The sequence below is a fragment of the Artibeus jamaicensis genome, unplaced genomic scaffold (genome assembly GCF_021234435.1).
Source record: "Artibeus jamaicensis isolate MK-2021 breed Jamaican fruit bat unplaced genomic scaffold, CSHL_Jam_final scaffold_1964, whole genome shotgun sequence".
Taxonomy (NCBI): Eukaryota; Metazoa; Chordata; class Mammalia; order Chiroptera; family Phyllostomidae; genus Artibeus; species Artibeus jamaicensis.
This window is the reverse complement of record NW_026522030.1, coordinates 10,446,428-10,568,323: the sequence shown is the minus strand read 5'-3', so window position 1 is coordinate 10,568,323 and position 121,896 is coordinate 10,446,428. Positions and strand designations below refer to the sequence as shown.

Below are 121,896 nucleotides of genomic sequence, written 5' to 3'. Positions count from 1 at the left end.
TGTGTTGTGTAACCTGGCAGTGCTATTATTTCGGTTTTCAGTTTATAACAAAGATGGAGCGGTTGTACCAATTCACTTGTATCCCAATACATCCACCCAACCCAAGGTCATCTGCTCAGCTTACCATGCCAAGCACCCATTATACATTAATGTAGGCAAAATAACCAGGACAACTGCTGAAACAATGGAATCCTCTTGATTTTACTGGTTAGTGTTGAGCTGCCAAAGGTACTGGGTTTTCATACACAGTATTAGCCAACTGCTTTGTGATCAGACTTCCAGTGACATCCACCTTCTGTACATCTGTGGACCTAGGGGGATGTGGGGAGAAGCAGGAGGCCAAGAGCCCCCTAACACAGCAGCCAAAAAGCCCATGCATCCCTCCTCAGAAGCAGAGCCCTCCTGACACCCTGGAACACGGGGGTTCCTGGCTTCTGCAAGAAAACTTCCATTTTGCCTGAAAGGTTTCCATTAGAGAGCAGCAGGTGAAGAGCAAAAGAGTCAGAAAGCAGTTAGGAGAGGAGGAGGGGGGGTGCTGGGTTGGCAGGAGGCAATGAGCCCAGACACAGATAGCTCCCCCAAAATGTACAAGACCACATTTTGCATCATGTGTGCATAAGACTGCAAAGCTGTTTTAAAAGTACAGCCAGGGGTCATGTAGTATGGGGGTTAAAAGGTCCCAAATACCCCAATTACCCCCAGTGGCTTCACCGGAGGAGCAGACAGCAGTAAAAGCCATCAATGAGAACAGCACAATAGTCTGTGAAAGGCAAAGCCAAGCCCCGCACATTTTGTTAGCTTCTGATGACGTTACTGCACCACAGCAAGGTACCAAAGGGGCTGATGTTTACAGTGATGGCCATGACTCATCAAGAAAAGCTTAAATACTCTCCAGTGTACTCTGTTTACTAAGGCAGGGAAGTGTGTAATACATTTTAGAAAGATTTCCCTCAAAAAATATTAATATTTTAAAGATTCAGCACTTCCAGGGCTAATCCTCTGTTATCGGAATATTTGCTTACATACCTCATTCTACAACAATGGTAGTAAACGAGGCATTGTTCTTTTTAAATAATCATTAGTATGAAATTATTGGCACCATTCAGTTTTAAGTACAGGGACAGGAGAGCAAACTATACAATAATACAACATAAAAATACAATTCTAATACAAATATATGAGATCAATTCCACTTAATGAGTGGTCTCAAGAAATGGATGGACATTTTACACATGAGGAAATACAGCTAGTAAATCATCACATGGAAAAGTACTCAGCCTTGCTAGCAATTAATGAAATAAAACAACATTTCAAGAACAACAATACACATCTATTAAAGTAGCAAAAAATAAATAAAAACGGCAAAACCCAATATTGGCAGAACTATTGGTAAATAGAAATGCTTATACATTGCTGGTGGCATCATAAATTGTAGAAGGGAATTCAAGCATTCGGAGGGGGTTGGAGGGGGGCGGGTTGAACTAGGTAACCTTTAAGGTCCTTCCAACCCAGAGATTGGATCTTTCTAGAAAGCAATCTGGCAATATAAAGCAAGAGCTATACAATACTTCATGCTCTTTGACCTGGTAATCCCCTCTTTGGAGACATTCCCAAGGGAAGAATCCAAAGGAAGGATATATATATTTTTTTACAAAGACATTCATAGCAGCACTATTTATAAGAATGAAAAACTGGATATATCTCAAATGTCTAATAATGGGAAGAAGTGAGGTTAGCCATGTTATATGGACACAAAGACATTTAAATGGGTGAGAGCAGGCTCTGTGTCAAAAAGAGAAGCCATGTGTTAGGTGGAAGAGTACAACCAGACAGTATGTACACACCGGTCATACCTGTGTAAAATGGTACGCATGTGTATTGAGAAAGCTTGGGAAACAACCCGGAGGGCTAGTTTGTGGTTTGGGGGTTCCTTTACTCCTGCAAAGTTGTTCAAGTGCATAATAAAAAGTTAAAAACACAGTTCCTGAAACTTATAAAAAGAGAGTCGAGTTTCTTCTGATCAAGGTCCTATCAACAGGATCGGAACGGATCAACTTTAGAAATGATTTTCCTTTATGGAACACCCAAATGAAGCTTGACACTGAATCACCTTAACCTTGTAAGGATTTTTAGAATTTAAGCTGTAATTTCCTGCTTTGGGTTTCAGGATAAATTATATGTATCCCAAGTAATATCATATCTAACGAAGTCACAAGTGAAGTGATGTTTCAGATTAAGCTGAAATACCTTAAGTCCTGGTGAATGCAACTTTCCTTTTTAGCTTGTGTCTGAATAAAAATGAACGTTAAAGACTTTAAAAGATCTGTGTATTTACTAGTGTAAATGAAAAACCAGCAAAAAGAATTATTCTCTCATTAAAAATGACTTTAACAAACAGTCAAAGCTTGGTGTAAGTTTCAACCATACAAAAATCACATGGTTGAGATCGATAGCAAAGGATTCTGCTCCTTAATCACCCCTGTGGTTATTGATGTATACACACAGGTACTTCTGAAAAGGAATCCACATTTTTCCATTTTTTTTCTCCAAGGCTGACCAATCCTGTCTCAACTATATTGAGTAGTAGAAAAACTCTAATACTCAGGAGACATAAAATAACTTTTCCAATAGAAGTCAAGCCAGATGTTGGCTGCAGCTACCACGGAGACCTGGGCGGATAGAGCACACATCAGCAGGTTGTGCCAGAGTGAGCCCACAAAACCCGAAGAAAGAAAATGACAGAAGGCACCATGCCATCCTCCGGGCAACCAGGGGAGAATTCACAGTTCGGTCATCAACAGTCTTTTCATCATTTTCTCTCTCTCCAGTTCCTGCCGGAGCGTCTCTGCACTGAAAAAGAGGAGGTGACAAAATAGTGAGCTAAACCCTCAAAAATCACAAGAGCAATTCGGCTGAAGCTGTCTCCAAGATTCTTTCTCGACTGCAGTTCTTGACTTTCTCTGTGAAGCTCCTCACGCACCCCCTACACTGGCTTGCATTTCAATGACCTGAAGTCACCTGCGTACCTAATGGCTTCCCCCACCAGACTGGGAGCTCCTCCAGGCACCACCCCTCAGGGGCCAGACTGCATAGATGTCATTCACCTCTGAACTCCTAGAGCCCAGCACAGGAGCCGGTGCCTAGGGCCCTCTCAGGAAAGGCCTTTTGAGTGTGATTGGGAAGATGTCTAGAGGTTCAATTTCTTTAAATCACACTTTCAACTGGTCTCAGATGCACTTTATCCTGGAATTCCCTTCTATGTTTTCTTTCTTTTATCCTCACCCGAGGACATGTTTTCATTGACCTTAGGAAGAGAAAGAAACATCAATCGGTTGCCTCCTGTGTGTGCCCAGACTGGGGACGAAACCTGCAGCCTTTTGGTGAATGAGATGCACAGCTAGGTGAGCCACCTGGCCAGGGCCCTCCTACTGTTTTAATAAATAGAGTTAAATTAAAATTGGCTGCTTTAAAAGATTACTTCTGACTCCTTGGCCTCAGGCCCAGTTGCCTCTCTGTGGAATCTGTCTCCACTGGTCACACACACACACACACACACACACACACACACACACTCATTCAATGTCTGTCTCCTTTCTCCCGATACTAAACTGTAAACTTCATAAAGGTAGGACTTTCGTCTGTTTTGTTCACTGTCCATCTCGAGCACCTAGGGTACTGTCTGGACTTTGAAAACATTTCAGTAAATACGGAATGAAGGAATGAAAGAATGAATGAGAGTGTTGTAGACATCACGCACACAGTGAACCTCAGCCTGCACCTGGTGTCCCCGCCTCACCTGGCTGCCAGGGAAACGGGCTTCCGAGCGGTGTAGATGGTCTGCACTGTGGAGATGGTCTCGGTCAAAGGCCTCAGGGTCACTGTGGGAATCAGCGGGGAAGACTGGCCGGGGCAGCACGGTAATTTACCGTCTCTGAAGTCTGCCTGGAGGGGAAAGGGGAAAGAGGAAATCCATCTCAATTTCGGTTCCATTTCCACACTGCCAGCTGCTCCCTGAGCCTTACCATACAATTCTGTTGTTCTTTTGATAATAGTTAAACTCAATGACCATTTATTACGATGACTTATGTTGGGCTAGACACTACGCAAAGTACGTTATATACATCACCTTCTGAAATCACATTTCAGCACGTCTGAGACACCATCGTTGTAAAATGCACTATATTTGCGTTGCCCCAGAGAAGGAAAAATGTGTCCATTCGAGCTTTGTCACGCCCACCGTTGTAATGACCTTCTGATTTCGGAGAGGTGAAAAGGTGAAGAGAATGTGCCTCTTAGGACTGATTTTATGGAAGAGGGAAGTGGGCTAGGAGAGGCTAAGTATCTTTCCAAGGTCACACAGGGTGTGTTAAGAACCAGTATTTAGAAGCAAGGTTAGCGGATTCCATAACTGGCATTTTTCACCATGACAGCAATGGTCCCCCAAAAGTAGGGCCCCCAGACTAGCAGCATTGATTTCACCTTGAAACGTGGTCAAAATGCAGATTCTCAGGCCCCACCAAGGACCTCTGGAAACAGAATGTGTGGGAAGTCCAGCAATCTGTGTTTTTACAAGACCTCTAGATGATTTTGAAACAAGGTCAAGTTTTAGGTACACTGCCTCATTTGGAAAGAATAACTGATTATTGTCGTTCACATTACAAAGCATGATATGCTTATTACTTTTATATAGAAAATATAAGAAGATATATAAAAGCAAATTTTAAAAATCCATAATCCCTTACTATTTTTGGCAGTATATGGGGGAACCCCCCAAAACCCAGAATTGTCTTCTGGAGGGCAGGCCCCTTGTACCACTTCCCCTAGTAGGTGAGTGTTCTAGGAACCCCTCTACCAGTGCACCAGCTGGCATTTTTGTGAGAGGCTGTATTCGGCTTCAGAGAAATTTCTTGAAGATTCAACACGCTTGCCCATTTTATGATGGGTGGTTTACAAGCGCATCTGCCCACACCATGCTGAGCGTTCAACAGTTTTTGACCAAAAATGGCATGACCCTTATGCCCCACCCTCCCTATTCACCCAATCTTTCCCCAAGTGACTTTTTTTTTGTTTCCCCAGATGAAAAAAGTCCTCAAAGAAAAACATTTACCAATGTGGAAGAGGTGAAACAAAAAGTAGCAGAAGCACTAAAAGGCCTCAAAATCCCGATGCTCAAATAAATATTTTGAGCAGTGGAAAAAATGTCTTAATAAATGTACTGCATCAAATAGAGAGTACTTTGAAGGTGACTGACGTTTAAACATGTAAAAATAAATACACAATTTTTTATAAATAAATTCCAGGGTTTTTTGGGGGCCCCTCCCATGTATTTCCTCATAGTATTTTTCTATGCATGCTTTTTGTTTGTTTTATATCCTTTGGATAATGCCAGCTTTATATTTTATAACTAGATTTTTCGCACTAGTTCCTGGCCTTAAACTTGGAGGAATTGACCACGTAGCTTTCTGAAGAAGAGGCTCTGATTACCAAATGTGCACTATCACTGCGGTTACTCGACAGACGACAAGCTATTCCTTCTAGAAAAACATGAACCCCCCTAAAAATACCAAGAATAGTTATAGTTCTGTAACGGTATATCTCACTTGAGCGATAGGGAGAAAGGCTTATCTTTGAGGGTGGCACGAAAGGCTATCGCTGAAAAACGCAAGTGCCTATTTGTTTTGCGCCTGCCTCCAGATGGAGAACTGACCGACCCGGCCTGGGAGGGAGGAGCACTGCCAAAGAACTGATCATGAGAACAGGAGCTTCATACATCTTCCAGCACACAGTGCTTGCCGCAAAGAGCTTGCACACATGTCCAATGAATGAATGAACTTTCACTGAAAATTCACTGTGCTAGCAGTCATTTACTCAATCCAGCAGGTAATTCTGGCTCATCGCTCCCCAGGCACTGGGTAGGACTGCACTTCCCCGCCCTCTGTGAAGTTAGGTATGGCCACATGCCTAGCTCTGGCCAAGGAAGTGTGGGTTGCAGTGCCCTATTTCATTTCCTTTGAAAGATTTAAGAGCCGATATGTGATTTATTACCTCCCCCCTGCTACCCTTCTGCCACTGTGACTAGCAATGCTCCAGATGGCAGCTGCTCCCTTAGCCTGGGTCCCGGAAAGAGGACAACGCAGAGCAGAGCCTGGAGCCCGCCCATGACAGACGGGCATGCAGCATGAGCCGGAAATGTAACTTGTTTTAAAGCCTGACTTCACTCCTCATCTCTCCTAATACAGGAGTTGGGGCGGGGGGGCGGTAAGAAGGTTGTTTTGTTGTTGCTTCAGTGGAGCGTGTGGAGGTTGGGCTTTTAATGTCACTTTTGATACTTTCTGGAAAAAAGAGGGAAATATAGCACAAAGGCAACAGTGGGTAACAGTGCCAGGGCCTTAGCATGAATCAAGGTAGTGACACCAAACTGTATTAGCAGTCACTATATTCGTCAACGTCACGTACTCCTGGAAGAAAAGCCAGCTTCACTTAAGAACGACCTTGGGGAGAAGTGAAGATTACCAATATTATTGAATCTCAATGCTGAGTACTCGTTTTTTAAATATTTGTTAAATGAAGACATGAAGAAAGGAATGAATGAATGAATGAATGAATGAACTGTCATTGAACAAAGCAGATAAAAGAGGGGCAGACCCGGGTTAGGAAAAACATGGGATGTTAACTTGACCAGAGCCAGCCTGGGGCCCTTATCCTAGACAGATCAAGGCACTAGGCTGCGTACAAAGCAGAAACCCAGTTAATAGGCCTGAATATAAGGTAGGAACTAGTTTTAGGATCAAGCAAGGAGCCCAGTTGTTGAAACCAGGCTCAAGGTCAATGCTAGATCAGTTGCCAGACAAACTTTGTGCCGAGTTCCCTGATATTGCTGGACTCCCTGACAACTAGGGCTAGGATATGTCTGGAGGTCTGTGGAGAGGCCAGTCCTGCAGCAAGCTCAAGGCTCTTAACCTCGGTGGGGAGAAAATCATGGAGGCTGAAGCCCATGAGTTTGCCCTCGTTACCACTGGGCTGTCAATAACTCCCTATTTATGGTCTCCAATCTAGTCTCTTTCCCCAGTTACAGACCTGGATATCCGATTGCTCACTCATTGTTTCCACCTGGGTGTTTCCCAGGCATTTTTTAAGTATGTTTTTATTTTTTGACTTAATTTTTATTATATTTTTTCCATTCCAAGGCATTTCTAACACATCATGGCCAGAGGCCAATTCATTACCCTTCCCAATCCAGTCTTCTTCCAGATTTCCTTATCCCAGTGAGCGAACCCACTGTCCATCCACGTTCTGCAGCTCAGACATCTGGAAGCCATTCTTGACCTTCCCACTTCTTTACTGAATCCAGGTCTTACCAGTCTCCTAAATATCTCCCCATCTCTGCCCTTCTCTCCATCGCTACCACCAAAACTGCTCTGGGTCAAGTTCTCTGCCCTCTTGCCCGCTGTCCTCCATTTCTAGACTATTGCCCTGAATCCACTCTGCCCATCACAGGGAACGTTTCCAAATGCACCTGCACTGTCACTGCCCGGCTTAAGTCCTTCAAAGCCTTCCCATTGCTCTTAGGATAAACATTGGAATTCCTACTGCGGCCTACCCGGCCAAGCGTGGTTTTGGCCCTTCAATGTTTGTTCTTTCCTTCCCTTCCTCTTCTCATGCCCCACTCCCTTGCGCTCTGCATGTTAGTCTCTCTGGCTTTCATTTCAGTCCCTTGAACGTGGGAGGATCCCTCCTGCGCGGCGTCCATGCTGTTCCCTCTGCCTGCTGCAGCTGTCTTCAAGCCGCACTTGCCCAGTTCTTGAAAGTCCCAGGGTGGTTTCTAACGTTGGTTTTCTGCTCCACCTTGGCCCCCAGCTTTTCAGGAAGGGCTTCCCGGGTGTTCCACAGCACTGCCAAGGCTGGGCAGGAGGCCAGAGTGCCCATTATGGCCAGCGGAGGGAAGCGGAGCCGGAGTTTCCAGCTGGGGAACTGTGCCCAGCGGAACTGCAGGGGTGGGATGCATTTAACAGCCTGGTCAAGCCCATGTCTCTGCCCTCTGGTTCTTAAGAGGCAGAGGCTGCAAGCAGCTTATAACCCTAGAAATGGACATTGTGGAAGCCCGTTTTTTTGACTCCTCATGGACTGCTGAACACCTTCCCTTCCGTTTGTGCTGAATCAGCCACTGCTCACACCCTCCCTCTCCCTGTGACTCAGACCACCTCAGGTAGTGATGACGATGCGGCTCATGAGGCCGCGCTTTGAGCTGCTCCCGGGACACCCATAGCTCACTGCACAGATCCTCCGGATTGGCCAGAAACCCTTTGGGAGGAGTCTCTCAGGAGGCATTTGGTTCTAGGAATCATCACCACTGATCCCTGGGGGAAGGGGAGGGGAGGGGAGGGGAAAGACGAGGGGCCCTGGATTCCCCACTTGTGCTCCAGACGGATGCCCACACCATAGCGACCTGTAAAATTTTCATTTAAGGAAGAGAATCGAGCAGCTGAAAAGGAGCCTGAAAACCACCAAACACTCACTCTGCAGATGAGAAAACTACCCTTACATGTTAAAAAACATTCCACCTGTTTTCAGCGAGTGTAAATAAGCTGTCCAGTGACGCGGAGAGAGGTGGTGACACGACACCGGTTGTCACAGCTACCAGCCCTTGTTAATTACACCACCTGCCTCTCCAGCCTTGAAAAATAACCACACCTGACGTTTGTGGGATGGTTTGTAGCCACTAAAGAACATTCTTTAAGTTTTTGATCTCTTTTGATTCTTGCCTCAACTGGATGCAAGGAGGATATTCTTATCACTGTGTCCACTTTAAGTAAGGGGAGAGTGGTATTCAAAGCGATAAAAGACTTACCTAAAATCACACCATTATCAAGATGCAGATCCAACCCAGAAGAATAAAGAACCGATAAACAAATATTGCATCCGTGTGTGTTCAGAGCAGCACCATTTATAATAGCCAAGAGGTGGAGACAACCCAAATACCCATCAATAAATGAATGGATCAACAAATTGCACTGTGTGTATACAATGGAATACTATTCTGCCATGAACAGAAATGAAGTACTGATATATGCCACAATGTGCACAAACCTCAAACACATCACACTAAGTGAAAGAAGCCAGACACGAAAGCTCACATATTACATAACTCCATTTATATGAAATCTCCAAACTAGGTAAATCCACAGGGACAGAATGCACATTGATGGCTGCCACCAGCCAGGGGAAGGTGGGACATGGGAAGTGACTGCTTCTTCGATTCGAGGTTTGCTTTGGGGGTAAAAAGAATGTTTCTGAGCTAGACGATGGCAGTAGTTGCATGACTCTAAACGTACTAAATGTCACTGAGTTGTCACTTTAAAACAGTTCATTGTATCTAATGAAGCTCGTCTCAATAAAATAACTAAAAGATGGAGCACACCCCCCACCCACCCACACGCCATACCCCAGCGCCTTCTGAACTCACAGAGCTCACAGAGATCTAAGAAGCTGTGAGCAGGGCTGCCTGGCGCCCCACAGGAAAGCACGCCCCACGGGACAATGCCTTTGAACACAGGTTGGTTTTCTGGAGCTACTTACCGTAAACTGGGGCCCCGTAATGAAAGGATCGGGAAACGGGGTCACTGTATCAACCGGGAATGTTTTTATCTTCAAAAAAGAGAAAAGACAAGAGTGTTACTTTCAGATTAGGAAATAAAGTTTTGCCATCTTTGGCAGTGCTCTTTCAAAGTCAAACTGAAAGATTTGAGGGGACGCATGCAGAGTCTTCACTGCTTGTGCAGAGAAACACACTGAGGTCCCTCAGGAGTGTGACCAGTGGTTACATCTGTGGTCATCGTACTGCAGGCTGGGGCGCAGTAGGGACGAGAGGCTGGAGTCTCGTGTTTGGGGACACCCCACGCTTACCTCGCCCTGGAACCCCTTCCCTGGGGTCTGCCTGGCCTCCCAGGCACACTGGGCCCTGTATTCGGCCTGCTCCACTGATCAGGGTGTACGATGAGGCAGGCCAGAGATGCCTGGGGTGGCTGCTGATGGCTTCTCTGCGGCTGAAGGGAAAGGGCTAGTGACTGCTAAAGGGTCACATCCTGGGACACAGTCTGTCACAGTAGACAGAGGAGTGACTTACCTAAGGTTACACCATCAGTCCTGACCTGGACTAACTGGGCCGGAAAACATTCCCTGTCTGTCCCCTTTAGTTGTGGAGCTCCCTGTCAACTCTGGGCAAGGGAAGGAGCCCACATAAGCACATGAGATTCTCGCCACCATGGCCTCTGGGAACGGAAGGCACGGTGATCAGAAGTGCCCAGTTCCCGGGTGGCGGCAGCACAGGCCTGGTCTGAAAGAGGGTGGGTGCCCCAGCGTGAGCAGGTCGTGGTGGGTAGCCCAGAGAACCCTTGCTTCCATTTCTCTGTCTGGTCATTTCGTCTTTGGCCCCTGGAGCCCTGGGAAATGGGGGGAGAGGCTTGATTTCTCTCATCTGGCCTAAAAGAACTGCCAGCCGACCCAGGGACCTGATGACTCTGGCACTTACCTGTGTCTGCAGCCCCAGGGCACAGAAACTGCCTGCAAGCCTGCTCGTGAATGCACACTCTGCCACCCACCACCAGAGGGCAGCAGCCCTTGTGTCCCTCAGGGTCTGGTCTGTGGACCCTGGGGCAACTGCCTGATTCCCTTGAGTCACTCTAATGGGCAGTAAGGTAGGAATGTACAAAAACACAACAGTCCAGACCAAAATTCTCTGAGGTTTCTGAATGGGTGGCATAGGTCTCAGTCCAACTGGCCTGGGGATAACAATGTCTTTGCAATCTGTATTGAGAGGTTCAGTCCAAGACTGCTCTCCTCTCCCAAACTCTCTTCTGCCTTTTTCGACAGCCCCTAATTCCAAGAATGGACCCCACACTGCCTTAAGACTCGGGTGCCAGCTCAGACTACTGGTAGAGACCACCTGCAGTGCAGCGGGGTTAGGACTGGGGGCAGAGCCATGTGGTGCGTTCTTGCAGGTTTGCCTGTTGGCTCCACGTGGTGTTCTGGGACCAAGAGCCCAATGAAAAGTAACATACAGATAAGACTCTCAGACCTTCATGAAGGAGAAGGGGAAAGAGGTTCATTTTTGCTATTAAAGAAGTGTGAAAATTGGCAACTCCAAAGAATTATGTTGTACCTGCTCTAAATAAGAAGAAATGTATTCCAACAGTTCTACCCTGTGTTGTGCAAATGTGGCCAAGCATGTTCACCCTTCCGATGGCGCCGTCACTTGGTATAGCCACTTTGGCAAGGGAGCAAGGTCAAAGTCACACTATCGAACCTGGCAGGGTCTAGCCTGAGGGAAAAAAATGCCTGATGCAAAAGCCTACATGCGTTCCCTGGCAAGTGCAACTGGAGACCAAGTACGCAGCATGCAGTAATAATAGGTAAATGGTGGGCCACTCACTTAACGGAACATAAATGGTCCTAGAGAACATAGTAACCAGACGGAGAGTACACAACGTCAAGTGAAAAACAGGAGGTGCTATGGATACTATGGCCTAATCCTGTAAAATTGTGAATAAATATGAATGACTGTTAGCAGGAAACATGCAAAAAGGAAAAAATGTGCTTGGTTGGGGTTATGAGTGATTCCTTTCAAGTCATCATGTAAGACTCATCTTGATAAATTTTTATTTGTAATAGCAGTGCAACCAAGACTTTTCTTCTCTGGGAAACCATCTCGGCTCATTGAAGCTCTAGGGAAACAAACTCTTCCTGGTTCTGGAGACCTAGAGATGAGGGGCAGGACCGCGGCCCCACGTCTCGGTTCGACCAGAGCCAGCTGGTCTCCAAACTCTGCGTCCATCCTGCAGAGAGAGCACCTGTCAGCTGGCCTCTCCGGGCGGGCTGCGGCTGCTGCACACCCTTGGGGCCTTCTCGCCTCTCCTGGCCAGGCCCCTCTCCCTGCCAGGTACCTACCAGCCTCGTTTTGATTGGAGGGTGCATGCAAACTCCAGTGGTCTCTTCCTTCATGGGGAGAGAGAGTGGAGGAGAGCAGCGAGAGTGGGCACAGTGGGGGGCGCTGGCGGGCTCTGCCTGCTCACGAGGAGTGGAGAGAAGGGGAGGAGGTGAGAGAGGGGAGGAGAAAGAGGAGATAAGGGAGGGGAAGGAGAGAAAGATAGTACAGTGCAAGACGGATCTGCCAACCGCTGCTGGCCAGCCAGCCTCACCCGCAGCCTGCTTCCAGCCCCTGGCCGACCGGAGCCTAGTCCCTCCCGCCTCCCTCCGCTCTCCGCCTGCTCTCCTCCTCTCTGGCTCTCATCTGTCTTCTCTACACTGTGGAGCAGAACACCACATCGGAACCCCATTCCCGGGGCGGGCTGGTAGGGGCCATCTCCTGTGCCACCTGCGCAGGACTGGCAGTGGCTTCCTGCCGTGCTGTGGAGGAATCTGACACGCTGCCCAGGCCAAGCCAGAAAGCAAGCTGTGAGGAGTCAGTGATACCACAAGGGGGCACTGCGAGGAGGGGCCACCACTTGGGAGTGTCTGCCTCCCACGCCTGGTGGCCTCCTGCATTCTGCTAAATAGGGATCCATATTATGGTGAATCGGTGAGGAGACGTCCAGCAGAGCGCCCCAGGAAAGAGATATATCAGCGAGGAGGAACAAAGAGTTTAGGATTTAATCTGTCGTGTCTTTTATCTGTGTTCAGAAAACATACTTGCCCTGAGCCCCCTCCCACACCCAGGGGCCCATGCCTGGGCACCTCTTATGGTCACTGGGGTACCCTGCTGCTGAGCTGGAAGATCCCAAGCATTGTGAGAACATGCCACGTCACTTGGGATGCCAGGTTCCCCGGCGCAGCCCTGAATTGTGCCATGCACTGGGCAGAGGTCCCACACACAGCTTGTCATGGTGAAAATGACGATGGTGGAGAGAGAAAGCTCTGAGGTTAGGAGAGGGGACCACTGCCGGGGGTAGTTTGGGTTTCACCGAGAGACCATTCGCTCCACAGAATAAATACGTGCATCTTTTAGCTCAAGAGAGTTTCCTTAAGTAGTTGGTACGATCCTGCCGTAATGAATAAAGCAAGGCTGTGGTTCAGCTGCATTGAAAACTGATCAAGAAAACCGAAGGCCCCTTTCTGGTCTCCAGAGTGATCTAACTCCGCCCCCTTTGCAGCCGTGCCGTCCGGGCAGTTTCCAGGGGCCTCCACAGCCACCGTGTCACCACAGCCTTCTCCACAGCCTGGTTTCCCTCTTCAAATCGGGGATGTGCAGAAACGGCATTTGCAAAGTCTAAATCCATGGGTCTAGGCCCCTCTTGTGATTGGTTCTAAACCTATTCTTCAGGAACAAGTGAGTCCATATCAGTCCCCTATGCTTAGGTTTTACCTGCCTGCTTACAATCCCCCCTCTGCTCTCTCTGGTTCTCGGGTGAAATCCTACATTGCCCAGGCAGCACCCACGGCCCGCACAGGGCTGCCTCCTGCCTGCCCTCGGCCTCGGCTCCCACCACTGCCCCTCGCTCACAGCCCCAGCCAGGACCACCACAGCAGGGACCCCAGGTCACGGGGCCTTTGCCTCTGCAGAGCACAGCAGGCACCCAGTGTGTGCTTTTTGAAGAAATAAAAGCAGGCATAAATGACCAAGACACTCGGGCAGGCTCCCGATAAGCCAAAACGTGTACAGCCCACCAATGTCTGAATTGAAGATTATAGTGAATGACTTAGGATTTTGCCCAGCACTGGACTTTTTATGGTCAAGAAATGCTGCTCCCAAAGCATCTCTGACCTTCCTAAATCCGCATCTGAGTGTATTTAAACAAAAGGACATTCCTGAGACTTCCACGCTCTTGACTCTCGGTAAATGAGCAGGAAATGAGATAACACATGTAAGAGGATACTGTTTTGAAAGGCCACTTTAATTTTTTGCCTGGTGCTTCCTTTGCTCCTTGGGCCTTTCCCACATTCAGGCAGCTAAGTCCTAGTCGGCTTGGAAGTTCCCAAATCTGCCGTTTGGGAAGGAGTTTGGCCTGGATGACTGATGATGACACTGTGTGAGGCTTCACCATCCAGACTGGAAAAGCGATTGCCAGTTTGAGGACAGAGCAGAAAAGTCAGAGTGGAAGGGAGGGGGGCAGACATTAGGGAGCGTTGAGAAAAGGGGCCCTAGGTCCCCGTCCAGGGGCTGAGGCTGGGGAAGCCGGAGAGGACCTGTGCCCCTTTGCTCAGGGAGCGCTAGGGAACCGGCAGGCCCCAGAGCAGGAGGGCTGTGAGGTGTGTCCAGCAGACAGGGGTTCCATCCCAGCAGCCCGGTGATTTCCACTCCACTGTCTGCGTGAGGGAAGCAGGGTGCCCCCATGTGTGGGCACGCAGATGGCATCACAAACCACACACCATCCTTCCCTCTCCCTGGGCCCTGGAGAGCTCAGAGGCCCCCTGATTTGACTGGAGATGAAGTTTTAGCCCTCCTGATTGAATGAAGTTCAAAATAAAACCTGTTATTGAGACCAGCAGAAACCCAACCCTTCTGACAGCCAACGCAGGGCCCATTCTGTGCCCTTCACAGGCTGCCTCTGGTTAGACCCGTCTCCTCCCTGACACGTGAACTTGACCGACCATCCCTGACCCAGGAGAGATCCGGATTCTGACCGGGTCTGCTTTGCAGTTGGGTGAGTGGTTTAGGAAGCACAGGGATCAAGGAGGGACAAGCCTCAAAGGGAAAGAAAGCATCAGGAACACAGGGACACAGGTGTCTAAGGTCCGTGTTACCTGGGGAGGGAAGCGGGCATGGCTGCCCCGGGGCAGTGGGCAGGAACCTGCATTCTGAGGGGTCGGCATCATTACACGTCAGTGTTCCTTCCTCCCAACTGCCCTCCTCTATTAACACCAACACCCTCCATGCACTGCTCGCGCTCACACCCCTGCCGCGGATGCCAGACGGAGAGTGGGTGCTGTCTTCACTCACGCGCCTTCTCCCCCCACCCCGACGCCCCACCTCCTCCATCCCAGGCAGAAGCGGATCCAGTGGGGAAGTCTGCGATGCCGATTCTGGGCCTGGGAGACAACAAGCTGCAGACGTGGAGGGACTCAGATTGCTAAATTGAGCTACCTAATAGAAGAGCTGGTGAGGGAAGAAAAGATTTGGGAGGAGGGGGAAAATGCTGCGAGAGTGGAGCCAGAAAGTAAGTTTCTGTGAAGCGCTTGCCCATGAAAGTTCCTGGAGGTGTACAGAGGGTGAGAGAATTAAGAAGGCGGCAAAAGGAGATTTGAGAAGTGTTACCAGGTGTGAATTTAATGCCTTGAGTGTCTGGGTTTTTTTTTTTTTAGATACCAGTCAAGATCGAAACCCTTTTTATTATTCTTGGCTGTCTGGACTGTGCTTCCCTGGAAACCGCCCCACACAGAGGTGGGAGAGGCTCAGCGTTACCCGGCCCTGAGAGTCTCAGTGGAAGGCCTTCCAACGAAGCTGAGATCAGCTGTCCCTCGCCTCTCTAGCTCCCTGTCCGTCCAGCTCTGATCTCTCTTCTTTCCTCTGTTCTCCAGGGAACCAGGCCAGTGATGTGGCTTTAGGAGTCTCATTTGGTCACAGACACCAAGTCCAGCCTCTCCTCTGCTGTCCTGGGACACAGACCCTCCATCACCCTGACCACGAGGGCAGAGAGGCTGCCACTGGCGTTCCTTTGACACTGGGAGGGGCAGACGGAAGAGATGGAGGAGATGGAGGGAGGAGGACCAGACAAAGGGAGAAGCAGGCCGCCAGGGCCTCTCTTTCTCTCCAGGACCCCTGGGGACCCCTGGAAGACAGGACTCTGGAGTGAAGTAGGGGCAAAGCCAGGGATGCTGAGGAAGCCCAAATGGAGTGAGCTGTCTCCAAAATCCCAGCCCTCCAGCCTGCCTTCTGTGTGAACGTGCACTCAGGCCTCAAATGCACACGAGCAAGATGAAGGGGGCTTCGCCCGGAGAACACGTATTCACTGCCAACTTCAGCTGTGAAGTGGGCAGCGGGTCTTGGTGTAGTACAAGGACCCCAGCTGTGCCATGCCTGGGCAGCACGGCACCCGGGACCCGGTGTCAGAGCCAAGTAGGGGGCACCAGAGATGCAAGTGGGGTGTCCCGGGGAGAAGGAACGAGCTCTCTGTTGCTGGAGCGGTACAAACAGAGTCTGGACAGGCACTCGTTAGGCATTTGCATCTCATCATGGGACCTCTGGTCCCTGCCAGATGCCGCTTCCTTCCCAGTCTCAGTCTGTTCCACTCGAAGAGAAGACGGGCAATTCGATCTCCGAGCCGCATCTGTAACATGATGGTCTTTAAGAGAATCCCATGGCTCCCATCAAAGCCGTGATACACTTTTTTGTAAATTAATCTTAATTCTCAAATCTATCAGGCCTTTTAAATAAATTTGCAGCATTTTGCTCATGCTGTGCCTTCTGCACAGAATGCTTTGGTCTACTTTCTCCACGTGGCAAACTCCTACTCCTCCTAGTCATACTTTAAAACCCTGGTACCATGAGGCCCAGGAACTTAGCTTTCTCCCCTTTTGCCTTCATAGGCTTTCAGGTTGTACCCTGAGGGTTCTCGGGTCCTTTGGGGGATGCTGCCCCCTAGCTAGGCTGGCTGTCCTCGGCTTGCTACCGAGGCTTCCGTCTCCAACAGCTCGGCCCCTCTAAGACACAACTGGTGCCTCACTGGGATGCTGATGTGGCCCCAGGCCAGGGTCACCTAACTTACTGTCCTTTCCTCCAGGAAAGGAAACTCCAGAAAACTTTGTCAAAGTTTCCCAGTCAGGGGAGTGCTGTACACACAGCCCTTCTTCCAAGTTCTTCTCCAAAGTGGCAGTTCCCCAAAGAAGAGGCTGGATCTAGCCCAACCTGATGGACAGAGCACGGGAGGAGGAGTCAGGACACAGGGGCTCCAGCTGGGTCCCCGTGTGACTTCCCCGCTCTGGGGCCGAGCCTCCCGCCCTGGGAGAAGGGGCCCCGAGGCCATGAAGAAGGGCCCTTCGTTTCTGAGTCACCCTGCCTGGACAATCTGTTAATGAAAAGACCATGAATTAACTTGGTTCCATTGACTTGTACTGGGGGAGAACTCAGTTCCCAGAACCACTGGTTCTCTGCTGTCCGTCCAAAGGAGCTGACGTGAAGCTCTGAGATGCTACCGATCTCCAGGTAAGAAGTAAAACTGTAGAAATCACAGATGATTTCCCTGTGCCGGCTGAGGCTGGACTGGTGGTCGTTCCTAAAGCCTGGACAGCATTTGGCCTCATTTGAAGGCCTTCAGAAACCCTCCCCCGGCCAGCCAGACCTGAACGACTCCCACCTCCGGCCCCTCCCTGTGCGCCTTCCACATGGCTCGCCTGTCCGCCTTGGCCCTTTATCAACCTGACTCCCCGCCCACCTCTAGCTGCCCTTTCCACTCCCAGGGCCTCCGTGTGGCCGGGCGCACAGCAAGCTCTTGGGAGACAGTTTTTAATTTGACTCACATTTTGACTCGTGCCCCCCGTTTGTGGACCATGACTTATGCTCGAGTACAGTTGGATATTAGGTTGAGCTGAAGATACATCTGAGTTTGCCTGTGTCCTCTAATAATAATAATAATAATGGGATCTCTTATACATATTTATGGTGTTTTGCATTCTTGAAGATCTCTCTGTCTCTCTCTCTCTCACACACACACTCTTAGGCAGACAGGGTAAACGACATCCTTATTGGACAGAGGAGGCAGCGACCATCCAATGACAAGGCTCTTAAGGAGCGAGCAGAGATTGGAGCCGGGCCTGGCCTGCATGACTCCTGGCTCAGTGCTCTCTCTCCTGAGAGGGTTTCTCAGCGGCACGAGCCCCACGAAGGCCGCCCTCCCTAAGGGCACGAGACCTGTATGTAGACAATGGAGGGTGGCAGGAGGCACGAGGGGCCTGGAGAGCCAGCGTGAGGGCTGAGCAAGTGCTTCAGAGCAGCGCGTGTTATTGGAAGCCACAAGTGATGCTCCATGGGTCAACGTGCGGGGGGCGCAGCCCAGGAAGCCGAGAAGCCAAGACCCAAGCACCCAGGGGTAAGCAGCAGTGGACAGGTGGGGTCAGGACCCTGGGGGCCCCCTTCAAAGGAAAGGGGCACTGCCCTTCCTCGAGGACCCTGGGAGGGACCCCTGGTGCCTGAATCCTCAAAGAAAGCTGATCCCCAAGCCTGCGGCCGTGAGCAGAACAAGAGGAAGGGCCTTCCCAACGGCGATGCCCACCTCTGTCCATCTGTCCCACTGCCAAGGCATTTCTACGGACTGTGGCTTTTCTGGGTTTAGCAAAATAGGAAGTTTACCAGAGGAGTGGCTTCTGTGAAGTCCATCAGGAGATCACCTGGCTCCAAGGTAAAGGCACCTCCGTGGTCAGAGGGACTCTAGGAGGGCAGACAAAAATATCCCGGTTAGTGACAGTTTGGGGGTGACAGTGGACTGTCACCAGAAAACACAGAGGTTCCCGAGCCCACTTGTCCAGTTTCTAATACTGAACTCATGACGAGGCCAGCCCCCACGCCGTTCTCTCACTCGGCAGTGCACAGAAGGTTAAGACCAAGCTCCACGGGTTTTTTCCCTGGAGCCTTAATGAGCAGATGCAGGGTGTGGGGGGGGACAACTGCCTTTTATGGGAAGCCGCAAACAATGTTGCTGAGACACTTCGAGTGCTCTCTGAACGGCCTGCTGAGGGGGAAATGCTGCAGAGAGTCCTCTGCGTGTTTGGAGAGAGCAAACCTCCATCCTGGATGGAGAGGGTCAAGGCCTCCGGGAGCTAACTCCCCTACACAGTAATGGGGACGAACTTGACAGTGGAGGAGGGGTGCCTCTGAAAGTCGTGTTCGTTTTTGGAGAAAACACTTTTATTCTCTTGTCCTAGGGCAGGCGGGGGGGCAGTCTCGGCACCACTGGTCCTTGAAGCCTTTTGTGGGGGGTGGTGAAGGAATCCCACCCACTTGGCACAGGCAGGAACTTCAGGACCCAGACGGCCAGGAGGGGGAGCCCTGTGGCTTCTGGTAGGATGCTGTCGCCACCCTCCCTGAACTCATTTCTGTCTTGTGCATGTTTTCACTTGGTCTCCACTGGGGGGCGGGGGTGGGGTGCGTGACAGGAGCCTGTGTCCACACGTGGGGCACAGCAGAACGAGGGGATCCACACAGCAGAGGGGAGCCCAACTCGAGGTACCAGGAGGTGACCCACAGAAAAGCAGGGCTTCGGTCTGGGTCAGTCCTGGCTGAGGGGGCTGGCCAGGTTGCTGTGAGGAGTGTGAAAGCATTCCTGAGACCCTGGGAGGGAATCCTGGGAAAGACGGGTGTTGGTCATGCAGGTGTGAGCCTGGACTGTGGCACCAGGACATTGCCAGGAGTCATCATCCTGAAGCCACAGAAGCCTCCCACATCCAGCTCCCCTGGTTTGCATAAGCGCTTTAACCCCCTCTGGACCCGAAGCTGGTCCATGAGCTGAGCAGGGTGGTAGATACTATTCCCACTCTCAGGAGGAGGAAACTGAGGCTGGGAGAAACAGGGGCCGCACACTGACAGCTCATTTCAAGCCACCATAAGGCATCAGAAAGGAGCAGCTGGGCACTGAGTCTGGGCCTCAGGTCCTGCCTTCAGCAACCCCGCATCCCCCGACCCCGTGCAGATCCCATGCCTCAGTGGGGTCCATGGACCAAGCCACCTCCATCTCAACATCTACCCGGAGAGTGATCGAGTCAACTGCGTTTGGACCAGATGCTGAAGAGTGAGCACAGCTAAGCATCACTCAGCGGAAACCAAGAGAAATGGCTTTTGTTTGAGGCCTTTGTCATAGTCCATTCATGTTGCTGGGAATTTCCTGCAATTCCAAACAACCGAATAGAATACTGTTTCCCATTGTCACACTATGCACACAGGCTCTCCAACACGAGGACTGGGATGGGCTGCTTCTGCATTTTACTCCTCCAAGTGTCCCGTTACAGGAGGAGACCCACTCTCACGTTCTGTCTTTCCCATGATCGGTCTGTGTAGTGATGACATTCTGAAACCAAAATCGCCCTCAAAAATCTCTTTAATTTCCCTTAAAGTACAGTATGCATGGTTTCATATTACGCTGCTTGTCTCTCAGAAATGCTTAGCCTGTTTTCCAGAGACAGTTACAGCAAAAACATGCTTTGGTGGCTGTTACGTTCTTTTAGAAGCTCAAGTCTCCTGCAAGGGTTGATTATGCAAAATTTAAATACACGATGGAATACTATGCAGCAGAAAGAAAGAAGGAGCTCCTACCCTTCACGATAGCATGGATGGAACTGGAGAGCATTATGCTAAGTGAAACAAGCCAGGCAGTGAGGGGCAAATGCCATATGATCTCACCTGTAAGTGGAACCTAATCAACAAAACAAACAAGCAAGCAAAACAGAACATGGAAATGAATTACAAACTGACAGTGACCAGAGGGGAGGAGGGAGGGGATAATGGGGAGAGAAGGGGGAGGGAAGGAGCATGCTCGTCAAGGAGCATGTGTGAAGGCTGATGGACATGGACAACGGCAGAGGGGAGGATTGAATGTGGGAGGTGGGGGTGGGAAGGGCAGGGGAGAGTAATGATGGGGACGACTGTAATTGCACAGCAATAAAAATTTTTTTTTTAAATGCACACGGATGCCACACACTTAATTTCTACTCAACTCCCAGCAAGTGCAGCCACTCCTCAGGGCTTTTCTTCCCCATACCTTGGCCCCTGGGGACAGCTGGCTCTTGCCTTCTGAATCCTGAGGCGAGCTGAGTTTGTGGACCTTGGGGGACGCCAGTGGAGCTGAGACTTGTGTGGTGGCAGTCGTGGTGGTGGTGGCGGTTGGTGTGGTGGTCACGGGCACGCCTACTGCCTCGGCCAGCTCTGGAGGGAGGTCGTCTTCATCACTGCGGTTACTAAAAGCACATGCAGCTCTGCTCATTACAATAATAAGCAGGCTGTGGGGAGTGGGTGGGGGGCGCGGGGGCCGGGACAGCCAGGGCAGGGGTGGGGGGCTCCCCCAAACAGAGGTCTACCAGTGGTCCCGCTTACAAGACCCAATCCAGTGACAGTTTTGCCAAAGCAAACTGGGGCTGGATTTTCTGCCACTTGCCAAGGGAGTAAAAGAATTTTTTTTTTTTTTAACGAAAGGATACACAGACCAATATTATTTTATCCATCTGCAAGTGTGCAACTCAGTAGCATAGATACATTCACAGTGTTGTGTGATCGTCACCATGTGTGGGCCCAAAACCTTTTCGTCATCCCCAGCGGTAACCGCACCCACTGAACAACAGCCCTCCATTGCTCCCTGCGCAGCCCGTGGCGACATCTGTTCTGCTTCCTGTCTGGGTGAAGTGGGCGACTCTAGGTACCTTAGAGAAGTGAAATCGTCCATCTGTCCTTCTGGTGGTGGCTTATTTGACGCGCCAATGTTGTCAAGGGCCACCCGTGTTGTAGCAACATGACACAATTCACTCTTTTTATGGCTGAGGAAGATTCCATTGCACAGAGAGGTGGCCCTTTGTCCGCCCACCTGTTAGTGGGTGGCCGGGGTTGTGTCCGCATTTTGGCTATTATGAAGAGTGTTGCTATGAACGTTGGTGCACAGGTATCTGGTCCAGTCCCTGCTTTTGATTCTTTTGGACTGAAATTCCCCATAGGAGTGGAACTGCTGGGTCATACAGTAGTTCTATGTGTAACTTTATGAGGAACCAGCAAACAAAGGGATATTATTATTATTATTATTATTATTTTAAATATTTTATTTATTTATTTTTAGAGAGGGGAAGGGAAGGAGAAAGAGTAGGAGAGAAACATCAGTGTGTGGTTGCCTCCCATGCGTCCCCTACCGGGACCTGGCCTGCAACCCAGGCATGTGCCCTGACTGGGAATTAAAACAGCGACCCTTTGCTTCACAGGCCCACGCTCAACCCACTGAGCTACACCAGCCAGGGAGAAGGGATATTATTTTAAGCAGCCTCCCATTGGGGAGTACGTGCCAGGCTTGTTGGAACCTACTGCTCTGAGTAAAGGATTAAAAGCCCTTTTGTGGCCTAACAGCTAGTGTCCCTTTGGTGTGATACACTGGTCACAGTGTGGGGAGGAGTTGGGCACCTCTGTTTTGGGGCCAAGTAGCTCTGGTCTTAGAATCTCCCTGATGAAATGGGATGACACAGGCAGAAAAGGGACACTAGAGGGGAAGTCCCCATGAAGGTCAGGAAAGTCTGAGCTGGCACCCTGGCTCATCTCCAAGGCTTGGACTTGCCTTAGAGATGCAAGGGGGAGGTTTGACCTCCCGAAGGCTACGTCCTTCTGATTTGATCGCCCGGGCACAGGACCAGAGTAGCAGCATCAATGCCCCATTTTTAGTATGCCCGGCACTTTCTCAGATGTATAGAAATTCATGCAAGTCTCCAGGCCCTAATGCCAGCAGACTGCTGCCCGAGCAGTAAGTAGCTAACTCAGCAGGCCTGGTGCGCAAAACAAACGCTGCACATTCCAGATGAAGCACTGGTCACGGACAGCTCCAGGCTGGGGCCTCGGGGCCCTTGGACTATCCTCCCTTGGACTATCCGGCCCTATACTCCTACCACAGATAAGAGTTTCTGTGCGTCCCTGAGAGCTTGAGCCATGCCCGAGAGTCCATGCTAGCAACATGATTTATGGCGAACGCCTGTTTTTGTATGAACGCCCGGGGCTTTGGGTCACACTGTGTTAGCTTTATCTCTAGGGGTGGGCAGAGACTGAGTCACTATGGTTGGTCACATGAGTGTTCCATGCCTGCATGACTGACCCCCTCCCCCCGTAAAAGCTCTGGATGCCGAGTCTGGAGTGAGCTGCTCTGGTTGGCAATGCTTCCTGCATGTTGTCACGTGTTGTTGCTGGGAGAATTAAGCACTGCCCATGCGGCCCCTCCAGGAGAGGACAATGGGCAGCTTGGGCCTGGTCTTCCTGGACTGCTCCCTGTGTGCCTTTCCCCTTTGCTCTCTTGGGCTTCATCCTTTCACTCTGATGTACCCTAACTGACAGTAGAACAGCTTTTCCGAATTCTGTGAGTCCTCTAGTGAATTGTTAAATGTGAGAGTCATCTCAGGGACCCTGACACACTTCCCCTAAGGGTTTCCATGTGGCACATCTGGGGCCACCCTGGCACAAGGGTCGTATTTCAGAATCGCAGCTGAACGAAAGAGTGGAGATGAAAGATCTGTGGCCAGTGGGCACCAGTGTGGCCTGTGTGGGGTCCCGCATGGTGGCCTCACCACAGTGCTGGGCCTCGTGGAAACATGTGGCCACAGTACACAGTGGCAGTGTGGGTGGGACAGCCTGAGGGGGGCCCTGGGGCTCTGAGGTCATTCTGTGAATGGAGAAGCCTCAAGAGGAGGACTTAGGACTTGATTATGAAAAAGGAGGACAGGGAGGGTTTGAACAGTTAAGTGGAAAAATCAATAAGATGTCATGAACTGGGATTCATGCTGACGAACGAAATCAGGTCAGCTACGTGAATAGCCCGTTTAATTTTCACAACATGCTGTATTGCGGTTTCCACTTTGCAGATGGTATTCAGCGGCTGATTGTGAAATTACTCGACCAAGGTCACACAGCTAGTTAAGTGGGAGGGGGGACTAAACTTTCTTTTTACCTCATTAAAAAAAATTGTAACCTGAAAAGCATAGTTATTATTTAGTTTTATGTAAAAAAAACCATTAAAAAAAACAGGTCATCTTTCACAGAAGAAAGTCCACTGATACTTGTCTAAAATTTAAAAAGACTCCAAAATTGTATTTTTGAAAAATAACCTTTTGTCTTAACTTAGATCTTATGACAAAGAAACATATATCTAAAGTTCACCAGGTCTTTCAACTTTACCTCAGCTTTGAGATAAATTCATGTTAAATTCATGAAACAACACTTCAATAAGTGAAAGTTTATGCGTGGCACTATCATTTTTTTCAGAATGATTTCTTTCTATTTTAAAAGTATATATGCATAGAAAACTGTCTAAAGTAAGTCATCAAATGGGAACATTGCTGATTTTTGATGGCGTGATAGTAGGGAATTGGTTACTTCTCTCTTTGGACTTTTCTGTCTTGTTTGAATATTTTTGGGCTTTTACACTATGTACTATTTATGTTTACATAAATAGTAAAGCTATATTTCTGGAAAGTAAAGCAGCTCATCATCTTCTGAACACACTAGGTTTTACAACGGGTTTTCTTAAAGGAGGCAATTTGGTAAGTTGGTTAAATTTTCTTCCCTTCTAGGCCATGTATTAGTTATTGTTTCCAACATGATTACATATCCTGAATGGCAGATAGTAAGTAACACTTTGAATTTCAAACTGTAAAAGGAAAGGCAAAGCCTGCCAGCTTTACCCTTGGGGGAGCAGGATTTTCAAGGTTTAATTTGTCCCTCAGAGATCATTACAGCTGTTAATTATTTGAATCTTACTTGTTTGGGCTTTCTTAGGAAAGAGAGCTGCTTACACTGCCTAGGAGTTTCTACCGAAGTTAATGAGGTGGGTGTGTCTGCCCTTAAGAGCCCCTCAGAGGTGGATCCAGGAGTCACGTTCTCTGTCCTACACTTTGCATACTGGGAACCCTTAAACTTGACCTTTTCTCAGAAGCTTGCGGGTCCTTGAGAAGAAAGGAAGTGGAACTACTTTATCCTATGGCCATGTCGCCGGCTGGGGGCTTTGCCCACATTGGCTCAGGTCAACAAAATTCCGCAGAGGTAGGAAACACGTCACCCCACTTTCCAGATGAGGAAAGAGAAGTTTGTGGACTGATTTTCCCAAGAGCTTCCAGCCATAAACTGGCCAGGGCTCCATCTCACACCAAAGTCCCACAAGCTTTGCATTGCACCCAAAGATCCTTCTGGAGCTCACTGACCAATCTGCACCCAGACACGATGTGATGGCCAAGGTCAAGAAGTAAAACATGCCATGGTGATCAGTACTGCTACTATTACAAGTACCACTGCCACCACTGCTAAAGAAGATAGCATTTACCTATCTTTTTTGGATGATGAATATTTGCAATCTGTCTTTTTTTTTTTTTTACTCTCAAAGTCATTTTGTTCTTTCCCCATGGTACCTAGAATAGCCCAGTGCAAAGGGTAGGTAGCCTAGAAACTTTTGTTCAGCTGAACAGAAGTGGACAGGCCTTGGTGGTTCTGGGCCACTTGGCTCCTCCCACAGGTCTCGTACTGTTCAGTGAGTAGACGAGAAGGCAGCTTCTGATGACTCCCCATGATACAAACCCCTGGTATCCATATCCCTGTGGAAGTCCCTCCCCTTGAGAGTGGGCTGTCCCTAGTGAGATGCTGCTGATGAATAAGGATGGGATGTCATTTCTGTGGTCAGGTGACAGGAGACTGTGACTCTGACTTGCTGGCACTCTCTCTGTGCTTTCTCTCATGGAGAAAGCCAGAGAGGCCCTCAGTCCAACTGCCCTCGAGGAGCCAAATCCTGTCCCAAACCATATGAATGAGTCTTCGGAGGAGACTGCAGCCCTGGCCAAGACCTTGACTGCAGCCTTGTGAGAGACCTTGACACAGACAGCCCAGCTAAGCCATGCCTGGACTCCCAACCCACAGAAACGGTGAGATAATAACTGGGGGTTGTTTTCATTAAGCCACAAAGTTTTGTAGTAATTTGTCCACAGCGTTTCATGATGACTGTGGGTGCCAACTATGCAGTGTTTTCAGGGAGAAAGGCCTGGTCTTGTTATGACCTAAACTGGAAACAAACTGCCTTTTGGGGATGGCTCTTTGGGCATGATGTGAAGTGCTCACAAGCATTCATAACGGAACGTTGAGCATCACCTTCGTCCTTATCATGGAAAAACCTGCAGTAAGAACTCACAAACTGTATTGTCTCGTTAACTTCCTCACTCGGGGAGGCTTGATTTCCGGCTTTTCCACTGCTGGTTGGGTCGTTTCCACACGTATAGGAATAGGGCTTCTGGAGACATAACAAAAAAACAGAGCGGCGTGGTTGACAGAGAATGGGGGGCTAGGGGGCGTGCGTGAAAAAGGCGACAGGGATTGTAAAATAAGTCACAGGGATGCAATGTACATCATCAGTAACACGGTCAATAACAGCATCACAACTCTGCACAGATGGTTACTGGACCTAGCATGGCCATCACTTCATATGGCATGTAAATGTCAAATCACTATGTCGTACACCTGAAACTAACATCGTATTGTATGTGAACTACCCTTTTAAAATAAATAAATAAATAAATAAATAAATAAATAAATAAATAAAGTAAAACAAAACGACCCCAACAAAAACGTTTGTGGCACTGTTTTGGCTGTAAGGGGACTGCTTTCTCAGTTAATTTATACCTTGATAAAAATGATAGTCAAGGTACCCATTTTTTTCTCCTCTCCACCCTACTAATTAAATACAATTAAAAAAAAAGTCAAGGAAATCCAAAAACAAAACCCAAAGTCACAAGAAAGAAAATATAGCAAGCAGGAACTCAATGCTATTGAGATATCCAACAAAATTTTCCTGCCAAAAACACCCATCTCCAATATCAGGGTTTGATTCATTCCCAGGCCTTACTACTAAAATGAGAAAAGATGTATTTGTGGATAACCAATTTTTTGCTTCCAAGTAATCTTGTAGTCATCTTATTTTAAACACATTCTCAGAGATATATCTATATCTATATTTATCTATACCTATATCTATAACCATAGAGTAGTTAATGTGGAAAATGCATGATCAGAAGGCCTTTAAGACTTGCTCTAAAACATTTTATTCCAGTGCATATGTGAAAATGTGAAACAGTAAATAGCACTTTCAGATTTCCTCAAGAAAAAATGCCAGATAAGCAATGGGCCCTACTAAACACGCTGATTTTAAGGAAAAGCTCTCACACAGTTTTGTAGTGATCATGACTGCTTTCATTTCAAAAATAAGACATTACCTCCTGAGACCAAAGGACATCAGAATAAGCTGAGGTCCTCAGCAAGGGACCTCTGGCAAGTTAATGCTACCGTGTCCATTTTCTCTTCTACTCAGGGCCTAACAGGGTGATAGGTATGTGCCCTGTGCTCTGTACATGTTTGTTGAATAAACACATGAATGAGCAAATAAGGGATTAGAGTCAGAATATTCTGGGTTTATGATTTCTTCAAGATGGAACCCCTGACTCAACTGAATATAGTCTTGGCAGAATTCAGAGTCTACCAAGGGAGCCCGCAACTTTGCTTGTGTGGAATGGCTAGCATCTGGAAAGCTTCATGGAGAAGTCTATACTCACCCAGATGGGGGCAAGACTTCCCAGGTGGGAGACAGAGTGGAGACCTGGACTTCCTGACGGGTGACGTCTCAGTGGAAGGGCAGGGGCTTAAGAAGAGGGAGATCCAGGGCCAGGTCCTGAGGGACCTCAGACTGAGGGGTTTACACTGAAGGCAGTGGCAGTCACTAAAGGTTCCAGGCAAAGGAGTGGCAAGGTCAGACTTGCATTTTAGAAAGGCCCTGAGAGCAACCAAGAGGACGCTGGTGAAGGAGGGCAGCTGGAGGAATCTGAGAAGACTTCAGCAGTAGTTATCCAGGATGAGAAACGGTGAGGGCTCGACGTCATTGTTAGGTCATGGTTATGAAGAGGAGAGGGTGGACGTGGGAGATAATATGAAAGCCCAGCTGGCAGAATTTGATGACCAATTGGATGAGAGGGGCAGGTTAGGAGAAAGTCAAAGACTCCCAGGTGTCAGGTCTGGATAACAGATAGGTAACAATGCTATTAACCAACACTGGAAAATAGGTGGAGAGATAGTAGGATAGAGTGGGAAGAGATGAATTAAGGTTTTGAAAAGTCCAGGAGGAAGCAGGGTGTATGTCTTTGGAGTAAGAAAAATGTATACCAAGAATAACTGGGCATTATAAGAGGACATGGAGAAGTATTGATTATTTTTAGTATCAAGTATAAGAATTTCCCACAGCAGAGTTTCCTAGATCCCCTCGGTGCTTATTGAAACTCCAGTTCCTATTCCCCCCCACTGCCCCCAACCAAAGGATCTGAAAGGTCTGGAAAAGGACCCAAGAACCTTTGTTTGTTTGAGAGTCTCTGCTTTTAACAGGAGACTGAAGCAGTCATCCCTGGACCCATTTCGGGAAACTATGACAGGAAGACCACGCCAGCGTTAGTAGGCCACCCAGGTGTCGGGGGGCCACCTTGATCTACAGGTGGTTACTCACTTGGGTTGAGTAGGGAAGAGTGTCTGCTTTCTATGAGCTCAGGAGAGAAAGGTTTTCCTCTGGGTAGGTGGTGGTCAGGAAGCGTGGGAGAACATTTGTGGTTCCAGTATTGTCAAGGAGCTCAGCATGAGGAGCGCACCAATGGACCAGGGGAGCAATAATGAACCAAGCGGGGAGAGCAAGCAGAAACCAGGTCAAAAACGGCCTCCCATGCCCTACTAAGGAGTTTGGATTGCATCCTGCTTTGGATTGAGAGCACAGGGGAGTCTCTAAAGGACTGCAGCAGGGTGGAGTAACAAGGTCAGGTCTATACATTTGAAAAGCAACTCGAAGTGATTTCTTTGTAGTACAGCAATATCAAAACTGAGAAAAGGCATTTTTGAAGCTTACAGGAGATTGTGGAAGCCAGTTTTTTTTTTCTACCTCTCCAGGGTCCCATTCTCCTCGTTTTCTTCTTCTTCTCTGATTTTTATTAGCAAAACCCTCATGCATAATGTTTCGAGGATCATGTTGATGATACAGAGAATATGGTTTCCCCATTCAAACAAGAAGCCACTGACCTTACATTCCCGTCCTGAAGACTCGATTTCTTATTGATATTTACAAACGTTGATTCCTCCTTTCCAGCCTGTGAAAGAAAAGAGGCAGGTTTGTCAAAACTAAATATCTTGGCATGCAAAACTGTTCTCAAGTCTCCTGCATTCAAAAGATTATAGACATGTGAAGGTGGATAAAGGAGGTAGTTATCAAGCACTCAGTCAATAACAAATATTCTCAGGTCTTTATGTAAGTTAACAAAAAAATGTTTTCTTGAGTCATTCCCCATCACGGGGATTAATACTTCATCATTCCAAAGCAATCACTGCTCGCCTTCATACTTTCATTGAGCACCTGGTATGTGCCAGCTCACGCTTGAATGAGAAGAGGATGCTGTGGGAAAAGCCAAACCCACAGTCCAACCCCCCACCTCGCCTATTACATCTGGAATAATAACCAGCTCTCACACAGCCCTTACAGCCTATAAAGGGTTTCAGAATCGGTCCTTTCACATAAGTGCACCACCCTGGGAGGAACTGTGTCATACGATGTTGATAGAAGCCTGTCCTCCTCCTTCCGGTGAGTCCCACAAAGAATGGCGGGGGGGGGGGGGAAAGGACACCCACTCGGCCAGCTGGGCCAGCTGAGCACACACTGGGAGACAATGGGAGACACAGCCCTCACACCCATGGCGACATACAGAGCTGGCCCCTTCTCTGCCCGATTAAAAACTGCACACCAGTTAATAACCTTTTATATTAAAATCTCTCTTGCCCTGGCTGGTGTAGCTCAGTGGATTGAGCTCAGGCTACGAACCAAAGGTTTGCCAGTTTGATTCCCAGTCAGGGCACATGCCTGGGTGGTGAGCCAGGTCCCCAGTGGGGGCACCATGAGAGGCAATCACACACTGATGTTTCTCTCCCTCTCTTTCTCCCTGCCTTCTCCTCTTTCTAAAAATAAATACACACAATCTTAAAATAAAATATCTCTTCACGTAACAGGTGTGGTTCCTGCCTCCTGGCCGGACCTTGCCCAACATCCTAGACTTCTCTACGTCCTGGAGGAAACCCTGCTGGGTGAAGTCAAAGGAACGAGTGTGGTCCACACACCTGGGCACTCCCGCGGGAAGCGCTCTCCAGCTGGGCTTTCAAAATGTTACACTTCACGTGATCGGCCACGGGTGAAGGCAAGAGTGGGGTCTGAAGAGTCTTCTCAGAAACTTTCTTTTCTTCAGCCTAAACGCAACAGATTGGAAGCAAAGAAAAAGAAAAGCATATACATTAACCTTTCCTATTAATCATAACTGCAAGTAACACAGACTTAAGCATATAGACAGGTCTCTCACCACATCCTTGTATTAGCATCGGCACTTTTACTATGTGCAAAGGATTCATGAGCACCTCCCTTCATTCTTGTGTGAAGTAGGGAGAGGATACTTTAGGGAGCCCCTGAGCCAGAAGATGGGGTGAAGGTTCAAAGAGAAGAGGCTCACGCAGAGTTGTGTGGCTACGTTCAGAGGCAGATCCAGGGCCCAAGCTTCAGTTTTCCGTACCCTGGTGCAGTGCTATCCCCACCGTAACTGCTACCTCGAACTATGAAGATTCAGTTCTGTGACTTGTTGGGTCAAGAGAAAGAGTACAAAATATTCATTGGAGTATTTACAGTAAATCTTGATGAAAAATGAGATTCTCAGTGAGAAATTTGTATCTATGCTGCCTCACTGTCCCAGACTTCCCCAGTTTACGATTTTTGCCATACGATCCAGTTAAGGTGGATTGCCCTGCAGCTACCTATTTTAAGTGTGCCCTGAGCAATAATATCGGAAATCAGAGGCTGGTGACTATTATTTGTATTATTATATACATTATGATAGGTACATAACTATTAAAAATACTCATCTGTGTCTATAACCCGAAATCATCTTGGATGGCACTCATATCACACTCAGGGAAATAATGGCTTATTGTTAACCTGCCTACTGTGGTCATTGCTTATTCCACGGGCACACAGTGTGCGCTCAGTAAACAGCCAATGCAGATGATAATGATACATAGTTATCACTAGAGAGATGTATTTTGTTTATCTATGTATTTATGCATTTATTTATTTAAATCCTTACCTGAGGACATGCTTATTGATTTTAGAGAGGGAAGAAGGGAAGGAGAGAGAGAGAGAGAAAAACATAAATTGGTGGCCCCCAAATGTGCCCTGGTTGGGGATTGAACTACATCGTAGGTATGTGCCCTGACCAGGGCAGGGGCAGGGGAGGCAAAGACAAACTCTCAGCCTTTTGGGACGTGGAACGATGCTCCAGTCAACAGAGTCACGTGGCCAGGGCTAGAAGACGTGCATTTAATATGAAAGACACAAGGCAATACGATTGCTAAAAGTCAGTTTCGTGCTATCAGGACTAAATGCAGTATATCAGCCACAATGTACCAGGGCAAGAACAGAAATGATCTACAGGCCCTCAAATTCTGCAGGTTCCCAAATTAATCTCATGCACTCACTCAAAAGCCCTACAGAGCACACCGCTCTCTATCGCAGGAGCATTATGAAAGCCCAGGAGGAATTATCAGGCAATTGGTTGGTTGACATCATTCAATAAAGAAAAGAGGGCATAGAATACAGCAGGGGTGTCAAACTCATTTTCACCGGGGGCCACATCATCCTCACCGTTGCCTTCAAAGGGCTGAATGTAATTTTAGGATTGTATAAATGTAACTACTCCTTAACAGTTAAGCAAGAGCTTGGCACTGTCACCGGGTAGAAACAAGATGCCGGGCCAAATGAAACATGGTAAAGGGCTGGACTCAGCCCACGGGCCTTGTGTCTGCCACCTGTGGGTTAGAGACTCAGCAGACCCTTCAAATGCACAGAGGGGCATCTGGTCAACTAAGGCAGAACTCAGCAATTGCATGTAACAGCAAGATCAGCAGAGACAGAAGACCTGGATTTGAATCTCAGCTCTTTCCCAGACTAGCACGATAAAAAACAAGGTGATGATGACAAAGAGAACAATAATGCTAGTAGCTCATAATTGTGACCCCTTATTATGGGCAAGACACTGACCTAGCATCTCCTTTGTACTGCATTCGGTTCAGAGGGAGATACCATCACTGTTCCCATTTTATGGATGAGAAGAACAAAGCACAGAGATAGTAAGTCACTTGCCCAAGGTCACATTGGAAGTTCAAAGAAGAGCTGAGATTCACGCCCAGGACTGGGCGAGTCTGAAGCTGGAGCCCTGACCATGCAGCTGCACTGGCTCCCCTCAACCTTGCTGAGTCTCAGTTTCTTTCTGCACAAGACTGTGATGATGATCAAATGAGAAAGTAAGATATGAATGATGCTTTCATGTTAGATTCTTTGGTGAGGAAAGATTATATGTAACTGAGAAAGAACATCAGACATGAGGACACGAATGATCTTAAGCCATCGAGTTGGGTGTGAAGAAAACTGACTCACTGGACTGGAATCATTATCTTAGGAGATTTAGAAGTTTCCAAAGGGAAATAAGAAACTTACTTATTTTGAAAGATGAGGTTTATAGTACAGGTTTAGGATAATTTGCCTTGTTTTTCTAAATCCTCTTAGATTAATTGTTTACTACCAGAATGGGTGTTTTCCCCAGTGTCTGAAGAATTAATTTTAAGATCGGATATACTTTGGTGAATGATATGCTGGAATGTAAAAATTAAATGCTTTGCAAAGCCCATTTGAGGTTTTTGACCTGAATTCCTAAGGGAATCCAGTTATACTCACAGTCATGACCAAAGACCTGCTTTTAAAAAACTAAATGCTGTTAAATTAAGAAAAGACTGATAGTTCAATTGATTTCCCCCTTGAATTTAGTAACTTTAAACTGCTTTTTAGACATAAAATTCAAGCTGGCTTGCTCCTGTTTGATCTGGACAAAGGGAGACCTCCTGTTTAGCTCTCTGATTTGACTCGGGTGGAAGTCAATCTAAATTTTGGAAAATGTGAGTATCATGTGAGTGTGTTTGCATAAAAGGCATCCTCAGGGGCGAGAACCGTCTACATGACAAGGAGACCCCCATTCTGGCCTGGAGGATGGCTCTGAGAATGCTGAGCTTTCTGTTGCAGGGCCACAGTCTGTTTTACGTTCAGTTTGAATTGTGAAAAGATGCTTTCTTGTTCCACATGGAAATACAGATTTTAAAACATACTGAGGCTTATCACTGGAAATGGTCCAGTGATTATTTGGGGATGGTGCATGGGGACAGAGAAATGATCAAATGCATTTTTAAATTGTTGATACAAATTGTTTACACATTTGAACTCTGATGAGATTTAAATCCTTGTGATAATTTTGGGTACTGCTTTGGAACTGGGAAATGAAGATGTCTTCTCACTATTAAATCAAGAATAGGTACTTAAGACTTCCGCTAAGATGGAGGCATAGGTGGAAGCCCTGCGTCTTCTCACACAACCAAGTTTAAAAACAACAAAGTTTTAGCAACAAAAATGCAGCCAAACCACAGAAAATTGAACTACACAGAAGTCTGACAACAACGAACCCTTCAGCCAAACCAGTAAGAGGGGCAGAGCCAGCAGCAGAGCGGGGTTGGGCAGAAAAGATCCACCGGACCAACACGGGCACAGCAGCCATGGGCGGGTCCCAGGTGTGGAGAAGCGGGGAGAACCACTAAGGGCGCAAGGCGGTGGACCCACTGAGGGCTGATCGCAGTCACACATTCGAGCGCAGATAAACCGGTGAAGGAGCGAGTAGTGGGACCACACAGGCCCCAGCAGCAGGAAGCGGCAGAAGAAATCGCCATTGTCGCTCTCTGACCCTGCCTCCACCTACAGCATCACAAAACAGCGACCTGGGTGGCCCTGTCCTTGTGAACATCTAAGGCTCTGCTCCTTATATGTAACAGGCACAAACAGATCAAAACATGGCTCAAGAAGAACTCAGAGCCCCAGAGCCAATAAATCTAAGCAATGAAGAAACAGCCAAACTTTCAGATGCACAGTTCAAAACATTGGTGATCAGGATGCTCACAGAACTGGTTGATTTTAGTCACAAATTAGAGGAACATATGAAGGCTAAACTAATTGAAATGAAGGGAAATGCACAGGAAACCAATAGTAATGGAAAGGAAACTGGGACTCAAATCAAGGGAGTGGACTAGAAGGAGGAAAAAAAGGACCCAACAGAAAAGGATGAAGAAACAAGAATTCAGAAAAATGAGGAGGGACTTAGAAACCTTCAGGACATCTTTAAACGTTCCAACATCAGAATTATAGGGGTACCAGAAGGGGAAGAGGAACAGCCACAAGTGGAACACTTATCTGAACAAATAATAAAGGAGAACTTCCCCAGTCTGGCAAAGGAAATAGACTTCCAGGAAATCCAGGAAGCTCAGAGTCCCAAAGAAGTTGGACCCAAGGAGGAACACACCAAGGCACATCATCATTACATTAGCCAAGATTAAAATGAAGGAGAGAATTCTAGAAGCAGCAAGAGATAAGGGGACAGTCACCTACAAAGGAGTTCCCATCAGACTGTCAGCTGATTTCTCAAAAGAGACCTTACAGTCAAGAAGGGGCTGGAAAGAGGTATTCCAAGTCATGAAATCCAAAGACCTACAACCAAGATTGCTCTATCCAGCAAAGCTTTCATTTAGAATGGAAGGACAGATAAAGTGCTTCTCAGATAAGATCAAATTCAAGGAGTTCATCATCACCAAGCCCTTATTATATGAAATGTTAAAGGAACTTACCTAAGAAAAATAAGATAAAAAATATGAACAGTGAAAGGACAGCAAACTCACAGTTATTAACAACCACACCTGAAACAAAAGCAAACTAAGAGGACAGCTAGATCAGGAGCAGAACCATAGAAATGAAGATCACCTGGAGGGTTAGCAACAGGGGAGTGGGAGGAGGAGAAGGGGGGGAGAAGGTACAGAAAATAAGTAGCATAGATGGTAGGTAGAAAATAGATGGGGGGGCAAGAATAGTATGGGAAATATAGAATCTAAAGAACTTGAGACACGTGGTCATAAACTAAAGGGGGGGATGATGGGGGAGTGGGTATGCAGGGTGGAGGGGAATGAAGGGGGGAATGGGACAACTGTAATGGCATAATTAATAAAATATATTTAAAAAATTAAAAAAGAAAGAAAGAAAAAAAATAGGTACTTAAAAGAATCAGTAGATTCTTCATTCGTGAGGCTGGAAAAAACCCTTAAGGGTCATCGAAGACACTGGTCCCAATTGTGGTATCATGATCAGTAAGGAAGTCTGTTCCAAGGAATGTTTTATTAATGATAAAAAATTACAGTGTGAAGTAATATACTTTGCAGGGCCAGTAGTATATCTGTGCAAGGCCAAAGTCAAGGTTATCCCATATCACTCTAGCCTAGTACTTGCTTACTGATACATTTCTTCAAGTGGAAGAGAAAAGAGGAACATTATAGTTTAAGCTCCAGGGAGATGCTTAATAACTCACAGCTGTCTCAGCTTCGCCTCAGCCCAGAGCAAGCCACTGTTGTCCACATCCCACCAATACTCATGGCGACTGCAAATCACATACAGCTTCTGATTCTCTGGTATTAGATGCTATACTTCCTCACCAAATGTGCTTGGATTCTGTCAAACTCTGGGTAAACCTCGGTTAAAATGTTGACTGTGTTTATTGCATTAGAAGAGTGGAAAGAGATGGAGAAAGACAAGTCTAGGAGGGCACATGATGTGCTGGGTTGACTCTCCAGTGCCTGGTACGGGCCTGCTCAACAAAAAGTTGTTGATTGAATGAGTAAGTGCCATTCTGCAGGGGGAATTCTTTCCAGCTGGCCCTCAGGGAGGGGAGAAAAGACCCTTCCTTTCTATAAAAGAAAAGTAGGCGAGGGGGGCTTTGAAGTTGGGGTCCCATTAAGGATCGAAAGGACTTTCGGCAGGGGAGAGGAGTGCAAGGGAGTGAGGGTCTTCCGAGAAGCTCTGGAAGTCTGCTGCGGACTAGAGGGTGGGCTAGGGTGGAGGAACGGCCCTAGTGGGAGGTATGACACTCCCACGGTTCCCAGCAAAGGAAAGGAGGAGAAGTTGATAAGGCCAGATCCTCCCAATTCTTCCTATTCCCTCTTGTAAAGAGCAAAGCTAAGCATTAGAGCAGAAGAAATGACTGGGGAGTGAAAAAGGCTGTTCCTTTGGGGACTTTAAAAGTTAAAATATGTTCACAACAGCGGCTCTCAAACAGGGGCAATTTTGCCTTTTCAGGGTCATTTGGCACTGTCTGGAGACACTTTAGTTTTTACACTTGGATAGGGGTGGTATTGGCATCTGGTAGGGTCAAGGTCAGGGATGCTGCAAACATCCTACAATATACAGGACAGCCCCCCCACAACAAAGAATTAGCAGCCCCAAATGTCACCAGCACTGAAACTGAGAAACCTGGAGGAGAAAACAAAGACCACGGTGGAGAACAAAGGGCACAGGCACAGGCGTCAGGGCTGCCCAGATTCAGTCCCCACTGTGTCACCTGGAGAAAGCAATTTCCCTTCCTCTGGTCTACTGTTGAGAAGGTTGAACTAAATGACTGGCCAAATCCAGCACCAACGTTCTGCAGTTCTAAGATAAAACTTGACTTTTATGAGGCTCTCCATTTGGATGAGAACAGATCTAGCCAACAGAGAGCCTGGCTCTGCCCTGCACCTCCCTCCCTCCTTCCACCCTCTCCTTCCTTCCATCAGCAAATAGTTACTGAATACCAGTCAGAGAGAGACAGGAAGTGCTGCGGACTGAACTGTGCCCACCCCACAAAAACTCCTATGTAGAAGCCCTGACCCCCAAGGTAATGAATGGTAGGTAGAGATGAGGCCTTTGGGGAGCAATTACACTTAGATGAGGTCATGAGGTGGGGACCTCATGATGGGATGAGTGGCTTTGTAAAAAGAGGAAGAGAGAAAGAGTATTCTGTCCTGGAAAGTGGGGACACAGCAAGAAGGTAGCCCTCTGCAAACCAGGAAGTAAGCCCTCACCAGGGAACCAAACCAGCTAGCACCTTGATCTTGGACTTCCCAGCCTCCAGAACTAAGTCACATTGGGCAGAAACATCAGAAAGGATTGAGTAGAAACCCCTCCAAGACCAAGGCACAGGGTTAGGAGGCAGGCCAGGGTAATACTCAGCAGTCTGCAGTGAGCCCAGGCCACGCTCATCGCCCAGCTCCGGCCCACAGCACCTTATTTATGTTGATGTGCAGAGCAGGCCAGGGTCCAGCGGCCTTCACAGTCTCCAGTTCCAGCTTCTTTAGATGGGTGGCTGTCTCACTGAACAGGGCAGGTGCTCCCGGAGTCAGTTCTGCAAGAGACAAGGGGGATGAATAAGGAAAGGTCGAAAGGCCCGAGGGATATAGGTGGTAAATGACGCTTGTCAGAGGCTGGCCGCCAGCACATTTTCTGCTTGCCTCCTTCCCTGGCAGCTTGAATCTCTTGAGTACACACTAGCGGGTGTGCCTAACTCCCTCCCAGATGAGCTGGGTGGGTGGCCTTGGGTGAATCACTCTACTTCTCTGAGCTGCTGAGCCGTGTTTAATTGAAAATAAAATTATTTACCTTGCAGCATTGTTGTGAATAAAAAAACAAGGTCCTTCATGTACAACTGCTTTATTAATGGTAAAGCGTGATGCAAATTGGAAAGATTAGTGTTCAGGCTAACAGGCCTATGAATGTGCCCTTGAAAACGAAGGTGTAATTCCAAAGTGAAATTCATTTTGATTTCCATTTCTGTGCTGCTTTGGATTCGTTCACCACCACTCCTCCCACTAGCTAGTCTTTACCCACTAAGACGTTAAATATTCAACACTCATTATATACTAAAACTTGTGCCAAGAATCGTTTGCAATTGGGATCTGGGGAGCTGGAATGAAGAGGTGAATGAGAGACACATGTGCAGATCACGCCAAAGAAGAGTGACAAAGGCTTATCTAGTTGCTATGGGAGTGAGAGGGAAGGTACTCTAAAGCTGGGAATCGGAGACAGATGTTAGAGCCCCTTTCGCTGACAACACCCGAGCTGGTTCCTGAAGGATGTGTAGGGGTTTGCTAGGGTGGAGAAGTGTATTTCAGGTGGTGGGAACAGCAGGTGTAAAGAACAGAGCTGGGACACAGCACAGTGTTTGGTGAGAGGCGTAGTTCCCCGCGGCTGGAGCATAGTGAGGAGTCGGGGGAAGACTGGAGGCCTTGGCAGGGGCCAGGCTGTGAAGGTCTGTGTGGCTGTGCTTGGAAGTGTGGGCTTTATCCCAGGACAGCAAAGAACTGTAGGAGGGTCTCAAGGCATCTGGTCAGAGCTCCCTGGTGAGAGCTCTCGCGCTGGTAGCTATGATTCGGAGACTACGCTGGAGGCGCCCTTTGGGGGCTGGTGCAGTTACCCAGCTACCAACAGATCAGCCACAGGCTGGGGCAAGGGCAGTGTGACTAGTGATGGGGGCGGGCAGAGATCTGATTCTTCGTCACCAAGGGGACAACGAGGTCCCATTTCCAGCTCGGCCACTCCAGAATTGTTTCCTGTGGTCAGAGGAAGAAGGCACAAAGGCTCTTTCTTTTCACCAGCTCACAGACTCGTGAAATGTCAGCGCTGGAAGGTTCCTTGGCCATCCATCTGGACACCCTCTACCTGACTTCCCAGATGAGAACACTGAGGATCCAAGAAGGGCATTTGACTCAACAGTGAGGATAAGAATCTCGGCCTCTTGGCTCCTGCCTCCACCTCAGTGCCTTTTCAAAGCACATATGATAAAGGATCAGTTCTTCCCAGCCCGGCTGTCACAGACCAAGTCTTGGGTGAAATAGAAAAAAAAGCGAATTTCTAGAAAAATAAAATACAGACACACACACAACATCCAAGCCTACTTTGTTTTAGTTTTAACAGATATCGCTAAGGATGTTTCTAATTGCTTTGTCGGCATCTCTGTAACCTCTCTCGCGGGGACCTGTCACTACACTTGGGGTCCACTTGAGGTCACCTTGCTCTCAGAAGAGGGATGTCGGACAGGGGATAGAGTGGGTTCTCCTGAAAGCAGGAAAGCAGAGATTCTGGCCACCTCACTCCCCTCCTTCTGTCGCCCATCGCTCTGAGCCAGTGCGGGGTCTGCTAAGGAATGAGGAGGTGGGGAGAGGACTGCCACCTCGCAATGAAATCAGAGTTTACTGGTAAATCGGGCTCCCTAAGTTGTTCCTACCTAAGTGCTCAAGGCTTTTGTCTGCTCCTGCCCAGACCTGGGAACCCAGCAGTGCCATAACCAACGGCCTGTGTGGCACTTGAACTGTCTGTCCTGTGCTGCACTTGAAGCGTCTGTCTGGAGAATGTAGGGATGTCTGCCATGCCCTGTAGCTTCCCTTGCCCTACCCTCCCTGGGCTCCTGAGCTCTACTCACTTGTAAGCGATTTAGTGCTGGAGTTTGGGGACCTCAAAGGCCCCTCCTTGTTCTCCAGGGTCAGCGAGAGGCCATAGTTGGGGTGATGCTGGTGCTGGTGCTGGTGGTGATGGTGGTGGTGGTGGTGCCTTCCCGAAGCTTTGGTAGTGAATGGCGTGCCCCCGTTCTCCTCGATGCTGAAAGGCAGCCGGTCTGAGCTGCTGAGCCCTGGGGAAGGGAGCGGGTAGCTGTGGAGGGCGTCAAAGTCAGGATTTAGAAGAGCAAAAGGCCTTGATATTCCTGTGCGTACTTTAAAAGATGTTCTCAGAGCATGAAAAACTGAGAGAAATCGGTTCAGCAAATAGATCCACGGGGTTAATGGTAGAACAAGATGGAAGGGTAGCATTGCACTCAAAGGAAAGGCAGAAAGTGGAAATTTATATACATCAGAGACCTTCAGCCTTAAAGCATTCTTAACTTTGAAATTAAATAACTTCTGTTAAAAAAGACGTTCTCTAAACAGGAAGGAGGAAATGAAAAGCAATAATAAAAATAATTTGTTAACCATCCTGTGACAAGATCATAATGAACCGGAAGTCTTAGAGTTACTTCCCCTTCCACGCCATCAGCTCCCCCACGCAGAAAGCCCCTGTTCATGCCACTGCTGGGACACCTTTGAATTCCAATTATTCCTCTCATTTATTTTTTAAACCAATACTGCCTTATTTGAAGTTCACGTCACCTCCCGCTTTGACGCCTCAGACAGATTCCTAACAGCTCTCCCTGCTCTGCGCTGTTAGCCCACCTTCCATGCACGAGTAACCAGAGTGGTTCTGTGTTCTAGAGCATTCCATTCTGATCCTGTTTGTGGCACTTCTCACTCCAGGTGCTTGCACACCTGTCCATTACTAGCATTGAGTATGGACACACCTGTCCATACTCAAGCATTTAAGACAGAGACCCTTTCTGGAAGTCTGATAAAAGCCATGGAGCTTCCTTGCAGAAAAAGGCCCCAAGATGCAGCATTTCACACTCAATTTCAGGCTCTCTACAGTCCTCTGTGGACTGAGATTAAGAGCCTTGGATTGCAGGGTAAGGTCCCAAATTCATCTGTGTGTCACTCACGGTCCCCCATGATCTTGTCCCAGTCTCTTCTCAGCTTATCTCCTGCTACGTTCTCCTCTGCAGCCCACTTCCTTCCCATCCTGGTGCCTTTTACCTCTGTCTCTTGGAGTCCTTCCTCATTTCTCGGCCCAGCTAAAACACCCCTTCCTCCAGGAAGACTTCCTGCCTTTAAGGACCAGATGGAAGGTCTCCCGCTCACAGCCCAGGCAGAGCTAAACACACTCTCTGCTCGTTCCTGTGGACCCCAATTCTATTGCCTACTCCTCCTGTCTTCAAGAAGCTCACACCTCAGTGTAGGAAACACTATGATTCAGTCAGTTACGGAGGTGGAGGTGACTGATTCTCCGAGGGTTAGTGAGGGTGTAGGAGAACGTGTCATAAGGAGGGGAGCATTCTGGTGAGACAGTTACGCGTTGATAACTATTAACCATTCTTGAAACAGAATCCTTTTTCTTATGGGAAACCCCATGCCTGTGTTTGTATGAGGTTGATACTTTCCCTTTGGGGTGGGCCTGAGACAGAAGCCTGGCCATTCAAAGTTCTCCATCCATTTGTGTAGGGTGATGTGTTGTGGGATATTATCCAATCAGGGACCAGCAGAGTTTACCCTGAGGTTTATCACATGGAAACTGAAAGGAAGGGTTTCTCTTCCCTTTTGAGAGTGAAGCAGGGCCGTACTGTGACTTTTGTGTGCCCGAAGTGAGTACCTATACCTTTATCACTCTCTATAAGAAAATTAAAAGTTATTCTTTATGATTGCATTTGTATAAAAATTAATACCACACAGTAAATTAAACTATTTTACTAAAAGTTCATTTTTATTTCTGAGTTTAAAAGAAATTTAAACATTTTTGTGAGCCCCTAAAAGCATTGTGTGCCTGAGGTACCATACCTACTGTGCTAATGAATAATTTGGCTCTGGCTCTAAGTTGAGGCTAGTTGTGACCATACTGCTTGGTCACAAAGATGTATGTGTGAGAATGAGGCCAATGCACAAAAGAAAGACAAGATGAGGTGAGGTGACAAGATGAGCAGAGATTACAAGTCGACAGAAAGAGAGAAAAATCCCTTATGATATCATTTGAACCTCTGGTTCCAGCCACACCTGAAGCTGCATGTACCACTGAACTTTTCAATGATACAGTCCAGTAATTTTTTTCCTGTTATTTATTTAGTCATTTACTTTTGCTTGACATGGTTGGATTGCTTGCATTTATAACTCAGATGACTCTGAATCAGCAGAGGTATGTTATTTTGCTATTGTTTTTCTATTTGTTTTGTGGAACTTTTTCAAGTGAAAAAGTAGAAATGGCTATTGTAGGTGTACAAACTAGTATGAGCACAGGAATGGCGGTTGAATGAGCAAAGTGCCAGGGGGAACAGGAGTGAGGATGAAGTAGCAGGAGGTGAGGCTAAGAAGCCAAGCTGATGCCAGTTGAGAAAGATTACTTGTGCTGGGTTTTCTGGAGAGTAACAAGGCCCTGGGAAAGGGCTTAAGCAAGGACATGGCATGACTGGGGTTACAGTTTAGAAAGTTCATTTTGCATGCTGTGCAGAGGACAGACTGGTGGAGAGAGACTCCAATCCCTTTCTGCAACAGGGCTGGGCCTGGATAAGCCAGTGGACTGAGTGAGGTGAGGAGCCTTCTGGGACCTTTTCTAGAGCAGTGTAAGCAGGGTTTGCAGGGGAAGCCCTGCAAGTGGTGCTTGCAGGCCTGGTGCTCAGGGCATGGGGGGAAGGATGGAGAAGGCTTCTGCTGCAAATGGAGCAGACATTCCAGAAGAAACCGAGCTGGCTGTCCCCCCACATTGTCCCATGAGCTGGGTCCCTGGTCCACCCTGGCTGCCTCCCAGAGGCTGTGCCTCCAGGACAGTGCCACATTATGTGCAGAAGAAGGTGTGACTTTGGCCTCTGGGGGCAGGTGGGTCTCTCCAACCTGAAACATCACCTAAGGTATCCACCCTCCCCAAGGGGGCAGCAAAAAGCACACTGAGTTGTTGTTGACTGAGTTCTAGTCTTACTTTTACCCCAACCTTGAGAGGAACCTTGGACAGTCGCTCTGGGCCCCAGTTTCCTTCCCGGTAACAGGAAGTGGGTCAGACGACTGCTGGCATCTTCTCTGGATTGCTCACTACACACTGATGTGCTGCCTGTACGCAGAGTGACTGTTACCTACCCAGGCACATGGCAGCTTCATACACAGCAGGATCCCGGAGGGAGGAACAGCTTCTCTGTAGCCCACCAAGCAGCACAGAAATTCTCCAGACACCTTCCAGAGGAGCCTGGTTGGGGCAAACTGGCTCCTCGTTACAGGGACAACCCCATATTCCCACTCAGAACTAACGCATCAGCGAGAGGCTGACACACCTCTCGGCAGAGCTTCTTCCCAACTCATGGGCCTCAGAAGGGCGGCAGGTGGGTTGAACCATTTACTCTTTCCGTCATTAAAGCCAATGGATTGAACCCAGGAGGCTGAAGCCTCAAGCAGCCTTGTCTGCTTTAGCCCCATGTGAAAGACAAATATATCTTTTTCCACGTATGCCAAGGAGGAGAAAAAGTTTAGAGGTACTAGCACTCGTCCACACTCCTGCCCATTAGCCTGGAACTGCGGCTCTCCAAAGGGGACTCTGTTAGCAGAATGAATGCAAGCACCATGTTTTTACACCAGACGGTGTCAGCCAGAACCAGCCTCCTGACTGAACACTGGTGCATTCACCGTGCTCTCTAAATACTCACAGAGGAAAACAAAACAACACAAAACAAAAGCCACCTTTGTTGCATGACCAGCACTGTGCCATCTATTAATTTATTTTATCTTCAACAACCATTTGGAAAAGGGACAAGTATTATTATCTTTATTTTACAGATAACAAAACAGGAACAGAGAGACTAATCAACTTCCCTGAAGCCACACAGCTAGCAAATGGCAAAGCTGGGATCTGAACCCAAGCAACCTGACTCTAGAGCACTGTGCTCTCTCAAGCACTAAGAGACACCTCGTGTTTCATCTTTTTGTGGACAACAGAAGGAGCATAACGACATTAAAGGAACGCTGGTGGGCACTTAGCTTTGGTTTTACTGCCACTTAGCTGCATGACCTTAGGTAACTCATTTCACTTATCTGGGACCCAGACACGGCCTAGGTGGACAAATATTTATATGCCAGGAAGTGCAGCTCAATGACATATTTTGATCTCTGCTGTGTCCAGCTGGGAGATAGACAAGGTGCATTGACTCATCATGGTTTCCATGATACCTGTCACTTCCTTGGGTGTTTATTTAGTAGAGACTAAACAGAGTGGACCCTTAGACTACCATATTTGCTCTAAGCTCTTACTGAATTCACTGGAAGCGCACCATTTGGCAGTAAGTACAGATAGAAAATCTATTTGAAAAACTGTATCTTTTTCATAATGGGCTTGAGAAGAAAATTGTGTAAACATCTTAGCAGTGTGACACATTCCAAATGTGAGAGCTATTAATTAGAGATGATTTCTTTCAGTAACTTAGCCGTTTGATTTTTTTTAAAGAGCAACTGGAGAGAAAAGATGTCCTCCCTCATTTTTCTCTTTTCTGAAAAGGTCAAAATCACATTTTTTTTGGCATGGTTTAGATGTCTTTATATAGACTACTAATTGGCAGAAGGGAATTTTCCCAATTTGTATTTCTTTGAAGACATCTTCCAAGCAATCAACTTGGAAGTGTCTAATTCTGGTGTTAGTGCAGGGGATGTCTAAATCCTTACAAACCGTGAACTCTTCTGATTAGTTCATTAGCTACCCGCAGCCGAAGGTGGCGTCTTCTCAGCGTGACTTCCTGGGCTGGTGTCAGCACCTGGCACAGGGCAGGAACTGGGTAAATATTTGTTAAATGAATATCAGAGAGCATGAAGTTTTCATTCTCCCTTGGTGATTTATTGAGGTTTCTTTTCCATCAAAGCTTCCCCTTGATCACGAGTCCCCCAGGTTTCTCTCATGGCACATTCTAGTCTATGTCAAATGGTGGAGTAAACTATTCCACACCTTCAGGAGTGATGAGGGCCTTTAAGGTTCAGTGGTAACCAAGTGTCCATCCTGTGTGGACCACAGCAGGATGTGCGCTCCATCTTGGAGTCTGGAATTTTCCTTTGGGGAAACTGCTGTTGAATGGGTTCAATGAACGGCTGTCGGCAGACGGTAGGCCTTGAAAATTTCCTGCCAGAACAATTCATCTTGTGCGGGTAGTATTCTTGCTAATTTTTACAATGGCTTTTAACTCTGCGTGGGGCACTGAGAAGCTGTGGGGAAGGGCTCTACAACGTTCGTGGTGGGGCCCAAGGTCTCCGCCATTCCAGATCAACTTCAGGATCTGAGTCCAAAGAATAAATATTTTATGAGCTCATTTTTGCATTGAGGCTTATGGCTAAGAGTTTATTCCATTTCTTCCCTGCCTTAAAAAAATACAGACATAGGTGGAGTTGGTTTCCTTTAGAGCATTCACTTCCAATCGATCTAACAGTGCTTTTGCTTTTTAGTTGCTTACGGATTTTTTGCGGGGAGGCTCTCATTTCTGCATGCCAGTGCTCACTCTGCCTTCAATGAAGCTTCTTTTTTTCCAAGTGGGTAACAGCATTAGCTTGCCCCTAGCCACTGGTTTAAATGCATCCTACACAGTGTCACACAGGAGCCCTCAAGGAAGAGAGAAACAAAATAGTCCCTGCCGTGAAAGCGCAGCTGCTAGTGTGTAACATCACGTTTGAAGAGCCAGTCGGCCGTTTTCCACCCCTTGCACTTCGCAGGAGCTATGGCAGACGTGGGCAGGAGTGGAGAGTGCTATTCCTCCTCACCGCAGACATCACCCAGCCCACCCAATGAATGACATGATCATTCATTCCAGGAAGAAGTCCAGGTTATATGCGTCCCTTTCATGCTGTCAAGGGCAGGCTTTAGACAACCTAACTGCACAAGATACCAGTGTGAGCAGAGCTGGAACTGAACCTGGGTATGTGTTTTTGAGGTGATACAGGTGGGATTAATCTCTTTCGGTTTTCACGAGTACTTAAAAATCTCCTCTAATGATCCTCTTTCTCTGTTTTCAATTCTGGTAGGTTTTTTCGGAAGCTTCTATTATAGCCATCCTGTAAGCCTCTGAAGCGTATTTTAGGGGCTTATTTAATTGTCTTTAATATTGGTACAAGGTCCATTATTTAGCCGCACATGATGCTGGTGGAGCCATTAGCACAGCAACGCCTCTGGCTTTTGAGGTTTCAGCTGCAGAAAGTGGCTGTCGAAACCATCCTCCGTTCAGGAGGGGATGATTAGGTCGATTTCTGCAGGTTCCACATAACATGAGTCTGCAGGGATGTTCCTCTAATTATTCTAACCTCTGTTTTAGTGGATCGCCGAGACTGCAGCCATTCTGGTGTTTTGGGTCCTGCAGTCTTTCCTCCAGTAATGCCACTGCTGGGTCTTGGGATGTGGCTGTGATGTTAGACCCAACGTATCAGAATTTTAATTGTACCTAAAAGGAAATTTGCCCTTCTTTGATCAAATGCAACAGGGAAATTCACAATGTCTGAGTGGGTATTTAAGATGTCTGAGTGGAAAGTTCTCGATAAACTCCCAAACAGAAAAGGAAACATAGATGTTGGAAGTCAATTCTTTATCTTGTCTATTTTTACGCTGCCCGTATTCTAGCTCCAGGGCCCAGTGTCCTGCTGATGGTTCCCTGAACTTCTGGAAAGCCGCTTTCAAAAAATGTCTGGTAAATATCAATGTTTCCCAGCCTTCCCTTTCTTCCCCAGTAAAAGGGCTAAGATGACATGATTTATTTTACTTCATCAGCCTGATCTTTATTAAAGAACATGACTCAAGGATAGAGATTCTAGACGGTTCAAAGAAAATAAGCAACCAGTGGCCTTCAAACAGATGAAAAGCTGTGCAAACCTGCATGTAGAGAGATGCAGTTCACAAGGAAAATCTGGGTTCTATCCACCAGTGGAGCAAAGGTCCAGAAGACTTAGCTAAGTAAGGCTAAGAGCTTGCTTGCTGCGGGATCACAGAGGCCTTGTCAGACCCCTGGGGTGGGGGCAGGGGGGGGTCGGCATAATCAGAATGTCTTTGGAGGGGAATTGCATCAGACAATATCCCAATTAAATATGCACATACCCTTTAACCCAGTCTCTGCTTGTAGGGAATTTGTTCTACAGAGAAGTTTGTTCAAGTGCATAAAACAGAATGTACAAGGAGATTCGAGGCAGCCTAAAATGTCCATCAATATTGATTGGTTAAATAAATACACACGCTTGTTTATATGTAGAATCGCTCTGGATTGATAAGAAGAAAGGCTAACAATGTTTTTCTCTGGGAAGAGCTAGGGAACTGGGGAATAAGAGGATGGGAAGAAAAAGTAACTTTCAGGTACCTTTGTTTGTATTTTTACCACTGTCTGTATATTTCCTACTAAAAAAAGTTAAAAAGCACAGCGGTTCCCATTATTACTCTCACTTAGTCTCCAAATAGCTAAACGGTTCCTCCGCTTTGTGTGAGATGAAATCCCAAGTTGGGTGAGTGGGGAACTGAGCAGACGCTACGCTTCATCTCTCCAAACTTGAGTCCCAATTGCACCAGCAGACGGATTCTCTGTGGCCTCACCAAAGCCAGCCTCTCTGCCTGTTCTGTCTCTCGCAGCTGGGAAAGCAGTCTGTACATTCTGCCTGGACAATGACTTCCCAGGATTCTCGGACAGAAATACCACTTCTACTTCTTTTCATCCCCTCTCAAACTCCCCATGGTGTGTCTGCTCTTTGCTTGTTACCATTTCGGGGTTGTGTTCTCATGGATTGTATTAACCCTCCTCCATGGGGCTTTTCCTTCAGAAGCAAGCGCCTCTGTCCATTGCTAAACTTAGACCGTACATCTCAGCCTGTCCACCTGGAGGGATACTATTCCTTGAGCTAAACTTTGAACTTCCTTGACCTATTTCTCATCACATGGACTGGTAAGGCCTTAAATCTAAAAAAAAAAAAAAAAAAAACCCAACCCGAAACCAAACAACCCCCCAAAACAACAAAAAACCCCACCTCACCCCAAAAAAACAAACCAAATAAACAAAACCAACCTCACTAAAAACTGCTACCAGTTAGCATCAAACATTGTGCAAAGCACCTTATATACACGTCATTTAATTCTCCTAAATGGATATTGTTAAACTCCCTTTTAGATGAGGAAAATGACTGAAAAAAAAAACTGGCCAGGAGTGGCAAAGTTGGGATTCAAACCATGTGAGCTTCCCAAGGGCCCACGTTTCACCTGGCCAGAGGAAAAAAACCTGCTCTCCACACTGGACGCTGTGGTCCTCTCATCAGCTTGCGAAGTCCTGTCATTTTGCTTCTGCAGGGCTCCATCCATTTATTTCCCCACATGGGCCCGAATCTTAGCCTGGGTTGTTAGGCTGGGGTGAACCCACGCCCCGACCCCTTCTGTTGTTTGGAGTTCCCTAGCCCCTTGCTTTGGCAGGGAGAGCAGAACGATGACATAACCTTGGTTAGACAGACTTGGGGGAGGGATGTTGTAATGAGTTAAAGCAATAACAGAACCATGAGAATTCTCACATTCTTCTGCTTCACTGTGAGCCCCGGGGAAGTGCAAAACCACGCAGAGAAGAAAGATCTAGCTGCTTGTTATGATGGATCCATCCATTTACTTTAATTATATTTATTTCAGTCAGAACAAACCCAGGCGGGTATTTAAAAAGCCTGAGTGAGAAGTTCTCAATAAACTCCCAATCAGATTCTAAACAACAACAAAATGTAATTTAAGTGACAAAGGGTGCTTTCGAGCGAAACCGATGTCCTGCATTTCAAAGCTGAAAGATGATATAAACTTTTCTACCTTGTTAAAAACAGTCATCAGAATGGAAGTGTTTTCTTTTCAAATGGGGTGATGTGGCAACAAATAGTAGAAGATGTGGTCAGGGGTCAGGGCTGAAAGCTCGATGCTGTCCAGAGAGCTGCAGCATTTCAAGGGAAGAGGGGGGAGAGGTCGACTGTGGCAGGCGCCACTACGCATTTTTGTAGGAAAAACGATGGGAAGTGGGAGAAAACCCCGTTTGCCTCAGAGATGCAGAGCCGCCTCCAGACTCTATGTACTCTGTTCCTGGGCTGAGACTCAGACGTATCACATCTCTCATTCCGATTCCACCACAACCTTGTGTGGAACCGTGACGCCCATCCATTTACTTGTTAACATCATGTCCACTTTTAAGAAGTCGGCCTCCATTTAAGAGTTAAAACTGAGCATCGAAACAAGGGCAAATGTAACCAGACAGGAAACTGCGCTTTTCCAAAGCAAGGCCCCACACCTGCCCACCTCGCTCGCCTGGACGACTGTGAAAATGGAGGTGATTAGGCCTCACCCCTGACCACTGGAACAGAGCTTAACAACCTCAATTTTTAACCAGCTGTCCAAGAGATTCCTTGGTTGCCTAATTTGGGGGGAAAGGGGCCTAGGTGCAGAATTGCTAAGGAATTCTTTTGCCCAGGCTCAGCAGAATGCCAGTTTCATGTTTGTTTCACCTTTAGATACTCCCAGGACTTAAAATGTGTCCTTTCCTGAACAAAGGGTCTCTCCTATTTTTAACAGCAGTTTGCCTTTTCTCTTTCCCCTCCCTGCCTGTGTCTGCATTTGTCTGTTACCTTCTGTAAGAAAATGGCAGAAGCCAGATCACCCTAGGTCTGTTCAGGGTATTTACCTGGTACTTTTGGAAGAGTCAGGGAATTAACTTAGAGCTAAGTTTGGGAAATATTGATCCAAGGGGATCAATGCAGCTGTTCAGGGAGTTCTTTGATGAGCTCAGATCTTCAAAGGCCCATTAAAAACTGGAAAGCCAAGGGCAACCGAAGCCATCTATCATTAGCTGTGTTCAGAGCAGCACCCAGGAGGCTGGAGTCATGGACCTGGAAGGATGGGGTAATATTAACGGCAAGAAAAACAAAGAAGGACTCTGCAATGTCCTTATTCCTTCATCTTCACTGTTAGGGAGAACTGTTTTCAGTGGAAATGGTAGAACAAGGACCAAAACAGGCAAGAGGGTTTTGATGGCCAAGGTAACCAGCTGGCAAGATTTCAAGCCTTCTAGTCCCTCGGAATTACATCCATCTGACAACACTGTCCGTCCACTGTTAATGTGGATGACGCAAGACCAGTAAAGTACCCGAGTTTGCAGAAAAGCGAACTCCGTTAGTTACCGAGGAATACTGAGCTTGGTTTCGCCGGCAGGTCAGTGCTCCAGAGAAGAGGCTAGTGTGTAAGCCGTCCAGAAGGAAGCAGTGGGTCATGTCGAATGGGCAGCTCATTAAGAAAGCAAGGCTCCCTTTCTGCTCCTGGGAAAAGGGGGCTGTTGCTGAATGAGTGCCCACGTGGACAGGGTGCCCGGATTGCTGGGAGAGTGTTGGGGTGTGAAATTCCTAGACATCTGGGCGCGGGGGGAGTAACGGGGTTACTGGTTCACTGGCAAAGGTGACAGACAAGGTTACAGACGAATGGTATCGAGGGTGCACAGGATGCACTGGTGGTGGTGGTGTTGGCTTTCCAGTAAGGAACTAGATTGCAGTGTAGTGCACTCCGCACCATCATCTAAGAGTATCATGGAGATGGGAGTCCACGGGGTCCCGACTGGCAGGATGGCTAGTGGTCAGAGGCATCGGAGCACAGAGGGGAAGGCCACGGGCTTTGGAGTCCGAACTCTGACTCACCACCTACTGGCCAGGTGACCCTGTACAAGGCGTCCAGTGAAACCCTAAGCCTGAGCTTTCCGTGTATGAAAAGGATTCACCGACTTCACAGAGTGGTCAGAGGATCCAGCGAAGTGACATTTGTAGACTGTGAAGCACGTATGTGGTTATCAGCCCCCCCCCGCCCGTATATTACCGTGGACCAAGGTCAATCTACCTGGGTTTCCAATGCCCTGCAGCTGGAGTGTTTGCTGCAAGGTGGTAACACTCCACGTTGTACCAGCACCTCAGGGTGCCTATGAGAACACCCCAGACACACTGAATGATATTCAGATGATGAAGCTGAAGCCAGACCATTCATCCTCAGCCAATGTCCTACTCAAAATGCAGGGCAGCGGACTGGATACGGCTGTTCAGGTGCCTCTGGGCCAGCTTGGAGATGACGTGTTCACTGTCTGCAATCTGGTCTGACATTCCCTTTAGAATGAATGTGGAGTCATTCATTTGTCGAATGGACAGACATTCCTTGAGCACCTGTTATCAGGCAGCAGGGAACACAGGTAGATACAGCACAAAGCTCCTACTTAAGACAGTACAGGCTCCAGGAGGAGGTGAAGACAAGAGGCCGTTTTAACACAAAGTAGTGTGTGCACCACTGAAAGCAGATGGGAGCTGGAGGACAGTGGAACGGAGGCAGAGACTAACCCGCCTGGCAGAGCTGGGGCAGTCGGAGCGCCTGGGGAGGGCGAGGCTGAGTGGAAACTGACGCGATGAGCAGACGCTGGGCCAAGGGGAGGGCAGTGGCGGCATTCTCGGCAGACGGAGCAGTATTTGCAATGCACAGATGGGAGCGACAGCAGGGAATGGTGCAAGTCAGGAACCACAAGCAGTGTGGTGCTGTAGGAGTTTTAACAGGAGGGTGAGAAACGAGAAAATATGCTAGCTAGGGCAACGGGACAGAAGCAGAGAGCAGGGGAATTCCACAGAGAAAGCCTTGGACTTCATCCCAAGGGTGAGGGAGAACCCTGGCGGGTGGCAAGCAACGGAATGACACAGTCAGATGGTGCTTCAGAACGATCGCTCTGGTGGCTGGGAGGAGACCGAGCTTGTGAGGAGAGGCTGGGGTCAGGGAGATCAGGAGGGCCAGCTCTCAGCCAGAGAAAAGAGGCCGCTTCAAGGACAGTGGCAAGGAGAGAGGGTGGGCTGCCCAAATACGAAGGAAGGAGGGTTAAGCAGACCTGGAGACTGCCCGGAAGTGGGTGGCAAGAGGTAAGGGAGATGCTGATGGTGTACAGATTCTATCCATAGATGGAAAAGAGAGAATTGGGGGCAGTACTTTCCCCCTTTGGGTAAAAGAGGAGAGGTTTTAATCTTTGACCTGTGCAGTGTGAGGTGAACATGGAATATACAAGTTGAAAGTCAGTCTGAGACGCACAGGAATCTGAGAGAGAGATAATGGCTTCAGAGCCAGGAGCTTTGCAAAATCAGGACAGACGAGAAGACATAGGTAGACGGTGACAGTGAGAAAAGCAGTTGGCAGCGGAAGGACTCCTGGAAAGAGCGACGTTTCGCAGGATGACAGGGGCAGAGGCTGTTCCAAAGAGGGAAGAAAAAGGCAGGGGGCTACAGGAGCAGCTACTGTAGAGGCCGAGGGAATGGAGTTTCCAGAAGCCGTGAGTGAGTCACCACGGCGGTCACAGGTAGTGGACAGAGGTCCCCGAAGCTGAGGAATACACAGTGTACCTGTGGTTCAACAATGAGGAGGCCACAAATATGCAAACTGGTTCATCTGTCTTGGTTGCAGGCAATAGAATCCACTCAAGCTGCTTTGGGCGCCAGACATTTATTGGACAGTGTCAGACAGAATACGCGATCGGCAGGAGGCCACAGACACCGGGGTGGACGGCGCTTCACCAGGGACAGCAGCTGTGGACACCCACCCTCACTGGAGGGCTGCAACAGGAGAAACCCCAGGGCCACCTGTGCCCGGGTGCCAGAACCTTCGCCAGAGGGAGACATGCCTCGGCCACTGCCTACAAGAAGAGCCCCTCTCCCCCAGAGCAGCCTCGTCCTAGCACGAGCTGGCTCCGCGACACCGAACAGACTCCCAGACGCTCACTGCCGCGTCACCTGCGTCATCCACGAATGACACTTCTGCGCAGCACAAAATGAAGATGGAGTCAAAACAAGCAAGAATAATCTTTATTCCTTGGAAACACATTTGTAAAAACGTATCAATAAGATTAAAAGCTTCAGAACACATGTATTTGTACACAGCACATACAGTGGGCATCAGGACATCGGCTAAAATGGGTTGTAACTGTAAACAAATCTCTTTGGGGAGTTTATACGGGACACAGATTCCACTATGCAGGGTGGGCAGCTGATTCCCTCCTTCTGGATAGGTTTTTGGGGCACCCAAGAAAAGATCAGACTTCAGCAATAAAAGACCTCAAGAGATGTCAATACAGTTTTTTAAAGGCTTGAAATGGGCCAAATTACAATTCCATATATAACAATGGCACGGGAAGTGACTTCACAAAAATATGAACAAAAAAATATCTCAGGCCTATCTATTAAGAGAGAAACAGTATCTAACTCGTGCCTTGAAATGGGGGGAAATAAATATTTTGGTGTGAGTTCTGTCCTAAAGGGCAACATGTTCATTTCTGGTTCCGCGGTAAGACTGCGCAACACCCGTCCTCTGCTGGTCTATAGAGCGCTTTGGCACACCTTTGTAAAACCTGGTATGCAACAATGGAAGCCACATGCATCTCTGCCTGCAGGTTGCTTTTTAAAAGAGTGAAGTCTCGGGTGAACACCGACCCTCGAATTCTACAAACGTGGACAGTGTAAATCCATAATCACGTCTTCTGAAATCATGCAAGTTAGCAGCACCAATCATTAAGACAATAAAAGATTATTCTTGCACTCAAGCGGCAAATCCTATCAGAATGGACACTATGCAATTTGTGATTAGTGAAATCTCTAGAATTCAAAGTGGCTACACTGTCAAGATCTGAAATTCGGAGTCTCCTGGCCGCTAGGTAACATCTAACAAGTGAACACACGTTGTTTAGCTTCCGGGTGGGGTAACCTCTATTAGAGAGGGGGGACTGCAGTTTTCCTATGAGATAGCCTAAAAATATTACATTCGGACAAATCACAGAATTTCAGAGTTGGAAAGGACCTGAGGATCGGTCAGTCCAAGCCAGTCTTTTCAGATGAGGAAAATGAGGCCAACGAAGGGGAATGGCTTGTCTAAGATCACGCGGTGGCAGGGGCTGCACCCCGGCCCTCTCCAGCCCCACCATATTACTGGTACTTTCTGCAGAGCTATCTTCCCGTGCTTCTCTGGTTTTGTTTGGTCCCATTCATTAAATAACAAAGAAATATCAGATAAACAGAAACACAATAAACACAGACTTTTACTCCAATTTTAAAACCAGAACATCGAAGTGATTCCTGAGCCTTTACCTACCTTCATTTTATTGAGAATGCAGTCAACGGTAAGTTACGACTAGCTACTGTGATTGTTTCCTGACATTTACACGGACACAGAAAACGCCTTCCCGAACTATTCCTTAGAGACGCTTTCACAGACACATCCATGTGAGGCCGAGACACGTGTCATGGAATGGAATGAGACTGGGATGGTGAGTGGAAGGGAGGTGCTCGGTCTCTCACAGCGTGGTCATGAGTTTATCTGGACACATCACACTCTGCACTCCTCCTAAGTTCTTCTGGTTCTGGTTGTGGACATAATCGAAATGGCCGTCATCTCCACTGGCCGACGCTTTCCAAGGCGGCCTGTCATCCTGAACGGATGGCCTGTTTTGTTTGCAGAGTGAATGGTTAGTGGGGGAATGGAAGAACATTCAGCAATGTGAGTGAAACAACATGAGCACAAAGGCAGTGGACAGGGAAACCGGTGACCAGTGTGCATGGGAAAGGCTTGCACACGGAAATGAATGGACTGCCTACTGTACTGTGGACAGGCAGGTGCAGGTCATCTGGCACCTTCGAGGTGGAGAAAAGCCCTGTCTGTGGCTGTGCTATCGTCCCTGCAAGGTCGGTCTGGGGAAAGCCAGGTGATGGTGAAAAGGTGCCTGTGCTGGGGGTGTCTCTGGGCTATTATGCAAATGCGACCTGTGAAAGTCTTATGCAGCGTTTACCAAAAGTGTTGGGCCGATGCACCCTCTTTCCCTGGAGCAGGTATCTCAGACAGCGCTGCTCTAACTCTGGAGAGCCTGATAAAATGCAGAACACTGGGCCCCACCGCAGAGCTCAGGTCCAGGTCTGGATGGGCCTGAGACTCTGCCTTCACAAGCCCCCAGGTGACTGATACTGCTGCTGCTGCTGCTGCTGCTGCTGCCTGGCCCGCGGGCCCTCTAACAGGAGCCCTGTCCCAGCCTCCCTCACGATTCTTGTTGTGAACTGCTGAGCGAGGTCATGCCTCCGGAGGAAATTAATACGGTAAGCTAGGCAGTTAGAAGTGTAAAACTGTGTCACAATGAGGTTATTAACAATAGCATCTCTATAAATCTCTTCTGTTTCTCGGTCTGGAAAATAAACCACCTTTGCGATGCAGAAACATGGCGACTCATTTACTCCACCAGTTTAACTTGCTTTTGAAAGCTCCATCCAGTGTGTGTGCTGGATCAGCTGTGCTGCAGGATCCCCCACAGTCGTGGTCGGAACTGTCGAGAACCAAGTGCTCCCATCTGCCTCGCTCTAACCGGATTTATTTCCCTTACTCCACCCTCTGGGCTTTCGCAAAGAGCAAGGCTCCCTCACCAAGAAATAACTGTGCAAACGGAATTCACCAGCTATGTTTCTGAAAGAGCTTCACACATAAACACCAATGAACGCTGATCTTGAAAGGAGGGTCTGCCTTTGCAAAGCTCGCACTAAAACGCGCTGGAGCCTAACCACACACAAGGCAGGCACGAGTTTACTTAGGGAGGGTGGTGGGCGGTGAGGGCAGAGGTGAGCCCACCATCTACTTCCGTAAGTAAGTTCTACCGGGACCCAGCCACACTCAGTCACTTCCTATTGTCTACGGCTGCTCTCAGGCTCCAGTGGCAGAGGTGAGTAGTTGTGACAAAGCCCACAAAGCCCAAAATATTGACTATCTGGCCCTTCGTGCAAAAACAGGTTGCTGACCCCTGCGCTTAAGAAAAAAAGATCCATTGTCACAAAAAGCAAACCCTCACTCCATCCCTGAAAAAAAAAATCCTGTCCAAGAACCCACAACAAAAGTCCCCAAGCTCTAGTCACATTCTTAGTGAAAGAATTCTCAGGACAGGAACAGGTGACTCAGAAATTTTAAGTAACATTTCCAACACAGAACCAACTCAAAACTATCTGAGGTTGAATGACTTGAAAAACAAAACAAAACAATACCCAATTCATGTGATGTCCTAAATGTGTGTCTTTAGCAAATCCAGACCGTCTACTGGCTTCTTCTGCTTTGCAACAGAATTAATCTCCGCCGTGACGAGGCGGCCCTAACAGCGGCTGCTGCTGCGGACCTGAAAGTCATGACTAAGTAGAATCTGCACTTTCCCAGACACAAGAACTTGTGAACGGCCAGGCACTTACCTTACATTCGGAGAGTGAGGGTGCCACCGGGGCTGGCTGGGGTGGATGTTGGGATGATACTGAGGCTAGAAATAAAACACCAAACATGGTCATTCCATGACCTTCTGATTTCAATGGTCTTCATTCACTTTCTCTTCTACTGGCATGCACCTGAGGGGCTGTGAATGGGAAAGGCTATAACTAAACCCTGGCCAGGGCCCAGAGTGGGGGGAGGGACGTTTGTTTCCCAGGATGATCTCCTTTCCCCCAGACAAAGGCTGGGGGCTTGGGAAGCTGCTGTAGAAGAAAGGTGAATGCACCAGCTACTGAAAGGGCCCCCCTGGAATGCCCAGGCGTGGCAATATAATCACCTCTCCCGAGGGAACGGACGGAAAGTGCCAGGAAGACGGGGAGAATGGTCGGCAATGTTCAGAAACAATGTCTGTCATTGCTGAAAGTGACGACAGCCATGGGTAACAGTTACGTCTGCCCCGACACAGACGAGGACTGGACGGGGGCACCCAAGGGTTGTGGCAGCATGTGCTCTTTCTCCCTTGTTTGAACAGAAAAGTAATTTCCTAAAGTCTGATAAAAATACCATCCCCCCAAATCATCCAGAGCACTTATTTATCTTGACAAAAGGGAAGGAAGAAATGTGTGCCTTTTAAGATGAGAAAACAGATCCAGACTGGCGACTCACAAAATGACGCAGGGGAAAGATGAGACGGGGCTGGCTGGGTGGCAGGTGCATTTCCACCACAGGCCTGCAGAGGGCAGTGGCCCCGGACCCAGTCAGATGCCTCTGGGCTTCTTCAGGCTACAACTTTCTACCTGGCAAATGAGGCCCTCCTGACATTTAAGGCAACCCAGTCTTGCCACCACCATCACTCTTTTAATTATTTCTTCCCCTCCGACTCCCTTTCCTGCTGCTTTGGTTAATAAGCAGAAAGCTGCTCTCTGTTATGGAAAATTCTCAGCAATTCTGCTCGTTCAATCTTCATGGACCTCAGATGCCCTCCCTGCCTATTCTGTATGCCAGAGGCCTCTCTCTTTCCAAGATGCCTGTCAGCAGGCTCAGTCTGCAGCCCCCAAGCGGACACGCTGCAGGAGAAAAGCCCTTGGGAGCAGAATCGGAGAGCTGACCAAGGCTTTAGAATCGCCCTGATGCAGTCTTTCCACATTTCCCTTCCTGAGGGGACCCAGGGAGTACAGATGATTTGCCCAAACTGTTGTGGCCCCAGGCGAGGCTGCATCACTTGGGGCTTCAACAAAAGAGAATAACTGAGACTAGAAATGGACCTCCTATTCCCTGTCTCCAGACAGGGCCAGGTCAGATTCATGGGAGACAGGGTGGGGACCCCAACCATAACCATCTAGAGGAAGGGTACTCCAGAACCTTCCTTGGTGGCCTTTGCTAATTTATGCACACCCAAAAGCTGTCCAGGAGTATTTTGTTGTTGTTGTTAATCCACACAGTTCTCAATCAGGCCAGTTCTGTCCCCCCAAAGGATCACTGGAAATATATGTGAGCACTTTTGCTTGTCACAGTGATGGGAGGGTTACCTTTACCTATTAGACACAGGAGAGGGAAGCTAAACATCTGGTGACTCTATGGAGAGTCCCAAACAAGGAAGAAATGTCCCTCTTCCAATGCCAACAGCATCTGCATTGGGGACACAGCAATCCACCCTCTGCAGCCGGCTAACCTTGCTGTGAGCTCAGAATCAGATAAATGCTGCAATTCTACCCTGTCCTCCTGAACCCTAGCTCAGCATCCAGATGCTTATCGGGCCACACCTCTCAGCACGTCCTCTTCCTGGTCAACTGATCTCCCAACAGTGACAGAGCAACATAGAACCTGGAAGACCAGCCAGGTGCAGAGGACCAGTGGTTGCCAAACATGTGGGGGACAACGACATGCAGGGAAGAGGTTTTGTAGGTCTGATGTCCACCAACAAATGCCTTCCGGGTCGCTCTGAGTAGAGAGCACTCAGGGGGCCGGGGGAAGAGGGCAGGTAGCCCTGAGCTGGGGCTGCTTTGCTTCACTTAGTTTTTTTTCCATCCTTCAAACAGTAATCACCCACAGATACCTCTTTCCTTCCCCCACAACCTTCCAGCCACTTGCACCTGACAATCCTTCAAAAACAGACAAAAACCCAGTGGGAATAAGAAGATTCAAGAACCTAAAGAAGGCAAGGAGATCAGGAAACCTGGCCTGTCCCCTGGCAGGTACAAAGCACCTTTTAGGGGTTATTCCCTAAAACTTAGACATCACGCCCCAGGTTCTGCACATCGGGCACACAATTTCACATCCAGAGGGCGCTATCACCAATTCTTTCCAGAACATAATTTGGAGGTCTCGTAAACATAATGTACATAAGATTGCACCCCCACCTCAGGAATTAATAATATCCACAGCAACGGAAGATCAAAAACGAGACTGGTCAGAATAAGGCTTCAATGGGACTCATTACGAATTAACTTCATTACTTGTGACATTCAAAACCGGACTGGTGACAGGGCAGAGAAACCTAGGAGTCATGTCCCTTTAGACATCCACACCACCCAGGACAGGAAAGCTGATCCCGAGTTAGGAGGTCATCAGACGTGGATGCTGCCTCTGAGCCCAAACAAATGACAACCCAGGATGTGAGGGATACCTCACTGACCCAGGGTCCCCCCACCAGGCTGCTTGCGAGAACCACCTTGGGAGCTCCGAGGCTCCCTCATGCCCAGATCCCACCCCTCAGCTCCTGACTCAACCAGCCCAGGGTGAGGCCCAAGCAGTGGTTATCTATTGGTCTGCAGCTCGCCAGATGGTGCAGCAGGGCTCAGAACCATTGGTGTTGGTGCCTTCCAATCAAGGGGAGCCGAGAGGCTCTGGGGATGAGGTGGCTTCTGAGGGAGGCTCTGCACAGACTGGAGACCAAGGACTTGCAGGCAGATGGACCGGTGGGAGGAAATTATGGGGCAACAATGGTGTCATTCTCTGGGAGCGGAGCATGCGTGGTATCACAGGCAGCAGCGAGAAATACGTGGAGGAAAGTACGTCCCGGCCAGGTTGTAGAAGACCGAACAGCCAACAAGAGCTGCCCACAGGGAGTAGGGGGTAGGCAGGCAGGGGGCTGCGGGCCCTGCTGGCCACCATGGGAAAGAGCAGGACGCCAGCTACGGAAACCCATCTGTGACTCTGCTACAGGCAACAGGCCCAGCACAGTGGGTTACAAAGTAGGTTCTAGAAACCTCCACTGCACTGATGTGAATGGTGCACCACAAAAAAAAGGGGGGGGGGGTGAAAGGCTAGTTTTTTTAACTGGGGAAGTGTCCAATAATCAAATGATCTTGGGAAATACTGGCTTAAAAAAAAATACGTCTTTCTTGCAGGATTTCTCCATACGCTGGACACCCCGGTGCAAGCTGTAAGATCCGAAAAGGGAAATGAAGGGCGCAACATTCCCCAAACGAGTGGTCAAGGCATCCTTTCCTGGAGGCACAGCTCAAGGGACTCACGTTCCCTGGGCCTGGGACACGCTTAGACAAGAAGCGGCCTCACGTGAGTGCCCCAGAAGGCTGTTTGACCACCCAGAAACTTAAAACACATGTCCCTGCTGCTTGCCAGCTGACAAGGTAAAGAAAAATAGGCAGCTCATGTGACTAAGAGGAACCACAGGTCCGGGGAAGGATGCTCCTCTTACTATATTCTCAAAAACAAAACAAAACAAAACAAAACAAAACAAAACAAAACAAAACAACCAACCATGTCATTATCCCCCGGGCTGGTGTGGATCAGTGGATTGAGTGCCGGCCTGCAAACCAAAAGGTTGCAGGTTTGATTCCCAGTCAGGGCACGTGCCTGGGTTACAGGCCAGGTCCCCAGTAGGGGGCGTGCAGGAGACAACCACACATTGATGTTTCTCTCCCACTCTCCTTCACCTCCTCTCTCTCTAAAAGTGAGTAAAATCTTTAAAAAAAAACCTCATATTATTATTTCTTTAAAATCCCATTATAAACATAATGACTGCTCAGTGTGGAAAGTTTGGAAACTTTAAGAAGCATTACATGAAAACCTTTAAAAGCAAGATCTTACCTGGTAATTATGGACTTCAGGATTTGTTTTAGAGCTAAAGGAAAGAAAAGAAAAATGATAAAGTGATAGATCGTACAGCGGCATCATCCCTGAGTCACTGGCACACCTCGGAGATAGTGCGGGTTCGGTTCCAGACCACAACAAAGCGAGTCTCACAATAAAGGGGGTCATGATCATCTTGCTGACAGAGGGTCTTGCCTTCAATTTGTAAAAAAACAACCCCCCCCGCAACATCTGTGAAGCACAATAAAATGAGGTATGCCCATATTTAACCATCATAAACTAATTCTAAGCCCTATCCACTCTTTTAGGAACTTTCACGGACACTCTTTCTTTTTGGTTATTAGCTGCTTAAATGAACATACACCTAGAGAAACCAAAAGCAGCTTTCCTTCAGAGCTCACAAATACTAACAAGTGGGTAATGCTCCAGAGTCCTGGCTGGCACATCACGTCTTGGTGGCAAAAAGGAGGTCCTTCCAATCAGGCAAACTCAGTCATGTTAGCTCCCATTCCAGATCTGCCCTGCCCTGCCGGGTGGCCCATGCTGCCAGGCAGCTCCACGGATGCCCAGACTTTTCTGCAGCTGGAGGGAAAGCCACCAGCCACTTCTGAGCACCTGACTCTGTGGGCCCCACTGCCAAGAACAAGGAAGCCAGGCGCTGGCTACCACCCTGGAATGTTCGTTCCATATAAGGCTCTGTACTGGGAACTTCACATCTGCTGTTCTTATAATCCACACAACAGGGCTCTGAGATTGATAAATGTCACCGCCTCATTTTATAGATAAAGAAATGACTGCCTAACACAGAAGTCAGGAAACCTGCTCAGGATCTGCTGGCTAATCACAGGCAGAGCTGGGTCTGGAATGAATGTCTGCTCCATCCTAAAGCCTGTATTGTTTCCACTAAGCCAAGAAGGTTCCAGGCTCCTCATGCATAATCCTATTTGTTGGACTCTTAGGTATAACTGCTCTAGTGAAAAGGATGAACAGCAAAGGCTGGTGTAAAACATACTGTGTATATTTAATAGGCAAGCTTGGCATCTGCTAGGAAAACCTCAAACACGGCACCATCAGTGGGCTGTGTCGCTAGGGTCGCGTGCTTGAAGTCAAGCTCTACTGCTTCTCCCACAATGAGAGGGAAATTGCTTGGGGTCTAAACAACGCTGTGCTCCAGTTTTCGGGGAGGGCCGGTGCGCAGAGCCAGGCTCTGGGCCAGATGCACCTCAGGCTGCAGGGGAAGGGGCGGCGTTCTGCACGGTGCTATTTTCTGGTGTCGCCTCTGCAGCCGGAGCATGGCTTCCTCCCTCCTCCCGGCCCCCACAGCAATCCTAGCCACCCCAGATGCCACAAGCTGCGGAGAACAATGCAACAGCTGCGGACAGTGGTTATTAGCTCGTTTGTGCCTAAAGGGTGTATTTACTTGGGGTTTTAATTTTTTTTTTGGAGATTTTTTTTTTAGTTTGTTTTGGTTCCCAATATATAATCTCCACTAGACGCTAAGTGGAAAATGTAATTTCATTAGGGAAAAGCAAACAAACAACATAATCACTTCCTTAGCAAAGGAAAGAAATGCTGTAACTCACAAACCGCTGAGAATCAAAAGCAAGACTCGCTGACAGGCAGAGAAAGGAGAAAATACTGTGAGCATACTACCTGGCACAGGGATGCTAAAAGTGGGACAAGCCGGAAGGCCTAAAGCTAACCCACGCGGGAGCCCTGCAACCTCCCCTCCCTGCGGGGCGGAGGGGGCGGTGGGCAGGCGTGAGGCGCAGCAGTTCGACAGGACCTTTCAGCCCCGTCCGCAGGTGCTGAGAGCCGAACCAAGTCACAGAGTCCGAGGCTTGACCACAGCAGAATGGTCCTGCAGAGAGTCTGAAACCCGAGACTCGAGGCTGGGTTCCCGGATGAGTGATATAAGGGTCAGTTATGTTTTCTAGAACCTTGGGGATCTAGAGCCTTGGGGGCTATCTGGGGGTGGGGTGCAGCGATCAGCAGGCACTGGCCCCACCTTCCCTGCTCAGCTTCATGCCCAGGAGGGCCACTTTCCTCTGTCAGGTTACAACTGGGGGCAGTGGCTGAAAATCAGAGGCCAGAAAAGTTTGGAAAAACAAACAAAGAAACACTATCTAGCCCAACCTCCCTGTTTTCAAATGAGAAAGATGGAGGCCTCCCTGATCTCTCGGTCAGGGATCTCACTACCAACCAGGGCGTTGGCTACTGGCTCTACCACGTGCTTGGTCGACCACCCAGCATGCCTGGCACAGCCGAAATGTGCTGGCCTCAAAGGCCACCCTCCCTCCCGAGCAGACTGAGGCCTGCGCCTCTGACGGCTGAGAGGATAACTAACCGGGCAGCTGCTCACTCGCTGGGGCCTGGATGCGGGGGTTGAAACAGCTACATTCTGTGATTCTCTACCAGCTGTCCACCTAACAAGTCAAAACCCAGCTGAAGGAACAGTTTCAGAGGGAGGAAAAGAGGCGCATGCTAGGTAAGGTGGTGGTTCCCACTTGGGCCCCACTCTAGAATCTCCCGGGAGCTTTCAAAACCACAGGTGCCTGGGTTCCTTCCTCAGAGACTGTCCCTTAGCCTGGGCTGTGGCCTGGCTGATGGGGAATGTGTCAAAGCTGACCAGGTGATTCCAATGTATAGAAAAGGTCAAGAACACCTGTGCTAGGGAGGGGCCCGGCGAACCACTCCGCATGGGCCAAACCTGGCCTGCTTGCAGTGGTGAGTCAAGTCTCCTCGGCACACAGCCGTGGTCCTTCATTTACAAGTTGTCTACGGTGGCTTTCGTGCTCCAGCGACAAAGCTGGGTGCTTGTGGAAGGGACAGCACAGCCTGCGAAGTAAAAAATATTGACTATCTGGCACTTTACAGAAAAAGTTGGCTGACTTCTTGTGCTCCAGTTTTGGTCGTGGGACAAGCTTTCTCCTGCCTCCTGCAGGCGTTCCAATGAAAGTGTTTACTAACGGTCTTCTACATGGCATGGTCGTTGCCCACCACCGAGTGCACCCTGGCATCTGCGCTGACCTAGCGCCTGCTCCTGAGCACCACACTGCCTCCCTCCCCCATTGCCGCCCACAATGCCACGAGCTCGGTGTGCTGCTCACATTCCTAACACCTTTATCACCCACCGGTATAATAAACAAAGCACAGAGCTACTCAAACAAGGCAGCTGTGTTTTCAAAAAAAAATAAATAAATTGTCTTGGAACATTCTACTGTGTACTTAGTGAAAGCCAGGGGGATGGTATAGCCAGGCAGCAGAAAAGGAAAAAGAAAGAAAACGATCCGCAGACTCACTCGGTGATTTAATTGTATCAAGGGAAAAGTCAATATTGAAAGTAAATATAATAGAGAAAAGAGTTGTACCCCAGAGCCTGGGGGCACTTACCAGAGCTGAGCGGCTATCACCGGGTTGCTTGCTTTAAAAACAAAACAAAAGGAAAAACAGGCATGACATCTTAGACAGCTTTATCACTTTTACCATGCAGAAGAGATCTCTGGGATCTGAGAGCAGCCTCCACGCCAGGAGGCAGCCTCTTTCCCCCGGCAGTTTCTCCTTCCTGGAGAAAAAGCAAAGGGCCTTTCCTCTGGGCCCTGCCCTAAGAGTCTCTTGGTCCAGGCTCACTGAGCCCGGTCCCAGGGCCCAGGGCTGTGGGATGCAGTAGACATGACAGGCACAGAGCTCACTGTCAAGGAGCCCCCAGGCTTGACACAGACAGAAGCAGGGAGGTATATGGTGCTAAAGACTAAATACACAGTTGAACCTCCTGGGGAGCTCAGAGCAGTCCCTGCCGATGGGGGCAGCGTGTGAGTCTGTGGAAGGGGCCCGAGAAGCTCATTTATCTAGACTCCACCTCATTTTAAAAAGGATGCAGCACGGAGAACCATTAAAAGCTTCACAAGGATGCCAGAACTCTGGCTGCAGAAAATGTCAGTAAAATACAGGAGGAAAAGAGGATGGAGACCAGGAAAGAAAGGGGAAGAGAAACACAGAACCTGGAGCCTGGACGAGCCCTGAAGCCATTGCACAGGGTCGAGCACGAGGCTGCCCCCTCCCCGGGGAGGCAGCCACAGCAAGGGGTCTGGGGTCTTTCCCTCTGGGCCCGCACACTCCTTGTGGGGGCTGGGAGCTCACTGCTATCTTGAGATAGCAGGATCTTTGGACAGCCACACCCGAAAGTTCCTCCTCATCCTGAGGTGTTTCTGCTCAACTTTGACCCCATGGACTGCAGGAACAAGCACGACACTCGTCAAGGAGGTAACAGAGCCCTTGGGACAGAGGGAGTGCCCCCCCATGCCCACCCCTTCCCTCGGTCACTGTCCCTGCAATCAGTGACCCTTCCCTGCCTGGCACCCCTCTCTGCGAGTGTCTCATCTGTCATCCTTCGGTTTTTCTTGAAGGTGAGGTCAACATTTCCTGGGATCTGGCCATGTTTTTTCTCTCCACTAAAGCAGCTGAGGACAATTTTAGAAAATTTCTGGATGCCAGACTATTGTGCTTTTGGTCCAGAAAGGAAGGAAGCAGTGGGTTAAAGGTTCTAGAAGGGGAAGGTATCAGTGCCAGCCCAATCACCTGACACTAACAGAGCATTACGTGTCACTATAATTGAAATAGCCCTGGCTGGTGTAGCTCAGTGGATTGAGTGCAGGCCTGCGAACCAAAGGATCGCAGCTTGATTCCCAGTCAGGGCACATGCCTGGGTTGCAGGCCAGTTCCCAGAAGGGGACACATGAGAGGCAACCATACATTGACATTTCTCTCCCTCTCTCCTTCCCTTCCCCTTTAAAGATAAATAAATAAAATCTTTAAAAAAAGAAAAGAAAAAAAAATTAAATAAAAAGCTTCAGAATGACAGAGCCAAACAGTAGGAAGTTCCTTCAACGTCTGCTTTTACCTAATATAGTATTACATGTCACTACAATTAAAAATAAATTTTTTAAAAATAAAAGGCTTCAGAATGACAGAGCCAAACAGTAGGGAGTTCCTACAATATCTGCTTTACCCAGCTCCTCAGGGGCTAACGAACTAAACCACAATGTGAACTTCCAAGGCAGAATAAAAAACACACCACCTTTGAATGTCGCGTGTCTCCGGGACGGATAGCGTTTACTGGGCTTCCTCTCAAAGGTGCTGGTTCTTCGTAGCCGGGACCCATGTGTAGCCTGATATTCCGTCCGCCCGCTGGAAAGTAAATATTTTACTGCGTGTTACCAATAGGAGGATATCAGCTCGTTACACATAGTTGAAAGTGCGCTTTTATTTCCAAGCGTTCTGATGTCGGCTTCAACCTCCGGTGACTCATTTGGTAAAGAACACACTGAATTTCGCCTCCCATTTGGAAATAAAATCACCTTTGCCAAGCCCAGGCTGTACGACAGAGGCAAGTATTGCCACCAGAGGACAAAACCTACAATTTCGGTACTAGCTACTTGGCTGCACAGATGAAGCGGGTTCAAGTACTTGGAACATTTGACTGAGAGAGCACCAATTCACACATATAATAACCTCTCATAAAACAAATTGCACAGACATTTAAATCTTTTAAAAGGCTGTTATCAATGACCACGGACGCTGAACCTTGGCTTCGCTCGCCCTGCTAAGGGCAACACACTGCTGCTCTCACCAAGGCGTCCAACCCAAGTGCTGCCCCGCTTCCAGCAGGCATGCAGCTTTTCGCTGACGGTCACTGCTTCGCTCCAGCCACTCTCAGTTTCAGATTTGTCACAAGGAAGGAGCCATTTGCCACCTGCCCTAAGAGCCTCCAAGGGGCAACTTCATCCCTAAACTCCCCTTTCTTTCTCAGCTTCTCCTCAAAGAGAAGAAGGGAGCCTGTTCCGGGCCAAATCCTGGGGGAGCTGCCTCCCAGGATGGAAAATCGTGCCTTGGCTTCCACCCCCACAGGCCTTCCTTCCTCACTGTGACTCTGAGCACACATCAGCCCACCATGCGATGTCTCCGTTAACCTCTGTCGTTCTGACATCCTCCATCCTCCACGGAACCCTGGGAGTCGATTCTCAGAAAGGAACTGGTTTTGTTCCCCTCGCCTTGCAGCATTTAAAAATATATTCAGACAAAACAATTCTTTAAACACAAGTGCACAGCCATTCCCTTGCACAGTAGATAAATTTGAAATGAGATCTTTCGGCACTTTAAACAAAGTTCAAGGACATGCCGTGTGTGGGTAGAGGTTATGAAACATGTGAAGTCTTAGATCTGGTAAGCGCTGTTCTCAGATCTGTAAACGTGCCTCAGAAATCAATCTTGGAAGTGCACTCCAAAGGTACATGCCCGGGCCTTATTCATACATGCATAGGTGGGCACCCACAGATTCCGATGACGAAGGTTGTAGATGAGGTCATAAATCCTCATTTTTAACAAATACCCAGGGAGTGTTCATGCACATTGAGAGACATGGCCTCACACTCATATGAAAAAACATAGCAGAACAAATTCTCTATTTTTTCAGGGTCTTTTCAGATTTAAGTATTTACTGAGCCTACCCTGGGTCACTCACACACATGTTGACCTCTGCTCTCATTCTTTTTTTTTTTTTTTTTTTTTGTGAAAAGGAAACAAAATGTTTATTTAATGCTATTCAGGCCTAATGCCTCCACTAAAATATCAAAGTCCTTTAGGGTGTACACCTACACCCACACAGCGTTCCCTTCTCCCACTGTCCCAACTCCGGGTACCGTAAATCAGGAAAAGAGCACACGTCCCTTTTTCAGGCCGCTGGTGCCATCAGCTGTGTCACTGTGCAGGATCTCGAGTTAATCCAAAGTACCGTGGTACCCTCTCATGGTCCACTGGCAAGAGTCCTTTGTACCCAGTTCCAGTCAAAGTCTCTCTTGCTTTTTCAGGCCCCGCAGCCAAAGGGGGCACCCCAAAGCCGCGTGGGCCTCTTCTACCAAAGCTGCAGGAGTCCGCACTCCACCAAAAGCATGTGGCTGTCTTCTTCACCTGGCCAAACGGGGGCCCTTCATTTCTTGGAGCCAGTCTTTTCCAAGCTCTCACCCAGGCGCTCTCACTCCGGAGCACAGCCCCTAGTTACATTCTGAGTCCAAGCCCCTCTCACTCAGGAGAGCAGCTCCTAGTTTCCATCTTGAGTCCCCCAAGTTCTGCTCTCATTCTTAAATGTCACCGGATTTCTCGATGTCAGTATGTGAAAGGCAACAGAGGAGTAGTTAAAATGTTAAAACCCAGATAGCGTGGGGTTGAATTTTGGCTGCACCACTAACCGTCTGTGACGCTGGGCAGATTTTGTAACCCCCTGGCCTTAGTCTCCTTATCTGTGAAATGGGGACAACCAGAGGACTCGTCTTCTGAAGGCTGCCAGGAGGACCATGCGTTGGCACCTGGGAAGCCCTGGTGCAGTGCGGTGCTGCTTACATGCTACGGCTGCGGCTGCCCAAGGTGCTCGCCACCTGCCTGTGTGCCCCGGGCACCTGAAACGTGGTTAGTGAGACCAAGAAACTACATCTTAAAATTCCTTTACTATGAATGAGCCTAAAGAGCCCCACGTGGCCAGTGCTTACTGTATCGGACAGTCTAGCTAAAGCTAAATGCCAGCTAGTAATACCTTTGTTATTATTATCCCTGCCGCACCAATGAGAACAGAGGCTGAAGGAGCTTTGGGGACCCGGCTACACACAGGTCAGGTCTCAAGGAAGCAGGGGCAGGACGTCCACCCTCCGTGTCCCTGGCCTGGGGATCTATGGCTCCCCGCACAAAAAGGAGCACTACTGCCTCTTTCAAAACAAGCGATCGTGTTGTAAAAAAAAAAAAAAGGCGCCTACCTGAATCTGAAGCGAGACCCCAGCCTGATGAAGTCTGATCTATTGGACTTGCTGTTTCCTGGCGTCCGCAGCCGGAAGAACGCGTGATGCTCCACGGCGCACTTCCACAGGTGCTTGCAGGTCCGGGCGCTGTCCAAGCGGAACACGAAGGTGTGCTCCTGCTCCCGGCCCTGTGTGGGGAAGCACGAGGTTCCCGTGTCAGTGGGCGCACGGGGCACGGACGGAGGACCACGCTCGGTGAGGCGGGGGACCGCCAGAGCAAGGATTACCTACCTGGTCATCGTCCTCCACCACCACCAGTGTCAATTTGCTCTTCTTGAAATCCATTTTGGTAATTTTAGGCCTGGTCAGAGAGAAAACATTGTAAAAGTCCAGTCTGCAGGAAAAGGACACATCAAACAGCAGTTTCCTCTCTACTTTTTAAAGCTTGGATTTGCTAAGAAATCATTCGTTCATTTAAGGGTGATTATCCAGAAGCTTCATTGCCATTGCCACACACCCACATAGATGAGAGAATGGTGTGTTTTTAAAATGAATCAGAGTGTTGCAAATACTGCTCAATAATCATCCATCACATAAAATTCCACCACAGAATAGGAAAAGACATTTTTAATATTAGACAAAACTAAATTACCAAAAGAATAAGCCTATTTTGTTAGCTCCTTCAAAGATTAATATGCCTGTCGGGGTCAGTCCAAGAGAATATTCACAGCCATCTCTTCCCTACAAACAAATGAAGTGACAGTCGGTAGAAGGTTCTAATAGGTCGTCACAGAGCAGAATGCAAAACAGTTCGCTCACCACGTCACTTGGTGTGCACATCGCTTACACTTTGCTCGGGCACAGCGGGACCCCGTGACTTCAAGGCACCCAGTTCTTACCCTGACAACGTGCATGTCTACCCCGTACATTTCCAGCCACTTCGCTTTATTCAGATAGGAGAGTTCCGCCTGGGCAGGGCTCTTTCCCCTTAGAAAAACCAATGGAAACACATGTAAACTGCAACTCGTGCACCCACATTCTGAAAGGCACAGCCACACACAAAGGGATTTTATGCAGCGATTAAAGGAACGAGGGACACCCATTTTTATTCACCTACCTCCAGAACAGACCGTTACCTGACTAGGAAGATGACAGAGCAGGGTTTATAATGTGACTCAGGGGACACTTTTTTGGTGTGTGTGTATCTGTCGGCTAACGAGGGCCGCTGCAGGGAGCGGGGGGGGGGGGGGGGGGGGTGCAGGGGTACAGATGACCCTACAACCACACATTTCTATGTGATACAAGCACGTGCTAACGTCACCCTCCATGTTCCAAAAAGGCACGCGTCCTCCAGAATGACTGAGGGACAACAGGAAACCACGCTAAGTTTCTGAGTCTAAGAAGGACTTGGAATGGCAGAGTGTGAGGAAGATGGGCTGGGCAGGAAGAGGGGCTCAAGCCTGGGGCACCTGTGAGTGGAAGCCCCACGGGCAGTCCAGGCACAGAAGCGCCAGACTTGGGTGTCTGTTGGGGGGGAAGGAGGAAAAAGCCCAGAGAGAAATGGCAGGATTGGTTTTAGCTGCAGTGACCACGTGTTCTAGAATACAAGGCTGCACAACCCGTGGTCTCAAACATGAGTGTCCCTCTGAAGGGCTACTCTTCAGTTCAGACCATGGACAGAGACCCAGGCCTGCGGGCTGTATCAAGGCAGCACCTCCTGGCTTTCTTTGGGAGGCGAACCTGGGAGCAAGGAGCAGATCAGGACCAGGCTGTATAATTCAGAGAGAAACGGGAGTGTGCTTTGGTTTCTACTGTATATACATCTCTGGAAAGAGAGACGTCGTGTGGGCCTTCGGGTAAACGAGATGGGAGCCCAGGAGAGAGGTGAAGCGCTGGGGCTGCAATTTTACAGTAGATAAAAGCATCTTACAAATGCTTACATCCCCCAAAATAAATGCATCAAGGTACCTGCACTCTTTCCATCTCTGGAAGATATCAAATTCCATTGCTTCTGTCTGATTTGGAATGAACCGAAACTCAGACACAAGCTCTGGTGTGTGTTCTGGAAGCTCACACTCCCCAAGCTCCGCTGCACGTTTCATGAGAGGGAGAAAACACAGGAGACATTGAATGCTTTTCATCACTGCTGCAACCGAGTGCAAAGGCGCTTGGCCCGGCAAGAAGGCACAAGCACCCCAGATGTGTTAACTCTCGGAAAGACGTCGTGACTCCCACTCGGTACCCACATGTACATACAGAATCCCCAAGTCACCCCAGTGCCCTCCCCATCAGGCATAACACCAGCATCTTGGTGATTACTGTCTTTCTCCTGACTATTTCCCCCACCCAGGGAGGCCCCTTGTTATATTTCCCCCTCGAAGTGGTAGAGCCTGAATTTGCAATAAAAGGCCACTGCAGGGAATAAGGACCCACCCAGAAACATCCATTTAACAAAGCTCTCCTTAAGTAGGTGGGTCTGAGCAGCACTCCAGGGTCTGCAGTGCTGGAGAGGACCAATCAAGAATTCAGTACATGCAGAATCCAGGAGACAGATACGCTGGGAGGGAGAAGGAGGGAGTGAGGGAGGAGGGGGTAAGAACGAGGGCTGCAGGAGCGGCTGCCGCAACTCAGGGGGAATGGAAGACTGAGAGAAAGCTGGTCATGCAGAGGAGGGGCAGCCACGGGGGCAATCCCTGCAAAAAGACCAAAGCGTACTGCCAGGTCCTTGCTCTCACCAAGTACTCCTGCAGAATGGAGGACCTGAGGACCCAGGGGCCCCCATTCCTCCAAGACACGAACAGGAAAACCCACCCCCACCCTAAACACTGCACCTCTGCAGCTCAGGAAGCGGACCTCAGATGAAAAAGGAACCCTCCAGGGGCTCCTCTACTACCTTGCTGCAAAACGGTGGTCATTGCCCCCCACCCTGCCTGACCAGAACCAGTAGCATCACCTGGGAGCCTTCTTACAATGCAGAATCTTGGGCTCCACCTCAGACCTACTGAAGCAAAACCTGCCTTTTCTTACAATGCCCAGGCGGTTGGGGCACTTGTTACTTTGAAAAGCACTGATCTACAACAGTGGTTTTCAAGCGTGAGCATGCACCAGGTTGCCTGGGGGGCTGGTGACAGCACACAGCGCTAGACCCCATTCCCGGGGTCTGGAATAAAGCCTCAGAGTTTGCATTTCGAGCAAGCTCCCAGGAGACGCTGCTGTGGCCGACTCAGGGAACATACTTTGAGAACCACCGCTTAACACAGCAAATTTCATCCAATGGCCAGCCGGCACATATGCCTGAGTACCTTCACTGACAACGCCTCCCTCTGTACCCAGCAGCCCTGGCCATCACACCATGTGGGCCACACCAGGCCTGGCATGGGCTGCTGAGCACCCCGGCTGGCTTGCAGAAGTGGACAAAACTTCCCTGATACACGGTGGCAGCACTGACACAGACTCGGAGAGTGGTGGGACCCTGTCCAACGGGCAGGGACCTGGTCAATGTCTCCTCACCTGAGTGCAGCCCCTCACCTGCAACTCGGAAGTGAATGGCCCCCCGAAGACCACCAGGTGGACTGGGTCAGGGTGTGCGGCTGCTTGGCACCTTGGGCAAAGCCACTAATGAAGACTGATCTGGAAATACTTGCCCAGAGAAGGTGAGGCCTGGGCTTCCAAGGTGAGAGGACACTAGTGATCTCTGACTAACAGGTCACCCTGAAACTAGGGACCTGGCAAGCGCAGAGGGGCAGTCTGGGACGAGATCGCCTTGATATGAACCGCCCTTCCCTTGGATCAAAGTGAGACAACAAAGTCCTGTGTTTGGTGTTGTGTCTGGACAAGTCCACCAAACCATGCCATTAAGCACTGGGAAAGGCCAGACAATGACAAGGTTTCCCTGAGACCTGGTGAGGGGGCTGGTGTCCCTCCTCTTATGACTGGACTAAAACAAGCCTGAGGGAGACCTGCTTTGCGAAAGCATGCCTGCCTTCCACGGACCTGCCGGCAAAACCTGACACTGCACTCAGTCTGCGACCTCTGTAGCCACCGCGGTCCCAGCCGTGGAGGGTGGCAGAAACAGCCCCGACACAGGAGGGTGTGAACTCTGTCTCTGCTGTGAAATCCGGGCAAGTCACTTAACCTCTCCGGGGTCTCTGATGAAACAGGAACTGTTACAAGGATGAAACGAGATCACGGGCACACAACAAACGGTGGTCCCATTCTCCTTCCTCCCTTGTTTTCCTTTCTCACCTGCATTAAATTTCAAATCTACTGTACATTTAGTTCCCCAAAGAGCACAGTCTCTGGGCAGCAGGGCCAGCACATCCTAACTCTGAAAGCATCACTCCTCAAGGACAACTTAACATGGGAAGAAACACCACCTTTCATGTTATTCAAATCCACAGAGATGCTCTAGGGATCTTTCCATCTGAGGAAAGCTGGCTCGCTATGGCTGAACTGAAAAGCAGGCTAATGCTTTTAACTGATGGAACAGGGAAAGGGGGGCAGGGGGACAGTGGAACAAGAACTTGCCGTAGACATTAGCCTGTCTTCGGCCTTTTTATTTGTACCTGATATGATGAATGTGTCTTAAATCACACTGATGTTGTTTCCACTCAAATGGGCAATTTCTTCAAGAAGGGCTTGCAGATAGCTGATATTCTCGTCTGCACTGGTTCTGGGGCAAGGCATACATAGTTCTACTGGAGGAAGAAACCTCTCCAGGGGACTGGGGGCCCCAGGTCTGACGCGATGCTTTTATCCCAATAACTATACCCTGACATCCACTGCTGGGCCACCAAGCCCAATGGTACGACCTCCTGGCAACTCAGAAACTCAAGGGTGGATGCTCCCTGATGAGCTGGAGCAACGTGTACCTGGTGAAAGTAGACAGTCCATTTCCACGTTCCCCCAGCCATTACACATCCTCATGGCACTTACCATAAGGACAGTTGTATTAGGAATATATGGATGGGACGCACTTAGCACTGCACTTGGCAGATCAGTTACAGGGGACAGTATTGTCACTTCCACCACCAACACCTTCAGACCTCAGGGACAGGCTCCCCCTGCAACTACAGTCCTTGGGGCCTCTTCAGCTTTACTCAATTCATTCTGCACTCACTGAGCACCTACCATATGCCAAGTACCCGTTAGAGAATAAGAAAGCTAAGGAATGGGAATGACCTGAAGTCGTTAAGAACTGCCTTTATGGGTATAAACATGACAAAATACCTGCCCCAAAAACGCCAAGTAGAAAAGCACACAAAAATTTTATATATGACTCTGAACAGAACTCCTTTTTCCAACTCCACTCAAAACTCGCAGCCAGAGTTGCTGGCTGTCTGTGGCTGGCAGGACGGAGGGCTGCCGCCTGCCTTCTGCGTGTCTGCTGTATGCCGTGGTCCTGGTTTTCTATAGCAAGCATGTGCTGACTTCATACCTTAAAGACTCAGATCAACGTTCAGAAATGGGTAAATACAAAAAAGTGAGATGCCAAATCTTATTACGGTGCCCCCCAAATAATCAGTAATTATGAACGAATAATTCATTATTCCACAGAAGCCCGAGAGCACATGAGCAAGCGGGCCCACAGCATGTGTCTGTCTGATGTGCTGATGAACTTCGTTCTGTGCGGTGGCACATGAGGATCCTCTTAATTAGTGCTCCAGACTTTGGCAAGTGTTCCTTGTGCACTTGGAAGGGCCGCCAGAGCATCACATGGATGGAACAGTCAACACGGGTGGTCATGTGGGCAAACCCCTTACTATCCACTTCCCACCCACAGGCCGACAACTCCCCTCTCGATGCTTCCCATGGAGTTGGGTTTGTATCCTTAAGAAGCTCTTGGGGGTTCCACTGGCACCTCTCAGCCAAGTGACTCTCCTCTGGCATCTCCTCCACCGAAGCCCAATTCTTCTTCCAACCATTCTGTCCCCTAACTTTGGTGGCAGCCTATGTGTCATCTCTGACTCCTCTCTCAACACCTAAGTCTGTTGACCAGGTCCTTCTTGCATTACCAGTGCTGTTTTTTGTATTTGTTTTGGTGTGTGTGTGTGTGTGTACTGAACCCCCAGCCCTGATCAGTTTAATCTTTTATCACAGCAACACCTCCTCACTGCAACCCCAGCCCGGGGCTTGGTCCTCCTCTAACCCCTAGTCACAAGCACACAGACATGAGTCAGTCAAAAGTGTAAGCCAGAGCTATCCAAGAAGTCATATTTGGCAAATGAGCAAAAAAATCAAAATCAGGGGATAGGAATATGATTATAATACCAGAGTTTTATACACATGTCCTCACTTAGGCCTCCCAACGTAATAAAAGGCACTTCTAATCAGGCCTGCCGCCCTCTTAATAGCCTTCAAAGGCCCCATTGCTGACGGCATGCTATTCACTCTCTTTCAAGGGGTCCAGAGCCACCCACTTACCCAGTTTCTCCAACGTCATCCTCCGGCACCACTCAGCTGCTGCTACCTCTCCGCACACATTGTTTCTGTCCGTGCCTTGGCTCCTCTGACCACGTTCACTTCCTAAACCCCTGACGGGCCCTCCCCTCTCACACCTCCCAGGTCTGTGCTCCCAGAGGCACCCCACTGCACTCCGTGCGTACACAGCACATGGTCCTGACAGATGGTCCTCACGGGACCGCAGCTACTTGAGGATGGAGACCATGGCGCGTTCATTTGTACCCCCAGAGTAGAGTGCTGGGCCTGGTATACAGCAGACACTCATTTGCAGAAATGAAAGCAAGAACCTTAAAATACTAACGACCGCTAAAGAACAATGTACCTTGTAGACAGAGAGCAGCTAATTCCACAGCTGTTTCGTATGGGCATTTCAATCTTGGCAAAAAAAAAGAAAAGAAAAGAAAGAAAAGAAATTAATTCTATATAGGAACTTAAATACTCATAACCATGCAAAATGTCATTATTGTCCAAAGGTAGTAATCTTTAGGTGATTTTTGTTCTCTGTGGTTTCTATGTTTGCTATCCACGTTAAGGAATGCAAACTAGCAGACCTTAACTCCCCATATTTCCCAAAGTCAGTTATCATACGGTAAAATAACCCGATCTAGGTATAGGTTCTTTCAAACCTGTGGGCAATTGGAGTGAATTTCACAAAAATGGGGAAGCTTGGGAAACAGAATGAAAAGCCTTCCCTTTGACTTATTAGTCTAAAGCTTATTTTATCTTGACACAGTACATGATGCACCTTTCCGAGCTGCCTTATGTCTCTGAGACAAGACTGTAATATTAAAAATAAACAGACACAATATCTAACCCTGCCAGGACAGCTGGATATGCTTGTGTAACTGAGGCAGAGCCACAGCAGTGTATTTACTACCGCAAATCAGGATCTCGTTCGTATTTAATATTACAAACTTGGTTAGAAAAATAATAATGGCGTACATTGGTCTAGCACTTCACAGTTTTCAAAGCCTTGTCATCTATATGGTCCAATTTGGTCAATGCATGGAGTTTGTAGACTGTATCACGGGGGTTGACAGTGCTCTCCTCCCCGCTTCAGACGTGAGGAACTGAGTGTCCTGCAACTTGCCCAAGGCCATCTAGCTGGTAGGAGGCAGTGCTGGGACCAGAGCATCATTCTGCTTTGAAGTACAGTAAATCGGGCTGAAGGGCATGGAAACTGCAAAGCACTATACAAATGCAAGACGTCGCCATTAATATTTTTCCAAACTGAGGACATTTACTAGAGTTAAGAGGCCTTTAGTATGAGGAGCACAGTATGGTAGAAGGGGGAGGGAGAAAAAAATACACACATACTCATAATACACACGTCAATCAAAGATCTGTATTGCATGGCTGGATAAGGCAAATGTATACACTGTACAATCTACTTGTTCTATAGTGTACATTCCACTCAGATTATAATTGCACGTAGTCTATGGAAGAGTTTGCAAATTCGGAAATCCCATTTTAAATTTCCTTCAGATGAGATTCAAAATAAAAATGGATTCTGGTCAGTATCACGTATTGCTTTTCAGATTGAGTATAGTCTTCATTTTTCAAGTAACAGAAAATAGTCAGTACACATGCTGAAAAATAACACAACTGTAGAAGCTCTGACTAAAAATCTTGTACCTTCAGAATAAATCAATATTGCATGTCAGATTCACCATTTCAGGGCCAATGCTCCTTTCTCCAACATTCACTGGGTGGCCAGAGGCCTAGTATTTAAAAACCACTTTTAAGAGGGGCCAAGGAAATGAGATGAGATGTCTAAACCTCTTCCTATCAGAATCAGAACATTACCTCTTTCCATTATTTAATGCAAATGGCGATGAATGAGACTTTTTGACTGTCCAAATACTTGTAAGTGTATACATACTAATAACGCATCTTGCTTGCAAATACGACAAAAGCCATTATGAATGGGCCAGTGATGTGATCAGGGAGAGAATTATTCCCAAATACACATCACTTAAGATATTAAATGCTCTTGGAAATGCTTCAAGCCATAGAGTAATCACTTAAAATAAGATGATGACAGTGATACAAGTATTAGACTCACTTTACAATGCCTGGTGTACTTTTTTTGAATTTTGAAAAAGGAACAAGGGTAAGAGAGTTAAAAAACAAAACAGTGAATTATTTAGAAATACACTATTATCTGTTGTGGGTTTAAGAATTAAAACAAAAACGTACTTACTTTCCTGAAAGAATGTCATGCCTGAGTTGTAAAACAAACAGGTACCTGACAAACACATACAAAAGTCAACAGAGGGTCAGTCTTTCCCAGCCACTTCCGATCCTAACTGCCCCTCATAAATCCCACCCTGTGCGCAGCCTGGGATTCTGCATTGTAAGAAGAGAGTACAGCTCAGACGAGAATGGTGGTGGAAGCATCTTCTCCTGAGTCTCCGGGAAGGCACCCTGACCCTAGCTAGGAAGCGGAGTGCATGTACGGAACTCGCAAGATACTTGGAGATGCAACGTGGAACATGGCAGAGTCCAATGACAGACTCCACAGCCGCTTGGTGTCCCAGAAGAGAGCCAAACGCTGCACGCAGGGCGTGCGCACGACTGAGACCTGTCCAATCAAACGGGCAGGTGGAGCCACGGCATGAGACCCTCAGCCGGCCCCACCAGGGAGTTCAGAAAGGTTGCATCTGACAGCTGACGGTAGTAAGCAACTGCCCCCAATTTTTTCCTATTGCAGTTTAACTGTGGACTCTGTCTTCTGAAAAATTGCACACACAAAATGGGAATCCTGGAGCTTCACTGTAGCTGCTGGTCACAGGGGTAAGAAAAAATGGGGAAGAAGGCAGCAAATAACACAGGTGGGGTCCACTTAAGTAAAAAAAATGTGTCTTGGCTTAAGGAAGTGTTTTGTTGGTTTGTTTGTTTTTTACCAGATGGATGTGGGCATGGGAACCACTTCCGAGTGCATGAAAAGAACAAAAAGCTGCCCACACTCCCCGCTCCATACCTGGGGACTCAGAATCCCACACGCAAGAGTGGTCCCCAGGAATCTGATTGGTTCAAAAGTTTCCCAGGTGTTTCCATTCACACAACCCTGGTTGAGAATCACTGCCTTTGATGATAGCTAGAAGGATTCTGGGAAAAAATACTAGAAGAATTTAATTTGTTTGAACTTTGAAAGCAATGCAGATAGTCATTCTCTGTGGAATGGATATAGGACAACGTGGGTGACCCAGAAACCATCAGTGGGTCTGAAGGCTCTGGTACATTCCAGAATGCTCCCACCTGCGACAGGTGTTTAACCACCACTGAACTGAGTACTCCCGTCAAGGAGGATACACTGTGACGTGGCCAGAACTTCCAATTCCTATAGGAAAACCTAACTATACAGGAGCCCCACGGGCCTCTTGGTGGTGGTATGGAGATGAAGGTGATAAGCGGTCGTTAAGTGTTATTTGGGGGTCATCTCCAAGCTAGCGGTCAATACCGTGGCGTGCCCAGCAGCTTACATGGCACCTCTACTGTCCGTCACACAGACAATGACGAGGAGGTTCTGAGGATGTCACGCAGGACTGGGGAGAGAATCTCACTGATAAACGGGTAGCTGGAAGAAAACCCCACACTTCCCATGTTTTTGAGGCCTCTGCTGCTTCAACACCGTTTCTCGTCTGACAGAGGCAGGCACACCATAAAGGAAATTCAGGGGGGCTGGGAAGGTAACATATAGAGTATAACAACAGTGATACTGTAACGAGTGAGAGAAGATTTTGCAGTCCCTTAAAAAAAAATGAGATGGCAAGTTTGGACTGAGAAATGATCTTCCAATACCTGCCTTCTCTTTTCTAATCTGACACAAAAATAAAGTCCCACAGAACGAACCAAACTACCCAAGATCCAACCAAACAGAAATGTGATGAGAAAATACGTCTTTTCATTTTGATTCACTAAGAAAAGGGTCAAATTAAGCAAAGTGTGGCTTTTTCAACAAAATACAGAGATAAGCACAGGCAAAGTGCTAAGAAGTTTTGCTCAAAATGTAAAGGCAGCAGTGAGAGGGGGAGGCAAACCCACGGTTTAGAAACACCCATAAATGATAAGTGAGGCAAGTGCTACGTGGGGCTGGGAGGATGGTGGGGGGGCGGGTCTTGTTCTGCATTGTGTCCTACCTTGTAAACTCTTCACGAAGGTTGTTCGGTTCTGAAGAATAATATTTAACTCGAAAGTGCAAAGCATAAGCAGGCCCAACGGAACCTTTGGCGATGGAAGGTTGAAGAGGTTTTCCCCCGGTTTGGAAGATTCACGGAAGGGACAAAAGGAAAAACACATGAACTCTATTAACACAGTCGCTGGTACACAGGAAGGGCACAGCAGTGCTAGTGAGCTCTTTCCAGTACTTGTTGGGAAAACTGAAAAGAATTCTGTCGGCAAAGGCGACTTCGCGAGGCACCTCACTCTGGAGGAAACACAGCTCCAGCGAGATGCATTACTGAGAGCTGACCTTTTGCTTTCACCCCTCATCGCCCTGATGCTCCAAAGGGATACTAACTTTTTACAAAATACTAAGCGGGCTGAAGGAAAGTAACACAGCCAAGAGTTCTGTAACCCGAATCAACAGGAAACGTACCTGCAAGTATTAAATCTGAAAAGCATCACCCAGACACGCATCACCTGCTCTCACAGGTGACTCCTGCCCTCCCCGCCCCCCCATGCTCTGAGTCTACTTAATTACTCATCGGAAAGGACCATGCTCAAGCAGTAAAGTCCTGTTGCTGAACAGCAGATTAATCAGTCCTCATTGGCAGGGGTGTCTGGCTGCAAATGGGAGCACAGTGTGTTTTTTAATATCTACTGAAAGTGCTTCGAGTTTTAAACACCAACACTTGGCCAGCCTTGAGACATTAAAAATCACCCACTTAAAAATTGAATCTATTTTAATAAGGCTCCCAAGTTCTAATGAAAACGGAACACCTCAAAACACTGGCAAAGGCATTTACTTTCCGATAAGAGAAATACATGAGTTGGCTAAATTCTGCTTACTTACTTTTCATCTGCTTTTTTATGGGTTTGGAATGGTCCAGCCAGTGCTGAAAGGAAAGAAAAACGTTTCTTTAGGAATAGAGTGCATCAGCAAGCGCGCACAGCCCTCAGAGTCAACCTTCCCTGCAAACTGTAGTAATTCCGCCCATCCAAACCAGAGACTGGACCGGGTCACAAGCTCTCAGGCTGGGCATCTGCAAACTGACCCGGATGGTATTAAAGTCTGTGCTTGTGCACAGGGTATGTTTTTTTCTGGGGGATGGCGCCCACAGCTTCCACGAGCTTTTCAAAGAGGAGCCCGAAAGGACGTAAAACCCTTTACCTAACTGATCTGTGAAGTCAGTGCAGCCAACTGCCTCTTCCTTTCGAGTTCCTCAAGTCACAGCCCATCTTCCCTAATTAGCCCAAGTTTCCACTAAGCTAGTAAAGATTACACGCTGCATTTCTGAGACCCTCTCACCACACGCTGGTCTTGTGGTTCTGTCGCCCTAAACTCTAAAACTATAAAACCACCGCCTGTGACCCCTGTATCTTCTGCCAGGAAAATGACCCACAGTTGAAGATGGAAAGGCCAGCAGGGACTTGCCTGAGACATTTCGGCTCTGGCATTGAGAGCAATTCAACTTCTTCTTGTTTTTTACCAGAACGACCACGTCAGCCTGATCCATCCCAGGAAATGACAAAACCACCCCCCCATAAATGTTTTCTGGTATGTCAAAGTGGTTGACGCCACAGTCCTGAAGAGCCTTGAAAGCTCAACTTCCGTGCAGAAAAGGACACTGGGGAGGATAACACTGTACACCGTTCCGGGCCGTCAGTTCCCATGATCACTTCTGCGTTTCCTGCGCCAAGCACACAGCGTGGCAAAGTTTCCCCACCGCTTTCTGGAAACTGGCTGCGCGGTGAAATGTCACTGTTCGAGTAACGGCTGGAATGACAGCCGGACTGGGCTTCTCACTCACTGTTCGGGGTCAGAGGCCATTCGGCTGCCTGTCAATATACCTTCCGAGGCGATTGCAACTCAGCACATGCTGACAGTGAAGAAGGACGGGATAACCGAGTACAGTGTACTCTCCCGCTCACCGACGGCCCCTCGTGACTGTGTGGGAGGAGCGGGACAAGGAAACAGCAAAGCAAACCGCAGATGAATTATAATACAATACACGGCAAGCAGCACAATGGGAGAACGTGGGCTTCTGTCGTCTCCGCTCCCAGAGCAGCCGCCTGTCATAGAGGAAGCAGATCCCCGGAGCCAGATGCGCATCTCAAAGGCACACGCACAGGATGCGTTCTCTCATTGTTAATGGCTTTGAATTGGAAATGACCTAAATGCCCACCAACAAAGATGGATTTGAAAAAAATGGCTCATCCGTATAATAAACTACTATTCAGCCTTTGAAACGGATGGGGGCCTGCATTTATTGACGTGGCAAGAGGTGCACAGCACCACATCAGAAGAAAACAACCAGGAAGAATCCATGGATGCAAAAAGGAATACTTTCCATCCAGGTAGGTCCAGAAAGATTTTGAGGGGTTATTTTGGATACAGGGCCGTGAATACTGTTTACTCTTTTCTTTTTGACTTGGATGCCTGATTTTTCTACTTTTACCGAGAATATTACTTCCACGGGGGGGGGGGGGGCGGGGCTGGGTTGGTATTTTGTTATTCGTTCATTCGTTGTTTGCCTATCAGGGCAATCAGGTCTCATTGCTGCTCTCAAGCAGCAAAGGAGAACCCTGGACCTTACCTCCTAGGAGGAGAACAGATAAAGACTTGAGGACTCAAGTGGTGTAATATTTACTTCCCTGTCACAGTAGGGGTCATGCTAACGGCTGTGACTAAACTTGTTCTTCCCACTTTCAACAGAATTCCCCATTACCTGGCAAAGAACGTCCTCCCTGCAACCAGCCTTTGGAGCTTACCAGGCCCAGAGTCTCACAGTTTAAAGAGCTTGTCCCGTGTCTTCCTGCCTCAAGTCTCCTTATCATATTTCGGATAGAACAAGCTTAAAACCACTATTCCTCTCCACCTATTATCAGACTCCAGTCTGGATCCAAGTCCAACCTGTGCTGTTTCCTTAGCTGTGACTTCCAACCCTTGGCCGGACATCACGTCATGAATATACCCAGGTCCCACCCAAGACAGAATCTCTGAGCATGAGTGTTTTTTAACGGTGCCCAGTGTGCCCCTTAAAAACATTCAGTGCTGAAGATTTCCCACACTGTCTCCAACCCAGGAAATGTGTCCTAATGATAGTGGGGATCTCGAAACATCCACAACCCCTTCTGAAAATTTCTCTTTGAGCTCTGTAAAATCTCGATTTTGCAGTTTACCGGCCAAATGTCCACCCCCAGTGTTAACGTACAAACAGATCATGGCTAGATGCTTCTTTCCACCGGATAGTAGGCTGCTTTCCCTCTGGCCACACTGCTAAGGAGCTCCCTTTCCTTCCTGCCCAGCAACGGCCTGGAGCCCTGCCCGGAGCAGGACCTGCCAGGATGGAGGCCTGTGAAAAATCTGGGGCTTGCTAAGCTGGGAAAGAAATCAGAAACAGCTCCCTTTTAAAAGCTCCTGACCCCATGGTGTGCAGATCAGGTTTGCCTGCCTGCATGAGAGTCGCTAAGAAACCCAGTCACCATCCTCAAATGAGAGATGATAAAACCTGGGTTGTATCCAACCAGTTCAAAATGACTCGACTTTCTTCTTAGCTGCACGGGCTGCCCAGACTCTGATCGCCTACATGCATTTCATCCAACAAAACCACCTTGTGTCGGACAGCCAGGCACAGAGGCCTCGCGTGGTGTTTAGTGAATCGTATCCCTGGGTTTGGTTCGGAGGCCTGCAGCAGCAGGACTTGTCTCAGATGTCCACCTGCATCCTGCCTAAACACAGCCAGGCCGCCTGTCAGCAAAGGCCACCGCGACTGGCCCCAGCCCTCTTAACTGACCATTAAAGCAATCCCTGGAAACACACAGGTGCACTTCTGAGTTCAAAGGGCAAGGCATTTCTCTCAAACCCTCTAATAGGTGTTAGAAAGGGGGTTTCTGATCTGAACTTCTCATCCAAGTCCACCTGGCAAGATGCTTCCCACAAACCATGATGTGAGATGACCTGGCAAAGCCCATCTGCGCTCACAGTACAAAGAAGCTCTGGAACCACTGCATATGCGAGGCTGGTTGCAGAATGTCACTGCCTATGATCTTGTGATTGGCCCCTGAGATGTGTGTGAGCCTTGGTGGGGGGGGGGTACCTTGTGCGACTGAGCTGTTGACCTCTGGGACCTGAAGCTGTTATCTCCAGGCAGAGCATCAGAATGAACTGTTTGGTGGGGTCAGAAAAAATACACACTGGACCATATCACATCCCCTACTTTCTTAGGGCTCAGAGTGGATGAAGGTGGTCATGAGCAGGACAGGGGAAGGCACATGAGGTGCCCAGGATCACAGTGCTATGAGGGGGAGAGGAAAGAGGAGGAGGAGCCAGTCTAACTCTGGCTATGTTGCTGCCAGCGCTCTGGGCTTCCACACCACACACCGGTTGGAGTGCCTTCCCTGCCACGGGAGGCGTCCCTCCTCCTTCTCACCATCGACACCAGCTACTTGAGGTTTCCTTGGGGACAGGTCTAAACCAACTGCAGAGCCCCCATTATCAATAGCTTCGTGCTCAGTACCAATATTTGCACATGGGCAGGAAAAGACTCGCCCTGCCAGCCCTCAGAAACAGGCTGCTGGGAGGCCAGAGGCATTTCTTACGCTATCTCACCTTCATGGGTACTAAAATGGAAGGAGGCAGCAGATCAGATTTCAGACCCCAGTCCTGCCGCTCACCAGGTACACCCGCAAGGAGCCCCGCCGCAGGCTCAGTCTCCTCACCTGTGCACTGAGCTAGCCCCTGGCACACTGTCTGCTGAATCAGCTGAGTGTCCATGGAAACAATAACGAACCATTCAAATGGAAGGAAGGTTTTAAAAGTTTTGCAGTGACGTATCTGCTATTAGTGTTTATACTCTCTCACTTCCCTTCCAGGTACATCTGAAGTACTGCCCAGGACTGTCCACACAAGTGGCAAATGCGAAGACTCTCCAGACAGCCATCAGAGTGGAGCTGCAGCAGCTCCTGAGGCGGGCACTCGGCCCTTCCCACGGTTGTCATCCTTCTCTCCCAGCCCCGGGCCTCTAATCCCCCATCTACCCAATTCCACGCTGCAAAGACCAGGGGGGAAACAGCGCCCAGGGCTCGAGAGAAAGGCCAACATCGCCTTTTCTGCATTCTCTGCTGTAAAACACATCACCGTAAAAAACAAAAAATGTTCCCTTTTCACATGGGGCGGGGCTGACACCCACCCCCCGAGTGTACCCGCCCCAGGGATGGGGAGGAGGTTGTTTTCCCTGCCCCAGATCCCCGCTGCCCCTCCGCCTGGCACTCCCGCAGCCTCTGGGGCCCACCCCATGTTCACCCTCCCCCCGGGACACCGTGGCCACCTGACTCTTCACACTTAGGCTTTGTCCTCCAGGCTCCCCAAGTGGAGGACTGTACCCACTCAACTTCAGGGATCAGGTGTCTGGGTCCGTCACCCGAATGCAGCAGGCAGGGACAGCATCCAGCTTGCTTCTGCACCACAGAGCCCAGCACTGAGTAAGCTCCAAGTCAAAGTTTGCTGACCGGCTACTGACCAAATGTTCTCTTCCGGGGGATGAGGGGTGGTGTGCTGTGTGTGTGTGTTCACCATGTGTAATGCAACCAGTAGAGCCCACAGTGCAAAGTGCTGGGCTTTGGAACGAGGCCAGGCACTGAATGCTACCTCCGTCCCCTGACTTCCACAAGGCTCCCGATGTCTCTGAGCCTCAGCTTCATCATTTGTAAAATGGGCCTGTCCCCTGGTCGCTTCACAGATCAGCCGTGAGTGTTAGACCTGAGTAACCTAAAGCCTTTAGTTAGATGCCAAGGAGGGAGGGGGAAGAAATCAGTGAACAGCAGCTACCCCACCAGGCAGGGAGAAAGCTGGGGGGGGGGGCAGGCAGAGCCGGCTCTCAGCACGAGGGCTCTGCTATGTAAAATTCAAACCCCTGCCCTGCCTGGAGTTGTGCAGAAGTGAGCTCAGCACAGAGGGTTCCCAGGTGGCCTTCCCGCTTTGATGCGGAACAGGAGGCCCCAGTCCCAACTGCTAAAAATAGGAGATGCCAGCAGACTCTGACCTTGCTTCAGGGCTGGGCAGGGCTCTATGGAAACCAGGCCTGGCTCTTCGCAGGGAGCTGGGATGGAGGCTGGTTACTTAGGGAGAGAGCTGTGCCTAGGGCCCTGCCTGGGCCAGACTGACTGGCACATCAGGGGCTGGGTGGGGGTGTCAGTACTTGCGAGAGCTTCAATTATGGAGTGATAAGCCAATAGACAAGTGGACTGCTTGTTCCCCCCAGACCCCCATCTACTACCCAGTCTCTCCAGAAATACACCTGCCAGTACCAGCATTGTTCCAGGTTCTCCGAAAAATCAGTGACACCTCAGAAGCTGAAAGGCTCTTGTCTGAATTGGTAAGGTGTCTCCCACTGGCAAGACGGCCTGGTAGGTTCCGGCTAACCTCAGCGTGCCACGGCCAGGGGCTGCGGCAACTGCTGGTCCCCCTTCAGAATGTCTGGCTCGGAAGAGGAGATCCCCGCCCATGTCAGGCTATGAAGTCCTTTCTGCTCCCATAACTCACTAAGCCCCTCAACTTCCCTGCGAAATGGATGTCACCACCTCCACTGCACAATGACGAAGACTGAGGCTCAACAGCGCAGGGAACTATAAAGAACACTTAAACCTGAACCTGCGAACACAGGCCTTGAGTCAGGCTCTGCTGCTCACTGACTCGCCGCAGTCCAAGCTTTGGGGTTCACCATCGAGATGGAAATACTGGACAGATGGCTCCTTAGGTCCTTCCTGGGGCTAATGACTAAGGTTCCCAGGTGTGTGTGCCTTGTCACCAAGAGCCACCGACTTAAAAAGGGGAAGTACAAAGTCTTAGGGCCTAATCAGAAAGGTTTTGTTTATATACACAAATAGTGAACCCGAGGCCAAACGAGCAGGCTGTCACAGAAGGCAAAATAAGCTCAGAGGTTTATGCAGAGCTGGAAAATGCTGCGAGAGCTCACGATGTATTCTGTGACGAAGTGTCACCTGATGTGGTCTTGAAGGGTGGCCAGGAGTTGAAAGGGGGTGAGAAAGAGCATTCTAGGTGAGGGATCGGCACCAGCGGAGGCACAGCAGTAAGTGCGGGCATGACCTGAGCCCAGCTCAGAAATCCCACCGATGAGCAGAAGGGCCAGGCTGCTGCTGCTGCTGCTGCTGCTGCTGCTGCTGCTGCTGCTGCTGCTGCTGCTACAGCAACTCTCCTGGGTCCAGACTCAGATGAATGAGGACCCTGCATCTGCTTTCGTGGGGAAGAAAAGTGCATCACAGAGCTAGGTCCTGGAAAGGCACCAGAGCCTGCAGAGTGTGCACACTTGCAGGTGTCTGGCCCGGGAAGGAAGCCTGCAGCCCGCTGTGAGCACATGTCCTGCTGCTCAGGGACAGGGCACCGGCAGGCGGGACAGCTGGCAGCCCAGGGAGCAGAGGTTCACAGTCAAGTCTTTCAATGCAGTCACATCCTTGGCTTTCTGGGAATCTGAGTGGCCAGAGAAGGCTTATCTGGATACAAGGACATGCCACTAGGGCAACAGGCACGTGGCTCTAATGGCAGAAATGACAGAGATCTTCTCCCTTCCAACTAGAAGAGGTGTGTGGGCAGACATGGCTGCCTCCTCTTTAGACTCAGCATCACTGAACATTAGAACTGGAAGAGCTCTGGGAGAATAGGTCCAAGAAGCCCATTTTATAGATGAGGAAACTGAGACCAAGGAAGAACAGGTGGCTCATCTAAAGTCCACCAACTGAGATGGGCGCAGAGCCAGGAACGAGGATCAGGTCTGACTCCTGGCCCAGGGCCACAGACATGCTGAGGTCAGAAATACCACACAGGTACCACACAGGCTAAGACACACAGGGGAAGGCAGGATGGAGAAGGGGGTCAGGGAAGGGGAGGGCTGACGAGTGTCAGGTGCTGGGGACAGAAAGGAAAGCTACTTCTGGCACTCAGGAAGCAGCTGGAAATGGAACTGACCACGGAGCTGGGGGGTGTCAGCGCTGGAGAAGCAAGTGTACTCCCTGAAGACAATATGGCAAGAAGGCAGTTTTGTCTGAGGGAAAGAAAACACGGAGTTTTAGCTACATGATCTGGGTCTTCTCAGAAGGAGGGAAGGCCAACTTCGAGGACAGTCTTTGTGGGGACTGGATTACATGTCTGTGGTCAAGACTCATAAGGGGAACTGTGGGGCATGTCCATTAGGTGCCCTGGCCAGGCGGCTCCGTTGGTTGGAGCACCATCGGTACACCGAAAGGTTGCAAGTTTGATCCCCAGTCAGGATGTGTACAGGAGGCAACCTACTGATGTTTCTCTCTCACGTCGACATTTCTCCCTCTCCCCACCCTCTCATCAATAAACGTATCCTTGGGTGAGGATTTTACCCAAAAAAAGAGCCCACTGGGAGCTAATAAGGCTCCAAAAGCAACCTGGGGCTTGGACTTTGCCAAAGCCGTGATCTGCGGCGCTGGTGCCAACAGGCACAGCCTGTGACTCTCCAGTGACGCTCGGCAGCCTGGGAGAAGCAGCGGAGGAAATGGAGGGGCCTGAGTGCCAGGGGGAGGCCCAGGGACACTTGTGGGGGCAGTAGAATCAAAGGGCAAGTAAGGACACAGGTGAGATGGCTGAGACTCCACCAGGCCGAGAGGAAGGCAAGGGCAGAAGGAGGCTGGGAGAGGGGAGAACGAGGCAGGAAGAGATCGCTGAGGGCCAAGGCCAGATGCAGAGGGATGGGAAAGACAGGACCAAGGGAAGTTATCACGGGACAGGGAAAGAGAATTCCGGGGCTTGCAGCGTGAATCTGGGAGAGGTTTGGTCAGATGAAGCTTCAAGGAGAAAAACGGTGTCCAGAGTATTTAGAAGCATCAAGAATTTGAATTCTGAGGTTGCCAGAGGCCTTGAGGGATTCGGAGAACAGTGCTGAGGCCAGAGGGCATGGCATTGGGTGACCTCACCTCCAAGGAAACAGAATAGGGCAGGGAGGTGGGAAGAGAAGGGCTGGCCTGCCCCTCCCCAGGACCCCGGTGGGCCCGGAGTGAGAGTCTGTGGCTGCGAAATGGAGAAGGAACCAGGGCGGTAATTCAAAGAGGTGGCTGGAGTGTTCACGGCAACAGTCGGCAGCGAGGGGATAGGTGCCAGCAGACAGGACATCTTGAAGGTGCAGTGGGGACATCCCTTTAGGCACAGTGAGGGTCTGCCCAGGAGGCACTGTAACCAGGATGCACTGAAGTCCCGATTCCAATGTATCATCTGCGTTCTCAGCATCACACTAACGTCCGCAGACAGACCCAGCTCACAGGCATCCATTTTGAGCATCTACACTCTACGGCTGTCGCGTGGGGCTCCCGGGAAGTATCAAAAAAATGTCTCTCAGGTAAAAAGGCTTTACCACGGATGAGGAGCTCCCGGCCTCCAGCTTTAACGCCTCCTACCAGGGACCCACCTCTTCACACACTGTCTAAAACAGCACAGCTCCTTACTCTGTCTGCTTATCCCCTTACTCTGCTTTACGGTTCTTAACGCTTATTCCTACCTGTCATATTATGTATGCGTGTACTGCTTTATCCACAAAGCTTAGAATGGGGCCCGTGCCTATGAGACACCCACTAAATACCTTTGGATTGCTGAATAAGTTACCTTTGAAACCCAAAGCTGATTGTGCTAGAGAGGGAGACTCTGAAGTCAGTCCTGCTTTCTAAACAAGGGAACCTGAGTTGCATCCAGTTCACTCACTCCAGCATCGCCACGGTGAACACTTCTGTCTCCAGCAAAGTGAGGGAAGTCTTTGCTGACCTAAGAACCTCCTGGAGCCTGCAAGATGGTTTTCCAGCAAAGCCAAGACCTGGTCCCCCTGCCCAGCCCCAAGCCTGGCTGGGATTCAGCCGTGTTCACGGCACCTGCTGTCCGCACCCAGCAAGTCTTCACAAGAATATGGTGGTGCAGCCTCTTCTGATGGTTAAAAATAAAAGCAGCCCCGCTGAAAGAATTCCGGGTGTGATTTCTAACTTCTCTAGAAATGCGCCTATCCATCGTCCCTCCCTGTGCTTGGAAATGCTTCCCTAACACAGCCCCATGCACAACACGCATGTTCTTTCTCCCTTCTTCTCCCTGTTGATGGCCACCTCAGGGGCGGGGCAGCCTGGACTCCTTTCACTTAGGCACCGTTACCACCAGCCCAGTGCTTGTCATGGCAACAATATCACGGTTTCATGCCTATGTTTCTCTACCGGCTTCTAGCAACTGTTGCTCTGTGATTAGCAATGAAAAGCTAATCTGTCCTAAAATGAATCAGAGGAATACATACCGCGACTAGGGCGGAGTCAAGGAACTGGAGGCCAAAGTAATCTGTTTCCACGAGGTCCAAGTGGTACACGATCTGATCGAACAAATCCTGGCCTTTGGCATGTTTCTGTAAGACAATTGGGCACATGAAAATTTAGAGTGTGACAGCTAGGTAAGAAACCAAGAGATTTTTTTAAATCACTTTTCTCTGTATATTGTATATATGTATGTGTCACACTATGCAAGATTTTAAATTTTTAATTGGCTTTAATATAATATAAACTCATGATTAAAGCTAAGCACTCCCAAAGACAAAAAAGAAAAAAAAACCCACCAAATAACAACTTCACAGGACATTAGAGAACCAACCCTTTATCGTGAAAACTGGTAAGTAAAGGGGGGAAAGTCGGGCATTAATCCCACCTTTAACTCTACCACTGGGTCATCAGAGAGTAGGTGAGGGCACACACAAGTGGGTTGAATACGTGAATGTAAGAGCTGAAAGTATGAGACTCTCAGGATCTCATCTCCGTGACCCGCGATTAGGCAATGGTTTCTTAGATATGACACCAAAAGCACAAGCAACAAAGGAAAAAGTAAACTGGATATCATCAAAATGTAAAACTTTTGTGCTTCAGAGGACACCGAGACATCAGGGAAGTACAAAGACACCCCAGATTGGGAGAAAGATTTTGTAAACCCCGTATCTGACAAGGGGCTTCTATCTAGAATAAAGAACTATTACAACTCATTAATAAAAAGGCAACATCCAACTAAAGAATGAGCAAAGATATAGACATAATTCTCCTTAAGCCTAATAAGCTCCTGAGAAGGTGCTCAACAGCATCTGTCATCAGGGAAATGCAAATCAAAACCATCATCAGATGCCACTTCCCACTCACTGGAATGGTTACAATCAAACAGACATGACAAATGGAGACACTGGAACCTTCACGTACTGCTGATGGGCAAGTCACACTGTGTAGCCACTTTGGGAAGCAAACAGTTAAGCATAGTTACCATTTGACTCAGCAATTCCACTCCGAGATATACATTCAAAAAACATGAAAACATGATGTCCACACTGATGCTTGTACAAAAATCCTCATAGCAGCATGATTCATAACAGCCCCAAAGTGGAAGCAACTCAAATGTCCATTAACTGATGGATGGAGAAACGGTGGCCTTGGTCATAAGACAGAATAGTATTTTGCCATCAAAAGGAATGAAGTTCCAACACGTGCTACAGCATGAATGGATGGACCTCTTTGAAGACTAAGTGAGAGAAGCCCATTGTGAAGGACCACATGGTCCATGAAATGTCCCGAACAGGTCAATCTAGCAACAGAAATTAAGACTGTGGTTGTTTAGGGCTGTAGGGTTTGTGGGGCAACCATTAAGGTGAGTAAAGTTTTTTTTTTGGGGGGGGGGTGTTAATGAAAGGTTCTAAGATTGATCATGTTAATAGATGCACAACTCTAAGAATATACTAAGTGCCACTGGATTGTAAACTTTGGATAGGTAAATTGTATCATATATGAATCTCAATAAAGCCATTGAACATAACAGATGGGCAGAGTTTTTCATTTATTCCCAATAAAGGAAGATGAAATAAAAGAACTGCAATATCACACATTTGCAACCTCGACTGAATGGCAGGCTCTAAGCATTGGGCACCAGTGCCTACTAGCACCGCCAAGGGAGACAGCCAGCCGTTACATACCTTCTGATGAAGAACACCTCACCCCCCAACACACAATCTTGCTCCCCTTGCCTCTCTCACTGCAAGGAGGGAGGGAGGCAGGGCGGAACCGAGCCAAGTACTGAGTCAAGCACTAGGTCCAACTACCAATGGCAGGAAATGCAGAGGAATTAGCTCTAAACTCACTAGAACTGCAGCCAGCAATACCCGGCCTGTGGGAAATTCTAGAAAGGCCTCAGGACACATGACCCAGCTTCTTCAACAAACAGAACATATGAAAAAGAAGAGCTGGAGAAGCACCTACAGATGAAAAGATATCTAAATGGCAATGTTCAGGGGTGCACACTTGGGTGATAAAAATTGGAAAGAGAGTAAAGGAGTGATTACAATCAAGTCAGGGTAGTGGTTGCTCTTGGGGCCCGGAAGGGATGTGCCTGGGAGGGGACACAAGGAGGGGACCGTGACTGCAGAGACACGGGGTGAACTTCTGGCTGTCAGAGTTCCAGCTCTTGACCTGGGTGGGGCAGTAGCGGGGCATCTGCCTTCTAGTAACTCATTAACCTGCACCTGTTTTATGTGCTTATCTGTAATTGCGTTATATAAAACACAACAACAAAACAGTTGAGACAAAAATCAAATCAAAGCCACTGGAATTCAGCCTTTTTCCTTCAGACTTTCTCCTTCCTGGAGACACTCCTCAAGGGGCAATGACCTGACAGAAACAGGTAGCTTGATATGAGCGACTTCCCTACAGCTCTCTTGGAGAAATAAGATGGGGGGGGGGGGGGGAGGCGGGTACAGAATGGAGACACAACCGGTCTCCAATCACAAGGACACTGAACCAGGGCCACCAAACTCCAGACGACTGTTCAGCCGTTATTAAAAAAAAATTATGAAGATAGAAAGAAGGAACATTCTTAGGACTATGTTAGCTCAGGAGACCAGAAAGGAGGAAGAAGCTGTGATTCCAACTACATAAAAATACACACACGTTGTTCCTGGGCTGCGTGATAAAAACAGGAAATCTGCACAAACTGAAACAGCTGTGTTAGGGTAGAGACGCTGCGGATGGTTTTCTGCCCAGGTTTTCACACTGATGATTTGGCAGTTGTTCGACAGCAAACGCAATTAAAAAAAAATAATATAAAATCACTGTTCTGGCATGCTTCCACCTTGCTTAAAACAATCCATCTTCTATTTTTTACTCTAACGATCTGGTACTATTGGCCCTGTGGAACACTTATTAGCCTGACGCCAACGATTCATTAGCAGGTGTCCTTGGGACAAAACTAGTCGGTGCGCAGCTGGAGCAGCAGGATGTAGCAGAAAGAACTGGGTTGGGAGGGAGCAGGAGACCTGGGCTCCAGTCCCAGATGCACCACAAACCGTGACCTGAAACCATCCATAATTCCCCCCAATCCAGGCGGCCATCCTGGGCTTCCCCTGCAGCTGCCGATCAGATATGGCGTCCTGAACAGACAGTGCCACCGGTTGCGGCCCTGTACCCAGACTGCTCCCTACCGCTCTCTACTTTGGTGCAGGGCTCACCATCCGAGTATGTAATTTTAACACACACAGAGTACAAACCGAAAAGGCACAGTTCTGCACATGGTGAATGAATGGGTTAGCCTGAGCTTCTAAGTCATTCCAAAACTTACTTTTCTGATGTCTTTCTAAAATAGCTCTTAATTTAGAAGGAGTCCATGGTGGAGGCTGGAAAGAGAACCTTTCTAGGGGCGGCAAGTGCCTTCTTGCAAGCCAGACTGGCTCCTCTCCTGGCAGGCCCTCAGCTGGACTTAGAGGTGCCAGACGGAGGGTCTGGTGAATAAGAAATAACATTTTTACTCACTTATAAACACTTCCCCCCACTCAGCTCCCCTCACCAAGTATACTCTTTGGTCTCTTCTGCTGGAAGAGAGAATTCCCCATGGCCCTTTCCAGCTCTAAAAGGAACCTGGCAAAATTACGAGGGCTGCAATAGAAGAAACAGAGGTCTTAGTAGGTTAGGGGTGGGAGGAAGACGGGAGGGTCAGAGCCACAGCACGTGAACCCCATCTCTCACTCCTCCAGGCCTGCAGAGTGGCCACTCACTCCCCGCACTGAGGAGGCTCCAGATAACGTGACTCACCAGCACCCCCAGTCAGGACATCCCCCACCGCCCCCGGGGCAGCCCTGAGAAGCTCACACATTCCCTCCTTCAGCAGCCTCCCCCCACCCCACCCAGGGCAGTAAGTGCCTCTCCTCTGTGTTCCCAGAAGTAGACACATGCCTTTGTCACATGCACACTTATCACACTGAACCGCAGTTGCCTGTGCTCCTGTGTTACTGACTTCAGACTGATCACTCCCCGGGGCAGGACCAGCTGTGGTCATCTGAGCACCACCTCCCCCTTCCCACCATCCCCAAAGCACGGCATCTTGTTGGTACACAGTAGGCACTCCATAAATGTCTGTTTGCTGCGTAGATGTATTTATGTATGTATGTATGGATGGATGGATGGATAGATGGATAGATGTATGTATGTATGGATGGATGGATGGATGGGTGGGTGGGTGGATGGATGGGTGGGTGGATGGGTGGGTGGGTGGATGGATGGGTGGATGGGTGGGTGGATGGGTGAATGGAAGGGTGGATGGGTGAATGGAAGGGTGGATGGGTGAATGGAAGGATGTATGTATGTATGTATGGATGAATGGATGGATGGATGGAAGGATGGATAGATGGAAAGATGTATGTTTGTATATATGTATCTATGGAAGTATGGAAGGAAGGCTGAATGGATGGCTGAATATATATATTGTATGTATGGAAGGATGTATGTATGGACGGATGTATGGATGGAAGGATGATGGGTAGGGGATGCATGTGGGGTCTGGGGCCAAGAAATAGGCCTTCAGGACAGGCCATGCACAGACAACCAACTGGTATTTCACAAGTGGAAGACCTAAAAATGAGAACATACTCATTAAAATCTTTTCAACTTGAGTACTCCAGGTACAAATGCCTAGAGAAGCGTGCCGTACTTCCAAAACTACTTACCTAAACCCAAGTTGGTGGTTGTTACGTGAAGTTCTATCTTGTGGTTACAGTAGGAAATCCACTAATGTGACTAGACTTAGAAGCCACTCCTTGTCACCTCACTGTCAATGAGGTCTCCCCCTCTGTGACGAATCCACTCATTCAACAAATATTTACCAATTGCTCATCAAATGCCAGCCCTTAGACTAGGCACTGGCATCCAGGAGTCACAAAGTCTGGAAGGGAATAGCTACAGGAAGCCTCACCAAGTAAACCTTTCCTGGAAAGCCAAGTCATGCAAACCATGGGTGGCCATACCACTACCTCCCTGCCTTCCTAAGCAGGATATATCCAATGTAAACCCTAACTAAGTCTGGGTCACCCTTCTGGAATCCCATGATGCTCCACCTCCTTTAAGACCCAGAGAGCGAGCTGTCTCCAGTACTGCAGGGCCGTGAACGCTGCCCTGGAGTCTTGCATCCACGTTGCCTAGTTTTTCTTCCTCCCATATCAACACATCGCTTTCTCACCAGGATCAACCACCAGTGGTTTTGAGTCGGCGTGTCCCTCTGTAGCAGCTCCTTCTGATTTAACAGCAGCTCAAAATAACCAAACCCATTAAAATCGTGTGTAAAATAGGAGTCGAGAGTCGCCAGCTAAAGACTGGGCCAGGGCAGACAGCCAGCAAGAAAAGGTATGGACATTGTGATATCTCTGCAGGACAGTCAGGAGTTCCCAGCCACGCTCCTGATAAGCAAGGCTGCTGGACAGCTGATGTCTTCACTGTCTGCCCTAGTGAATGTGCCACCCTGACCCTCTTAGATAAGAGGCAGCTGGGAGCGTCTCACTGCAAGCTGACCTGACTGCGATGTAACGGGCCGACTGTGGTCCTGGAAGAACAAAGAAGATAGAACCAACCCATCCAAGTCTCATGAGTCTCAACAGCACAAGACACTAGGCATCACAGGCAGGTTTGAAAGGAGGAAATAAGCTGTGAGCAAGTGTGACAGTCGAGCGTATGCATCCTAGTTGTGAACTAAAATGGAAAAGCCTGACATCTGGGCAGCGGAAGGACTTTAGGAGCCATCTCCTTACAGGTGCATGAGGCTCCCATATGTCCCCCTGCTCCCCATCCATCAGGTGGCATGTCCCTCTGCACCCACCTTCAGAAAGGCTCTCCCTTCCCGTCCTTATCATGGTTCAGGCCTCATCACCCTGCAGAGACCATAGCAACAGCCCCAAGTGGCCCCAGGTCTCCCTCCTTCTAGGTTCTCCTCCCTAAAATCATCTTCCCTGTTGGCTGGAACGGCCTTCACACACTGCAGCCCTCATCTTGGTCCCTCTTCTGCACAAGCACATCCACCAGAGGGTGCAGCGCGGGCTCCTTGGCCTGTGGCAGAGACTCCGCACAGTCAGCAGTGCCCAACCCAACACTCCCCTTATCTCCCCACATGGACCCTGGCTTCGGTCAAATGCCAGACCGTGTTCTCCTATGTAAAGCCACACCCCTGTGGCTTTTCCTGGGTTGTTCCTTTGCCTACAGCCCCCATTCCTATCCCTGCCTACAGCAAAGCCAATGCCCATGGCCAGTTTCAAGTAACAGCCACCACCATTAAACGTCTTGTTGGCAGCACCCTGGCACGTTCGTCTTTGCTTCTGTACCATCTGATGTTCTGAGTTTCAATAGACATAACCGCTGATATGCATTAAGAATAATTCTCAGTTCCCACAGCAGTTTTCAAAGGCCCCGCTGCTGAGAAATCTGATCTTCCCGCTCCATATCTGCCAGGAATTCTCTGGAGAAAGCTGGAGCTTGGGTGCAGAACCCTGGCACCACCGTCTGCCCACTTGGACCCCGGTCTGTTCTGTGCAGACGAGAAATTGGTGTTTTGGAAAGCATGCCACACTGCAGCCTGTCCTTATGGCTAATGAAAACGCCACGTCTTATACGCCCAAAATATTACCAAGTTCTGGGTGTTTATATATGGGTTACAAAATAACCAAAACTCCTGTGTGATGGATGGTTTCTACAACAAAGTGCAGGCTTTCGTATTTGCTCCAATTAAATTTCATCTAATTTAAACCACCCCGTGATTTAGCCTGTTAAGAATAACATGAGCCCCAGACTGTTATCCATGTATCAGTCACGGATCCCAGTTCTACAACACGTGGGAAACTTGATACATGGGGGCTAGTGAAGTGTTGGCGATGGGTGCATTATCTTCCTTTGGTCCTACGGTACCAAAGCCACCCATGTGTGGGACGGCCTCACAACTGGAGCACCGCCACGCCATGAGTGGGACTCTCAGAGGCAAAGGTTGGGTTGGAAACCCAATTCTGCCTCGACTCCAGCAGTTTGACAGTGATCTTCGGCAACCTTCCCCGGCTCCAAGTCTCAGCTTCTTCATCTGGAAAATGGAGTGCTCTCATTTGCCCCGTCAACCTTGTTAAGTCCTTGCCCTAATACAAAAGCAAGAAAGCGACGGCGCATGCACTGTAAACCGTGGTGTCCTACATACACAGAGGAACTAATATTTAGTTCCATTTATTTCTCTCGCCTGTCCACAGGAATAACAAAATGTGCTTTCTGCCAGGTGCTTAACAGAAACCAAGGCACAGGACGTCCATGATCCATAACCCGTCTAGACGTCCCCTCTAAAGAAAAACTGAAGCCAGCGTCTTTTGAGGATTTTTGTAAACACATTTTGGTCCCTAGAGATCAGTTCCTTCCTTTGTAAGTTCTTAACACCCCTCGTTGAAATAACCTCAGGTGGATTTCAGGTGAATTTGGCTTCCTGGTCGGCAGCTTCCAGAAGGCACCTGCCTCAAGGCCCGTTTCAACGGTTTCTAGGAAGTGCTCATCTTCATGATCAGCGCCCAGTTCCCCACCCCGTCCCTCACAGTTTGACAACTTGCTAGTTTTCTACGAGTCTCACTAGGAAACCAGCTCTCTGTCACGCACACACCAAGTGGCCCAGGGGTCTCTGTCCCCATTGCCCTTGCTACTAAGTCATCATAAACAAATATAAACTGTTCACTCCAGGATGTCATGAACACAAGTATCTGAAATGACCAAAGAAAGAGAGTTTGAAATTTCTTCCTGAGTGAGACATCCAGTAGCACGTCCCCCCATCCAAGGTTCCACTTTCTACCGTTTCAGTTACCCACCGTCAACTGCAGCCCTGAAAATATTAGATAGGAAATTTCAAGAATAATTCCTAAGTTTTAAATTGTGTGCCACTCTGAGGAGTGTGATGAACTCTCAAGATGTCCGGCTCCGTCCCTCCCGGGACGTGACTCATCCCTGTCCTGCACATTGACCCCGCACTGGCTCCCCTGCCTGTCGGTCACGTGGTAAGCATCTCAGTTATCACATCGACCATCACAGTACAGCGGAGCTCGAGGCCAAGGCACCCTCACTTTACTTCATAATGGACCCAAAGCTCAAGACCAATCAGATACGCAGGTGCTGGCCAATCAGATACGCTGTCAAGTACTGTACTTCCCTGAAGTGAAAAGGTGAAAGTTCTTGACTTAAGAAAAAAAACTGTACGGTAAGGCTGCTAAAATCTACGGTAAGAATGCATCTCCTACCTGTGAAAAAAAAAAAAAAAGAAATTTGTATTAGTTTTGCTGTCACACTTTAAATTGCAAAAGTAACAGCCTCAGTACGTGATAAGTGTTTAGTTAAGGTGCAAAAAGTATGAAATTTGTGGGTGGAGGACAGACAGAACAGGTGTGCTGATTGTTGCACTAGACAGCACTGAACTATAACCTCCACAGAGACGTCAGCCAGGGACCCCCTGAACCAAGTGGCCATATTCACAGAACTTGTATCACACTTGTTATAATTGTTCTAATTTATTATTAGTCTGTTGTTGACCTCTTACTGTGCCCATGGTAAATTAAGCTTCATAATAGGTGTATATACATACAGGAAAAAACAGTATATCTAGGGTTTGGAACTATCTGCAGTTTCAGCAGGAACTGGGGGTCTTGGACTATATTCCCTGTGGATGAGGGGGGAGTACTGTATCATCTCAGCCAACAGCAAGATTTGGTGACCCAACCCTGCAATGTAACAGTGCAAAGACTCTGCACAAGGGCCCCTCACCTGCTGAGGTAAGGCCAGGCTGTGCAGCCTGCAAATGCCACCTTGCAACTGAAGAGTGCATCATTGTTTATCGAGGATGCATGATCCCGTTTTGCAGAGAAGGACACTTAGCTTCAGAAACTGATGTGACCGAGTCCATATTGCTTATAAGTGGCAGAACTGCAATCAGGACGCAGCCTTTCGGATTCTTAGGACCGAGTTCCTTCTCCTTCACCCCACCGCTTCTCTAGTCCACTCACCTGCCTCTCTGGCTCCAAGCACATGCGACATATCCCGCAGCCAAGAAAAGTTTCTCAAGCCCAATTCAACACACAGCTTCTGAGTGCCTACTTCATGCATGGCCTGAGCTATAGCTGGGATGCAAGGCCTCGGGCTCCGACAGAAACAGATCCCACGGTGGGGAGGCAGAGTGGAAAGTAAATTACTGGCTCACGAACAGACATGGAAGCCAAGACGCTGCAGTGAGGGGGACATCAGTAGTCGGAGAAGCTCCTGGAAATTCAATTCCAGTAAAACAGAACAGATGTCATTAATTTCCTGACTTGCCTGGCTAATAATCTCTTGGCAATCAGAGGCAACAACAAAAGCAACTGCCCTTAATTTTGACCAACAAGGAAGCAAGAACAATCTTAGAAGACAGTGACTGTCCTCCTGGTGTGCGAGTCAGTGCAAGGAGGCACCTGCTGGTCAGTTTCGCCGACAACCAGAGCTCGCTCTGTGCGCCACGGGCAAGGGGCTTTCACTGGGCTGCAAGAGGTCTGGGCAGGCAAATTTCGGGTTTCACCATGGTACCACAGGACACAGCCACACTGCCTTCAACCACCAGAGAGATCACTTTAAAGCACTGACACTCTGTGTTGCTTTATTGATCAACTATTGATCACACTCTGTCGATAAACCATCTTCAGGCCAAGCTGGAGTTACATCTCAGCAGAGGGTCAAAGCTCTCACTGGTTCCTCTAACAGCACCTCCCTCACAGGGCTGCTGTGGGAATTCAACAACCCCACTGGCCACGATCCTGCATGAACCTTCTTTCATTCAATGTGGAATGCCTAACACCTCCTCGTGACCTCGATTTCTCCCTCCTTCTGGCTCCTCCCACACATGCCTCACACAAAGGATTCAACAGTTGGTTTAAGGGAGGGCTTCCCTTTTATTCCCCAAGACGCTGAATGAAGTCCAGACACCTAGCTCTACTGGACCCTGGCTGCCCTGAAAACCGGGTTCACCCAACGTTCCAATGGTCGTGCCTCCCACGCTCAATATGAACCATCAAAACAGCCCATGTGGAATACTCTTCGATTTTGGGTCGTACTACTATCAGGCCCGTTTTAACATACCACTCCTTCTGTCAGGCACAGGAACAGACTTCCTGACAACACCCCTAACACAGAGCTCCACTGGACGAATTCCAGACGGGGAGCCCCTCTGTGCCACCTTTATTATAAGGCAAGGCGAGTCACGTGGCCTGCCATACTGCCCCCTGCCCTACTGAGTCCTCTCGCAGCCCCAGGGAATGGGCACAGGGGCAGGAGACTGCCCCGAATGGCCTCTTAAGGCAGCCCTTTCCCACCCCAGCGGCCCCCATCTTGTAGCAAAAGACAGGCAAGTACGCAGGGACTTGCTGTTACGAGTTGATAGTCGCAGAACCGTCACGGGGATGTAAAGCCCAGCACAGGAAATAGAGTCAATAACACTATCATAACTGTGTGGTGGGTCCTAGACTCATTGGGGGGTCCCTTCCTAAATGACAGACCTGTCAACCACTGTGCGAAACACTGAAACTAATACAAAACGATAATGAATGTCAACTGTAATTGGAAAGTAAAAAAAGAAAAGGAAAAATAGCCCTGGCTGGTAGGGTTCAGTGGACTGAGTGCCGGCCTGTGAACCAAAAGGGGGCTGATTTGATTCCCAGTCAGGGCACGTGCCTGGGTTGCAAGCCAGGTCTCCAGTAGGGGGCGTGTGAGAGGCAACCACCCACTGATGTTTCTCTCCTTCCCCTCCCCTTTCTAAAAATAAATAAATAAAATCTTTAAAAATAAAATAAATAAATAAATATATATATATATATTTATTTTAAAGGTCCCAGGTGGCAAGCACCTAAGATGTTAGTTTCAGCGTTATTTCTTTTAAACCAGGGTGCTCACCAACAGAGCTGCAAAGCCTCTGCACTTCTCCCTTGAACCCGGAAGAGAATGGCGCTGCTTCAACCAAGTACAAGATGCTGTTAGTAATGTCCTGTGATTCCCGAGGGGAGGTGACAGTTCTCTTGCTCTTGGGATGCTTGCTCGGGGGTAGAGCAGGCAGCATGTAGAAAGTCCAGCGACCCCGAGACAGCCATGCTGCTGAAGAGGTCATGACCGGGCATTTCCATCAACTGTCCCAGCTGAGCCCAGCCTTCCAGTCATCACTGCCAGGTGCGCAGCAGGTGGAGCAGCCCCCTTGGACCCTCCACCCCAGCCCGTCTTCCAACAAAGTACTTCTGGGTGCCTGGTCAATGCCACGAGGAGCAACAGAATCTCCCAGCTGAGCCCCACCCAAATCCTTAAGCAACAAAATCCAGGAGCTAAGAAAAATGGACCCAAGAAGGAACACACCAAGGCACATCATCATTACATTAGCCAAAATTAAAATGAAGGAGAGAATCCTAGAAGCAGCAAGAGCTAAGGGGACAGTCACCTACAAAGGAGTCCCCATCAGACTGTCAGCGGATTTCTCAAAAGAGACCTTACCGGCAAGAAGGGGCTGGAAAGAGGTATTCCAAGTCATGAAATCCAAAGACCTACAACCAAGATTGCTCTATCCAGCAAAACTTTCATTTAGAATGGAAGGACAGATAAGGTGCTTCTCAGATAAGACCAAATTCAAGGAGTTCATCATCACCAAGCCCTTATTATATGAAATGTTAAAGGGACTTATCTAAGAAAAAGAAGTTAAAGAAACATGAACAGTGAAAGGACAACAAACTCACAGTTATTAACGACCACACCTAAAACCAAAGCAAACTAAAAGGACAGCTAGATCAGGAGTGGAATCACAGAAATGAAGATCTCAAGGAGGGTTAGCAACAGGGGAGTGGGAGGAGGAGAAGGAAAAGGGGGGAGAAGGTACAGAAAATAAGTAGCATAGATGGTAGGTAGAAAATAGATAGGGGGGAGGGTAAGAATAGCATGGGAAATATAGAATCTAAAGGACTTGAGACACATGGTCATAAACTAAAGGGGGGGTAATGGTGGGGATGGGGGGTAGGGTGGAGGGGAATGAGAGGGGGAATAATAGAACAACTGTAACAGCATAATCAATTAAAAAATTTAAAAAAAAAAGAAAAATGGTTGTTGTTTTAAGCTACTGAGCATCGGGAAAGTTCATTATGCAACACCAGACACCCAGAATGAAAACCGTACACACACTCAGATACAGCATGTGTGTGTACAGAAAAGCTTGTTGTAACTTTAAAACCCTTTTCAGGACATCCCTGCACTGCAATAACTGATTTCGGTATCACCTGTTTGCGATAAGAAAGCCAGAATAATAAGCATATGAATTCTCCCAGAAAGCCAACAGGATAAACAAACCAAAACACTATTCTTTGAAGGCCATTAACTCTGTTTAGGAGAAAGACATTAAGCGCTAGGGCTGGAGTATCTGAGGCAGCCATACTCCATGTGCCCCAACCACACACTGAGAACTCCGTAACTGGGCTGAGAAGGGAGGAGGGGACCTTGGTGGATTAAAAGGGACTTAAGAGACACTATTCCAAGTGTGATGTGTGATCTGTAGTTGGCTCCTGACTGAAACAAAGCAATCATGGTAAGTTTTTTGAGATGACTCGGGACAAGGGAACAAGGACTTGCCATGCGATGACAGTAAGGAACTGTCATCGCATGCATGACAATGTCGAGTATGACAATGGCACTGCTATACACATACACATAGCGTGTCTGTGCATTTCTATCTAAACAATGCCCACTGCAATATTTACAGGTAACACGACAAGTTGTCTGGGGAGTTGCTTTAAAACACTCCAGAAAGGTAATAACAAGCGGGTATTGTGTACATGGGGGTTTCGTCACACTGCTCTCTTGGCTTTGTGCACTTGCACTTAAAGGAAACCTCACGAACTGCCAAGGAGCTGGGGGTGGCGGGTGCAGCCCAGCTCGGCCTGGGCCTCTCTTGCAGAATCAGAGCTGCTGGCGGCAAGAGGAGTCCGCAGCCACAGTGAAGGAGAAAGGGCTGTGGGCTGCCAGCGGGGGAAATGACTCCGATGTGTCAACAATGGCTCCTATTCCATGTCACTACAACAAACCGCCATACACAGGCCTCTGTCGGGATCTGACTCCGGACCTACCTACGGGCCTTCCCCCACATTTCACCCTCCCCCGTCCTCCGTGCAGCTTGTGCAGAGGCTGCGCCACTGCCCTCGGGGCCCAACTCAGTCACAAACACCAGACTTTTACAGCGAGAAAGAAAGCATCTGTAGCAAGGAAAGCTAAACATTCTTACGCTTTGGGTACCAAAGTTAATATTCTACCCTACCTAATTTCATGGACACAATCAGTTGAATCTCTGGGAACGTTTCCGAGGGACGCAGGACTGACTTTTCACCTTGAACTAAAGCACCATAACTTGCGACCCAGCAGAGTAAAAACGTCTGATAATGAAGCTGGACAGCCTCCGCAGAGGACAGCCTCTGGTGGCCACCGTGACCAGGGCCTGGTTCGGAGCCCTCCTCCGTACCAAGCAAGTCACAGAGCAACCCAGTCACCAAGTAAGTGACGTTCTAGGAATCAGCCCATTCAAGCCCCCCATTTTACAAATGGGTAAAGTGAGGCCAGAGGCAGGTCTCGTTGCCAGGAAGCTGCAGCGAAGCCTGGAATAGAATGTGAGCCGTCTGATGCTGGGACCAACACATTTTTCTTTCTTAGGATTACAAGCCTAGAGTTCCTGCTTCTGAAAGGTCAAGAACCAAAATTGCAGCACCGAAAAAAAAAAAAAAAGCAACCTCACAGCATTCTCTCAATGTTAAAAACTCTTTAACTATAAAAAGTGCTTTGTTTGGGGGAAGTATTTCTGGCTTTTTAAAATGGTGGACCAGGAAAAAAAACCCTAAACCACACAGGATAAAGGAAAAAACAAAATGAAACAAATTTGTGCCTGACTAAACAGAAACATGCAATTAAAATGATGGATGTCTTGGTGCCAGAGGTTGAGTTTGAAACAAGCTGCTGGAAGAAGGGCAGTTCTGAAAATAAATTGGCAAATTACTTTTCGCAGCCAGATTTCAGACTCGCCCTCCGTGCAATTCTGAAAGCGAGTAACTCCACACAAGTAAACACGCAGCAAATTCCCAGAACACCCGGCCAAGAGACCGGAAGAGAAAAAACTAGCTTGGGGTGGACGACCGCCCGCACCCATCCTGCAACTCCGGTACGCGACTGAATTTGCAAAGTCCGGCGGGCCAGTGCTGCCCTGCACACGGAAGCTTCCCCGACTGCGCAGCCCTGGCAGGACTGCGCCCCTTTTCTCGGGGGAGCCCTCTCCAGCTCCAAAAGCACAGTTTGGGTGTCACGACACAGCCCGTGGGACAGAGGCTCTGGGGGGTCTGAGTCTGTCCCACCTTGGTTACTCAGCTCAGGTGGAGTCTGGTGTCAGGAAACTTCTACCCGGTGAGAAGTTTGAGGATGAAATGAAAAGGCAGCTTTAACAGGTCTTGGCCTCAGGTGTCGTCCACAGAACATGCCTGGCGTTGAGGGGGCCCCATTCTGGGTTGCATGCTCACTCACAGAGGAAGATGACCTCTCTGGGGTCTAAGTGGCAGGGGAGTGTTACGGGCTGACATCCAAAATGCAGAAGGTGAAGCCCTAAGCTCCAGTTCCTTGGCATGTGGCTGCCTCTGGAGAGAGAGAGCCTTTGAAGAAGTGATAAAGTTAAAATGAGTTAATTGGGGTGGGCCCTAATCCTATCTGACTGTGTCCCCCACCCCCACCCCGTCCTGCACAGAGTAAGGACCACCTGAAGACACAGGGAGAGGCGTGGCCATCTACAAGCCAATGAGAGAGGCTTCGGAGGAAACCGACCTTGATTTTGGACTTCCAGCTCCAGAACTGTGAGAAAAGAAATTCCCCTTGTTGAAGCCCCCAGTCTGCGATAGTTATGGCAGCCCGAGCTGACAAACACGGGAGAGCACGGCTTCAAGTTAGGGTGGGCGTGAATCTGGGCTCCGCCGCTCACAAACAACAGGATCCCAGAGAAGCCCCTTCACCTTTCAGAGCCTGCCTCCTGCCAGTAACGTGGAGATAACACCGCGCCAGTGCCCCGGAGCTACAGCAACGCCGAGAGAAAACACAAGCAGAGGGCCTCGTCCAGCACAGTCACGGCCGGCTCCCCACGGAACCAGCCAGGGCTGTGCCGGGACCACTGACTCCAGGCTCCAGGAACTCCCCACCACATCCCTCCGGACATCCAGACCCTTTGCTGGGTAGCAGGAGACCTGTGGACACTTTGCATGGTGCTCCTGGGACCTGGGAACTGATGGTAAGGCCTGTGCCCAGCAGCCTGGGTGCTGCTTGCGCCACGGCAGAGCCTGGCAGCCCACGTTCCTAGGGTCCCACCCACGGCTGGTACCCCTCAAGTATGCACACTGAACCCAGATAGCAAACGTGCCTGAATTTTCGGGCTTTTAGTGACCACAACGACTGCTAAGGCACAGAAGTCTGTGGCTGTTTACTTGGCTCTGTGTCCATATTAAGAGTATCAAAAAGGTTAATGAGTAGAAAAGCCCATAAAACCTGTAACCTTGTCTATGGTGAGCTTGGCAGTTAAGGTCATAAAGCTATAAATGAGGCACCACCATCCATTCATCTGATGGGGGTATCCAAATAAAGCTGTCTTTTTATGGTTGGCCTTTGATTGTTCTCTCCTTTCTACTTGCTCTCTCTTTTTCTCTCTCTCCTTCTGGGTGAGTCAGTAGTCTTTTAAAAAAACATCTCCTTCAAGAAGGCAGAGAACGTCACATGCAGATGCAGAAAGGAGTGTGTGAGACTTACAGCCTCACCGTAGGCTTGGATTGTAAAGATGGAATTATCAGGATAATTCCCCTGGGGTATGCGGTTTAGTTAGTGTGAGCAGTTGAGAGAAGAATGTTGCCTGCCAGTTCGCCCCACAAAAAGTTAGCCTTTCCTCACTCATTAACTAAGAAAAAATGTTTCCAATCATATGCACGTTTTTAAAAAAGTATTAACTAGTATGGTTACGAAATGTTTCTTCAAACAGAAAACACAAACAGGAGGTGACTTAACAGAACTCAACACCTAGGTCCACCTACAGGAACTTCTTGTCATCTTTAATGGCTAAGGATCGAAAGCTCACACCAGTTCCCCCAGTTCGGGAGGAACTGATTTGGCTGGAATGGTTTCTCACACCAGACCAGGTACCCAAGGACTTCAAATCCGCCTCAGAAGGTATTCCCACAAGACTGCCCCCGAGCCAGGCACTGAATCGCCTCGCCGGAATGCCTTCAAAAAGGCCTGCAGAATGTCAGAGCTGGAGGAGTATCTGTTGGGGGTCACAAGGTATCGCCCACATGCCAGGCATTTGAGAAATACATGCTGGAAGGTGCACAGAGAGGCAACACCCCAGGAGTGAAAGGGGCCATGAGGAATAGGGGGGCAGTCCCCACACTGATCCTGCCAACTGCTACTCCACGGGAATTCAGATGGTGAGATCAGATCTTCCGATCTTTTAAGAAAGTCTACAAATCTGAATTTTTTAACGTGAGATGGGACTGGTTTTAAAAGCCTCTTATAGGCTTTTAATTAAAGCCTGTCTACTTTAATTAAAACTGGGCACACAGAGACAAAAGTGCACAGGCCATGCGTGTGCATTGGCAAGGAATTAGCAGAAGTGAGCGTACCTGCGTCCTGACCACCCAGGTCAAAACACAGAACATTACCTGCCTCCCAAAAGCCCCTGGGTGCTCTTTCCAATTTCTGCCCCTCCCTTCCTTCCTTCCTTCCTTCCTTCCTTCCTTCCTTCCTTCCTTCCTTCCTTCCTTCCTTCCTTCCTTCCTTCCTTCCTTCCTCCCTTCCTTCTCTCCCCTCCTCCCTTCCTCTCTTTCCTGCCTTCCTCTCTTTCCTTCCCTTCTCTCCTCCCTTCCTTCCTTCCCTGCTCTTCTCTCCTCCTCTCCTTCCTCCTCTCCTTCCTCCCCTCCTCTCATCCCCCTGGCACCACAGATTTGTTCAGCCTGGAATCACGCAGCACGTACTTTTTCACAGCTGCATGGGGACAAGGAGACGGTGCTCCTCCAATCATAGACCTTGTATCTCTGAGCAAGGGCACACAGGTGGTGGAAAGCAAATGAAACCCAAGTGAATTCACCTTCTGTGGACTCACTCGCAGCCCCCAAGCACGTGCAAGCCCAGAGGCCTGGGGGAGTCCGAGATAAGAGGGCAGCAGGCTGACCTGGGGTGGAGTGCGATGGCCAAAGTCCCACACAAAGGGTGGGAAGGCCCATTCCAGGATCACAGGGAGAGCAAAAGGACAGGAGGCAAAAGGACAGGGTGGTGACAGGTGTCAGTATGAAGAAGCCAAAGTTCAAAATTCATGGCCACCAAACAGCAGCAAGTGAGAAGCCCAGACCATGGCCAGGGTGGCCGGGACCTGCCCAAGGGCTGGAGAGTCTACCTTTTCCTGGGACAATAAACAGGCAGGATTCCTGGAAGAATTAACGAAGATCATCTGGTCCACCCTTTCTTGAAAAATCTTTTTATTATGGAAAATTTCAAACATACCCAAAGAAAACAGAACAGTATAGCAAACACCTGTCACTCAACCTCCACGATTAGCAACATTCTCTATCATCTTTTCCTCTATGCGTTCCTCCCCTGGCCTTCCACTCGATTTTTTTTTAATATGTCTTTTTTTGGGGATGGTGGCAAATGCACAAATCTGAGCTGTTCCATCTTGACAGAGGCAAACATCTGTGCAACCCACACCCATGCCACTCAGCACATTCCCGTCCAGAGTTCCCGGGGCCAATGTTCAGTCAATCCCCGGCCCTCCCGACTCCCCGGAAGCAACCGCTTTCTCCATTTGTTTGCTCCACAGGTTAGTTTTGCCAGTTCTGGAACTACAGGTACACGGAGCCGCAAATAAACCTTGTGAGAGGTTTATTTCACACAGCGTAATGAGTGTGAATAAAAAAAGATGAGTTTTATAATGCAGTTTGGACCAAACTGCATAGACACATCTTCATCACCCTTCTCCGGTCATTTTCCAGGGACCACTATTGTTCTGAGATCCACACTTGAGACAAAAATGACCCACCCTGGGGTTCAGAGCCATGACGTTCAGTGAATTACTCAAGTCCTGCTTCCTTCCCTGGGCCCCTTTTCCCAGACAGCAGTTTCTGCACCTGAAAAGTGCAGCAACAGCCATCCTGGGGCCGAATGACCAGAGCTGACTCGCAGTTGTCCTTGGAGACGCGAGGCAGATCACCACTCCCTGCCCCCAACCCCGGTCTTCTGCCCTGGCTCTTCCTCCTTAGGCAAGGAAACGAACCGCTGTAGAGATCTCTGCAAACGCAAAAGACATTACCTTCTCCCTAAGCTGGCAGTTGCTTAAGAGAACAGAATGCATCTTTGACTCAGTCTGGTATCTGCCTGGCCCCCAGCTTGGTTCTGTGTGTACAGCAGCCCCGCCTCCCTTAAATGCCTGGGCCTCTTCATTATTTGCTCCTGACATTTTCTTTATCTTGTTACTGCCTTGAAAACGTCAACCCCAGCCAGGTTCGGGAGACAACAGAGGAGCGGAGTGGCCTAGATTATGGACTGCCTTTCTTCGCTCGTCTGCAAATAGCAATAGGAGCACTAGCACAGGAGCACGCTCGGGGCTCTGGGAGCTGAGATCATCCACGCGCAGCAGCCATCCAGAGAACAAGCTTCGACAGTCTACAGGCGTCAGCGCCCGTCACTTGGTTTCAGCCTCCCGCTGGCCCCGTGAGACGTGACTGGCATTTAAACCCTTACCAGCCCTCCTTTCCAGGTGTCCAGCCTGCTGGACCCTCCTGCTGGCCTCGTCTAAAAGCACAACCAGGAGTGAATCCAGGATTTGAGGCACCTTAAAGCTTATACCAGTTGAAGGACCTCTTAAAGGAATCAAATGCAACCCCGGCCAGATAGCTCAGTTGGGTACAGCACTGTCCTGATACACCAAGGTTGTATGTTTGATTCCTGATCAGGGCACATACAAGAAGCTACCAGTGAATGCACGGATGGATAGAATGGCAAATCGGTGGTTTTTTCTCTCTCTCTCATCAATTTTTAAAAAAAATCTTTAAAGAAAGAAAATGCCCAAAACATCTTACATTTGCAAACTTGACAAAACCGAGAACCAAGTAAATATGGTGCCAGGTAGGGCCCCTCCCTCCTACGGCTCTGCCCCGAGGTTCTCAATCTTACCCCCTGCCACACGCAAATCGGGCAGGGGAGGGGGTCACACCTCGGCTTCTCCATCACTCCCACTCCTAAATCCAGCCCCCAAATCCGCTGGGCTCCAAGTCCTCGGACTCCGCGGTACCTGCCCTTCCCACCCATGCCCAGTACCAATGGTTTAGACCCGCAATGCAGCCAACAGCCTCCTGGCCTGACCACTCACCTTCGATCACCGGGCAGAGACGAACCGAACCGCAAGTGGTCTCACCCTCCCTTCCCATCTCCCCTGCTTCAGCGACCTATCAGCTGCCTTCTGTTTTCACACACATCCTGCCCTGCCCTCCTCACGGAGGCTGGTCACCCTGCTCTTCCACCTGGCCAGCCTCTGCCACTCAAGGTCAAAATCAGCCAACCCAACAGTCAGCCGCTGCCCGCAAGCCATCCCCAGTGGAAGGCCACTGCTCCTTCCGAGGAATCCCCCACGGTCTCCACCTGTCCAGGTTCGACGGTGCCCGAGTAACTCTGCCAGGTATTGTGGTTAAAGTTGCCCATTCTCGTTTTTAAGGGGGCCTGGCGATGGGCACACACTTAAGGAACAATCACACACCCCACCCCACGTGAGCTCCTTGTACGCAGAGCCCACATTTTTGACCACTGTCACATTCCTCACAAGGCCTTACACGTACAAGATGATCCATAATTTTTGTTGTCATTTTTAGTAAATAAATGAAGTAGCTGAGGCAGAACAGGTTTTGTCAGTAAACGGAATCAACCGTGACCACCCAGAAAACTCATACATGTGGACGGGCTTAGTCACTGAAGTGAGTTACTAGGATGAATGACATGTCGCAGAATTCGAGTACATACAATTCTTCTTTCCCTTTCAGAAAATGAAATTTTTGCATTTTTCTCCAGGGGTCTCTTTAACGAAGAGGAACTACGCACCACAGCTTTTAGAGCAAAACTAAATACAGTACTTCGGGGTTTCAAAGCAAAGTAAGCGCTACACAGGACACTGCGGTATCCTGCACAAATACTTCTGACCTTGGGTTCCCTGCTCCCCCACTAAACTATCCCACGAGTAGATCTCCTTTGCTCAGCTTCTACCCTCGAGGATCCTCTGGGATCTGCCACTGCCGGCCTGTGGGCCCGAACCGGGGCCAGTTCCAAGCCAGCCTGCACTCTGACCGTCTCCTGTCACTGACTGCGGTGACTGAGCAGGTGGCGTGGGCCCTGGGTCTCAGGTCCGGCAAGCAAGAACAATAAAAGGACTGAGGTCAGTGAAATGCTGCCAGAGTGGCAGCGGGTTAATAACTAACCCTCGTGAGCCTCCACAGGGTACCAGGGCTGGCCTGTGCAAAGCCCGTGTCCAGTTCATGGGCCGCCATCACGGCGGGCAGTGTTTCATCTGGGCCGGGAGGAGAACCACAGGTGGCTTTCAGAAGAGCCAGGGGAGTCTTGGAGGCGAACAGGCTTCCCGAATGTCGCTTGGCCACGGAGAGTAGGAGCCTGGAGGGCTGCGTGCAGGAAACTGCTCTTATTACACACTAATTACTGCTCATTTGCCACAGGTGAGCAGCAGCTGGCTGCATGGCGCAGCAGCGAGTGTTCCGAGGCAGACGGGAAAGGGCTGGAACGGGGCTTTGGACCACGCGGTCTCCCAGCGCCCCTCGAGAGGTGAAACCCAGTGGTTCTCTCTGCCCCTCCGTCTGCACGAGCGCCTGTCTCTCTGAAGTGTTCATTGCATCTGAGTTCCCTGAAGTGTCTGTTGGCACTCCATCCGGGTAAGGTAGGAAGGCCTCACTGGGTCCCCTGTCCCGTCCCGGAGAGTGTAGAGTAAAGGGAGAGAAAGAATCCAAGGTCAAGGAGACATTCCAAACCAGGGTCAAGAAGGTGGATGTGCAAGAAGAAAAGACACTCTTGCAACAAACCTACTGAAAACTTTTTAAAGATGGAGTTCCAAACTTTTCAAAGTGACATCCAATGGGCGCTCACTCACTGGCAGCGCCAGGAGCAAGGAGCAGGGCCCCTGGGGGGATTATTTCAAGGCTCGGTGCTTTTGCAAATTCCCATCTGGCCACCAGGAAAGCTGTTCTCCTGCTGTTCTCTCTGAAATTTCCCCGGTCCTGCATTTTCCCCTCCACTCTCCTCACCTTAGGCCTTCCTTTGAGCTCATTTAAAAGCCTCTAATAGCACTTTTCACAGCAGGTAGAGTGACTTAGTTCCACTCAAATTTCTTGAGGACGAGCAACCTGTCTTCTCGTTCTGTGTGCCCGACTCTGCTGCCTTCAATAATGCCAGTTCTGTGCACCAACTTTACAATGAAAGTGAACATGACAGGCTGCGCCAGGCTCACCAAAAGCCACCAGCGGCAACTAACTTCAGGTCATTCACAGCAAAACTGGAGCCAAAACATTAATTCCTACTCAGTGAGGAAGGGCCTGTGAGCACACAGATACTAAGACTTCAGAGAAGTGCTCTCTCTGGTTCCGCTGAGGTTACTACCTCGGAAGAGGAAGGTGGTCCGGCAGACAAGCAGGGGATGGGCCAGACACAAGAGAAAAATACAACTCAACTTAAAAAAAAAAGGGCGAAAGTCACAGACTGAGTTTTCCGGGAGGGACAGCAGATGGTTCATCAGCGGGCATGCAGCTACGCCACCTGACCGGTAACTAGGGGGGAGTGGGACCCACAGGAGTTCCTGCTAACCCCCATCAGACTGAAAACAAAACAGAGAAGCTGTGCAGAAACCAGTGATGGAGAAGACGGAGCAGCAGACATCCTACCATGCTGCTGTGACTCTGGAAAAAAAAATCCCCACACTCTTAAAAGGCACTGCCCACCCCCCTCCCGCTGTTCCGCTCCTGGGTGCACGCTCGGGAGAAAGGTTTGCTCATGTGTGGGCACCAGGAAACCAATTCCAGGAGGCTCAAAGCAGCATGAGTTTCTAACACTCCCAAACTGAAAACATCCCCAACAGCCATCAACAAAGATACATTTAAACACAGTCCTGCAACAGAATCCCTACCAGCTACCTCATTAACATGCATGCATCTCGCAGTACTGAGTGAAAACTCCATTTATATAAGGTTCGCAAACATGCAAAACTAACAAAAGAGTATTTAGGGAAACAGACGCCTGCAGCAAATCTACAGGAAGGGAAGGGATGAGAGACAAACCCAGGAAGCGAGAGGGAGGGGAGTGGGGGCGGGAGCATGGGGGCGGGGGCTTAGTAGTGTGGTGATGGTCTGTGTTCTTACTCTGGGTGGTGAGGATGTGAATGTTCATTGTATGATTTTTCTTTAAACTATTCATGTTGTAGACACTCTTTTGTATTTATATCTCATCGTTTAAAAAGTTGCAGAATATGCTACACAGAGAACTAGCCGATACTGAGCAACTGGGACAAAAATACAAGAGAAAAACTAAGACCAGACAACCTGGGAGGGAGATGAGCCCGGAGAACAGTCCCGGGGGACAGATGCCGGAATGACAAGAATAAAACCGGAAGGGCTGGGGACATCCAAGTCTCCAATGGCAGTGCCACTAGTGAATGGGCAGGATGGAGTTAGGAAGGCCCAGAGCGGCACAGAAGTCCATACGTAATTCAGACGAATGGATAAACATGCACGCTGGAATACTATTCTGCCATAAAAAGGAATGAACTTCTGGCACTTGCTACAACAAGGGTGACCCTCGAAGACATTGTGCTAAGTGAAAGAAGCCAGACATAAACGCAGAAGTACTATATGAGTCCACTGACATGAGGCACCCAGAGAAGTCGAGGTCACAGAGACAGAAAGCACAATGGCGGTGGGCGGTAGTTGGGGCCTGGGGGCAGGGAGAAAGGGGAGTTAGTGTTTCATGGGCTCAGAGTTTCAGTTTGGGAAGATGAACCCATTCTGGAGACGAACAGTGATTATGGTGGTGAAGGTACTTAAATATAAGTACCTTCATGTTTAAGTACCTTCAACATGAACGTACTCAATGCCACTAAACTGTACACGTTAAAATGGTACAGTTTATGTTTCATTTTACCACACTTTTTAGGAATCCATAGTTCAAGACAGGTACAGCGAAACAAGAGAGCAGGGAAGATAAAGGAGAGGCACTGCCAGGCCCACCTCACCTGCCTGAGCACCTGTAAGATACACGGACAACATTCGGAACATGAACCCAGTACAGAGGAGGCCCCCAGAGGCAGAGCAGAGAGACCAGAGTCTACAGGCACCGGCACGGCTGGCGGTCCTCGTCCCCCCACCTGCACGCCCGGGGCTGAGCTCAGTGCTGGGAAACAAGGAAGCTCTGGGCGTCCCCTGGGTAGCCAGGGACCTTTGGGGCCTCACTTTCCAGTTCTCAACTTCAAAAAGAAAAGGCTGGGCACTCAGCAAGCGATGACTTTGGGGGAAAGAACCTGCAAAACAAACGCTGAGAAGCGGTAGGCAGAACCCAGATGCCAAGGGGCTGAAAGGCAAAGTGGTTGGGGAGAGATGGGGGTTCATCCTGCAAAAAAGTCTGATCTTCTGAATCACAAAGCACTGTGCCCTTCCCAGGAGCTGCAAGGCGCAGGCGGGTCCCACGGTTAGGCGGGTGGGGTGTGCACAGCAAGGCTGCGGGGAGGAGCCCGGGAAGATGAGTCAGGGACCTACACTGCACTCCGGCTCCAGCGCACTTAACTAACTGGCTGTGTGGCCCAAGGCCACCTGCGAGACCATGCACAAAGAGGACAACAAGGCCTTCCCAGACGTGGCAATTAAGGGAAGAGACACACAGATTCGCCCAGCCTTGGGGGCAGGACTGCCAGCAGGTAAGACACCAGGGGCTTTGCTATCAACCTCCAAGCCCAAGAGACAAATAGAGATAGATATTAGTCATGTCGTGTGTGCGCGCACACACACACACTCACACACAGAATGAGGGGTGAATCTAAGTAATTCGGAATAAGCACAACAAGCAAAGAGAGGCAACACACTGGCGAGAAGTATGTCAGGAAGGCTTGGATGGGGGGGAGAAGATACACCATGTTTACAAATACATACAAAAGCACCAAGATTTAAGGGAACAAAGTGAAACCAACTACTTGTTATGCAGCAGAATGGGAATATGTACAACGCTTTTCTCTCTGATAATTTTAATGTGGTTCTGTTTAAGCACTTTTTAAAAACACAGTCTACTCCTGACCACACTGTTGACAGATCATGGCCATCACAAGCAGAATGCACTCTGGGAGAACCCACACTCTGAGGCTCGGGACCCCAGGGCCCCATCCAACTGGGAGGGGAGTGGGGGTGGGGAGGCAGGTTCAGCCCCCTTCGCCCCTCTGACAGCAGGAGGACCCTCCCAGATCACAAATCTCCTCCAGCCAGATGGTCTGTGCTTGAAGCTGGAGTGCCTTTAGTAGCCATGTGGCATGGGCAAGTGCCTTAACCTGGCTGCTAAACCGATTCTCTCTGACACAAATCAGGGATGACAATAGGAGTTTTTGTAAGGATTCCACAAGACAGTCATTGAAACACTCAGCACAATACCGGGCAAAATGCTCAGTGAGCCTTGGCCCTTCCTAAGTGCTCAAGACACCCCTGTTCTTTGAAACTCTTCAAAGTTTCCTCATTCATACTTCAAAATTCAGGGTCACAGCCAGGGTGCATCATCCTCCCCTACCCTGAGGAGCCAGCGCTGGGGAAGGGGCTTCTCTGGCTGCCGTGCTCCATGCATTATTTGCACCTGCTGGGCCCCCACACCTTCCCATCACAGAAAATCTAACAGCTGAACTCCTCTCTGGAATGACCTGATGTCACTTTGGGCATCAAACCTGCCCCATTGCCACTCTGCATTCAGTTGCTCGCCCCTGCACTATGCTGTCATGTGGGGTGACAAGGTATCCATTCACACTGTCTGCCCTTCTAGATGGGAACTACCTCGTCCTTCCTGACTCCCTCAGCAGTAGTCGCTGCAGCCCAGGTGCTCAGGAAGCCTTCGCTGACGGAAGAGAATAGATGGTGGGCAAACAGAAACACGGGGGGCAACACTGAAAAAGAAACCAGTGAGCTACATCCAGCTCTAGAGAGAAGCCAGAGGCTCCAGGAGGGAATTAGGGCAGAGGGGGCACACCTGAGAGGCTGCAACACTGCGAGGCTACAGCCCACCTCTGCCAGACCAGCTGTGGCTGGCGACAGAGCATGGACAGCCCTGGGCGAGCACCAGAGTGGGCACCACCCCAAATCACGTGTTCAGACACAAGCCCTGGGATGCAAGGGGACTCTGTGTGGCCTCTAAAGGCCACAGTAGCAGGACCTTTAATGTGCCAAAAAGCAGAGGTGATTGTGGGGAGGGACCCCACGGATGGGGAGCTTGCTTCTCACCCAGCAGGGCAGCAGGTGGCACACAGCTCAGGTGGCCACTGGGGGTGCCCCACCCCAGCTAAGGGTCCCAGAGAATGTGAAAGGGGGGTGATGGTGAGGACCCAGCCCAAAGAGACACAAAATCGGGGTCTGCATACAGTTCCTACCCAACTGTGCTGAAGTGGGGGAAGGGACGTTCATCAACCCATATAAATTCACCATTTTAAATGCATATTTATACCTAAAAACAGAAGGAAAAGGCACAGATGGATGCACACCACAATTTAACAGTGGTCATCTCTGATGAGATTTTTAGGGGATGTTTTAACTTCTCTTGCTGCTCTACACTTTCTAATCGTTCTGCTGGAAACATGTCCTAGTGTGAAATGAAAGGGAGGGAGGAAAGCACACGCCAACCTGAAAAAAACACCAAGAGGGATGAAGGGCCGGAGGAGGGAAGTCGACCAGGCTCCGGCCCAAGGACCGCTCCATCCAGGCGGAGTGGATGGAGGACGCAGGCAGGGAGCCAGGCCCTGGGGAGGACAACGGGTGGGTGCAGCAGTTCTGTGGTTATGCACAAAAATTCTGTGAATTTTTTTTCTAAGTCCCTGTGCAAGAACCAGTGTGAGGCTACCCTTGCCCTCCAAGCTAGACTCCAATACGCCTGCCCCCTCCTCTCCCCCACACACTTGACTCCACCTGCGAACTGCTCTGGCACTCTGCCCCTGTCCTGGCCAGGCCCTCCTCGCCAGGCACCTGGTCTATTGCAACAGCATCATCGGTCGCCAGTGCCTCCCCCAGCCCGAGTTCCACCCACTGCCGCCAGCCCCGCCCAGGCAGGTTTGAGTGCATGGGGCAGCCAGTGGTTTTCATCAGAAAAACGCCTTTGTCAGAACCACTCGGGGTCGTTGTTTAAAAAAAAGTCCAGCTTTCTGAACTGCTGAATCAGAAATTCTGAGGATTTTAACCAGAGCAAAGAAAATCCCAGATGAACTTTGTGTCCACTGACGTTAGAGAGCCATTTTGCTGGAGTGTCCCATGGTTTAGGGGACTGAGTCCTGCTTGCAACTTCCAGGAATCTATCCGCCCCACTGCCATGATCCCATGTTAGGTCTGGGGGGTCCCAGTGCTTTCCTACCACTGTTCCTGCGCTCACCTCCAAAGGCGACACAGTCGGGGTTTCCAAAGCAGCCCATTCCAACTCTTCACTGAGTAACTGCAGGTAAGTCACTTTATACTCACAGGCCTCAGTTTCCCATCTGCACAGTGGGCGGGACACCTGCTGCCTAGGGTCCCTTTGGACTCCCAAACAGGCATATGATCTCTGTGTTACCACATGTAAGTTTTGTTGGATCAGAGGTTCCAGTTGTGAAATCCTCAGGTCTTGCATTTCTCTGTTGAGGGTGGGGGGTGGGGAGGGGTTGTACACTTTTCTCATCCAAAGTGAAACTTTTAAAGACCACCTCTCATATGACATCTAACTTCCAATTTCCAATAAAGGAGAGCCCAGCCATGTTTAACTGTCCTGGCGCAGCATGGTGTTCACTACCACAAATTTGTCCAAGCCTTCTCCACGGGCCAAAGAGGAGGTGTGTTGGCGTAAGGCTATGAGCTGCCAGCAACCCTTCAGCATCCTGCCATTATACTGAGGCTATCTGTACCCTTCTTGTCATACAAGCCTCCCAACATCCCCATTTTAAGGACCAGAAAATCCAGGCTCAGAGAGCTTAAGCTGCCCAAGGCTGCCCAGGCAACCGGCAAGACTCAACCACGGCTCTGCTCACCCTGAAACTTGCCATGTTTGCACGGCACCACCGCACGTCAGCGTGGAGTTCCAGAGACAATGAAACCAATTGTGCCGACTGTACTACTGGCCAACAAAGCCGTGCCCTCTGAGGCAGAGTGGGAGTGCGAACCAGCCAACCACACATCCGAGCAGCTTTGCGCACGGAGCTGCCGGGAGACTGTGCACGCAGGGGAGTGGGGAGACGGGGCTGAGCAACAGCCGCACGAGCAAGAGCGATGCCAGGGATTTAGTCAACACAGAGCTAATATGAGTCAACAGTGGGTGCCGCTGCCAAGCACACGAATGGGATCTTCGGCTGCATTAGTAGAAGGAAAGTGTCTGGAGCAGGCCAGGGCAGTCCTGCCCTGCTCTGACCAGACCACTCCTGAGGGCTGGGCAAACCAAGGAGAAGCACCTTTAAGGCAAGCCCAGGTTTTCTGAAGAGGAATGTCTCAGGGTGGCAGTTGGTTGGTACAGGAAGCCAAGGACTCCCTTGGAAACTGGTTTGTTAAGCCAACCCACGTTAGACTGCACGTTATACATGGACTTAAAAAAAGATCCTTTAATTCACATTTTATCAAGCACTGAGAAACCACCAGTAGCCAGAGCAAGGGTGCTAGGGGATGCAGCCCACCCCCAGACAAGGGGGCTCCGGGCGCTGCTGGAGAGGGTCACTGGGGAAGACAAGTGCAGCTGCTTCTGCCCTTGTTGGACAAGACTACTGGGCTGTGGCTTGGCCAAGAAGTTCATGTGACACACTAGCTATTCTACAAATGCACAAGGGACACTGGATTTGAGATCCTATCATCTCAAATGTCAAAGTCTCCAGGAAGTCCTCCCAATTCCCCCAGGCTGTGCATCCCCAGCACACTGTCCGATGAGCCCGACAGATCACCTAGCATCACTCAGAGTAAGATGACATGTTTCCCAAGAGCCCCAAGGCCACCTCTCATTCACCTTTCTGTCCACAGCGCTCAGCACATCAGAGACACCCAATAAATGCTGACCGGACGAGGCGGTTTCAGAACAGGAGTTCAGAACAGGAGAGCTAAAAACCAAAGTGGCTTATGACGATGTGTAACCACTTTTCGTGTGCTTACCAAAGACTGAGGCAAACACCACGGGAGGGTTTTAATTACAAAGGAGCCATAGTTAGCTCGGCAAGTGCTGTGGAAGTGGCTGGGGACAGAAAATCCAGCTTAGTGGTACACAGGCCAAAGGTAAATCCCATCTGTGCGACAGGTAGCCAAGCGACAGCAGAGACCAGGAAGCGGTAAAAGTCCAGGAGACTAACGACAAGAGGGCCAGCTGCCAACAAGGACGGCACACAGAGGGAGTCTGGTGAGACGGGTCTGAGGCAGGAGCCCACATGCCACACGAGTCCACGGGGAGCTGGCTGCCTGGCCCTGACCCTGTGACCCTGGAGAATGACGAGAACTAAAACTCTGATGTAGGAAGGCCGTGGGGAAGACTGATGAAGCTGTGACACCTTCCCGATCTCTACATCCGGGCTCACCAGTGGCTTTGCTTCCTCTTTCCTCCCTGAGGGCTCCCATGACAAAGGCCAGCATTTGCTTTTTATTCGCTCCTGGACAGAGATTCTGTGTGTGTATGTGTAAATAAAATTTGGGGTTCACTAAATCACATCTTATTAAAATATCAAAGTATCTGCCATCATAAAAAAAACCTGGTGAATTATTTTATCAAGTAGCATTTTATAAAGTAAAGAAAGCTTGCAGGCTGCCTGCCCCCCCCCCACCCAAGGGCTCCCCAAGCTGGAATAGGTCAGCATTCCTGCCCTGCCCTGCTTGTTTGAGTACCTGTTTGTGTCTCCGCACCATGCACGCACTTGACTCAGCTTGCATTTTTCACCCAAGAAACACCACTTAAGCCTGTACCACAAACCTGACAGAAGCGATGCATTTTATAAATGAACCATCCATCCCCAGGGAACAGAGGAAAAAAAAACAACAACCCATCAGCAAGGAGCACTGTCAAAGTCCCCAAAGAGCGCATTCCTTTCCCAGATCCGAGATGCAAAATACGCCACATCCTCTCCTCACACAAGCTGCCCACTCCAGAGGCAGTCTGCCCCCCCTCTGCACTTCTCCCGGCTCTTCAGGCCTCCTCTCCCAGCTAAATAAAAACTATAGAGCTTCAATCTTGGGCAGCAGCAGCAGCATTTTAATGCTATTTTAGACAACAGCTCTAAAGCACGGGAATGTTGGCTCCTTTTCCATGAATAAAAAATCCCCAAAAGGGTATTATCATAACAAAATGATATCCTATGGAGAGCACTAAGAGCCACAAAAAATAAAATTGTCACAAATTGAAATTGTCTCGAAATTAAACCTACACAGGGACGCATTAAACCCCAGGCCAGACAGGCTCTGATTTTCTCATCTCAAACCCTTGTATGTTCCTAGTTCTCCGGTGAAGTCCAATGAATTTCTCTCACCCCAGGGCCTAAATGGTGTTTTTCTTTCTTTTTTTTTTTTTGGAAGTCTGGGAATATTAATGCACCCCCCCCCCCCCCCGCCTGACCCCTCCCCCGCGTGACCCCCCTAGCCCCCCTCCCCCGGCTCCCCTTGAAACCCGGAGTAGACCTGTAACATTCACCTAAAGCTCAATCACTGCTGTGTCAGTCACACCCAGATTCCCAAAAGCACCGTCTGCCGCAGCTCCGGGTGCACAGTAGGCGCCCCATTATGTGCGGAGTTGATTTGATCAGATCTGGCCCCTAGGCTAGAAAGACGCCTAGAGGCTAGAAAGAGGCGTTGGTAGCTGCATGCCCTGGCAGGGACAGCAGTGCTGGCCTAGCTCTCTTCCGGAGCGGGGCAGGGTGCAACCACCTGTGGGTGGGTGGCCGGGGACTCAAGCCCAGGCGACGCCGCCACCCCGGGGTGCCTCGGAGGCCGCAAGCACGTAGACCCGGGTAAAGTCCAGCGCGCCAGGCCGCCCAGCAAGGACTCCGCAGGCTCAAAGTTGTCCAGGTCCCAGAGAGTCGATTCTAGAGTTAGTTCCCAAGTCGCCCAACCACCTGCGAGTACGTGAACCAGAGGGGTTCACTGGGATGGGGGCTGGGGAGTTGGAACACGGAGAGGGGATGAGGAGAGAACGAAAATGGTCCCCTGAGTCCCTCACACAGTTGGGCACCTGCCAGGCAGCAAGCGTGGGGGATTCTCCTCCCTGCTATCTCATCAAGGTTTGGTGGCGACTTTCGTGGGTGGAGGACAAGCGGGCCAGGACACGGCAGCCCCGCATTGCTTTGACATTTTCTAACCAATAACCCAGCACCAAGAAGGCCCCGGCTGGAATCTGGGGGGCGCAAGGGAACACCTGTCACCAGCGCCTAGGGGCGGGAACTCGAGACTCGGGGAGTGGGTGCGCTAGGAAGGGGGTGAGGCCCAAAGGACGAGGTGGGAGACAGAGAAGGTGTAACACAGCACCGCAACCTGCCAAGGAGGGGGCTCCGGCCAGGGATGGGGCCCCAAAAGACCGGGCGGGTGACTCGAGAGGGAACAGGGTTAAGGAGTGCTCTTAGAAGAAGGGGGAGGGGATCCTCAGAAAGGTACAAGGGGAGCGCCCCAGAGAGAAACATAGGAGGGTTGGTAACCCAAGGGTCGCGGGGTGCCAGTTCCCTGGACTGGTCCCGCCTCGTCACTCACCGGCAGGTCGACGCTCACTTCGGTCCCGTCCAGCAGAAAGACGCGGCAGTAGAGCGTGGCCTTGGCGGCTCCGGCGGCGGAGATGTGCACGGCCGCGCCGCCGGTGAGCAGGGGCCCTCCGCCGGCCGGGAACACGCTGCCCCCGGGAGCGGCGGGCAGCGGCGAGGAGGCGCCGGCTGGCCCCCCCCGCGGCCCCCCGTCGCGCTCGTCCCCCAGCCCGGCGGCTCCGCGCCCTGCAGCTCCCCGAGCGTAGAGCTGCATCGAGCGGCGGCCAAAGGTCCGGCGTAGGAACCGCAGCATCCTGGCTGGGGGCGCCCCCTGCCTCCGCCCCTTGCGCCGCCGCCGCTGCGCCGCCGCCCGGGAGCACCCCGCGACGCCGTCAGTGCCCGCAGCCGCCCGCGCCACCGCCCGCGGGCTGCGGCCCGGGTCTCGCTCCCGCCTAGGCCGAGGCCAAGGCCGCGCTCCGGCTGCCTGCGGGGTGCGCCGGCCGGGCCAGCACCGGCTGCGAGTAGCCGAGGGCAGGAGGATGCGCTCCGGGCAGCCCCGAAGCCGTCCCGCGGTCGCCGCTGCGCGCTCTCCGGAGCCGGCGGCCTGCGCTTGCTGAGGGATCGCTCCCGACGGCCGGCCGCGGGGGTCCGGGGCTGCCGGGGGCGTGGGGGCGGGCTGCGGGCTGCTCCCGCGCCGCGCTTCGGCCGAGGGCCAGCCGGAGCAGGGCGCCTGCGTGCTCCCAGCGCGCTCACTCCCCCTCGCCTCGCCGCGCCCGGTACCGGAGGAGGCCCAGCTGAGCACCCGCTCCCCAGGCGCCTTTTCCTGCGCCCGCAGCCCCCGCCTCCCACCTGGGAGACTGCACCTCCAGCTGCCACCACCACCACCGCCGCCGGGACTGCAGCACGCCCTCCTCCCCGGGGGCTGCGCCCGGTAATTGCAAACCGCGTCTATGCTGCCCCCTGCCGGCCCGAGCGCCCCCTGCTGCTGTAGGTGTGCTCACGTGTGTACACGTAGGTGAGCACACACGTGTTTCCGGCGTCCTGAGCCCTGGAGACGTCTGAAAGTCCCCCCTTGCCTACTTAGGGAAACAGGGCTCTATGCCCTCTGCGCAGCCTTGCCCCGGAGGTCAGAGAGAGAATAGCATTAAGTGAAGGCCCTCCTGTGCTCTCAGCTTCCCCTTCTGGGAAAGGAGAGGGTGGACCAGGTAATCCACAAGATCCCTGCTGTTTAAAGTGCTGTCAGTTTAAGGTCTTAGAGCTATTAGGGCCCTTTCAGCCATTCCAGTCCACTGGGCTCATTCCAAACAAGGAAACAGGCCGGACAAGAAGGGGGAGGACTTTTGCCACCTGCTACGCAGAAAAACGCCTTTCCTCAAGGAACTCGTGTTCTGTGTCCCTTATTGACGCAGACGCCTAAGTAGGCAACGGGGAAGGCTAGGGAAGGCTGAACCAGTTACTGGGAAGCAGAATAGAACTGAGGCTCAAGAAAGCGTAGCACAGGGCACACTGGGAATATTGGAGGTAGAGGGAAGTATTGATAAGCAGTGCCCCGGAGGAGTGCAAGTCGAAGGCCCGCTTCAGGGAGAAGTGGGTTGTCCAGTGCTGCTGGAAGGAGTGTCCGAGACGAGGAGGCTGAAAGGAGGTCAGGCCTCTTGAGGAGAGGAAAAACACTGCTTTTTTTGTGCCTCACACTGTGCTAAGCCCTTTCTATTCCCCATCTCACTTAATCCTCAGGATGACCTGGCTCAATAGACAACTTTATGCCCATTGGACAAAGGAGGAAATTGAAACTTAGAGAGCTTAAAAGCCTTGCTCCAGATTTCGTGGTTAATAGGGACTCGTGTGCAGGGCTTTGGACCTGTCGCTGCCAAGGCGAGGCATGTGGCGTGACCGGCAATCAGTGAAGGTTTCTGAGAGGCCTGGACAGGGGCAGTGGCCACAGCAAAAGGGACACAGAAAGACAGAGAGATGAATTCAGGAGGCATTAAAAAAAAATGTTTATTGAGGATCAGTCACTATCTTAGGGGATCTCATGGACGATATTTTCATTAATCCTCACTCCAATCCTTCTCGGTAGTTCCATTTATCCCCTTTGATTAGGTGTGGTTTGGAGTTTAGAAAAGTAATATCCTTGCCCAAGGTCTCAGAGCTCCTGAGTGGCCACAGCCAGCTCCTCACGTCTCCTTTCAGGCTCCACAGGAGTCCAGTGTGTGACCGTGTGACAGTTAGCTCTGAGGGGACATCTGCAATCAGCCTTCAGATGCTCACTCTGCTCCCCTCCCCTCAAGACTTGACCTGTAGAATACCGTCAGCAAGTTGGTGTTCAGAGGGAGTGAAATGCTTCCTGGTTTCTAAGAAGAGCCCATCTTCTGCTACGCAGCCAAAGAGCTCTGTGGCAGAGTGAATAATGGTCCCCCAGTATGTGCCCGTCCCAAACCCCAGAACTTCATGCAGCAAAAGGAACTTGGCAGATGTGATTAAATTAAGGAGTTTCAGGCAGGGAGATTATGCTGGGTTATTGGGGTGGGCCCAATATAATCACATAACCACA

General features: G+C 49.4%; 1 protein-coding gene across 5 annotated transcripts; it reads right to left on the bottom strand.

Annotated features, from left to right (window-relative positions):
• Window positions 1-2,644: 2,644 nt before the first annotated feature.
• Window positions 2,645-120,140, bottom strand: EPB41L4B (erythrocyte membrane protein band 4.1 like 4B). Of its 5 annotated transcripts, none has more exons than XM_053656135.1 (26): window positions 119,359-120,140; window positions 88,318-88,422; window positions 78,864-78,906; window positions 77,989-78,073; window positions 76,050-76,094; window positions 74,169-74,221; window positions 69,353-69,473; window positions 68,284-68,371; window positions 68,037-68,125; window positions 67,676-67,745; window positions 67,403-67,572; window positions 64,678-64,787; window positions 62,994-63,024; window positions 59,598-59,631; window positions 55,532-55,596; window positions 39,112-39,338; window positions 36,920-37,038; window positions 29,822-29,947; window positions 28,736-28,803; window positions 25,824-25,922; window positions 20,679-20,874; window positions 18,278-18,355; window positions 11,944-12,060; window positions 9,577-9,645; window positions 3,797-3,942; window positions 2,645-2,850 (listed from the first exon to the last, which is right to left on the bottom strand). In XM_053656135.1, the coding sequence occupies exons 1-26, from the start codon at window positions 119,656-119,658 to the stop codon at window positions 2,781-2,783; spliced, it is 2,724 nt and encodes a 907-aa protein (XP_053512110.1). In that variant the 5' UTR covers window positions 119,659-120,140; the 3' UTR covers window positions 2,645-2,780. The 5 variants fall into 5 exon arrangements, with proteins under 5 accessions (XP_053512110.1, XP_053512111.1, XP_053512113.1 ...); XM_053656136.1 differs by having other exon boundaries at window positions 20,679-20,865; XM_053656138.1 differs by lacking the exon at window positions 11,944-12,060 and having other exon boundaries at window positions 119,359-120,138.
• Window positions 120,141-121,896: the final 1,756 nt, after the last annotated feature.

Bases quoted from the DNA above. Each gene is read 5' to 3' on its own strand.
- EPB41L4B (XM_053656135.1), bottom strand. From the start codon at position 119,658: ATGCTGCGGTTCCTACGCCGGACCTTTGGCCGCCGCTCGATGCAGCTC. The intron at 78,074-78,863 runs GTAAGTAAGCAG...CCATCGCCAAAG, and splicing joins CATAAAAAAGCAGATGAAAA to GTTCCGTTGGGCCTGCTTAT. The intron at 18,356-20,678 runs GTATGGGGAAGA...CTGCCCTCCTAG, and splicing joins AGCTGTCCCCAGGGGCCAAG to AGTCCCTCTGACCACGGAGG.